This window comes from Coregonus clupeaformis, chromosome 15 (assembly GCF_020615455.1).
Source record: "Coregonus clupeaformis isolate EN_2021a chromosome 15, ASM2061545v1, whole genome shotgun sequence".
Classification (NCBI taxonomy): Eukaryota; Metazoa; Chordata; class Actinopteri; order Salmoniformes; family Salmonidae; genus Coregonus; species Coregonus clupeaformis.
Genome location: NC_059206.1, coordinates 6,280,472 through 6,424,650, shown reverse-complemented (window position 1 = coordinate 6,424,650; position 144,179 = coordinate 6,280,472). Strand labels below are relative to the sequence as shown.

Sequence of the window (144,179 nt, the reverse complement as noted above, 5' to 3'; positions counted from 1 at the left end):
TCTGCCGAACGCATTACCGGGGGCAAACTACCCGCCCTCCAAGACACATACAGCACCCGATGTCACAGGAAGGCCAAAAAGATCATCAAGGACATCAACCACCCGAGCCACTGACTGTTCACCCCACTATCATCCAGAACGCGAGGTCAGTACAGGTGCATCAAAGCTGGGACCGAGAGAATGAAAAACAGCTTCTATCTCAAGGCCATCAGACTGTTAAATAGCTAGCACATTAGAGGCTGCTGCTGCCGGAGCTAGAAGCACAAGCATTTCGCTACACCCGCTATAACATCAATTTGATTTGATTTGATTTGATTTGATTTGAGTGGCCCAGCCAGAGCCCGGACTTGAACCCGATCCAATATCTCTGGAGAGACCTGAAAATAGCCGTGCAGCGACACTCCCCATCCAACCTGACAGAGCTCGAGACGATCTGCAGAGAAGAATGGGAGAAACTCCCCAAATACAGGTGTGCCAAGCTTGTAGCGTCATACCCAAGAAGACTCGAGGCTGTAATCGCTGCCAAAGGTGCTTCAACAAAGTACTGAGTGAAGGGTCTGAATACTTATGTAAATGTAATATTTCAGTTTTACATTATTTATAAATTTGCAAATGTCTAAAAACGTGTTTTTGCTTTGTCATTATGTGGTATTGTGTGTAGATTGATGAGGGGAAAAAACAATTTAATCCATTTTAGAATAAGGCTGTAACTAAACAAAATGTGGAAAAAGTGAAGAGGTCTGAATACTTTCCGAATGCACTGTAGTTACAACAATGGTTAAAATAAATTACAACGGTTCGGTTAACCATTTACATATGGTTGCCAATGCCATAGAGTCTGGCTGCTTGTTGGCTACATCTGCTGGCCAAAGAGGGGATCAACAGCCTGACTTTCCCCACACACCTGCAGCCCGTTGTCCTTGCCCCAACACACCTGAAGTATATTATCGTCAGGCAGGCTTATCAAGCTGGCCCTACTACACTACAGCTTCTGATGGGACGATTGATACCGGAGCTCCGATGCCATTTTCAAAGCACTACTGATCCAACACAATGTACCGATGCTCGTTTCAAAGTAACATTACCAAGTGATCAATGACGTCCGAAGCTTTGTTTGATCACGTGGTTTTAACCACTCAGCTTCCAGGATTAGACCCACCCTGTCACGACTTCCTCCGAAGCTGCCTCCTCTCCTGGTTCGGGCAGGCTTCGGCGTTTGTCGTCACCGGCCTTCTAGCCACTGCCGTTCTTCATCTCATCATTCCATTTGTTTTGTCTTGTTTATTACACTCACCTGGTTCCTATCCCCTCATTAGTATGTGTATAAGTGTTCCCTCTGCCCCCTTGTCCTTGTGGGTGATTGTTTATTATGAGGAGAGTGTAGCTCGGTTGAGCTCCGTGTATTTTGCATTGCCGGAGTATATTTTCCCCGTGTGTCTGTTTGGTACCAGTGCGCCTGTTTTGTGCACTGGACTGTTTGACGCATTTCTGCGGAGCTCTGTATTCCGGAATAAATTCTGTATTCTGTGATTTACCCTGCTGCGTCTGACTCCTTCAAATCACCCACCCTCCATGGAGTCAACAGGAGAGGAGCGCATGCCTGTAGTCGTGGCACGGGTCCAGGAGCATTTGACAATGCTAGCCAGCTTGGGAGAAGCGATGGATCGGGTTCTCCAGGTCGTCCAACGCCTGGAGAGGAGAGGACTCGATCTGTCGGGACCAGCTGGGCGACCGGATCCAGCCACCCACACCCCAGCACCCAGATGGATCCATATATCCCAACCACAGGATTTCGACGGGACAGCTGCTCTCTGCCAGGGATTCCTCCTCCAACTGGAGCTCTACTATTCCAGCATCAGCCCAGCCCCATCGGAGCGGGAGCATGTGTCCACCCTCATCTCCTGCCTTTCGGGGAAAGCCCTCGAGTGGGCCAACGCGGTCTGGAATGAAGGAGGAGCCGCGTTGGACAACTACGAGGAGTTTGCTCGCCTCTTTCGGGCTGTCTTCGATCACCCGCCCGAGGGTCGAGAGGCGGGCGAGCGGCTGGTCCACATGAGGCAGGGGACGAGGACCGCGCAGGGCTTTGCCCTGGAGTTCCGGACTCTAGCAGCTGAGTCTGGGTGGAACGAGCGTGCCCTCATTGACCACTTCCGGTGCCATCTACGGGAGGACGTCCGAAGGGAGCTAGCCTGCCAGGACACCATGTTGTCCTTCACTCAACTGGTGGACATGGCCATCCGGTTGGACAACCTGTTGGCAGCCAGAGGACGTCCTGGAGGGGGTCTGCCCGTTCCAACCCCGCCCGACTCGGATCACGAGCTGAAGGAGCTGGGTGGAGCGGCGATCCGGCTGAGCAGAGGACGACAGCGCCAGTGTCACATTGGTGGCATGAGAGGACATTTCACTGCACGATGTCGTCAGCATTCTTTCGGGTCTGGAGGCGGCAGGCAGGGCACTCTCGCGTCACCCAGGTATCGAACACCCGCACTCGTTCAGAGCCCTCTGCTGCGCACTGTACCCTACCCATCCACTTTCCTGATTACATTGTAGTTTCCCAGTGTAAGGTGCTGGTCGATTCGGACGCAGCTGGGAACTTTATGGACAGGTCATTTTCACACAGTCTAGGCATTACATTGGTTCCCCTATCCATTCCACTCCCCATCAGAGCACTTGACAGTCGACCATTAGGGTCCGGGTTCATTAGGGAGGTTACAGCACCATTCACTATGGTTACACACGAGACTCATCGTGAGCAAGTCACTTTTTTTATTATTGAGTCTCCTGCTTTCCCTGTTGGGTTAGGTATTCCCTGGTTAGCACTCGACAACCCCACCTTTTCATGGCCGCAGAGGGTTCTCACGGGGTGGTCGCGAGAGTGTCAGGGTAGGTGTCTCTGTGTTTCAGTTGGTGCAACCATGGTGGAAAGTCCAGACAGTACCTCCACCATGCGCATTCCCCCCGAATACCTCAATTTGGAGCATGCGTTTTCCAAAACGCAGGCGACCAAATTACCACCTCATCGTGCGGGGGATTGCGCGATAAACATCCGGGTAGACGCTGTGCCTCCCAGGAGTAATGTGTATCCCCTGTCACAGGCTGAAACGGAGGCTATGGAGACATGCGTCACCGAGTCCCTGCGCCAGGGGTTTATACGTCCCTCCACTTCGCCCGCCTCCTCGAGTTTCTTTTTTGTGAAGAAGAAAGACGGCGGTCTGCGCCCTTGCATTGATTACCGATCACTGAACAAGGGGACGATACGATTTAGTTGTCCTTTACCCCTCATTCCATCTGTGATCGAGTCAATGCATGGGGCGCGCTTCTTCACAAAATTAGATCTCCGAAGTGCGTACAACCTGGTGCTTGTCCGAGAGGGGGACGAGTGGAAGACAGCATTCAGCACAACCACGGGGCATTACGAATACCTGGTGATGCCTTACGGTTTGATGAATGCTCCATCCGTCTTCCAGTCCTTTGTGAACGAGGTGTTTCGGGACATGCTTGGTCGCAGTGTAGTGGTCTACATCGATGACATTCTGGTGTATTCCGCTACGTGCGCAGAGTATGTGTCCCTGGTTCGCAAAGTGCTGGCCCGACTGTTGGAACATTACCTTTATGCCAAGGCAGAAAAGTGTCTGTTTTTCCAACAGTCCGTCTCCTTCCTCGGATACCGCATTACCACCTCAGGTGTGGAGATGGAGGGAGATTGCATTTCAGCCGTGCATAATTGGCCGACTCCAACCACGGTAAAGGAGGTGCAGCGCTTTATTGGCTTTGCCAACTACTATCAGAGGTTTATCCGGGGCTTTGGCAAGGTCGCAGCTCCCATCACATCTCTGTTGAAGGGTGGGCCGTCCCGGCTCCGCTGGTCTGCTGAGGCTGACAGGGCCTTCAGTACCCTGAGGGGTCTGTTCACCTCAGCCCAGGTACTGGCCCACCCCGATCCATCACTACCATTCGTAGTGGAGGTGAATGCGTCCAAGGTAAGGATAGGCGCTATCTCAACGCTCGGGCCCTGTTTACACACATCTTCCGGCACTACGGTGTACCAGAGGACATAGTGTCTGACCGGGGTCCCCAGTTCACATCCAAGGTCTGGAAGGTGTTCATGGAACGTCTGGGGGTCTCGGTCAGCCTGACCTCTGGTTTCCACCCCGAGTCTAATGGGCAGGTGGAACGGGTGAATCAGGATGTGGGTAGGTTCCTGCGGTCCTACTGCCAGGACCGGCCCGGGGGAGTGGTCGGTGTTCTTGCCATGTGCCGAATATGCCCAGAACTCTCTCCGTCACTCCTCCACTAACCTAACACCATTCCAATGTGTTTTAGGTTACCAACCGGTTCTGGCACCATGGCAACAAAGCCAGACCGAGGCTCCTGCGATGGATGACTGGTTTTGGCGCGTGGAGGAGACGTGGAACGCTACTCACGTTCACCTCCAACGCGCTGTGCGTCGTCAGAAGGCCAATGCTGACTGCCACCGCAGTGAGGCCCCGGTCTTTGTACCGGGTGATCGGGTCTGGCTCTCGACCCGGAATCTGCCCCTCCGCCTGCCCTGCCGGAAGCTGAGCCCGCGGTTTGTGGGGCCGTTCAAAGTCCTGAGGAGGTTACCTATAGGTTAACTTCCACCAGATTATCGTATTAACCCCTTGTTCCACAAAAAGGAGGGGAAATATCACAAAAAGGGGCAGAGACAGAATGCAGAAGGAAAATACAAATCAGAGAAGGTGTGCTATTGTTGTGGACATGCAGATCATTTTGCAAAGGGCCTTGTTTTTCCAGCACGTGGGCAGACCTGCAAAAAATGTAACGGAAAGGACCAAAGGTTACTCGAAACAGACTGTGAAATATGTTGATTCAGAGGAACCAAAGCGAGACTGCATTTGTGGTAAATGAGAACAGAAACTCAGAGAGGATCACGTTCTCAGTGGGAGGGGTCAATTTATTAATTTTAATTGATTCTGGGGCCACGAGCAACATAGTCGATGAGAGGACATGGGAAATGTTGAAAGCCAAGGAAATCAGGTGCTGTTCATCACTGACTGATAAAAAGCTATATGCACACTCATCCATTACCAGTAAAAGGGGTTTTCACATGCCAAATAAAGATAGGCAAGCGCAGCACACAGGCTGAGTTCACTGTGATATGTGGACGTGGAGAGCTGTTGCTAGCTAAAGAGACTGCCATCAAATTGGGTGTGCTAAAAGTGGGTGTTGACATAGCAGCAGTGACAGATGTAAAAACACAGATAAAACAGCAATACCCCAAGTTGTTTGAAGGTGTGTGTAAGCTAAACACAAAGCAGATCAACCTGCATGTTGATAAAAATGTGACACCAGTAGCACAGGTCCTTGGGCGTGTACCATTCCACTTGAGAGAAGCTGTGGAGAAAAAGATAGAGGAACTACAAAACATGGACTTAATCAAGAGAGTGGATGGTGCCACACCATGGGTGAATCTGGTGGTGGTAGTGCCAAAACCGGACAGCAAAATAAGACTGTGTCTGGACATGGGACAAGCTAACACAGCAATCATACGTAGCACTTACCCAATCCCCACAGTAGACAAACTTTTGCAAGGAATGAATGGGTCTGTCATGTTCAGTAAACTGGATCTATAATGGGGCTATCATCAATTGGAGCTAACACCAGAGTCAAGAGACATAATGACGTTTGCAGTGAATCATGGGATATACAGATATAAAAGACTCATATTTGGAGTTTCATCGGCGAGCAAGCAGCATCAACATTAAATCGCAACAGCACTGACAGGCATCATGGGGGTGGAGAACATATCAGAAGACGTCATCTTCCACGCCCCGGACAATGAGACCCATGACCAGCGGCTACATACTGGAGAACTGTGGGCTGACTCTCAACTCAGAGCAATGTCAGTTCAACATGGACAAATTGGTATTTATGGGCATGCTACTCTCACAGAAGGGCATTGGGCCCACAGTTGAAAGAGTGAGAGCAGTGGTCGAGACCAAGGAGCCTGAGACTGCATCAGAGGTTCGTAGCTTTCTAGGGTTAGTGGGCTACAGCAGTAGGTTCATTCCCCAGTTCTCTACACTCTCAGAGCATCTACGGTACTTGCCGAAGAAGAACACAACATTCAAATTTGGAACAGAACAGAAGAAGGCATTTCAGACATTAAAAGAGAAACTGGCTGAAGCCGTGACACTCGCGTACTTTGACAAAGACGCTCCCACAAAAGTAATAGCAGACGCAGGACCAGTGGGTCTAGGAGCTATGCTCGTGCAAGAACAACACAGAGAAATGGTTCCTGTCTGTTATTTGAGCAGGAGTCTGTTAGAGAGTGAACATAGTTATTCGCCAACTGAGCGTGAGGCCCTTGCATTGGTTTGGGCTTGTGAAAGGCTACACCCGTATATGTATACGGCAGGAAATTTGATCTAAGCCATGCGCTCGCATCGAACGGTGGGTGCTGAGACTCCAACCCTATGACTTTCGAAAAACAACATCGCTGATCCTCTGTCTCGTCTAATTGGAGAGACTACAGTGAAAGACTCATACACACATGGAGCAGAGGAGTATGTGAGATGTGTGGCTGTGAACACAACTCCAAGTGCAATGACCACAAGGGAAGTGGAGGAAGCATCAGCTACAGATGAAGCGCTAAGAGAAGAGAGAAATGCTCTTCAGAGTGGGTGTTATGAGACATGCCAGGCATATGCACCTATAGCAAATGAACTGTGTGTAATTGGACAGTTAGTCCTAAGGGGAACACGCATTGATTTGCCACATGGACTTCATGCCAGGGCTGTAGCCTTAGCTCACCAGGGACATGTGGGTATTGTAGGCACAAAACAACACCTCAGGAGTAAAGTATGGTGGCCAGGCATGTTGTTTTTATCGCACTGCTTTGCTTTATCTTGGCCAGGTCGCAGTTGTAAATGAGAACTTGTTCTCAACTGGCTTACCTGGTTAAATAAAGGTGAAATGAAATAAAAAATAAAATAAAAAATGGATAGGGCTGTCACGAAATTTCGTCAGTGGGTGATTGTCAAGCAAATAACTGTCGGTCTCACGGTAATTGACCGTTAATTAACATAAACACATGTAGCATCTCCTGGCTTCCACACATAGTCTACAAGCCATTTTAAAAAGTATAATAAATCCATGTAATATAGCCTACACCTTCACAATAAATCCATTATTTATTTTAGACAGGTCTAAATAAGCATGATATGAAGAAAATGTAGTCTATTTCAGAAGAAAAGAATAGCATACTCTGAGTTGTCCTGATTTTAGGTCCTGATGTGGCTATGCCAAATGGCTGTGGGCTACACTAGTTCATTTAGCAGACAAGATTTGCTTATAATTCCGTTGCATTATTTTATATTATTTTATAGTATGAAGAATACAATTGAACAAAGCTGAATAAAATATTAATATTTTCTCCAAATGATTAGAGGGAGTGCGCACATGCGGCTATTCTGTGTTGAGCGGTTAACAAAGAAATAGGTACTCCTATATGATTAATATAAGAGTTATTAATGTAACTTGAGTTGTTCTACAAACGTTGGGCTATATGTTTTGATTTGTAATACATTGTAAGGCTGCATGATGAGACTCTAATGGTAATTTGAAAAAAGTCGCTTGAAAGGCATGAGCTCTGCTTAGTTTTTTGTGCAGGTTGTACACACTCCAATAGTCTCTCATTCATAATTTGACAAGCACTTGAAAATGCCATCAATTTCACCGCGGCATACTCTTTGTGGCCGTAATGCACCCTAAAAAAATCCATGCCTATTGCGGCCGGGTGTGCTGGGTTGTGCCCTCCTCCCTGAGTGTGCTGCGCAATCCGAAACGTCTCTCACTCGCATCACTCTCCGTCACGTAATCGGGTCTTTCTCACAGTCTACACGTTAAAATAGACACACCTGGGACGCAACTGCCCGCGTCCTTATCCAATTCCGAGGTGCATATTGAAGATGTTGGAAGAACTGTCAGCAAGATGAGTAGGCCTAACGAACAGCGCACTAGCCTATGTCAATCTACTAACCCCCATAGTACAAAAATTTATTTATTCTATTCTGTGCGACAAATTAATATTCCAAACATAGTCTGGGACAGTTGTGGGATGTGATAGATCCCAAATTAATACAACCACTAGCATCAAAAAACCTTTTTATGCAATGTGGCTGACGCAACAGATCAGCACGTTTAGCTTAAAATGTTGATAAACTATTAGGCTATTTCTTTACATTATAAGTGCAGCAATGCTAGGCTATAAGCGCGAATGTTCCATCAGCAGAAAACACCATTATCAAAGGTGACCGCAAATGCAATTATTTGTATGGTGAAAATTATCTTCCCCAAACTTGAAACTCACGCACTGCTTATATATGCCAGTTAGGCTCTACACCCATTGTAAAGCGGATTAATGTGCTTAATTTTAAGAAGTTATTTGGCCACTTTAGTTGTGATACAAACCATATTAAAACATATAGGCCTATAGGCTAGGCTACATGAGGTGTGCGACTATGAGTCGAACAAGTCGCAAAAAAAAAGGCATTGTTTCTTATGCTGGGCATCATTCACAAGTGATAGGCTAATATTGTCACCCATCATACTATTCTTGATTTAATCTTGTCTTCACGTATAATATACACTACCTTTCAAATGTTTTAGAACACCTACTCATTCTAGTGTTTTTCTTAATTTTTTACCGTGACTAAACGGTCATGTGGAATTTAACTGCCTTCATGACTCGTCACCGCCGGTGTGGCGGTAATACGGTCACCGTAACAGCCCTAGGCATGGACAAGGCTGCAGAGAGACACATCAAGTCATGCCATGGTTGCCAGATTGTAGCACAACCAGATATGCCAGAACCGCTGAGACCCACAGAGCAACCTGATGGGCAGTGGCAGGACGTCGCCACTGACATATTGGGTCCACTGCCAACAGGACTCTCAATACTAGTAGTTGTAGACTATTACAGCAAATATTATGAATTAGATATCATTCAATCTACTACCGCAAAAAATATGATTGATAGTCTGGAGACTACAGTGCCTTGCAAAAGTATTCATCCCCCTTGGCGTTTTTCCTATTTTGTTGCATTACAACCTGTAATTTAAATTGATTTTTTTTGGATTTCATGTAATGGACATACACAAAATAGTCCAAATTGGTGAAGTGAAATTTAAAAAAGATACTTGTTTCAAAAAAATTCGAACAAATAAATAACAGAAAAGTGGTGCGTGCATATGTATTCACCCCCTCTGCTATGAAGCCCCTAAATAAGATCTGGTGCAACCAATTACCTTCAGAAGTCACATAATTAGTTAAATAAAGTCCACCTGTGTGCAATCTAAGTGTCACATGATCTGTCACATGATCACTGCATATATACACCTGTTCTGAAAGGCCCTAGTGTCTGCAACACCACTAAGCAAGGCACCACCAAGCAAGCAGCACCATGAAGACCAAGGAGCTCTCCAAACAGGTCAGGGACGAAGTTGTGGAGAAGTATAGATCAGGGTTGGGTTATAAAAAAATATGAGAAACTTTGAACATCCCATGGAGCACCATTACATCCATTATAAAAAAATGGAAAGAATATGGCACCACAACAAACCTGCCAAGAGAGGGCCGCCCACCAAAACTCACGGACCAGGCAAGGAGGGCATTAATCAGAGAGGCAACAAAGAGACCAAAGATAACCCTGAAGGAGCTGCAAAGCTCCACAGCGGAGATTGGAGTATCTGTCCATAGGACCACTTTAAGCCGTACACTCCACAGAGCTGGGCTTTATGGAAGAGTGGCCAGAAAAAAGCCATTGCTTAAAGAAAAAAATAAGCAAACATGTTTGGTGTTCGTTAAAAGGCATGTGGGAGACTCCCCAAATATATGGAAGAAGGTACTCTGGTCAGATGAGACTAAAATTGAGCTTTTTGGCCATCAAGGAAAACGTTATGTCTGGCGCAAACCCAACACCTCTCATCACCCCGAGAACACCATCCCTACAGTGAAGCATGGTGGTGGCAGCATCATGCTGTGGGGATGTTTTTAATAGGCAGGGACTGGGAAACTGGTCAGAATTGAAGGAATGATGGATGGCGCTAAATACAGGGAAATTCTTGAGGGAAACCTGTTTCAGTCTTCCAGAGATTTGAGACTGGGACGGAGGTTCACCTTCCAGCAGGACATATTGCTAAAGCAACACTTGAGTGGTTTAAGGGGAAACATTTAAATGTCTTGGAATGGCCTAGTCAAAGCCCAGACCTCAATCCAATTGGGAATCTGTAGTATGACTTAAAGATTGCTGTACACCAGTGGAACCCATCCAACTTGAAGGAGCTGGAGCAGTTTTGCCTTGAAGAATGGGCAAAAATCCAAGTGGCTAGATGTGCCAAGCTTATAGAGACATACCCCAAGAGACATGCAGCTGTAATTGCTGCAAAAGGAGGCTCTACAAAGTATTGACTTTGGGGGGGTGAATAGTTATGCACGCTCAAGTTATTTCTTGTTTGTTTCACCCCCAAAAATATTTTGCATCTTCAAAGTGGTAGGCATGTTGTGTAAATCAAATGATACAAATCCCCCCAAAATCCATTTTAATTCCAGGTTGTAAGGCAACAAAATAGGAAAAATGCCAAGGGGTGGTGAATACTTTCGGAGCCAGGTATTCCAGGAATACAACATTTGTGAAGAGGTATACAATTGAGGAGCCAGATCCACAACCAAAGGACACTACACAACTGAAAGAGACTGTGGAACAGAGTTCTACTCTGAGACATTACACAGTGTCCAAACCAGAGACTATCTGTGAGGGAGCACTACAAAGACTCAGACTTCACAGACAAATTAAACTGCCACAGAAGTTAACAGACTTTGTCATTGAATAATTATCCTGTACTGTAAGTGGTAAAGCAAACCGGTATAAACTGAAAAATGACAAGTACAAAGGACTAATGCGAAGACTCTGAATGTTTGATTTATGTTGTGAAAAAGGTGCATAATGTTTTGTTACAGTAAGAAAATGAAACAATTGTTTTGTTTTGCTTAGAAGTAAGCTTAAAATGGAAAGTCCATTAGGGGAACAGAAATAATAAGACATTGAACAGAAAGGTTGCTATACAGGTAAAGAATGAGTGTTGTTGTGTATGTCAGGTTGACATTGAAGTTAATATCCATGTAAAGGGGGGATGTCGTGTATTGATGTGACGTACTGATATATTTTTCTCTCGACCTGTGTGCACCTACGTTGTAAACTTTCATTCATAGGCTAGGTTGTAGCAACCTCATGATGGGTATAGGGAAAATTAGAGTATCATGTTGTAGCCGAAACCTATTGCTGTTACATTGAACTGGGTGATTGGAATATAAAAGACAGTCATCCAATATGCTGTAAAAACAAACAAACAAAAAAAAGGTCCTCCCTCATCTTAACCCTCCCGTTGTCCTAGGGTCAAAATGACCCGCCACTGTGTTGAACCAACTTTATTTAATTTTTATATTTTTTGGATCATTTGTGAGAAGGAGGCAGTGATACTTTCTTTAAAGTCTCACTGCCTCCTTCTCATAAATGATCCCCAAAATATAAAAATTAAATAAAGTTGGTTCAACACAGTGGCGGGTCATTTTGACCCTAGGACAACGGGAGGGTTAAACAGCACTGACCGCCACTGGTCTTCTTGCATAACAGTGTCAAAGATAACACCTTACATGCACATTCGCATTTTCTCAAAAGATGCTGAAATAAATAAATAATATTTCTCCACTCCTGTTCCCACGACAAAATAAAAATGTATTGTATAATTTTACTGCAAGAAATACATAATTCTGCAGGAGTTAATATTATATTAGGCTACAATATTATATTAGGTTATAGGCCTACAGTCAGTTTCCAGATTTCAGTTACTATTCCATTTAACCTATATTAACTTCAATTAGGAATATTCTGTTTATCCATGGATACAGGGATATTCGTGAACGGGATATCAAAGGTGCATGTACACAGCTTCTCCTGAATAAGACCTTAAGGATATGAGCTACTATCCGGAACACTGTGCACATGTAAACGTGGTCAGTGTGAGTTGCTATGGCTGCGTTTACACAGGCAGCCCATTTCTGATGGAAATAATATATGAATTGGACTGCCTATGTAAACACAGCCATAGTAATGACCATCAAGAAGAGGTATATCATTGGTAAGCATATACAGTGGGGAAAAAAAGTATTTAGTCAGCCAAATATAAACTTGTATTTAGACAGCAAGTTCTCCCACTTAAAAATATGAGAGAGGCCTGTAATTTTCATCATAGGTACACGTCAACTATGACAGACAAAATGAGATTTTTTTTCCCAGAAAATCACATTGTAGGATTTTTAATGAATTTATTTGCAAATTATGGTGGAAAATAAGTATTTGGTCAATAACAAAAGTTTCTCAATACTTTGTTATATACCCTTTGTTGGCAATGACACAGGTCAAACGTTTTCTGTAAGTCTTCACAAGGTTTTCACACACTGTTGCTGGTATTTTGGCACATTCCTCCATGCAGATCTCCTCTAGAGCAGTGATGTTTTGGGGCTGTCGCTAGGCAACACAGACTTTCAACTCCCTCCAAAGATTTTCTATGGGGTTGAGATCTGGAGACTGGCTAGGCCACTCCAGGACCTTGAAATGCTTCTTACGAAGCCACTCCTTCGTTGCCCGGGCGGTGTGTTTGGGATCATTGTCATGCTGAAAGACCCAGCCACGTTTCATCTTCAATGCCCTTGCTGATGGAAGGAGGTTTTCACTCAAAATCTCACGATACATGGCCCCATTCATTCTTTCCTTTACACGAATCAGTCGTCCTGGTCCCTTTGCAGAAAAACAGCCCCAAAGCACGATGTTTCCACCCCCATGCTTCACAGTAGGTATGGTGTTCTTTGGATGAAACTCAGCAATCTTAGTCCTCCAAACATGACGAGTTGAGTTTTTACTAAAAAGTTATATTTTGGTTTCATCTGACCATATGACATTCTCCCAATCCTCTTCTGGATCATCCAAATGCACTCTAGCAAACTTCAGACGGGCCTGGACATGTACTGGCTTAAGCAGGGGGACACGTCTGGCACTGCAGGATTTTAGTCCCTGGCGGCGTAGTGTGTTACTGATGGTAGGCTTTGTTACTTTGGTCCCAGCTCTCTGCAGGTCATTCACTAGGTCCCCCCGTGTGGTTCTGGGATTTTTGCTCACCGTTCTTGTGATAATTTTGACCCCACGGGGTGAGATCTTGCGTGGAGCCCCAGATTGAGGGAGATTATCATTGGTCTTGTATGTCTTCCATTTCCTAATAATTGCTCCCACAGTTGATTTCTTCAAACCAAGCTGCTTACCTATTGCAGATTCAGTCTTCCCAGCCTGGTGCAGGTCTACAATTTTGTTTCTGGTGTCCTTTGACAGCTCTTTGGTCTTGGCCATAGTGGAGTTTGGAGTGTGACTGTTTGAGGTTGTGGACAGGTGTCTTTTATACTGATAACAAGTTCAAACAGGTGCCATTAATACAGGTAACGAGTGGAGGACAGAGGAGCCTCTTAAAGAAGAAGTTACAGGTCTGTGAGAGCCAGAAATCTTGCTTGTTTGTAGGTGACCAAATACTTATTTTCCACCATAATTTGCTAATAAATTCATTAAAAATCCTACAATGTGATTTTCTGGATTTTTTCCCCTCAATTTGTCTGTCATGGTTGACGTGTACCTATGATGAAAATTACAGGCCTCTCTCATCTTTTTAAGTGGGAGAACTTGCACAATTGGTGGCTGACTAAATACTTTTTTTCCCCACTGTATTTGTAGCTGTTGTGTTTTTTTCTCCAGAGGAAACTAACATATAAGGCTGCGTTTGCACAGGCAGCCCAATTCTGATCTTTTTTTACTAATTGGTCTTTTGACCAATCAGATCAACTCTGAAAAAGATCTGATGTGAAATGATTTGATTGGTCAAATGACCAATTAGTGGAAATAAGATCAGAATTGGGCTGCCTGTGTAAATGCAGTCTAACATCCCCTCCCACCATGTCAGTGATAAAGCAAGGGGAAGTGGACTCGTGTGGGCTATTTTGTTGTCCTCAAAATAAACTTTTTGTGGTCTACTTCATATGCAAAAACCAAGCAAGAAAATGTTAAAAACAAAAAGTATAAGGGTTTGATGAAGGTAATGAACACAAAAGACATAGGGTTTACAAATTTTGTAATTTATTTGGTATTTCTTTTTAACATTCTGCTTATTCTCCAATCTTCATGTTATTAAGTACAATTTACATGCTTTATTAGCACCCTTTTAAGAATATTTCTATGACATGAGATGGTCCCAATACTTAGGCCATGTTGGTTGTTTCAGATAAATACCTTGTTATAAAGGGCCTTGATCTACCCAATTCTTCACAATCATAATCTCAGTAGAGTTAACCAGATAATTATGCTACTGTTTGTGTACATCTGAGATGCAACATTTTGTGTCTAACCTGAATAAAAACCAGTATTGGAAGAAGATATGATCAGGATCCAATAGACAACATGGAGGTAGAAGATGTTAGCCATTTCAGCATAGGTTACTTCCTGTTTTTATATCCGCACCATGTAGCCGCTGGGGCGGCAGGTAGCTTATTGGGTAAGAGCGTTGTGCCAGTAACCGAAAGGTTGCTGGTTCTAATCCCCGAGCTGACTAGGTGAAAAATCTGTCGATGTGCCCTTAAGCAAGGCACTTAACCCTAATTGCTCATGTAAGTCGCTCTGGATAAGAGCGTCTGCTAAATGACTAAAATGTAAATGTAAAAATGTTAAGCTACAGTAGCGTGCTTTAAATAGCTTTTTTCTTAATTTGTCCAGTTTTATCCATAAGAGAAAAGGTCCACCAACTATCACCCCCCACCGCTGGCCATAATAAAAAATAGCAGGAATAATAGCACTTGGTTAAAGAGCACAGGAGGTTGGTGGCACCATAATTGGGGAGGACTGGCTTGTGGTAATGACTGGAGCGGAATGAGTAGAATGGTATCAAATACATCAAACACATGGTTTCCAGGTGTTTGACGCCATTCCATTTGCTCCATTTCAGCCATTATTATGAGACGTCCTCCCCTCAGCAGCCTTCTGTGCAACAGATCTAGGATCAGATTGCTCTATCCACAATTCTAGAGGGAGAAAAAATCTGCCCCTTTAACAGTGGTTAGGCGCAACTTCTACCAAGCCTTGTCCCACACTGTATGTGCTGTAATCAACTCTTCTATCGTTGTAAAGCCACACTTTAATCAGAGATTTGAATTATACCTGAGTAACTAGGTGTATGAAATCTCTGGCCAATGAATTGCCAGGGTAAAACAACACCAGCAGGTGCCAGGGGAAAATAAAACGAGTGAAATTGCAGGTATGCAAACGGATAAAATAATTAAATAAATGCTTAGTGGTTTACTTAACAGGTTCACAAAGAGTGAATAACAGTCTATTTCTGCAATACATTAACTGTTAAATAGTCATATATACACACATTTATTTTAATACATACATAAAATGACTGTACTGAGCTACCTTTTCTCTGGGAAACTAAGAATGCATCCAAAAACATATTTGAAAGAGGCTTTGATTGTACAGAGAACATGAAACGCATGGTAGACTGTCCGTTCGTTCAGATATAAAACTATGTCACCTGTAACATGTTACGAGAGTGTGCTGACTGGTAGAGAACCGTTGCATCCAGATTTCCTGTGTGCAGTGGTAGCCTGAATCAGCAGCCTAGAACTCAGTTATGCCATGCTAGTTCTGTGGTGGTTTTCTACATAGGTTCCGACCACCATGCTCCCTCACTTGTTTCTCTGTGGCCAGATACCACTTCTTCACCTTTGTGTTCTCCATCACGTCGTAAAAGGCCTCCAGGTCTTCCATGGATCGGAGGACTCCATACACAGCCTTCAGGAAGAAAGAGATTATCAGCAGTGGAAATAATGACTGTCAAATAATGAAGTCAAGAGTTGGGTGTCTTGAAAAGCGCATAATATTAAATGTATTATTATTATTGAATTCAGGTCTCTTGTCAACATGTGTATTCAATTTAACATGTCAATGTAAACTGTACCCAATTTAAATGGAATTGCCTTTTAAACTGTCACAACAACCCAGATAATCTTACCAGATCAGCGAGATTGGGTTTGTCACCACCCATGAATTTCCTCTTCCTCCCAATAGCTGTTATCCACTCATTCACAGCCATGTACAAATCTTCCCTCACATCATCCTGTAACTTGTACCTATGTGGGGGCAGGAACAGAGGGGAACGATCAGGCACAAACTCATATTGACCAGCAAGAGAATGAACTTGAAAACATTCCATTTAAAATATACAGTGGGGAGAACAAGTATTTGATACACTGCCATTTTTGTAGGTTTTCCTACTTACAAAGCATGTAGAGGTCTGTAATTTTTTTCATAGGTACACTTCAACTGTGAGAGACGGAATCTAAAACAAAAATCTAGAAAATCACATTGTATGATTTTTAAGTAATTAATTTGCATTTTATTGCATGACATAAGTATTTGATACATCAGAAAAGCAGAACTTAATATTTGGTACAGAAACCTTTGTTTGCAATTACAGAGATCATACGTTTCCTGTAGGTCTTGACCAGGTTTGCACACACTGCAGCAGGGATTTTGGCCTACTCCTCCATACAGACCTTCTCCAGATCCTTCAGGTTTCGGGGGCTGTCGCTGGGCAATACGGACTTTCAGCTCCCTCCAAAGATTTTCTATTGGGTTCAGGTCTGGAGACTGGCTAGGCCACTCCAGGACCTTGAGATGCTTCTTACAGAGCCACTCCTTAGTTGCCCTGGCTGTGTGTTTCGGGTCGTTGTCATGCTGGAAGACCCAGCCACGACCCATCTTCAATGCTCTTACTGAGGGAAGGAGGTTGTTGGCCAAGATCTCACGATACATGGCCCCATCCATCCTCCCCTCAATAAGGTGCAGTCGTCCTGTCCCCTTTGCAGAAAAGCATCCCCAAGGAATGATGTTTCCACCTCCATGCTTCACGGTTGGGATGGTGTTCTTGGGGTTGTACTCATCCTTCTTCTTCCTCCAAACACGGCGAGTGGAGTTTAGACCAAAAAGCTCTATTTTTGTCTCATCAGACCACATGACCTTCTCCTATTCCTCCTCTGGATCATCCAGATGGTCATTGGCAAACTTCAGACAGGCCTGGACATGCGCTGGCTTGAGCAGGGGGACCTTGGGTGCGCTGCAGAATTTTAATCCATGACGGCGTAGTGTGTTCCTAATGGTTTTCTTTGAGACTGTGGTCCCAGCTCTCTTCAGGTCATTGACCAGGTCCTGCCGTGTAGTTCTGGGCTGATCCCTCACCTTCCTCATGATCATTGATGCCCCACAAGGTGAGATCTTGCATGGAGCCACAGACCGAGGGTGATTGACCGTCATCTTGAACTTCTTCCATTTTCTAATAATTGCGCCAACAGTTGTTGCCTTCTCACCAAGCTGCTTGCCTATTGTCCTGTAGCCCATCCCAGCCTTGTGCAGGTCTACAATTTTATCCCTGATGTCCTTACACAGCTCTCTGGTCTTGGCCATTGTGGAGAGGTTGGAGTCTGTTTGATTGAGTGTGTGGACAGGTGTCTTTTATATAGGTAACGAGTTCAAACAGGTGCAGTTAATACTGGTAATGAGTGGAGAACAGGAGGGCTTCTTAAAGAAAAACTAACAGGTCTGTGAGAGCCGGAATTCTTACTGGTTGGTAGGTGATCAAATACTTATGTCATGCAATAAAATGCAAATCAATTACTTAAAAATCCTACAATGTGATTTTCTGGATTTTTGTTTTAGATTCCGTCTCTCACAGTTGAAGTGTACCTATGATAAAAATTACAGACCTCTACATGCTTTGTAAGTAGGAAAACCTGCAAAATCGGCAGTGTATCAAATACTTGTTCTCCCCACTGTAGTAATTTGCAATGATTGACAAAACTCACCAGATTTTCAGGACCTTGGAGGCCCAGAACATATAGAAGGCCCCTCCATACTTGGCAAAAGGAACAGAACCAAAGTTGCCCTCACGCACTATGTGGTCATAGGTAGCCAAGGCCTCAGCGGGAGTCCTGTACACATTGGGATTTATCCGATTCGCTAGCCAGTCATCGGCCCATTGACGCCACCGTACCTCCTCCCTGGAAAATTAGAGAGATTTGCCCAGTCCAAAAACAACCTCTAGCCCCTACCCCATAGGAATTGACGTAGATCTGAAAGAACTGGAATCAATATGGTGGGTAGCTCCACCTTACCCTGTGAAAGGTGACATTTTTCAACCATATTACTTATACCTATCACTTTTCAGATGTACTCTAGTGCATGTAGAAAACATTGAACAAATCACAACACAATCAAATTCTTAGATCAATACAACATAGAGCTAACTTACTTTCTGGCATTTTTGGATGTGTACACCTCTGTGATCTTAATCTCATTCAACATCACCCAGTATTTGTTAGTGTACTCCAGAACTTCATTCCCCCAGGCATTGGTAGACGGGAGTCTCGGAAAGTATTGAACAACCTCTGATATCGTTCTTTCTCTGCAAAGTCAAAGAGAACAGAGGTATAGAAATAAGTGATACTGAAGGGTTGAAATGCGATACGCCATTCTGCTTTCTTTGAAATTACATTATTTACTTACTTGTCAATCATGCATGTCTTCATTGCACTGATTATGACAGATGAGTTGTTCAGTTGCTGTTAGACAAGCAATTAAAGAGGGAGATGGTGGTATTAAACTAAATTCAAAAAATATAGTATTTGCTTAAAATACTTAGAAAATATTATTTTTCTTAAAGTTTGAAATCTACTCTGCTTACCACAATTTCTTTCCCCTCCACCATAAGAATTGGCACCTTTTGGTACTCCGACGACCATTTGATCTCCGTGTGCATGATAGGGTTGACTTCCACAACCTTATATGGCAGACCATAGTAGTCGAGGAATGCCCGCACTTTGCTGCAGTATGGACAGGTCTTGTACTGGTATAAGGTAAACTTCAAGTCGGTGGCAAACGTCAGGTCAGAGCCCAGGTTTGTGGGGATGCCCTATTGGAGATTGGGGAGCTTTGGGTAAATATCTGATTGCACACAGTGGTTGTCCCCATATCCTTATTTCTAATCCGTTGCAGCAAAACATGAGACATACTTTCAAAAGTATAGTGCTACTACATCACCAAGTTGTTTTGTGGACATCAATGGAAAAACTGAAGACAGTTACAGAGAGAGAGCGACAGATACATAGCCATAAACAATGAATGACGTGACATTGAAGAGATATAAGTATGAAGCAGAAAGGCATAAATGGTGGAAATCCTTACATATGACAATTCATCCTCTGCTAAATGCTGTTGAAATGATAATTTGATGGTTTGATACAAGCCGACTCCCCCTCCGAACAAAAAAGCGTACCCCAAGAAGCGCCTGTTGGTTGCGCGCAAGGGGAGTGTGGAGATGAGTTTGGATCCTAACGTGGTGCCACCTCTGCTATATGCCCTGCAACTGTACCTCGACGGGAGTTTAGATAGTGCAACTGCTAGGCTGGTTTTGGCTCTCGGAACCCGCAAAACATGCCAGGCGGTCTGTCCAAAACTATTGCAACGCGAGGCTGACATTTTTGGTTTACACAACCGGCTCCCACAATGCATCTGGTCTGGCAAAAAGCGGCAGCTACAGCTTCCGGTTTCGTACACACGTGGTTATGTTGTTATATCACCGGCCACGTTCCAGACCGCCTGCAATAAAGTCGTGCTGCGCAGGTTATTATGTGTTTCCTGCCAAGTTAAACTCTACTTGCGTTTGAAGAAATCTGATACATCTGATTGGTCCCAGAACTCCACAAATGTGGGTTTAGTGTTTGACGGGGATGGCTCAATAAGATTTTACATTCTGCGTAAAGGGACTAGCCTACAATATAGGCAGCTTGGAACGCAGCCACCATTATTGCGCAACAAATGTTTCAAATAATCTTGCAAAAAATTTAATTAGGCATCTACAAATACATGATTTGTACATGCCCAATGTAAGTAATTAAATTGTTCTGGTCTGGAGTATGACAGCTATTTTTGGCATCAGATGAATGACCTTATCAAGAGACATTTCGAAAAGGATCATCAATCCACACACAGGGTCAGCACAAATCAAAAACTGTGCATGCCCTGTACCAAAGGGTATTTCAAGGATATCATTGACATCTCAGACAGCCAGGTTTACATCCTCAATTGAACTGCATCCTAGGGCCGGGATTCAATCCGATCAGCAGTAGATCCACGATATAGCATGCTTGTCATGTAAAGGTAATTTCAGATTGAGCCAATATATGCAACGTTTTACCTTGAATGCGGTCTCCCTGAATGCGGGAACATTAGCTTTAAAAGGTTCATAGAAAACAAAGCGCGATCGGATTTAATCCAGGCCCTAGATTAAATAATGTAAATCAGTAGACGGATTATCAGTCTACCATAGACAAAGACAAAGGAGAAACAGGATATAACCACTCCAACTTTATTGTTTATTCATCTGAGACGAAAGGAATAACATCTAGAACTAATGGTGCTATTGAAAGGAATTCAAACTGTGGATGCCATGTGAGCCATATGCACATTTTGGCCGTAGGTTTCCCTTGACACCTCTGAAATATGATACATTGTTATGGGCATGATATAACAGATATAATATGAAGTCATAAAATCTGACTGTAGTTTATGAAAAATGAGTTGACACAGTCATGATTAGCTGGGAATTTACTAGCTTACCTGTAGAGGAGTTTGTGTCAGATGACAAGACTGTTTATTAAATATTTATGCTTATATTTGATAGGCCTAATATCACCATTATTATGAAGAGGCATCTCTCTTCTGGAGACTTAGAACAGAGATGTCAAGTAAGTTTTACCTACATTTTCTTCAGATGCACTACAATTTACAACTGAATAGTGCTAAAGAGCCGATGCTGCAGGCTAAAAGACAAATCAACCCATCCTCCCTTTAAAAACTGCATTGTTGGTTAAGGGCTTGTAAGTAAGCATTTCACTGTAAGGTCTACACCTGTTGTATTTGGCGCATGTAACAAATACAATTTGATTTGATTTGTAACTCTGCCCATTGATTGAATATTAGAGATTCCAACATCCGTAAACTTACTATGAAGTGAGGTTTCCAACAACAATATAATATATTTTCAGTTTCTATAGGCCTTGCCCATTCCGGCCTCCCATTTGAAAATAAGCTCCCATCATAATTGTGAAAGAACAATATAAATATAGTTGAACCAGGCATACAAATACAAAATTACATGATAAAGGCTTTTAAGACAATGTACATGGAAAAGTTAAGATGAATTAATTTGATATCTAATGGATCAGAGGGGTTTTCTGTTCAAGAAGCGAAGGAAAAGTCCATGTCTGAATGTGTTGGGCCTTCATGTGAAATGTCAAAATAATAATACAGCTAGTCAGGGGTGCAACTTTGGTTTTAGAAGTGGGGGAGACATAACTTAAAAAAGAAAAAAAAGAAAAGAAAAATCCAGTGGGGTAAACACTCCAAACAGCCTCCCCGACCGCTCGGAGGCGTCCGCATGGTCCTAAAGCACACCGTGACCTGGTTTTGTATCACATTCCAATAATAAAACTGGGGGGACAGTGAAAGTTGCGCCCCTGCCGCTAGTGATCAGTCAATGAACAGTCAGTCTGGTGTGGAACGTTGTATTTTTTCTAATGATATTTAGCTCAACTGACATCAAGTTTTGGACGGGGAAATTAGTGTATAGTTCTGAACAAAGACCAATGGATATCATCTGTTTTAAGATATATTCAAAGGGAGGATTGTCAAAAGTTGGACGCTGTGAGGACAGATACTTGGGGCATGCTGTATGTTTCCATATCATGGCATTGGTTTCTTGAATTAATGTTGCGTGAACATGCTAGTGTTTGGAGACCAAGTGTACCACTACATCACTTGACTACCTTTGTATCCAAGTCATGTGCAAATGTTAGGCCAAATATGTTTTACGTGGCAACTAAATGTTCAGAAATGAATTACAGGTTTTCCTAAATGTGTCAAATCAAAATATATGAAATTAGACTTTATGGTTGAGGACATTGTATCCATATACTCCACACTGTTCAGAAAACAAATTCCAATGCAAATATTACAATGTATACATGATAGACACAAAATAAAATGTTTTTTCAAATCCACCTTCAGATTTTCCTTAAAATTTAAGAACATGGGCATTTTTTAGAGATTCCAAAAATCCTAATAGTCGTCCTCCCTGGTTTGTTTCTCATCATTCTGCTTCTTTATGGTTATATACATGTAACTGTCAAAATAAAGGAAACACCAACATAAATTGTCTTAAAGGCCCAGTGCAGTCAAAAACGTGATTTTCCTGTATTGTATATACAGTAGCAGTCAAAAGTTTGGACACACCTACTCATTCAAGGGCGTTTCTTTATTTTCACTATTTTTTACATTGTAGAGTAATAGTGAAGACATCAAAACTATGAAATAAAACATATGGAATCATGTAGTAACCAAAAAAGTGTTAAACAAATCAAAATATATTTTATATGAGATTCTTCAAATAGCCACCCTTTGCCTTGATGACAGCTTTGCACACTCTTAGCATTTTCTCAACCAGCTTCATGAGGTAGTCACCTGGAATACATTTCAATTAACAGGTGTGCCTTGTTAAAAGTTAATTTGTGGAATTTCTTTCCTTCTTAATGCGTTTGAGCCAATCAGTTGTGTTGTGACAAGGTAGGGGGGTATACAGAAGATAGCCCTATTTGGTAAAAGACCAAGTCTAAATTATGGCAAGAACAGATCAACTAAGCAAAGAGAAACGACAGTCCATCATTACTTTAAGACATGAAGGGCAGTCAATCCGGAAAATGTCAAGAACTTTGAAAGTTTCTTCAAGTGCAGTCGCAAAAACCATCAAGCGCTATGATGAAACTGGCTCTCATGAGGACCGCCACAGGAAAGGAATACCCAGAGTTACCTCTGCTGCAGAGGATAAGTTCATTAGTTTCCAGCCTCAGATTGCAGCCCAAATAAATGCTTCACAGAGTTCAAGTAACAGACACATCTCAACATCAACTGTTCAGAGGAGACTGCGTGAATCAGGCCTTCATGGTTGAATTGCTGCAAACAAACCACTACTAAAAGACACCAATAAGAAGAAGAGACTTACTTGGGCCAAGAAACACGAGCAATGGACATTAGACCGGTGGAAATCTGTCCTTTGGTCTGATGAGTCCAAATTGGAGATTTTTGGTTCCAAACGCTGTGTCTTTGTGAGACGCAGAGTAGGTGAATGGATGATCTCCGCATGTGTGGTTCCCACAGTGAAACATGGAGTAGTAGGTGTGATGGTGCTTTGCTGGTGACACTGTCTGTGATTTATTTATAATTCAAGGCACACTTAACCAGCATGGTGCTTTGCTGGTGACACTGTCTGTGATTTATTTATAATTCAAGGCACACTTAACCAGCATGGCTACCACAGCATTCTGCAGTGATACGCCATCCCATCTGGTTTGCGCTTAGTGGGACTATCATTTGATTTTCAACAGGACAATGACCATACACACCTCCAGGCTGTGAAAGGGATATTTGACCAAGAAGGAGAGTGATGGAGTGCTGCATCAGATGACCTGGCCACAATCACCCGACCTCAACCCAATTGAGATGGTTTGGGATGAGCTGGACCGCAGAGTGAAGGAAAAGCAGCCAACAAGTGCTCAGCATATGTGGGAACTCCTTCAAGACTGTTGGAAAAGCATTCCAGGTGAAGCTGGTTGAGAGAATGCCAAGAGTGTGCAAAGCTGTCATCAAGGCAAAGGGTGGATACTTTGAAGAATCTAAAATCTAAAATATATTTTGATTTGTTTAACACTTTTTTGGTTACTACCATTTCATAGTTTTGATGTCTTCACTATTATTCTACAATGTAGAAAATAGTAAAAAATTAAGAAAAACCCTTGAATGAGTAGGTGTCCAAACTTTTGACTGGTACTGTATATAAATTATACATATATTTCCACACTATGAGGTTGGAATAATACTGTGAAATGATGAAAATAATGCCCTTTTAGTGTAAGAGCTGTTTGAAAAGAACGGCAGAAATGTCTGTTTGTTTTGGTGGGATGGAATTTTGGCCTTCCATGGTGACAGCACCATGCAGTAAATTAGTTAATAGACCAATAAGAAATAGTTCCAAACCTCTCTGCCAATAACAACTAGTTTTCAGTTTCCCCCTCCCCGGTTAGAACACTCCCTGTAATAGGGAGTTGGGCCACACCAGCAGCCAGAACAGCTTCAATGCGCTTTGGCATAGATCCTACAAGTCTCTAGAACTCTATTGGACGGATGCAACACCATTCTTCCACGAGAAATTCCATCATTTGGTGTTTTGTTGATTGTGGTAGAAAACACTGTCTCAGGCACCGCTGTAGAATCTCCCATAAGTGTTCAATTGGGTTTAGATCTGGTGACCGAGGCGGACATGGCATATGGTTTACATCGTTTTCATGCTCATCAAACCATTCAGTGACCACTGAAGAGTCCACTCCCATCAGGATAGAAATCCTTCACTATAGGTTGAAGGTGATCACTCAGAATGGCTGTGTATATGTTATTGGCGTTTACCTTGCCCTCCAAGGGGTTGAGTGGACCTAAACCATGTCAGGAAAATGCACCCCACACCATAAGAGCCATCAGAACCCTAATTTACTCAAGTGCTTTCTTTATTTTGGCAGTTACCTGTATGTAAAGAATTGGGAACCAAGCCTAGATGTACAGATTAAATCATAGGAGTGTTTATAATCATATATCATAAAAACAGACAGACAGAAACAAAGATGGGACAGACAACTCCAAATATCTACAACGAAAAACAAAACGAAGTCCTTCCCCATGCCACAGGATCTAGGAAGACTTCTGCTGGGGTCATCGTCATGGTTACACTCCAAGGTTAAGCTCTCAATCAGTATGGGATGTAGAGGCCTCCACAGAGATAGCAACTTCACTGCGCAATATCAACTGTCCACAGATCAGTGCTGCATGGGACAAAACTAACCCACCTTCCAACACCTCATGGCGTCATCCATTTAGAATTTCTCTGTCAGAAATCGCTGAGAGGACCGAGGATTCTAAGAAGGAGCATGATGGGCATTATGTTCTCTGATGATGCTGTGTTGGAAACTCAGCTTATGTAATGGAGGGCCTCTCACTAGACCCGATAGAAGAGACTAACGGGAGAGACAGACAAACATCTCCCCAGTGTTTTGATCCTTATTATAAACACATACGTCCTTCCATACAGACACACACTCATTACACCCACTCTAGCACGCTCACACACACGCACTCTGGCGTGCTCACACTGAAACGAGGACAAGCACGCACGCCAAAAAAAAAAGCAAAACAAACCAATAAGAGAACACAAATCCATTATACAAATGATGCTTATCATGTGCAACACAAATAAAAACACACACACCAACTCCGTGCACCATATCTCAACTTCCTAATAGTGTCGCATAACAAGGTTCTGTCCAGAAAGCCTGGCCGAGAGGCAAAAAACTGTTGCTCTGCTCTACAGTAAATCGATGCACACAATTGACCCTCGTGGTGAGAAGATAGTGAAGGGTTCCTATGAAGTTTTGCCTTTTTGTTTGTTTAGCGGTGTTGCTCCCCTGACGTCGACCTCTGCTGATCGTCGTCTACCTCGCCGTTTCCATGGGGTCTTCTTTGAAGTTCTCACACTGCTCCATCACTTTCCTGAAACAGAGGGAGGGAGGAGTCAGCATTTTCATTTAGTTCACACAGTTTGGGCTCCATTCCATTCGAATTCAAGTCAATATATAAATTAAGGGGAGGGGGATTAGGGCAGTCCTCAATTTATTAACTACATTTCAATTCATTGCTTTAAATGAAAGTAAATGCAATGTAAGAGACCCCAAAATGATCAACATCTCCATAAATATCGCATTGGTTCTAAAATGATGATCAGGTCAAAGGTCGGGTGGGTTAATAGGTGAGGTCATACCGCGCCATGTCCTTGGTCTCTTCGTGTGATGTCTGGAGCTGCAGCACCTTCTCCAGGAGAACGATCCCTCCTTCCTTTACCAGCAGAGGGCAGTACTTACTCGCTGAGGGAGAAAAGGAACAAAATAAGGGAGAATACTTTTTTACTATAAAGCAGAGATCTTTCCCTGATGAGTGGCAAAGTGTGGGCAGTGGGCTGTATTCTCTTGAAAAACGAATACTCCAAAAGTGAATCCACAATTATTATATTAATAATGCAACAATAAATAAATTTTCAGTATGAAAATGTATGCACTCATTAACTGTAAGTCGCTCTGGATAAGAGCGTCTGCTAAATGACTAAAATGTAAAATGTAATAAACATTAATGAAATAACTGACCTCGGCAGTCTCTCAAATTGATACAGTGTGGCAAAGACTGGTGCCACCGCTGACACCAATAAGCGGTTTTACCTGGCAACTCGCTTACTGGTGTCAGAAGTGGGATTGGTCTTTGTATCGATACTCACGGTAGACTGACACCAGGTTGAAGAGTGCCCATGTGGCCCAGTGCTGACTGACTGGGGCAATGCTCTGGGGCAGCAGGCGCAGGATAGGCTCAAAGGATCTGAACAGAAAAGGGGAGGGAGTGTTAATTCCGAAAATGTGAGTGTTCATTCAATAATTAATTCAGAAAATGTGAGCGTTAATTCAAGTGTTAATTCAGAAGATGTGAGCGTTAATTCAAGTGTTAATTCTGAAAATGTATACATGAAAAGTGAAATGCACTCGCACATCTAAAAGGTTGCATTACAGGTCTGTTGGAGAAGTTCAGCAATAGTTAAATATTTTCCTGACAATCTACTTTGATCATTTTCTGAGGATATATCCAATTGTAGTTGGGATCAAGGTGACATTTGTAACTGTCTCCAGAGACTCATCTCCATTGAGTTCTCTGTTTACCTGTAGTTGATATTCCGGCGGGAGGTGACATCCCAGCTCTGGATAGCAGCCATCATCTTGTCCATGACCGTGTCCCTCAGTGGCTCCTCCATGCCCCATGCCTCTGGCCCATCAAACACGATGTGGGACAGCACCCCACACGCGTTATAGGACACCTCGATCCCATCCGCCTTGCTGTCCAGCAGGTCACTGTCACCAGAGAACAGTCAGAATCCAGTTTTATTTATCCAAGTTAGTCTCAATGAGATAAAATCTATATTGCAAGACAGATCTGGGACCGTATGTATCAAGTGTCTCAGAGTAGGAGTACTGATCTAGGATCAGGTCCCCCCCCCCCCCGTCCATGTAATCTTATTCACTGTGATCCAAAAGGCAAAACTAATCCTAAATCAGCCCTTCTACTCTGAGACGCTTGATACACACGGCCCCTGGTCCAAGATAGCAGCAGGATCAGTTTAACCATTCAATATAGACAAAGGACATTCTCTTACCTGAAGACAGAGATGAACTGTGGGGTGAGGAGTTGTGGCCGCAGAGCCCTCACTTCTGCCACATTACCCAGCAGCCCCAGCATGTTACGGTGGAGCTCCTGCTTGTCTGGAAACTCCTGAGAGGCAGTGAAGGACAAAAAAGGTTGAGACACAAGCAAGCACTGCATGATGGGAGAAGGAATTTTATTTATTTCATTTCAGATGGAGTACATTGATTGTATATTTTAACAAATCACTTGGTGGTTATGAAAAGGTGAGATGCCCTAGCTAACCTTCAGGCAGTCCAGGAAGAGGCTCATGCCCCTACAGTTGAGGAACATCTGACAGTTGTCTGGCGTCTCGTCAGTGATGTTCCACAGCGCGCTCCAGGAGAACTCCATCACCTGGTCACACTGTAGAAAGAGAAACAAAATTAAGGTGGCATTCATTTTTATCCAAAGTGACCTCTAGGTAGACTCATCAGTTAGCCAGGCAATGCCGTTCTAGACAGTACACTTGAATTGGCTTAACACATGCAATGTTTTCTTAAGGGTTGCATGTCAAAATACTATTAGGTCTGGAATGAGCTAAGACTCATGACAATCTGATTGTGATGTGGCTCAATCCAGTTTGCAGGTTCTTTGAGGTCATTTCAGACGAGATGTAGGAAGGAGTCTGCACTTGTGGAATGGTAGGGATGTTAAAAAAATCTGCACGATTTTTTATTCACAAGAAAGAATCAAAACGAGACTCACCGTCCTGTCCTGTAGCTTTTTCTGTATCAGATTCAACATTGTCTGAAGAAAAAAAGAAATAACACGAGATGACTTCACACAACATATCAATGACCTGTGTGTGTGTGTGTGTGTGTGTACTGTGTGTGTGTGAGAGAGTGAGAGAATGTACGAATGCGTCAGGGTTTCCGTTAGCCGGTAATAGCCAGCTTTTGGCAGATAAAAAATTGAAAAGCCGATAAATAAAGTTGCCGCTGGCTAATTGTCCGGGAGAAGAAGAATACATCCCATTGTGAAGGCTGCTTTTTAGCCTCTTCACTGATGGAAACACCAGTCCATGTAGTGGAATTAAATTGGTGCATGTGTGCAGTATATTCATTATGTATCTTATTTATCACACGCATACAGATACAGAGCCTTTGAGTGGAAAATCTGTCAGACAGCTGAGAGCTGCTGCATCTCCAACACTAAACATAGTCAACGGAAGACAGGCTTCATCAGCGCCTCACACACCACTTTACAATGAGCTGGAGGCAGTATGCATTTTGAAAACATATACTTCATTGTTTGAAACCTGAACATTTTAATACATATTATGAGGCATGTCTTACCTTGCTTCAAAGTCAGACCATATCTTTTCTTTCATTGTCCAGTAGCCAAAGGCCCAATCCTAGTTATATCAGCAACCCATGCTAGTTGTTGCATATTAGATCTCCTCTCTTTCTACATTTTTGTCTCTGTCACATGAAACCGCTTGCATGTGCCATGCGCTTTTGACAACAGAGTTTTCCCACTAATTGCATTATGGAATGAACATTTGTGTGCAGCCTACTCTCTTATGTGCATTCCTGCACTTCAACATTTGAAGTTAAACGTTCTGATCTGTTGCATCAGACTCATTGCTTTTTAACGTTTTTTATGGAGCCTAGGCCTACTGGTTGTATGAATTTGGGATCGTCCCACAACTGTCCCAGAGTCTGTTTGGAATAGGCTATTTCTTTCTCGATAAGCTGACCAATAGAATAGGTCAACTTTTCTACTATGGGGGATAGTAGATTGACATAGGCTAGTGATTTTGCGGTTCGTTACTCATCTTGTTGGCTGAGGAAAAGTAAATGTGGACAGTTATTCTAACATCTTCAAAGTGCACATCAGAATTCAGTAAGAAGGACCGCACATCGTTGCACCCTCGACTTGCATGTTCTGTTAATATGAATTACCATAATCTAAATGTGATTTCTATCATTCTGAGCACTATGGGTGGACGGCCTGATCAGGTTACGCATTCCAATGCATATGGGTCCGGTAAATCTCTCAAATGTCCAGTAAATTAAAATGCTGCCGGTCAAATGTCAGCACCACATTTTCCTAAGGGAAACCCTGGAATGTGTGTAAGAGAAAAGTGTACCAATTTGTGTATAAGGTTACGGCTATCAATGTGAGTCTCTCCTACCTTGACAAAGCCCATCTTGTGTGCAATGTACAAGTGTGTAAGTGTTTGATTGTTGATCTATATCAAACAAAATAGCAGTCTCTCCTACCTTGACGAAGCCCATCTTGCCCACAGCCTCCTTGTGGTGGTTGTCCACTTGGCAGACCAGGGCGTTGCAGAGGTGCACGGCAATGCGCTGGATGGACTCGTCCTGCCGGGCCGGCTCCAGGATCTTCAGCAGCAGCAGGTTGACCCGGCTGTACTGGAACTCCAGCTCCTCGGGGATGCTGAAGTTACACAGCGTCAGGCAGCAGTTCCTCTGGACCTGGGGGGAGGAAGGGGGAGGGAGACGAGGGGGATGGAAGGGTGGAAAGGGGGAATGGGAGTGAGGAATACGGTTTAAACTAGGGGTGTGCCGATCTGGCCATACTCGTAATCGTATTCGTAAATTGACAGTTGATAGATCAGATGACACTTGTGATCTGAAAAAAGTGTTTTAAATGCCAAAATAGAGGTTACAAATATAGCTTATAGTCCCCCTGCACTTTTATAGATCAAGAAAGCTGCTGATCAGGAGCTGCCGACGTGTGTGTGTGTCTGTGTGTTCTCAAAACTTGCAGCGGGAAGACAAGTTTTCTGTCATCAAGAACGCACACCATTTTATTTTCCTACAGTCACTCTAGTTGTAAGTCTTTATACACATTGATAGATTGCTAGCAAAGGTCCTCACCATTTGATTTAGTAGCAGACTAGCAGCATTTATCTAAATGTTCGGACCAATACATGCAAGGAGAAGTGACCGGTGAAAGTAGTGGTCCTCTGTAGCTCAATTGGTAGAGCATGGCGCTTGTAACGCCAGGGTAGTGGGTTCGATCCCCGGGACCACCCATATGTAAAAATGTATGCGCACATGACTGTAAGTCGCTTTGGATAAAAGCGTCTGCTAAATGGCATTAAAAAAATAAAAAATAAAAGTATGAAGCGAGTGAACGGCGATACAGCTTCACTCTATCCAATGGTAGCAGCAGAATCAAGCTACAGCCAGCCATTTCTTTACGGACAGCAGAACTAGCCAGTTGAATTATTTAGAGCACATTTCATGAGAAAGATGCGTGCTGCTCCGATCATAATCGTACCCATATACTTTTTACAATACTCCTTTTGCCCGAGTACTCGGCACACCCCTAAGATTAAACTCCTTCAGCCCTAATTCATACCAATCCAGTCCTTTTAAATTTGTGAAGGGAATTAACTTTGCAGTTTCACTGATGGGAGAGACTTGACCTTACCGTGACCTCTTGGTACTGCTCCATGCCGTTGAGCACCACCTGGATGACCTGCCGGCGTAGCCTCATGCTCTGGTCACTGCGGTACTCAGTGTTGGTCAGGTAGAAGAGGGCCGCGCTGCCTGTCACCTGGACGCTCTTTTCGTACTTATGGCACTTCAGCGCAGCAATCACCAGCTGGGGGGGATCACGACAAGACAGACGGGATAAATTGATAATGAACCTTGAGAGGTAACTATAACTCGGTCAAATAAATGAAAGTACAGCTAGCAGTTTTTCAACTTTATTGGTGTCAGAAATGGGATCCTACAGTATCAAAATGAAAGAGACTTTCCACTTTGTGGTCAAGCACCCTTTCTAAACCATTGAAGGAGGTTTCATTTTCAGACACTTTCATTTAAACCAAAAAGGTCCCTAACCTGAAGTGCCCGCAGTAGCTGGCTGCAGTGCTGTATCCTGGCGATGTCAAACAGCTGGTTGATTGCTCGGTGGGCCAACTCCGGGCGGAACTCTGTGTAGGCCTCGATGGCATTCAGGACCTGGTCTTCATTCTTGGAGCCTGTGACCTGAACAGGGACACAATAGAAGTGATGCATATACGCACAGACACGGGGTGGCACAAGAGACATGAAAGCTACTGGGTTTGCAGGTTTTTGGTCGAACCTTGCTCTAACGTTTGTTCCAGCCCTATAATAACACAATAACACAAGCCCAAGACCTTGATTAGTTGACTATTCTGATTAATTTTATGTTAGTGATGGGCTGGAGCAAAAGCCAACACCGCCAGTAGCTCTCCAGGATGGGAGTTGGAAACCCCTGCTCTAACTTTACCTTGTACGCAGGGATGTGCGTCACATTACAAAGGGTGGTGTTGTAGAGCCCCAGAAACTGCAGAGGCCTCTTCAGCTCCTGGAAAGGGTAGATGCTGCTCTTGCAGGGCTCAATGCTAAAAATAAAATTAAAAAGAGAGATGTCATATTTACATAACATGGGAAATATACACATATTTTTAGAAAGAGAGATTACATCAACCAGTCCTACTATTTACAGTGGGGAGAACAAGTATTTGATACACTGCTGATTTTGCAGGTTTTCCTACTTACAAAGCATGTAGAGGTCTGTAATTTTTATCATAGGTACACTTCAACTGTGAGAGACAGAATCAAAAAAATCAAAAATCCAGAAAATCACATTGTATGATTTTAAAGTAATTAATTTGCATTTTATTGCATGACATAAGTATTTGATCACCTACCAACCAGTAAGAATTCCATCTCTCACAGACCTGTTAGTTTTTCTTTAAGAAGCCCTCCTGTTCTCCACTCATTACCTGTATTAACTGCACCTGTTTGAACTCGTTACCTGTATAAAAGACACCTGTCCACACACTCAATCAAACAGACTCCAACCTCTCCACAATGGCCAAGACCAGAGAGCTGTGTAAAGACATCAGGGATAAAATTGTAGACCTGCACAAGGCTGGGATGGGCTACAGGACAATAGGCAAGCAGCTTGGTGAGAAGGCAACAACTGTTGGCGCAATTATTAGAAAATGGAAAAAGTTCAAGATGACGGTCAATCACCCTTGGTCTGGGGCTCCATGCAAGATCTCACCTTGTGGGGCATCAATGATCATGAGGAAGGTGAGGGATCAGCCCAGAACTACACGGCAGGACCTGGTCAATGACCTGAAGAGAGCTGGGACCACATTCTCAAAGAAAACCATTAGTAACACACTACGCCGTCATGGATTAAAATCCTGCAGCGCATGCAAGGTCCCCCTGCTCAAGCCAGCGCATGTCCAGGCCCGTCTGAAGTTTGCCAATGACCATCTGGATGATCCAGAGGAGGAATGGGAGAAGGTCATGTGGTCTGATGAGACAAAAATATAGCTTTTTGGTCTAAACTCCACTCGCCGTGTTTGGAGGAAGAAGAAGGATGAGTACAACCTCAAGAACACCATCCCAACCGTGAAGCATGGAGGTGGAAACATCATTCTTTGGGGATGCTTTTCTGCAAAGGGGACAGGACGACTGCACCGTATTGAGGGGAGGATGGATGGGGCCATGTATCACGAGATCTTGGCCAACAACCTCCTTCCCTCAGTAAGAGCATTGAAGATGGGTCATGGCTGGTTCTTCCAGCATGACAACGACCCAAAACACACAGCCAGGGCAACTAAGGAGTGGCTCCGTAAGAAGCATCTCAAGGTCCTGGAGTGGCCTAGCCAGTCTCCAGACCTGAACCCAATAGAAAATCTTTGGAGGGAGCTGAAAGTCCGTATTGCCCAGCGACAGCCCCGAAACCTGAAGGATCTGGAGAAGGTCTGTATGGAGGAGTGGGCCAAAATCCCTGCTGCAGTGTGTGCAAACCTGGTCAAGACCTACAGGAAACGTATGATCTCTGTAATTGCAAACAAAGGTTTCTGTACCAAATATTAAGATCTGCTTTGCTGATGTATCAAATACTTATGTCATGCAATAAAATGCAAATTAATTACTTAAAAATCATACAATGTGATTTTCTGGATTTTGGATTTTTTAGATTCCGTCTCTCACAGTTGAAGTGTACCTATGATAAAAATTACAGACCTCTACATGCTTCGTAAGTAGGAAAACCTGCAAAATCGGCAGTGTATCAAATACTTGTTCTCCCCACTGTACGTGACATAGTTTTAGCAACAAAAGTCAGAACATATAGCATACATCAAGTCTTCATAAGGACTAAATAGACACAAGTGGCTCACCTTGGACGTCCCATGGCCTCCTCCAGGTGTGGGACTGTGCAGTTGTCCAGCATGATGTGGCCTGAGATGTCCAATGACACCAGGTTGACCAGGCCCTGCACGATGGCCGTCAGGATCTTACGGGTCATTTTGAACTTGGAGGTGCGCTCTCGGGAGATATCCAGGTGCCTGGCGAACACAAAGAGAGAAGGGTACAGAACATGTTACAAACCTACTGCACAAAGAGTGATGTTTATTTAATTTAGAGAATTCAAGTTGAGAAGTTGAGAGTTATTAACTGAGTTATTAACAGATTAACAGTTCTTGATGATCAATTATTGCTCAAAACCGTACATCTGTAATTATCACCTAGCCATGGTCTACTAGACTGAAAACAATTACACACAGTATCGAGCAGCATATCTTGAACTCTCAACTTCTCAACTTTCTAAATCAAGCAAATTCTGATGGTTATTCCAGAACCAAGGGGCCCGAAAGAAAAACCAGTTTATTTTACCCAGTTACTGTACCAATACTAAACCCTGCCCCTCCCAGCTCACCTGAGGTGTCCCAGCTCCACCACTGTGTTGACCAGCTCCTCTGACAGGTCCACGTTGTAAAGCACCAGCGAGGCCAGCCTCTCCTTCCACTGGGCCAGGAAGGCAGCCCTGGGCAGCTGCACCCCGGACAGGTCCAGAGAGTTGAGGGCCGGCAGGGGCTTGAGCAGGGCCTCGGGGTCCACCTCTTCAGGCAGACCCCCCAGGTTGAGCAGCCGCAGCCGGTTGAAGCCCTGGAAGCTGAAGTCTGTGTCCAGCGCCTGTCTGGAGGCCGGCCGCTCCGCCTCTTCCTCGTCGTCCTCGTTGCACGCCAGCGGAGCGCCACCCTTGCGGTAGAAGATGTGGCTGCAGCCGAACAGGCTGAGGGAGACCAGGGTCTGGCGGAAGCTGGCCAGAGTCTTTAGGCTGCGCGCTGATAGGCTGTTGCAGTAGGTGAGGTGGAGCTCTATCAAGTCCTGGGGGCATCGTCAGTTCAAATCAAACATGTTGAATGTCACAGTTTCATTGTTTAGCCTTTGTGGTACTGACCTTGTATATAGCGGATATTCATGTGTGTTTCTAAAAATGTTACCTGACCTAGTATTGATTCCATGCTCTTTTTAAGTGATCCTATTCTGGATTTTCTATTTATTTACCTTTGATACTGAATACTGCACATCGCTGAGGAAGAGCTTGCTAGTCAGCATTTCACTGCACTGTTTACACCTGCTGTATCCTGTGCATGTGACAAATAAACTCTTGATTTGTTTCCCCCGAATTGGTCATGTAGAAAGGCAACATTGATCCGTTTGGTAACACTTTGCCTAAAGCCTGCAGGTATATAATAACAGTATATGCCACTTATTGTAAGCATTTACATGCCTTTATAATGCCATTAAATAAGGCTTATAACATATCTATGTAGCAACATATCAACTGACTCAAAATGGCTGTATAACTACATTATACCGTCGGACTTGTGTGTATTCAGAAAAATACATTTGTATGGTTCGTGCCTTCAATTGTTGAAAAGTCTCCAGTCATTTCACAGAAAAGTGTTCTAGACACATGCGGAAAGTGAAAGCCAGTTTATGGGAGAGCAATGTTCACCGCCATTAAAGAAGGAATGTAAAAGAGCTCTCCATCTCCTCCCCCCAGGGCCTGTGTGCATGACTAGATGGAACCCATCCACACAGAGAGAGACAGACACACTGAACAGCTTCAATACTGGTGAAGGGCCAATTGACCTTTTATAAGTACCTGTGAGTATATGTGCGTGCGAGTGAGACACACACAGCATTTAGTCTAGGCAGTGTGTGTGTGTGCCTTCTAAAAAGGTTGTAAGTGAATAGCATATATATGGCTTGAACACATGGCCCTAACCCAAGTTGGGGCAAAGTATGGCCCGCCGGGCACTTCAATCCGGCCCGCGAGACATTTTTGAAATGTATTAAATACTATTATATTTGAGTTACAATCTTTGGCCTAAAATTACTCATTCCATGATACACAAACAACCTCCAATAGATGGCGCTGTAGCCTGGCAGCGCGCTCTGTATTTGGGCCTACAGTCAGATTCAGAATGCACTCAGTCATCATAGCCACTTCATTGCTTGATGACTTTTGACGTGAAAAATGAGTGCTGCTAAAATGAGAAAAGTGGACTCTGAATGATGGGAACAACCAGGGACTCTGACTTCTATGACAGGGTGTCTGCCTGCTTGGAAAAAAGGAATCTACCGTGGAGCAAACTGACACTGGATCACCAAATCTAACCGGTAAAAACATTGGCCTACTAAAAAGATTACAAGAAAGTAAAAGAAGAAAGCCCTAACTCAGAGGAATTGATATTTCTTCACTGTATTATTAATCAGGAAGCCCTGTGTAAAAGTGTGTTAAAGCTGGAAAAAGTTGTCAAAGTGGTTGTAAAACTTGTCAACTTTATACGGGCAAGGGGGCTTGACCATCGTCTGTTCATTCAGCTGCTCAATGACACAGAGGCAGAGCACCAGGACTTGTTGTACCATTCAAATGTGCGCTGGCTAAGCCTGGGAAAAGTATTTCGCAGTGTGGGAACTGACAGGGGAGATAGGAATGTTCCTTGATACGGTCGGTAAAGCTGACGACTTCTCAGAGTTGAAAGACACAGACTGGCTGGGCGACTTTGGTTTCAGTGTGGACATTTTGGGACATCTGAACCATCTAAATGTGAAACTGTGCATGAATTGTATTCCAACGTGAAAGCATTCAAGGCCAAACTTGTGTTGTTCTCCAGACAAATGAGCAGCCGGTCTCTCGCTCATTTTCTGACACTGGCTGCACTGAACACACCCACATCGCAGTGCCGCACTGAGACATACAGTAGCACTTTTCATCAACCTGCATGCAGAGTTTTCCCGCCACATCTCAGACTTCACCAAAATTGAGACTGAGCTGGAGCTTGACAGTGAGAAAGCACCACCAGACACACAATTGGAGTTCATCGACATCCAATGTGACAGTGCTTTGAAGGAGAAGTACAAAACAGCAACAATAGACCAGTTCTATGGCTCACTGAATGAAACAAAGTTTCCAAACTTTAAAAAGCACGCCCAAAGGATGCTTGTTTTATTCGGGTCCACATATGTGTGTGAACAAACGTTCTGTCATGAATTAAAACAAATTCCGTCACAGGTCAAATTTAACAAATGACCACTTGTCAGCTGTTCTGAGAATCTCTACATCAAAGATGACACCAGACTTCGATGCCCTTGCCAAGAGAGGTGACCAGCCCCATTGTTCACATTAAGACTTGAATAACCGTGACTGGGGTAGGCAAGGATTATGCTTTTACATTTTGCATGTCTCCAGTCATATAATATATATCTATTTTAAAGTTAGCATATTGTGACTAAGTTTGATTGTACTTTACAAGGGTAGAGATGCAGGATCTGTGTGTGTTTGATTGTCTGTGATGTTATAAATTACATCAATTGTGAAAAATGCACAAAGAACAAGGGTAGAGATGGTACAAGGGTAGAATTGTTCTGCAAGCATATGTACACCTACAGTACACTAGTAGTTGCGTGTCAATGTGAAAATGAATAAAGGCTTCACATGTTTTGTCACGCATATAGTATGTGGCCCTTCACTTGGTTTCAAAAACTTAATGTGGCCCTTGAGCCAAAAGGTTTGCCCACCCCTGCCCTAACCTCTACCACTAGGCGCTATAACCCCCTCCAAGATCTGAAAGGCCCGGATTGGTTTCATCATCATAATAATAATAATAATTATTATTATTATTTTGATGATGATTGGCAGAAATGCTAATATGCCTATACAGAAGAATGGGGGCAGTTTGAAGGAAAGGCTAATATGCCTATACAGAAGAATGGGGGCAGTTTGAAGGAAAGGCTAATATGCCTATACAGAAGAATGGGGGCAGTTTGAAGGAAATGCTAATATGCGTATACAGAATAATGGGGGCAGTTTGAAAATAAACTATTTATTTTTTATAGTTTATGTTACAGCCTTATTCTAAATTGAATGAAATCTATTTTTTTCTCAGCAATCTACACACAATACCACATAATGACACATTGAAAACAGGTTTAGACATTTTTTGCAAATGTATAAAAAATATATAAGTATTCAGACCCTTTGCTATGACTCAAAATTGAGCTCAGGTGCATCCTGTTCCCATTGATCATCCTTGAGATGTTTCTACAACTTGATTGGAGTCCACCTGTGGTAAGTTCAATTGATTGGACATGATTTGGAAAGGCACACACCTGTCTATATAAGGTCCCACAGTTGACAGTGCACGTCAGAGCAAAAACCAAGCCATGAGTTCAAAGGAATTGTCCGTAGAGCTCCGAGACAGGATTGTGTCGAGGCACAGATTTGGGGAAGGGTACCAAAAAATGCCTGCAGCATTGAAGGTCCCCAAGAACACAGTGGCCTCCATCATTCTTAAATGGAAGAAGTTTGGAACCACCAAGACTCTTCCTAGAGCTGGCCGCCCAGGCAAACTGAGCAATCGAGGGAGAAGGGACCTCAGACTGGGGCGAAGGTTCACCTTCCAACAGGACAATGACCCTAAGCAAACAGCCAAGACAACGCAGGAATGACTTCGGGACAAGTCTCAATGTCCTTGAGTGGCCCAGCCAGCGCTCCGGACTTGAACCCGATCTAACATCTCTTGAGAGACCTGAAAATAGCTGTGCAGCAACGCTCCCCATCCAACCTGACAGAGCTTGACAGGATCTGCAGAGAAGAATGGGAGAAACTCCCCAAATACAGGTGTGCCAAGCTTGTAGCGTCATACCCAAGAAGACTCAAGGCTGTAATCGCTGCCAAAGGTGCTTCAACAAAGTACTGAGTAAAGGGTCTTAATACTTATGTAAATGTGATATTTCCGTTTTTTTTGTTGATAAATTAGCAAAAATTTATAAAAAAACTGTTTTTGCTTTGTCATTATGGGGTATTTTGTGTAGATTGATGAGGGGGAAAAACTATTGACTCAATTTTAGAATAAGGCTGTAACGTAGCAAAATGTGGAAAAGTCAACGGGTCTGAATACTTCCTGAAGGCAATGTATGACTCATTTGAGCTCCGTTATGTGATGCAGACACCTGTGGTATCAATTATTAATTCTGGCCATACAGTAGCAGGTGAAGTGACACGAACGAACATGAGGCGGTTTGTGCCCAAGATCTACCCCCTGCCCATCTTCTCATAGTTGTGTTACTATCAACTTCTGCAGTGGAAACACACTACTCCATTAGTACAGTGGGGAGAACAAGTATTTGATACACTGCCGATTTTGCAGGTTTTCCTACTTAAAAAGCATGTAGAGGTCTGTAATTTTTATCATAGGTACACTTCAAAAAAAATCCAGAAAATCACATTGTATGTTTTTTAAGTAATTAATTTGCATTTTATTGCATGACATAAGTATTTGATCACCTACCAACCAGTAAGAATTCCGGCTCTCACAGACCTGTTAGTTTTTCTTTAAGAAGCCCTCCTGTTCTCCACTCATTACCTGTATTAACTGCACCTGTTTGAACTCGTTACCTGTATAAAAGACACCTGTCCACACACTCAATCAAACAGACTCCAACCTCTCCACAATGGCCAAGATCAGTGAGTTGTGTAAGGACATCAGGGATAAAATTGTAGACCTGCACAAGGCTGGGATGGGCTACAGGACAATAGGCAAGCAGCTTGGTGAGAAGGCAACAACTGTTGGCGCAATTATTAGAAAATGGAAGAAGTTCAAGATGACGGTCAATCACCCTCGGTCTGGGGCTCCATGCAAGATCTCACCTCGTGGGGCATCAATGATCATGAGGAAGTTGAGGGATCAGCCCAGAACTACACGGCAGGACCTGGTCAATGACATGAAGACAGCTGGGACCACAGTCTCAAAGAAAACCATTAGAAACACACTACGCCGTCATGGATTAAAATCCTGCAGCGCACGCAAGGTCCCCCTGCTCAAGCCAGCGCATGTCCAGGCCCGTCTGAAGTTTGCCAATGACCATCTGGATGATCCAGAGGAGGAATGGGAGAAGGTCATGTGGTCTGATGAGACAAAAATAGAGCTTTTTGGTCTAAACTCCACTCGCCGTGTTTGGAGGAAGAAGAAGGATGAGTACCACCCCAAGAACACCATCCCAACCGTGAAGCATGGAGGTGGAAACATCACTCTTTGGGGATGCTTTTCTACAAAGGGGACAGGACGACTGCACCGTATTGAGGGGAGGATAGATGGGGCCATGTATTGCGAGATCTTGGCCAACAACCTCCTTCCCTCAGTAAGAGCATTGAAGATGGGTCGTGGCTGGGTCTTCCAGCATGACATGACCCGAAACACACAGCCAAGGCAACTAAGGAGTGGCTCCGTAAGAAGCATCTCAAGGTCCTGGAGTGGCCTAGCCAGTCTCCAGACCTGAACCCAATAGAATATCTTTGGAGGGAGCTGAAAGTCCGTATTGCCCAGCGACAGCCCCGAAACCTGAAGGATCTGGAGAAGGTCTGTATAGAGGAGTGGGCCAAAATCTCTGCTGCAGTGTGTGCAAACCTGGTCAAGACCTACAGGAAAAGTATGATCTCTGTAATTGCAAACAAAGGTTTCTGTACCAAATATTAAGTTCTGCTTTTCTGATGTATCAAATACTTATGTCATGCAATAAAATGCAAATTAATTACTTAAAAATCATACAATGTAATTTTCTGGATTTTTGTTTTAGATTCCGTCTCTCACAGTTGAAGTGTACCTATGATAAAAATTACAGACCTCTACATGCTTTGTAAGTAGGAAAACCTGCAAAATCGGCAGTGTATCAAATACTTGTTCTCCCCACTGTATATGTTAACATTTTTACATTTTAGTCAGAGCGACTAACAGGAGCAATTAGGGTTAAGTGCCTTGCTCAAGGGCACAGACAGATTTTTCACCTAGTCGGCTCGGAGATTAGAACCAGCGACCTTTCGGTTACTGGCACTACGCTCTTAACCACTAAGCTACCTGTCATGGCTGTCCTGTTGTGGTGCAAATGGTCAGATCAGGTTTGCAATGAATAAACTCCCACCAGACCCCTTTTTCACCTGCAGAGGGGAGGAGGGAACTGGTGTGGGGGTTTTGACAATTCACACCCTGTTGTAAATCAAGGATTAGAACATTCAGCGATCTCCCTCTCCGGTATTGGCGAAAGGAATGTTCCTTTGTCTACAGAGACTTTTCCCGCCTAAACTCTAACGTCCAAAAAGTGAATACTGGAAAATTATTTCTAACATAAGAACGTGGGGAATTGTCAGAGACTATCTATAGAAATGAATGTCATTTGGGTTGTTATTTTGTGAAGTCATAAAAACCTTATGGAGGAAATACTGTAACTTGGAAAGTATGCCCACTACATGTATGAGGTTTTCATCTGATTCGTTGAGCATATAATATGAAAAATGTCAGTATTTTTGTTAAGATAGTAATGTGATTTTAGTTTTCTAATGAGATAATTGTTTTTCATAATACTTTGCACAGTAAATTGCCACGCCCCGAGTGAGGTCAGAGTGTGTGTCAGCATGACGGAACAGCCCTTTAGACCAGAGTGCATAAAGGCTTGGCAGAGAAATTAACTTTTAGACCAGAAAGACGTGAAGCAGCCGCTACACGTTAAAAATGGTTGGAACATATGGAACCAGAAAGACTCGAGCTGCAGCTCACGTCTAAAGTGGTTCGAACCCTGAATTTCAACACGAGGTAGAGACGATAAGTCACCTCCCGGACAACCACTGGTACGGCTGATTAGCTGTTCTAAGTACAGTATCTAGAAAAGTGAATTTAAGTAGGACCATTCTACTACTCTCTTCAAATCATTGTATACTACGCTACTCTCATCACCACATTCGGGACCATCGAGCCCATCTTCAAATACGCAACTTCAAGAGCGACGGGAAGAAGAATCGATTCTGTAGTTCTGTTCAAGTCATTGCAGCCACGGACAACTAAGATGGACATTGTGACCTCTTGTGGACAATCAGCGCCTTACAAGCAGGCCGCGGAAAGGCCCACCCAACCCCCTTTCCAAGAAGGCTTGGTTCCGACAGAAATAAACGAAGAACCAAGGCATTCCCACGTAAACACATTCATGATTTCTTACTCCAAGTGGGCAGCAGTTCGTGTGCAAAGTATATGGTTACTGTGAGAGTAGTTTCTAAATGTACCAAAGTATTATGTCTCTGTCCCTCTCTGCCCTCTCTCCATCTCTTCTGTAACAAGCCGTCATATTGTGTCAGTCCGCTAGGGACCTGTTTCAATCTTATTAAGTTTCTAGTCAATAACCTGTACAGTGTATGTATGTTTATCCTGTGTTATTATTTAGTTAGCTAGTAAATAAATAATTAAACCAATTTGTGTAGGCTGAATCATAATTAAGGCTGGGGTTTTTGCAGATGCAAGGAGGATACAACGTTCAGAATGATGATATGATATGAGGTTATGATTAATAAGTTGACTGTTATATACAGTTGAAGTCGGAAGTTTACATACACTCATATCATATCATAATTAGTATTTGGTAGCATTGCCTTTAAATTGTTTAACTTGGGTCAAACGTGTCGGGTAGACTTCCACAAGCTTCCCACAATAAGTTGGGTGAATTTTGGCCCATTCCTCCTGACAGAGCTGGTGTAACTGAGTCAGGATTGTAGGCCTCCTTGCTCGCACACGCTTTTTCAGTTCTGCCCACACATTTTCTATAGGATTGAGGTCAGGGCTTTGTGATGGCCACTCCAATACCTTGACTTTGTTGTCCTTAAGCCATTTTGCCGCAACTTTGGAAGTATGCTTGGGGTCATTGTCCATTTGGAAGACCCATTTGCGACCAAGCTTTAACATCCTGACTGATGTCTTGAGATGTTGCTTCAATATATCTACATCATTTTCCTTCCTCATGATGCCATCTATTTTGTGAAGCGCACCAGTCCCACCTGCAGCAAAGCACCCCCACAGCATGATGCTGCCACCCCCGTACTTCATGTTTGGGATGGTGTTCTTCGGCTTGCAAGCGACCCCCTTTTTCTTCCAAACATAACAATGGTCATTATGGCCAAACAGTTCGATCTTTGTCCCCATGTGCAGTTGCAAACCGTAGTCTGGCTTTTTTATGGCAGTTTTGGAGCAGTGGCTTCTTCCTTGCTGAGCGGCCTTTCAGGTTATGTCGATATAAGACTTGTTTTACTGTGGATATAGATACTTTTGTACCCGTTTCCTCCAGCATCTTCATAAGGTCCTTTGCTGTTGTTCTGGGATTGATTTGCACTTTTCGCACCAAAGTACGTTCATCTCTAGGAGACAGAACGCGTCTCCTTCCTGAGCGGTATGACGGCTGCGTGGTTCCATGGTGTTTATACTTGCGTACTATTGTTTGTACAGATGAATGTGGTACCTTCAGGCGTTTGGAAATTGCTCCCAAGGATGAACCAGACTTGTGGAGGTCTACAATTTCTTTTCTGAGGTCTTGGCTGATTTCTTTAGATTTTCCCATGATGTCAAGCAAAGAGGCACTGAGATTGAAGGTAGGCCTTGAAATACATCCACAGGTACACCTCCAATTGACTGAAATTATGTCAATTAGCCTATCAGAAGCTTCTAAAACCATGACATCATTTCTGGAATTTTCCAAGCTGTTTAAAGGCACAGTCAACTTAGTGTATGTAAACTTCTGACCCACTGGAATTGTGATAGAGTGAATTATAAGTGAAATAATCTGTCTGTAAACAATTGTTGGAAAAATTACTTGCGTCGTGCACAAAGTAGATGTCCTAACCGACTTGCCAAAACTATAGTTCGTTAACAAGACATTTGTGGAGTGGTTGAAAAGCAAGTTTTAATGACTCCAACCTAAGTGTATGTAAACTTCTGACTTCAACTGTATATATAATAGGTATATACCTTCTAGAGTTTAATTCGGGAGATGGTAACTCTTTAAACAACCGCTCCCGTGGTGCCCCAAATCCGAAAGAGTTAATTGTTACATGATTATTTAAAAATCGGGTAACAATTAAACATAGTTAGTTAATTAGATAAATAACAGTCATCAGATTAATAAAGGTCACGTCACGACACACCTGTAGCTGAACTTCCCAATAAAGTCCATGGTGGTGCCTGCATGTCAAGGAATTAGCCTACAGAGTGATTAGTGAAAACAGGACACCACTTGGTCCCTGCCCCCCAGTTGGGAGGGTGTGATGACACAATGGCAGCAGATATCCTAAACACAGTGACAGGTGTTGGTGTCCTTTACCAAGGTCTCCCTGGCCATTACAGAGGATGGATAGGCCTTCACATCAAGCTTTATTACTATGTATATTGAACGCAACATGTAAAGTGTTGGTCCCATGTTTCATGAGCTGAAGTACAAGATTCCAGAAATTTTCCATACGCACAAAAACCTTATTTCTCTCAAATGTTGTGCACAAATTTGTTTACATCCCTGTTAGTGAGCATTTCTCCTTTGCCAAGATAATCCATCCACCTGACAGGTGTGCAATATCAAGAAGCTGATTAAACAGCATGATCATTACACAGGTGCACCTTGTGCTGGGGACAATAAAAGGCCACTCTAAAATGTGCAGTTGTGTCACACACAACACAACAGATGTCTCAAGTTTTTAGGGAGAGTGCAAGTGGCATGCTGACTGCAGGAATGTCCACCAGAGCTGTTGCCAGATAATTGAATGTTCATTTCTCTACCATAAGCTGCCTCCAATGTCGTTTTAGAGAATTTGGCAGTTCGCCCAACCGGCCTCACAACCGCAGACCACGTGTAACCACGCCAACCCATGACCTCCACATCCGGCTTCTTCACCTACGGAATCGTCTGAGACCAGCCACCCGGACAGCTGATGAAACTGAGGAGTACTTCTGTCTGTAATAAATACCTTTTGTGGGGGAAAACATATTCTGATTGCTGCGCCCCTGCCCAGTCATGTGAAATCCATAAATTAGGGCCTAATGAATGTATTTCAATTGACTGATTTCCTTATATGAACTTGAACTGAATTGTTGCATTTATATTTTTGTTCAGTATAAATGTGTCAACACTGGACAGTTGTGCTTTCGATCTGTGTCTGACAATTATTATACAGTGAGTTGTTCTGCACCACATTTTGTTATGAAATAGTACATTTGAGCAAATTAATTCTCATTATTCAACGAGAGTTGAATTACTAGCATTAGTATTTTGCTCACTGTATGTACTTTTTAGTATGAGGAACAAAAATACAGAAATCATCCCCGTATGATGCATTTTTGCATCATCTGATGCTGCGTTTTTGCATCATATAATAATAATATAATAATATGCCATTTAGCAGACGCTTTTATCCAAAGCGACTTACAGTCATGCGTGCATACATTATTATTTTTTTTTTGTGTATGGTGCAAAATGGATCATACAGGGATGAGTTCTGTATTTTGAAAGTTACATACCTTGAAAACTTGATTGTTGACAAGTAAAACATTTTGGGACTTTGTCAACAATGGACTAATGAAACAAATACCAAAAGATAGTTTTTGGGTGGAGTTTTCCTTTAATTACTTTTTTGTGTCAGTGCATCTGGGTGTTGTTTTGGTCCTGATTTGAAAGGCGGTATTGACCTGAATAGAGAGGAGGTATCATCATGGCTTATTCCTATAGAGGTTAGCTTAGGCCTAAGATGCTTGGAGAAACCATTCCAACGCCCTCCAAGTTGTTTGGCCTTTACGCCCTCCAGAAGGAAACACTTTTTCTTGCAGGAAAAAGGCAAGCAAGAAGGCAGCAGGGGAACTCGTGAGACTTGTGGTGGTGAAAACATTAATAAATTCACCATCACTCGAAATCCCATGAGTGCCCCAACTGCCTTTTCTGCCTGTGTTTTTCCTGTATGGCATTTTAGGCCACTCAGTCTACCTATAGCTTGGTCTCTGATCTGTTTGTACTGTCTAGCCAACTCATATGGTCCATAGGGGCTTTTCCATAGAGATTGTATTAAATTCCTAGTGGGGCTATGTCATAAACCCTCAAAGTTCCAGAAGGTTCATGTCCATTGTAGTATTCCAATTCCTAATTCTAGGGGCTATACAGCACAAAGAGATCTGGGATCAGACTAGTCCATCTCCACTACGTCCCACCTGTTTCCCAATGGCCTCCAGGTCCATGTCCCGCACAAGGTCCTCCCTCAGCTGCACCCTGGTGAGCCTGGTGCTGCGCGGGTCCGAGAACAGCTGGAAGAAGCCGTCCTGCGGCTCAAAGTTACTGTCCGAATGTACCAGCTCCATGTATCTGTGAAGATGGATACATAAAACAGCAGAGTAATCATTATTCAAGACATAAGGTCAAATTGATCATTTGTCAGATCATAAACTATAGTTGGCATTTTCATTTCAATGTGATTTTTTGCCAGATCCAAATCAATGCTCACAAGCCGCTGCTAATAAAGTGATTGATCACGAAAATCATCGTTTACACCTCATAAAACCATAGCAACATAATGTAAAACATGAGGCAAACCAACAAGCAAACCATTCTGCGAAAAATAGTGTTTAACCTACCCTGCTTACTTATTTACAAGCCACATGCTTAATTGACCGTTAGGATTAGGACCTGTCTCAAATCCCAATTATACGTACGTGTTGACCAGCTTGTCACAGATCTCGCTGGGCAGGAAGACATCTGAGCGCAGGCAGAGCTTGTTCCCTTCTCCCAGGTAGCACATGGTCCTCCTCAGGTTCCTTAGGCAGAAGGCCGTGGACAGAGCCATGAGGCTGTCTGGGTTGTCCCCTGCTTTAGCTGCCATGTCGGATGCTGCTTCTCCCTTCCCTTCTATGTTTGACAACAGGGCAAATCAGGTGGCCTCGGGAGGTGGGTGCTGGGAAGCTCTCAAAGGGTAGGCATCGGGATACACGAGGTGGTCGCAGAAGAGGCAGAGTGCTCGACCTCCCTAATTTAGGGGTTAGGCCTACAAGAAGCTGCTGGAGACAAATAAAGTTATCATTAGTCATTAGGATATTTGACATCGCTTTGATACACATATCTACAATTATACTTAATGTTTAGGGAAATGTCAATAGTATAATATATAATTCATAGCAGTTTGTCAGCTACGTGGCCAAACTAACTGGATTTAGCACTATAAATCAAAATGGCAACATGTAATGACAGGCTTCACCTCCATGACATGAATTTGATGTCAATCAATAAGCAAAGAATGTTTGCGGAACCAAGCTTAAATATTTAGGTAGCTAGCTTAGCGGCTTCTGAAGCATTAGTTAGTTATTTGATTTAATTGCATTAGTTAGCTAACTAGCTACTAACGTTAAACACCTCGACAAATTGATAAAGTACAAATGATTGTCAACTAGCTAGTGGCTAGCCGCTAACTAACTGTTGTTGTTCAGATAGCAAATTAGCTAGCAAGATATGTTAGGTAGCTAGCGGAGTTATTACGAATTACAGATGCGCGTACAGTGCGCTATGGGTGGTTAACTAACGATAGCTAGATCAAAAGTGTAAAGTAGTAATGTATATTTACAGGGGAAACTGTATTTATTATAAATGTATAGTGTAACCTGCAACCATGACAAATAGCTATTTTGCTAACTAACTACTGTAGCTACATCAAATCCATTGCTTGCTAGCTAGCTCAGCTAACGTTAGATAGTTAGCTAGCACGTAGTTACTGTAGCTAGCCTGCTGGCGAATAAATGTTTGGTGATCTAGATAGCTATATAAAATATTTGTCAACACTGCTCATTTGCACGGTTTATCGGACACTATCATACCTCAGCTTTGCACACGGGTAGTTTATTGGTTGATTGAATAAATTTATATTTTTTGTATCATTTATGTTCTCTTCTGTTTTTCGTGTTGGCCCCTGCCAACAAAACAACCTCCCTTTCCGGTTCACATGTGTTGCAATTAATTGGGAAGGTAATGAGAAAAAACAATCGCATTGCATTTTAAGAAATGTTGTTTAATGGTCATTGTTAGTTAAATCCTCTCAACATTTGGAATAGGGAGGGTATCTATCTAACTGATGAGTTAGAATTAACTTTTAACCAGGTCTGGCATTGAACACAAAATAAGTGCATACACTTAGCTAGTGCAATAAGCTATTCTAATTATTATTTACATAAAATAATGCAAAGTAGCAGAATAACATGAAAATGATTATGCATACATTTGGTGACGGGGCATAACAAAAAAAACAGCAGAGATCATCCCACACTGGAAAGGTGATATACTCGTGAAGTTTACAGTGTGAGTACAATCAGAAATAGTATTTCAGTCCAACTATGATAAGTTTGACTTCAAGAAAATAAACTTCGAGTAATTTTTTACATATGTAATTGGTGCATAGGAATAAGCCATGTTACAGCACATCCTCATTTGAGTAGTCTTTACCAAATCGTGTATGTTTCCCCATCGGACTATTTTTCTTGTGGTACACAGGTCTAGCTTTTGGAGTCTTCCAACATGTCGAGCTCGTACCGAAGCAGGTGAGGTGTAGATTTGATTTATGAATGGACAGTGGGCCATAATAACAAATTCGACGAAATGTCATGTACGTTTGTCTTTTTTGGCAATCTCTTGTGGTGCGTTCTGTGTAGCTAATTGTTCGTGTATTATATGGTAGACTCCGAAGGCTCACTTTAGCTAACTAGATAGCTAACTAGATAGCCCGTTGTCTCGATGAAATGGGAAGACATCTGGTAGCAACATCGATGAAAATGCTCGCTTCTCTGTACTGTACTACACTGCAGACAATGTCCCCCCCTATTCTCTGCTTGAATTAAATAATTGTTTCCTATCTAGCTAGCTATCTATGTGGATAGGAAACATTTTGCTCAAGCATAGGCACTCAAGCTGTCCACCGACACAACTATCATGTTTGTCTATTTCAGTGACTGTAACTATTAATAGTTAGCATTAAAACTCAATACGTGTAAACTGAAGGAACCCTAAATGGCCATTTTAATTCGAGGCTTTCAATTAACTAGGTAGTGGCTAACGTTAAACTGTTGAGGAAGGACTGGGCTAAGAGAATGCAGAACTTGTGCTACCTAATTCCTCAAATGTAATTATGCAACTTAGGTTGCTAACATACCCACATTCTCCACTGATGAAATTATCACAACTAACTGAGACCACTTTAGACTAGAGACAGTCAAACCTGTGTGTTGTATTTGACTTAATGTCAGCTATTGATAATCCACAAGACAAGGAGAAATACAGACTAGCCTACTCAAGATGCAATGGTGGTATATTGCATTACAATTGACCTATACAATGCACATACTGACAGGACATCCCTTTCAATCCTTGTAAGACAGGGGCAGTTCAAAGCAGGACACACTCATTTACCTGATTTTAATCTATTTAGGGTCCTGCTATTTGTGGCTAAATAAAACTGTTCATATGCTTACTATGGTAACCTATTTTCTGTGATGGCCGAAATGTTGTTGTCATGCTTAGGCTACTCATTATAAAGCTTCCCTTGCTTTTAGGCTACTATTCACTCTTGCTTCTGGACTTAACTGTTCGAGGAAAATAATGGATCCAACGTTATGAAGGGAAATCAAATGTAGGGTTTAATTGTGACAGCAAAGCACTTTTGCCTGGTGTTGAAGTTAATGATCTGAGGTCAGGACTGGTATCTTGCGAGGGCTGTTGCTTGATAATAAACAAATGAACAGTTTTCCCTTTTGAATAGCTCTGAGCCAAGTAACTGCTGATCGTCTGCAGTTTTAGAGGGAGCCATGACAAACAGGATGTAGCCGTCGAGGAAAGAGATACATTTCTATTACAGGAGAAAGGCATACTAGATTGAAATCATAGCTTTTGCTTTAGTTCTGTTCAGTAGGTTAGAACAAAATCAGAGTATCACAGATATAGCTAGGCTATGTAGAATGGACACAACTCTCTGATGTTGAATAGCTGAATAGCCAATCCTGTCAGTTCTACACGCACCTCTTTCTATAGCGTTAGCCTTAGATCGGCAGTATAAAATAAAATGTTATTTGTCACATACACGTGTTTAGCAGATGTTATAGCGGGTGTAGCGAAATGCTTGTGCTTGTAGTTCCGACAGTGCAGTAATATCTAACAAGTAATATCTAACAATTTCACAACATATACCCAATACACACAAATCTAGTAAGGAATGGAATTTAAGAATATATACATATATTGGCTAGTAATGACAGAGCGGCATGGACTAAGATACAGTAGAATATTGTAGAATATTATAGAATAGAGTATATACATATGAGATGAGTAGTGCAAGATATGTAAACATTATTAGTGTTCCATTTCTTAAAGTGGCCAGTGATTTCAATAGGCAGCAGCAGCTAGTGATGGCTATTTAACAGTCTGATGGCCTTGAGATAGAAGCTGTTTTTCATTCTCTCGGTCCCAGCTTTGATGCACCTGTACTGACCTCGCCTTCTGGATGATAGCGGGGTGAATAGGCAGTGGCTCGAGTGGTTGATGTCCTTGATTATCTTTTTGGCTTTCCTGTGACATCGGGTGCTGTAGGTGTCTTGGAGGGTGGGTAGTTTGCCCCTGGTAATATAGTCTAAGATCCACTGTATAGCCTTTGATGCTTTTGGGCTAAATCACAACAATCAATCCACCCCAATCTATTTTGAATTCCTCTGGGACAGGGTTTCCCAAACTCCCCCATGCAGTCTAGCTGTCATGAGGATGTTTGCGCATATTGGCTAGTGGCAGTACTGCAGATAGAATGAGTCATTCAAGTGTTACAAACCATTAAAGGGGCATTCTGCCGAAGTCCCTCAATCAAATGTTATTTTGTACCATAACAACAGTTGGAGCAGGTTGTGTTGGTAAATCTGCATGTCAAAGACCGTTTCCTTAGCAGCTGTCTGAGGTGGAAGTTGGACTAATCAATGTAATGTTGTAATGGGGGGGGGTCTATGGCTATTGGTACCAAGTTAGGGGTAGGGACAATTGGTCAGAACCCCCTCCTTTTCTAGCCACATGAATGACTCCCCAGTGAATGCATAAGGTATACACATGAAACTGTGCAGCCCTGTGTAGATTGCATCTTTGCATAGATGATTAAGGATTTGCACACAAAATCATGTTGTTTTCTGTCTTTTGGATCCTTTCCTTCTTCTCATAGATAAATAATAATATGAGTCTACCCACCTACAACACCCTGTCCTGTTTGTCTGTCTGCTGCATGTGCATAATCTGAATGAGGCATTATGGGAATGTACCCCTCCTTATTCTTGATGGGAGGCATTAAGCCATGTGTGCTTAATTTTAAGATCTACATGAATGCAACAAACAGTATGCTTCTTACACCACAACCTATTTTGATGTGTTATTTTTTAATTTCTTGTACAAATGAAGGATCCAGGAATTCAAGGTGGCCTTGAGTGAAGAGAAGCTAGACTTGAAGGCACTCCGGGAACTTTGCTTCAGTGGTAAGAAAAAACCTTGCTTTCATCTCCAGAATGTAATTTTTTCATGTGTTATATTACTTAGTTTGTTACTCTGTCTCCTTATTTAACTTTATCTTGTCCTGTATTCATCTTTATTTTTTTCTCTCTGTCATTCCTCCTTCTCTCCTCCATCCCCACCCACCTATCTCTCTCTCAGGTATCCCATTTGAAGGAGGCATCCGTGCACTTTGCTGGAAAGTGAGTTGCTCCACCCATTTTAATAGACAGACATCTACAGTATGTAGCATTAGCCTTTGTTTTAGTATTAGTTTCAGCCTGTTTTTCTAATCTTATGTGTGAGGGATTGGGATTCTTATTTCGGATGACTTGCTTCCGTGTTTCCAGGTCCTGCTCAACTACCTGCCTCTGGACCAGACGATATGGGACTCCTTTCTCAAAAAGCAGAGGTAAAAATGTCTCCACCAGTTCTGGTGGACATCAATTATTTATCAATAGGAGGAGATTAATTGAAATGTTCAGAATAAGAAATGTGTGCACTTGCAGGACCGGTATGAATTAGGGCTGGCCGATGTGGCCTAAAACTCATATAATATATTTCCTTCTAACTTATGGAATATTCACCATATATAGTGCATTCGGAAAGATTATTTACATTTTACATTTTAGTCATTTAGCAGACGCTCTTATCCAGAGCGACTTACAGTTAGTGAGTGCATACATAATTTTTTTAAATACTGGCCCCCCGTGGGAAACAAATCCACAACCCTGGCGTTGCAAACGCCATGCTCTACCAACTGAGCTACATCCCTGCCGGCCATTCCCTCCCCTACCCTGGACGAATTGTGCGCCGCCCCATGGGTCTCCCGGTCGCGGCCGGCTACGACAGAGCCTGGATTCGAACCAGGATCTCTAGTGGCACAGCTAGCACTGCGATGCAGTGCCTTAGACCACTGCGCCACTCAGGAGACGCATTCAGACCCCTTCCCTTTTTCCACATTTTGTTACGTTACAGCCTTATTCTAAAATGGATTAAATAAATTAAAATCCTCATTAATCTACACACAATACCTCATAATGACAAAGCGAAAAGTTTTTGCCAATAAAAAAATAAAACCAGCAACTTTGTTGTTGTGAGTGGTAGGGGGAGGGGCTTGGGAGAAAGAGACAAAGCGAGAGGTTTCACTCTCCCAAATATCTGTCAAAAATAAGCCCAATGCCCTTATTTTGAACCTTGTCGGTTGCCTTCCCGCCTTTGGAACAATGACTCTCATTGTTAGGGCGGAGACATGAGCATCTCCTGAGTGGCGCAGTGGTCTAAGGCACTGCATCGCAGTGCTAACTGTGCCACTAGAGATCCTGGTTCGAATCCAGGCTCTGTCGCGACCGGGAGACTCATGGGCGGCGCACAATTGGCCCAGCGTCGTCCAGGGTAGGGGAGGGAATGGCCGGCAGGGATGTAGCTCAGTTGATAGAGCATGGCGTTTGCAACGCCAGGGTTGTGAGTTCGATTCCCACGGGGGGCCAGTATAAAAAAATTAAATAAAAAAAAAATATATATATATATATATATATATATATATATACATATTCACTAACTGTAAGTCGCTCTGGATAAGAGCGTCTGCTAAATGACTAAAAATGTAAATGTAAAAAATGATATACTGTTCTCTGGTGTGAATGGAAGGTGCACAGCACAGAAGGAGCGAACGAGATGAGACCAAAAAGACAACATGAGAACAAGCGGACATAAACGCTCATAAAAACGAAAAATACCAAAAAAAATTATATATATATCGCCCAGCCCTAGTTTGAATGGTTAAAGTGAAAATGAAACCATCTATAGATGTATTGACTTTTGATCAGCCCTTTACATTTACATTTACGTCATTTAGCAGACGCTCTTATCCAGAGCCTTTGAGGCCTTTTATATAGAGCATGAAAACATGAACTGATCAAGACTTAGCCACTGTGTATATCCTTCCATGTCAGCCTTTTAATCAGTGACAGAATGATACCTTGGTAACTAACCAATTCTTGGTCAAGTATATCCCCCCTGTCCCGCTGGAGTTTACTTTGGGAATCTTTTCTTAGATTTTACCAAGTGTTCCTAGACAAACAGCTGACTCATAATGGAACCTGGCCTATTCAAATATCACACTAGAACACAACACACCCGGCTCAGGACAGCTATATCGGGTCGGCTCTGGACAGGGGAGACAGTGGTGGCGATTCTGCTGCTTCTATTGGCTCTCCTCACATTATTGAAATCCTTCAAATACTTTGACTGTTTGATTGAGCGTGCCTGGAATGCTTTGAATGGCCCCTAGTCAATTCAGAATTGTCCATGATGATGTCATATTGCTGAGTCTAGTCAATTTCACCAAGTCCAATTGTCGGTCAAATGTAACTCCTGAAATGATACCATTAGGAGTAGCTGACCTCCGATGGTCCCTGACTCTTGCTTTAATCCACAGGCGTAGAGATACAATATAATACTGTTCAATACTGTTCTAAAAATGTTGTTTTTAATTATGTGCCCACAGGGAGGGTTATTCCCAGTTCCTGAAGGAGATGATCATCCAGCCCGGCATCGCTAAGGCCAACCTGGGCCTCTCCAGAGAGGACGTGACCATGGAAGACCATGTGAGTTCCTCCTCTCCTCTCCCTCCTTCGTTACCCCCCAAAATAGACACATTTCCTACTCTGATACACACCGCTGGGTTGTCTCGGCTAATACACAGGAACTTTCACCGAATTTTCCCATACATTCATTTTCATTCCCTCTTTCTAACTTTCTTTCACTCTCTCAGCCTCTCAACCCCAACCCAGAGAGCAAGTGGAACAATTACTTCAGAGACAATGAGGTGCTGCTGCAGATTGATAAAGATGTCAGGTAGGTAGCTAGGCACTTCTTTAGCTGACTTTGAAGTGAATATCTCCTTGTATTATAAGTAACTCGTCCTCCAGAACAGGGGCGAGCATTAATGAATAGTCTATTAATGGATTCCAGTAGCCTATCATGGAACACCATCTCTAAAACGGCAGAAGATCAGCAGCAGTGGCGCTCTCTCGTGGATTTTCCACAAAGGAACAGAGGATGAACTACTAAGTGCTAATTAACTAATGTATTTCTGTAATGCCAGGCGTCTGTACCCAGACATGGCCTTCTTCCAGTGGCCCACAGACTACCCCTGCCAGCTGATCCTGGACCCCCAGAATGACTACGAGACCCTCAGGCGCCGCGTGGAACAGACCACCCTCAAGGCCCAGACTGTGGACCGCAACCGCAGCGGGGTCACCAATGTGAGTCTGACCGTCAGAGAGAGAAAGTATGTGTGTGTCTGTGTCATTTGGCAGGTAGCCTAGCAGTTGAGCGTTGGGCCAGTAACCGAAAGGTCACTAGTTCGGATCCCCGAGCCGACTAGGTGAAAAATCTGTTGACGTGCCCTTGAGCAAGGCACTTTACCCTAATTGTTCCGGGAAGTTGCTCTGGATAAGAGCGTCAGCTAAATGACTAAAATGTCAAATGTAATGTGTGCGTTTGTTGTATATTTGTGAGAACAGACATATTGGTCTACAGAAATGGTCCCCCTTGCTTCGAGATGTCCACCATCCTTCCTGTACCCAAGAAAGCGAAGGTATCTGAACTAAATGACGCTCGCCCCGTAGCACTCACTTCTGTCATCATGAAGTGCTTTGACAGGCTAGTTAACAACCATATCTCCTCCATCTTACGTCACCCCCTAGACCCACTACAATTTGCATACCACCCCAGCAGATCCACGGACAACGCAATTGCCATTGCACTGCACACTGCCCTTTCCCACCTGAACAAGGGGAATACCTATATGAGAATGCTGTTCATCAACTACAGCTCAGCCTTCAACACCATAGTGCCCTCCAAGCTCATCACTAAACACCAGGGCCCTGGGTCTGAACCCCTCCCTGTGCAACTGGGTCCTGGACTTCCTGACGGGCCGACCCCAGGTGGTGAAGGTAGGCAACAACACCTCCACTACGCTGATCCTCAAGACGTGGGCCCCACAGGGGTGCATGCTCAGCGCCCTCCTGTACTCCCTGTTCACCCATGACTGCGTGTCCACGCACGTCTCCAACTCAATCATCAAGTTTGCTGACGACACAACAGGGGTAGACCTGATTACCAGCAACGACGAGACATCCTACAGGGAAGAGGTGGAAAATAACCTCCCTCAACGTCAACAAAACTAAGGAGCTGATCCTGGACTACAATAGACAGCAGAGAGAGCACGCCCCAGTTGAGAGGGTCAAAAGCTTCAAATTCCTCGGCGTGCACATCACTGAGGACCTGAAATGGTCCCATCACACTGACAGTGAAGAAATTCGGCTTGGCCCCTACGACCCTCAGGAACTTCTACAATTGCACAATTGCCTGCCTAGGGGGGTAGTGGTTGTTTTTTGACTGGGCCTACCCCCCCCTCACTCTCTCCTACCCCTTCTCCCCTCTCCACTCTTTCCCCTCTTTACCTTCCCGCTCTTCAGGTGAGCTCCCCGGGCAAGGCTCTCAACCTGTACCCTTCCAACGAGTACGAGGTGCTGCCCAATGGCTGCGAGGCCCACTGGGAGGTGGTGGAGCGCATCCTGTTCATCTACGCTAAGCTCAACCCGGGCATTGCCTACGTGCAGGGCATGAACGAGGTGGTGGGACCCCTCTACTACACCTTCGCTACCGACCCCAACGACAAGTGGAAAGGTGGGTGCGGGGGGGTCGGTAGATAGACTAGTAAAGTACTATTCTGTTGTATTAATGCAAATATCAGCTCTACCAGCTGCTACTTCCCTCTGATAGTCCCATTTCACTAGTCTCTGCATAAGAGTGCTAATGTTCTGTGATGGAATGGGTGTTCTGTGAAGGAATGGATGTTCTGTGATGAAATGGATCAAGCTAACTGATTCAGCACTGCCACCTAGAGGACAAATGAGGAATGGCAAACCACCCTTCTTCCCTATCTCATCTAATTTTCACAGATTGTTATTGCTTGACCTCCATTTAGAAGTATTTTATTGTCTGTCATATATAGACAGACAGACAAACACAATTGACACTTGGTATGGCACGATTGACTGATTGATTGACTGATATTTTGACTGACTGATTTACTAATTGACCGTCCAACCAACCAGAGCACGCCGAGGCAGACACCTTCTTCTGTTTCACCAACCTGATGTCGGAGAACCGGGACATGTTCATCAAGAGTCTGGATGACTCACAGTGCGGCATCACCTACAAGATGGAGAGTGTCTACTCCATGCTCAAGGAGAAGGACATGGAGCTCTACATTAAACTGGTGAGCAAAGGACTCCTGGGCCCTGTCCCAAAGCCATCCCTAGGCCCTTTCCCTGGGCCCTTGTTGACTCGTCTTCACGGCTCTGAAGGGATACAAGTTCATAGGGATATGGGGTGGAGTGGTATAGGGGAGGGGATATGTTTCGTAAGGGGGGGAGTTACACATTTGATCTGTTTACCCATTAATTTTCCCCATGCACCTCCAAACAAAGTGTTGGTTTTGGTTAGATTAATTCATTTAGTGGGATAATGTTATGTTGTTTGTAGTTATGATGGAGGCTAGTTCAATCTTTCAACCTCTCCCTCCCTCCATTCTCTTTAACAGCAGGAGCAGAACATCAAGCCTCAGTACTTCACCTTCCGCTGGCTGACCCTGCTGCTGTCCCAGGAGTTCCTCCTACCTGACGTCATCCGCATCTGGGACACGCTCTTCTCCGACCAGGACCGCTTCGACTTCCTCATCCTGGTCTGCTGCGCCATGCTCGTGTGAGTTCCCTTCTGTCCTGCCTAGCCACGAACCGCAGCCCCCTGGACTGGAACGCCCCTAACCCCAGATTGACCCCAGCTCCAATTCCCCAAGTCTGTTGAAATGGACATGGAGTTTGGATTTTCTAAGAATGCAATGAAATTCCTGAATTGACTTGAATTTGGATGGAATTGGATAGGATTTGGATGGAATTGGATACTAGTAAGACACTTGTCTGCATTTTACCATATGTTATGCGTTATGTTTGTTATTTCTGTTCTGATTTGCATGCCTGTCCTGTGTGGTTTCAGACTGATTCGAGATCAGTTGCTGGCGGGAGACTTCACGGTCAACATGAGACTGCTGCAGGTAAGACCATTTGAAAGGATCTATTCAAATACAGTGGGGCCAATGTAGGTCATGTTTTGGGCAACTAAGGAGGTTTTACTTGACATTTAACTGATTGTCTCTGTTCTTCTTCAGGACTACCCCATCTCAGATGTCCACACCATCCTGGCCAAGGCCAAGGAGCTTCAGGACGGCTCGTAGCCACCCCTACCTCCCTTCTCTCCCTCTCCTGGTTGGGGAGGGGAGGATACACCATTAAAACTGGTAACCATGGGCACAGCGAAGGAGGGAGAGGAAGACTCCTGGCGCCGGGTTGGTGCACGGTTGGTCGGAGAAACCAAACTCTGTACTTAGGCTTGTCGTCTCACTCTCACGGCCTGACAGTTTTTCCACTGGGAGGGTGTGTGGCCTCAAGCAATTTCTTTTTGCACTGAACACTTGAAAAATATTTACAAATCTGCATATATGAAGCAGAGAAACCACAGTAACCCATACAACAGAAGCATCATTATAAAGTCTGCCAACACTCCAAGGTTTTTTTTCAGGGTGTTTCTTTTTAGTGGGATGGGAATTACTTTTTTTTACTATCTAAGTGAACATGTTTATTTTTTATCATAAAGACGAAATATAGTACTACCTTGTAAAGACTAACTGTGGTTAGGGTTAAGTGCCTTGCTCAAGGGCACATCGACAGATTTTTCACCTAGTTGGCGTGGGGATTCGAACCAGCGACCTTCCGGTTACTGTCCCAGCGCTCTTAACCGCTAGGCTACCTGCCGTCCAACTCACTAACCTAACTCATAGTGTATGCTTATAGATTAGCCCAAATTCTGGTCAAGCAACAGGCAGGAACAAAACACAAAATTAACCCTTGATTGTCTTAAATCTAGCCTTACGGGTAGATTGATACATTGATGATGATGATAAGGTCGCTTTTGATGTGAGGGCATTACTAAGCAAACAAATCAATCCGATTAAATTGGGCATTCGTTTTTAATAATATATTTTGACTTATCTCTGGTCGCATTAAAAGTGGCTAACGCCCTAGAAACCAGAATACATTGAACATGAATGACATCTTGTAAATGAAGCATAACACAATTTGCTCTGCATACTGTAAGATTATTACAGAGAACAAATGATTGATAATAGTAGCTGAATATTTATCATGGATAAATTAATGACATTGAAACGCTATGACGATAACGTTTCTATAATCACATAATGGAATTGACAGATAAGAGTTGACAAATAACAGAGTTGATTATGTAAAATAACTATGATTGAATGTGTTATAGATTCTTTATTTTTTTTAAATGCTAACACTTTACCACAAAGCTAAGACACCCTTGAAATGTACTTACCTTTTCAAACAGTAGGACCTGCATAATAATGTGATACTTTATGTACACAGAGAATGGCTGGCTTTGTTTTCATCAATATTGCTAGAATGAATCAGTGCACAACAGTTACCTTTGTACTGTTTGCATTTCAGTTTTATTAGCATTCCCTAGAAATTCCAAGTATCGCCATCCCTTTCAGTGGCAAGATGGTATCAGTCTACATTCTAACACTATTTCAGTAGCAAGATGGTATCTTCCTGCTGACAAATCGCCTAGACAGGAATTGGTACAAATTGACAGTCTGTAACTAGCTCTGGTTCAACGTAGCTTTATTGTTCTAAGGTGAGGTAGTAAGAGATACTATACTGAGTATTTTAACACACTCTGAATGAAATGGGAACACTCATCGTTCAAACAACTTGGCTTGGTCGATAATTGTGACTATAATCATGTCTTGATCTTAAAGGCCCAGTGCAGTCAAAAACGTGATTTTCCTGTGTTTTATATATGTTTCCACACTGAGGTTTGATTAATACTGTGACATTGTGAAAATTATGATAATGCCCCTTTAGTGTAAGAGCTGTTTGAAAAGACCTCCTGAAATGTCAGCTTGTTTTGGTGGGAGGGAGTTTTGGCCTTCCATGGTGACATCACCATGGGGTAAATTAGTTAATAGACCAATAAGAAAGATTTCCAAACCTCTGCCGATAACATAAGCTATTTTTGTTTATTTTTGACCATTTTAATTTAAAACAATCACAGTAAGGTATTTAATTGTTACCTAGAAATGATTTGATATTGAGGTAAAAAATTTAAAAAATGCTGCATTGGACCTTTTTAATGAATGTATATAAACAGTGACAAATCCCCCTTGGAGGTTCACTAATGACAATGAAGGAAAGTCTTGTCTTCCTGTGATTCACAAACGTTTACTGTCAACGATGAATGATTTCTCCTTCTCTAACATTCTCTCGTTCTTATCTTGCTCTATCACAATTTTTTCCCCTTTCCTTTTTTTCATTTTCTCATAATTCATTGCGCTCGCCTTTCTCCCACCTTTTCCCCCTCCTTGCCCTGGGATATTGAGGGCTTGTCCAGGATAGGGCTAGCAGTGAAGCAGTAGACCCTGTGCCACAGTCAGCCTGCCAACCGCAATGCACTGCCATTCTCCCTCTTATCATATGTCTCTGTTTCTCATCATATGTCTCTGTTTCTCATCATATCTCTCTGTTTCTCATCATATGTCTCTGTTTCTCATCATATCTCTCTGTTTCTCATCATATCTCTCTGTTTCTCATCATATCTCTCTGTTTCTCATCATATCTCTCTGTTTCTCATCATATCTCTCTGTTTCTCATCATATCTCTCTGTTTCTCATCATATCTCTCTGTTTCTCATCATATGTCTCTGTTTCTCATCATATCTCTCTGTTTCTCATCATATCTCTCTGTTTCTCATCATATCTCTCTGTTTCTCATCATATCTCTCTGTTTCTCATCATATCTCTCTGTTTCTCATCCAGCAGACGTTCCATTTTTGGACCGCAAACTATCTGTTTTACAGCTATATTGAGACTGTTTCAGAAAGCAGCTCACTGCCTCTGGTCTCTCATCTCTGCCAACCGTTTGATGGCAGACAGCATAGCCTATGTGGCAAAAAGCTATTATAATTGTGGACTTGAGAATAACAGGGCTAGATAGGGAGAATGCATAGTCATCATGAAATATAAGAATATATTTTGTAACCCTGCATGTCGATGGCTTTTTCTGTAACACTTTTCCTCCTTTGAATTTAACATGGCTGAACAGTCTTTTGTTGTTGTCTGTTCGTTTGTTACTCGCACCACAATGTCCTTGGTGTCAGATGAATGTTTGTCATGCCAATGCTACACAGGGCAACAATATAAATTGTCCAGCGTGTTGTGCTCCGATTTGACCTATCCTCCATTGTCTTAAAAATCCATAACATCTTTGACTATGTGGAAGGACAATATTGCATTGTTGCCATTGGCGATTATATAAATCTGTATAGTGATTACATCAGGAGTTTGACAATGCTACGTGTAGCCATATTCTCTCTAAGGGTTCGTCTTTGTGTATTTTCAGGCAATCTTTTATAGATGCCAAGTGCGCAACAAGTAGAGTTTTTACTTTACACCCTTTCCCCATGTTGCTTTCCCTCGTTTCTCCCATTCTTCGTCTTTTGCTCTCTTTCACCTTCTGTGCAACTCTCTCTCTCTTCTTCCATCTGGTCTCTCCACCCTCTCAGGACTGTGGTGTAATGTAGCCCATGGAGCCCCAGCAGTGTGGGGTTATTAGTAACACATGAGGGTGTTTCCTCCATCCATATTGGTTTAGTGAGGTGAGGTCACCAATGGCTCTGCATCTGATGAAAAGGGAGCGGAGCGAAGCGCGCTGGCAGTAGAAACATGTGGGGGCGTGAAGCAGTGTAAGAGGGGAGAGAATGGGACACAGGCTCTTTGCTACAGAGCTGTCTGTAGGCTCTGCCAGGAAGAAAAACAATATTTCTAAGTATTAAGAGATTCATAAGGTTTATATCGGCTACACCCACCACAAAGATGGTGTCGTGGGTTAGGTAAAGCAGAACAATAGTAGTCCCACCATCTTCAAAGTTGGTTTTGCTTTGCTTTTTCAAAAAAATAAAAGGCATGTGAACTTGGTCCATCTGGTTCTTGGTAATGGACATCATGACCTCATCCTGGCATCATAGCCCATTTGTAGACAACTGACAGCAACTGACAGGTCAGAGAAAGTTCAGCTGCTCTCGTGGTAACTATAAAATCCTTTACATGAGAGACGTGCTACCAGTCAAAAGGGTTTCCGGTGGAAAACTAGCTTGTGAAATAGGAGAGATGGAGGGAAAAGAGAGGCGTCATGTTTAGATCGATCATTGTGCTTTAAGGGCTCTTAGCCAAGGCAGACTTAATCCCAACTGCCTCTTCCCTGGTGAACTGGAGGGATTGGCTGAGTTCCAACACTTCTAAATCACTTCCTTTCCATGTGATGTCTCCTCTCCTTAAAGAAAAACTCCTCCCAAAAACTATATTTTGGTATTTGTTTCATTAGTCCATTGTGGATATAGTCCCAAATGTTTTGCATGTCAGCAATCCAGTTTTCAAGATATATCACTTTCAAAATACAGAAATACAGCCGGTGTGATGCATTTGTATATTGAAAGTAATATATCTTGAAAACTTGGTTGCTGACATGCAAAACATTTTGGAACTATATCAACAATGGACTAATGAAACAAATACCAAAAGATAGTTTTGGGGTGGAATTTTCCTTTAAGCTGATTGGTGAACTGACCTATAGGTTTCTACACTATCGCTTCCTCCTAAGAAGTCCTCTCAGATCAGTATGCATGAAGGTAAGGAAGTAATAAAGAAAGGAAGTGTGTTAAGGCCCTAAATTCTTGTAGGGAAACACTGCGTGATTTATTGAAGGAAAAAGCAAGTCAACACTCATTACTTTTGGTTCATCATGGTTCCTTTTCTGTCCGTGCGCCTTGCCCTAGCTCCTACCTCGTCTGTGTTCACAGAGCTGAAAGGATCAAACCCTGAATTCCAATTTAATTCACTCAATTCAGGTCACAAGTTGAACTCACAACCCTAGTAGGGAGTGCTCTGCAAATCCATAAACCTGTAGCAGTACTTTTTTTAGCTTCATTTTTTTTTTTTTTTTTTATTTACTCATCTCACATGTGCCTGAACAACAAATGCAAGAGAGAATGATTTCTGTCTTTTTTTTGTTTATATTTTGCTTTTTTTGGGGGGGTTTATTTGGATCCCCATTAGCTTTTGCAGAGGCAGCAGCTATTCCAGCTGGGTCCACAAAAAACATGACAAGTAACAAAACACTGATAGACAAGGACAGTCACACAAGGGTGGGATGGTGAGAATGCAGGGTTAGAATGAATGTCTAGCAAATAAATGACTTTTCTCCTTGAGTGTCTAACTTATTTTATATTTGTGTGGCAGAAAACACCAGTCTCTGGTTACTTAACATCGATATTTACTCTCTCTTTCTAATGATTATCTTATTGCTACTATGTAACATTTGTATTGCTACCATGTTAAAAATATTAACCTTGGGCAGCATTGGAAGAAGGGATGTTGTAAACTGAATTAGCTTTTTCGAGCTGGGATAGGAAGCATCCACATCTGATGACAAGTTGTTATTTTTCATGTGTACTCTGCTCTATGTATTTTTGTCCTGAAACAGTTTAACTCTTTATGAACCGTGTGTGTGTTTGTTCATATGCATGTGTGTATGCTGCGTGTGTATGCGTGTCTGTCTGTATGACACTCTTCTCATGTTTTTTTGCATGACTACATTTTTGTATGGGTATATACAGGATCTTAGTATTGGAGTTCTATACATGTTTTTACAGTGTTTGCAACTGCACAATAAATATTTCAACGATGGTTTAAATCAAATAATTGTGAGATTCTGTCAATTGTACCGGACGTTTTCACTATTTATGTCCTGCTTTTGACGTTTCTTTAAAAATTATAACTCGAATTTAACACTAACTGTAAGTCGCTCTGGATAAGAGCGTCTGCTAAATGACTAAAAAATGTAAATGTAAATGTAATTCAAACACGGCAAAATTTGTAATTATGATTCAAATTCTTAGGCTATTTTGTGTCCATAACTGAACCTTGATGATGGGAATATGGTTGAATGATTGGTAAAAATATACAGTGAGTTCCAGAATTTAGAAATCCTGCCCAATAGTGGTACAGCCTCACTGGTTATTATGCTAGGCTTGGTACGGAGCTTTCAGCAGCTTGTTTCCATGGAAACACCCCCCCTTGCACCATAGGACCACTTGGTGCCCATGATTCATGTTCCTCTGTAGGCGATGATAGGTTGTCGTTGTCAACGTTATAGGGATAGGCCCATGTTGAATTTAAGATTTTGTAAGATTGACAATCTTATGTTTGACTTGGGAAAGCAGAAATCGTAGCGGCTTACGATAAGTCTTGTCGCATCTGCCAGACCAGGCATCACGGGAATATTCTGTATATTCAGGGAGCAATAGAAAAATTGCTAATTTCACTAAAATAATTTTTTTATTTTTACTAACATAGGTCCAATGTGTGGCTCAGTATTGTACTTTACTAAAAAGCCTACATTTTATCTAGAATATCATATGATATCACGAAGGCCTCATACTAGGCTATGTGATCACATTTGTTTTTAATGCCGGCTTTGAGCTTTTGGTGACAGCTACAGTAGACTACAGCAGGCACCCACAGCAGGCACCCAATATAGATTATATTCATGTCTGTAATGTAGCTATTTCAGATTGAGGTCAAATCTGCCCTGGCTGGCTGCGCACGCAGAATTCAGCGCGAGCGGGTCGTGAGGTTTGTCTATATTCGCTCTGTTCTTCATCTCATCCGCAACCGGCTGGCAGAGAGCGACTGATTATTCTGCCGGAGCCGGACTACACCAAGGAACAACACTCGGACAATTTTGAGAATGAATGGATTTATGCCTGCTTCGGTGCTCAGAAATGACAATCCACTCGGGCGCAGGGTATGCTGCGAAATTGACGAAAAGCCCAAGACACAGGTATCCCAGCTTCGTCAATAACAGCTCGTTGGTACCGAAACATTCCAATTTCATGTTATAACATCGTGCGTTGTGGATATCAGTGATTTTTGTCGTTTATTTGTACATGTCCACCGGTCTCGTTCTGTGTTTAAATGCGTCGGCTTGGCTAGGACATGGCTCGCTTCTCACCATGCTATTTATGGGGTTGGTATTTTTTTCTCCACGGAACAGCCAACACCTCAGAGGCATATGAAAGAGGGATGTGACACGGATTCCACATATCCCGAAGGAGGCTGCTTAGAGAAGAATATGAAAAAGCAAGACATTGGAGAGACCATCCATTTTGTGTAAGGAGAATATATTTTGATGAAGGAGACACTGGGATAATTATAGAAACTGGAGCCTCTGGATATACATTCATCGACATGGGAGCACCCAGCTGTGAAAATACATGTTGGGCTTATTAATTGTATGATTATAATGACTATAGGCTAATGGTTGGATCATATCCATTAAAAAATCATAAAATGTGATGGCATCTTTTCGGGAAAAATGCAATAGGAAAAGATGACCCAGAAATCGGGATCGCCCTGTCATCCATCTGTGCCTTCAGCATCATGTTATGAGGTGGAGTGGCTGCGAGAGAATATCAACTGAATTGTACATGGATATCGCTGATTTGTAGGCCTATGCGATTTTTTACATTCATATTTCATAATGTAACTGACTTTCACATATTTCTTTCAAGGCAAACATTGAATTATTGTGTCTATCGGGATCGTATCCATTCCACTTGGTCTCCAAGTGTCAAATGAAATGAATATCTAAACGAGAATTTAAAGGGAGCAACCTCGATATAATCAAGACTCGTTTTTCGAACCAAGCAAACATCGCGTGGCACACAGATAGGGCGGCAGGTAGCCTAGTGCTTAAGAGCGAGTAACTGAAAAGTCGATGGTTCGAATCCCCGAGGCGACTAGGTGAAATATCTGTCGATGTTCCCTTGAGTAAGGCACTTAACCTTAATTGCTCCTGTATATGGCTCTGGATAATAGCGTCTGCTAAATGACTAAAATGTAAATGTGGATAAAGCATATAGCTGTCATATGAATATATGGCGTGAAGTGATGGCCTGTTGTTTTTTATTCTAATATTGTCCCACTGTGATCTATTTTTCTATTTTCTCAATGTTATTTGTCCAAGCTCCGCCACAAATTTCTGGATAAAAAATCGGACCGCGGGTTTATCACCCTAAATGGAAACCATATGTGGCCCACTTGATTTTAAACAAGTGTTTTTTCCATTACTGAGGATATTTTTCTTACGCAGCCATTCGCCTAACTTTCAAGTGCGAGAAGCTTTTTTAACGCTTATAGTCTGATTTTTAGTGAGTGACATCAACAGAGGTGGAATTGATGACACAACTGGACACTGCTGTTGTACTCCGAGGATATTGCACTGTACAAGCCACGAGCACCAGGCTACTACGGTCACGGGGAATTCGACACGTTTCAAGTGCGCTGTCAGTGGGGTTTTGTCTGTTTCGCTCGAAATGTGGAGAGTTTTATTGTAGGAGTGCCTCACGACTCGTCGAGATTTGCCAGGAAAAAGAAAAGGAAGGGGATATGAATCCAAGAAGATGATGATGATGCTGGATACACAGGTAACAAAATACTTATAGTTTGCTTTAAGTTATTGTTGACAAAGGTGAAGTTCTTCTGTTTTTTTCATCTGTTGCTCCAGCTGAAGTTCTAGGCTACCCGGCCAGACATTTAAAGAGACAAAGCCGGATCGCACTATAAGCACTATTTATTTACTTTCTCACGGTAAATGCAAAAACAGCATTCAGAATACAAACGAAGATAAACAACCTGCTTGGACGCAGTTGCTAGAATGGTTTGGAATGAATTACCATAACAATGCACTATTCAAATAACTTCCCCATGCAGGGGATCATCATTGTATGGTCTTTACAAAAGAGATTAGGGCCTGGCACAAGGCCATGTCTTTTGTACATCTGTCATGGCATGCAGAACGAGGGCAGTGCGCAGGGGGGACATGGGATGGTGTAGTACACAGCACTGCCCACCCGCCTTCCTCAACATGATGGGTTAGAAAAGCTTGTTATAAAATAGCCTAGAGTAATGTGTGTGTGTGTGAGAGAGAGAGAGAGAGAGAGAGAGAGAGAGAGAGAGAGAGAGAATGTGTGAGTGTGTGTGAGAGAGAGACAGAGAGAGAGAAAGAGAGAGACAGAGTGTGTGTGCAACCTTTCAGTGACTGGCCCAATGCTCTAACCGCTAGGCTACCTTCCACCAAAGAGCCACTAGAAAGGACCACCAAGCCAAGACCCTCTGCTATTGAAATGACACCCTGGTATGATGGCATGCCACAAAACATTTACAAGAATGAATCAATCCAACGGCAACTCATGTAAGAGACGAGGAGAGGAAGTCACGTAAGCGCATTGGGACCAACGTCATCATCCACTCTCACTCCATCCGTGTCATATGACCTCTTGGTCACAAAGTCGTCCTGTTCCATTTCTCCTAAGGCATCCAAAATCCATTGAGATTCCGCCCCTGGAGGCTTCGTTTGTTGCATGTGTTTGGGGAAGGGCCGAAGGGGTGAGCACTGGGGGGCCGTGGGGGACCGTCGTTGGTTTGTTTGGGGGTCGCAGTAGGAGTGGGTGGTTGTGCTGTTCCCCTGGGCCTCTACTGCAGAGTTCTCTAACTCCAGGCCTGGAGAGGTACTACCATACCAGTTTGGTGATATGCAACTATGTACAACATGTACCTACAATGTAGTTGCACTACCAACCTATGTAATTACTGTATTATCAAGTAAATACAAGATTTTGGTCCATAATATAAAGTAGAATCCATATCTCCTTCTTTTCATAAAATATTTTTTTCCTGTGATTTTGTCAGCATATCAATTTTTTTTTGTTACCACCGGTAGTAGACTGAACTCGTTGAACTCTCCCGGGTCTCTCTCTGCCGGTCTCTCTCTCTCTCTCTCTCTCTCTCTCTCTCTCTCTCTCTCTCTCGCTCTGTTTCACCTAGTTACTGTGTATCACTCTATGACTTATTTATTCATCTTAATGCATTATACATTGGTCCGATTACCTTGGAGCTCCTCAAATGCATTTTACTCAGAGCTTCCTTTCACTTTTATCTGGAGGACTTGTATTTTATGGCCACAAGACATTAGTGGGTGCAGCACTGCAACATTGGATTATCAGCCTGGTCTCATAGACTAGACGTAACATAGTAAATGTACATCCAGGACAATCAAATTAGTATGATATGTTACGTTTGGTATGGTTACATAAGACAGATGGTTACTTAACTAGGGTGGTTGGTCAGGGTGGATGGGTGGGCGTATAGCAATCAAAAGGTTGCAAGTTTGAATCTCATCACGGACAACTTTAGCATTTTAGCAACTTTTCAACTCCTTACTGCTTTTTAGCTACTTTGCAACTACTTAGCATGTTAGCTAACCCTTCCCCTAACCTTAACCCTTTTAGCTAACCCTTCCCCTAACCCTAACCCTTTTAGCTAACCCTTCCCCTAACCCTAACCCTTTTAGCTAACCCTTCCCCTAACCCTTTAACCTAACTCCTAAACTTAACCCTAACCTTAACCCTAATTCCTAACTCCTAGCCTAGATAACGTTAGAATTTGGAACATATCATACGTTTTGCAAATTTGTAACATATTGTACGTTTTGTATATTCGTAACATATCATTCGAAATGGGTGATAGACATCTATAAATTAATACATACCATACGAAACGTAACATATAATACTAAATGATGTGTCTCGGATTTACATACAGAATAATACGAAATGCTTTGAGACCAGGCTGGATATACCCACATCTTGAGGGCTCAGTATGGTGAAGTACACGTCTCCATAGCTAGACCCTTACCTTTAGCTTGTGATGCTAAATTGTAATTATTTTGCGCTATGGCCTATTTATTTTCTTACCTCCATAACTTACTACATTTGCACACACTGTATATAGATTTTCAATTGTGTTATTGACTGTACGTTTTGTTTATTCCATATGTAACTCTGTGTTGTTGTTGTTTTTTCCGCACTGCTTTGCTTTATCTTGGTCAGGTCGCAGTTGTAAATGAGAACTTGTTCTCAACTGGCTTACCTGGTTAAATAAAGGTGAAAGAAAAAAAGAAAAAAAAAGAAATGCTAATGTTAGGCTAACTTAGCGTGGGAATTGGGAAGCAGTTTCAGTTTAGGTCTCATTCTCTGGCAGTCTGAATGGGAACGAATGGGCTGGAGAGAGTTGGAGGTGTGAGATTGTGAAGTCTCGCTGGGCTTGAGCCAGAGCCAGGTCAATAAATAACAGATAAGAGGGTAGAGAGAAAAATGCCGTGTAGGAATGTATCCGGGAGAGATCGATAGACAGACACTTTGTACATTTTCAGAAACGTAATGTCCTCGATTAGCTACACTTCCAATCTCTGTTTCTCACTGTTCCTTTAGTCTTTAAAGCCACACTCTGCAAGTCTCCTACGACAACAAAAACATTAATGCAGTAATAGGTCTTCGTTTTTTAAATATGACTCAATAAGACAGCTGTACTAATCTGATTATGAAGTTATTTAATAATAATAATAATATGCCATTTAGCAGACGCTTTTATCCAAAGCGACTTACAGTCATGCGTGCATATATATATACTTTTTTTTTGTGTATGGGTGGTCCCAGCGATCGAACCCACTACCTTGGCGTTACAAGCGCCGTGCTCTACCAGCTGAGCTACAGAGGACCACATTTAGAAGTAATATTTTTCCAAATCAAGGGGTGTAAGCTATTTCATTAGTTAAAATTAGTGGAAATCTTACAGACCAAGCCTCTTCCAGCTTTCCTTCTCTTTAATACGATTTGTCTGATTGGAGATCAGTCTTATTGTGCGGCCAAGCACACCCATTCACCCCAGCCAGATCAGTCTCTCTCTGTGCAACCAAAGTATTGCTGTGTGTGTGTGCGCGTGTGTGGGTGTGTGCACGTGTGTGGGTGCGTGCGCGTTTGGGTGTTACTGGAAGCACTGTAGGACCACCACTTATAATGTATTTGTAATTTGACACAGGAAATGGAGATGACACTGCTGTCTGTGACCCTTAGTAAACTTTTGGTTATGAGAATGAGTGTTCTCAAAAAGAGATATGTGTGTTTGTATTTGTGAGTGTGTGCACGCATGTAGCCTACTACTAGTGTATCTGACTTTAGGAATGGCAGCCTATGTACCGTATAGTGTGACCATAAACTTTAGAGTAGCCACTATAAAACAGATCACTCTCTCTGTGTCCTCTGCGGCCCCCTTGCGAGAGCGTTGCTATGCTAACATGTTAGACAGCCAAGCCTGTGGACCTAAGCCCCCATTGGCAGACAGCCCAGCTCGGACCACTGGGGGAAAATGGGGAGTCCTCCAATTCACTTAGCCAGAACTCTACTCTCTGCCGTTGCACTGCCTTCAAATATTAGTGCATTATAGGAGAAGACCTGAAGAGGAGACAGCTAAAAATCCCCAATGGCTGTATAGAATTCTTATGCATTCGTAGGGTTTCACTAATGTAGTTTTTTAGTTTGTAGGCTATGTGACCATCACAACTTAAATAGCTCCTAAGCATAATTTACATAAGTTAACCATCTACATATTTTCTAATGCTTGGGTTAACATGAGGAAGAAGGTGCTTCAGGTTTTGGTGTGAGTTGGACAATACATTGGAACCAGCTGAGATAGAGAGTTGTGTTACCCAACATGTCCAGTAGGTGTCTCTGTCACTCCTGCGAATTGTTGGCCGACCCAACTGTTTACAGCTGTGGTTCTCAAACCTCTCCTCTGTGACCCCCAGACGTTTCACAACTTTGTTGTAGCCTTGAACTAGCTCACCTGATTCACCTCGACTAGGGCTTGATGATTAGTTGGCAAGGTGAATTAGGTGTGCTAACTCTGGAATAGATCATAGTGGAATAGTGGTCCTCTGTAGCTCAGCTGGTAGAGCACGGCGCTTGTAACGCCAAGGTAGTGGGTTCGATCCCCGGGACCACCCATACACAAAAATGTATGCACGCATGACTGTAAGTCGCTTTGGATAAAAGCGTCTGCTAAATGGCATATTATATTATATTATAGATCAAATACATGGAACGACTGGGGGTCCCCGAGGAGAGGTTTGAGAACCACTGGTTTACAGTGTGAGCTGGTCTTTTCCAGATGTTTTTGCTCTCTGCGCTGGTACTTGTATGCAGGGAGTTCTGTTGAAAGCTCAGGAGAAGAACGTTACATAAAGGCTGAAAATAAGTTGCATGTGTTCACAGGACATGAAACCTCTGCTTTGTGAAATGAAAGCAGAAAAACATGAGTAATGGGAAAATAATCATAATGAATAAGGTTAATGAACCTCACAGCTTTTCACAGTATCATGCTGATTTGGTGAATGTGATATTACCAATTGTCAGTGAGTTCATTCTATTTGTACATTGTGTACATTTATGCATTCCTTGCAATGGCCACAGAGAACACATATCCAAACAAATATCAGAATAAGGATGTGATAACCATCAATTAACCAAACAGTCCAAATAGTACACCCAATATGGCCACCACCCCACACATCACGGAACATGGATTTGAATTTTAATGTATTTTCTACCCATTGTAATTCTATGGCGTCAGCTCCTCTAGGAATATGGCCTGACAGTCAGCCGTGCTTTATGGGAAGTCACATGACACACTGCCCTCATCAATCATCATCAACAACTCCCCCGACCAACCACTACAGGGGATGACATCACAAAGGGCCAGCCAGCCACCTTCCCATAATCCCCCTCCACTCTCTCTCATTATAATGAACTCAACGTCAACAATGTGAATATGATCTAATTACCAGCAGTGTAGCTGATGAGCAACCACAAACCATGAGCGACACTTGCGGTTCATTGGCCAATGGCCGCACACAAATGTTGTAATTCTGTCCGTTACAATCAACCGTTAACGTGGTTTTTCATAGCTGCACGTGGTCAACTTGTCGAGACCTTTGTTCATGTTTTTGTTTTTTTGCCTCCATTACGCTCATCGGCAGACAAAGAAGTGCAATCATGTAGAACGTGAGGGCGGGTAAACGCCACTTCCTTTGGCAAGGGGACAATACGAGGAGTTGAATGGCGTCTCTCTCTCTGTTTGGCTCTGGCCTCTGGTCACCAGCCTAAGGTCACACTGTCACAATGTGAGGGGACACTAGTTGTTGTTTCTGCCTGGGTGTTAGTGCGAATGACCGGGAGGGGCAGAAGGTGTTGTGTCATCACCATGTAGGCTAGTAGAGAGAGCACCCTGTAGCTGAAATGTGTTGTTGTTTTGTAGCCGTCTGTGGAGTTATCGTAGAGCTGCCTGAAACTGCGGAAAGGAAATAATATGTTAAAAGGCTAGTTTTAGCCTAGTCAACGTCAATGTGTTTGATTGGTTTGGTGTGTTTTGATTGGGTGCGTTTGATTGGTTTGGTTTGGCTTGAACGTGATATACAGAGTAATTCTGTCACTGGTGACATCTATACACTCACAAACACATATTATTCTGCACACCCCCCTCACTCTCACTGATTAACCTTCAATATCAATCACAGAACAAGCACACACACACACTCTTTCTCTCTCTCTCTCTCTCTCTCTCTCTCTCTCTTTCTCTGTCTCTATATTTATTTCTCTCTCTCTCTCTCTCTCTCTCTCTCTCTCTCTCTCTCTCTCTCTCTCTCTCTCTCTCTCTCTCTCTCTCTCTCTCTCTCTCTCTCTCTCTCTCTCTCTCTCTCTCTCTCTCTCACTCTCTCTCACTCACTGACTAATAGCTCAGACACACCAGTAGAATTGTAAAACATTTGCCTGCAGACAGTACTTAGCATAATCTATTTTGTGTTCACACAGCAAAGAACTTGGAAGTCGTCAGCCACTCAGCCTTGTTAAAATACTCCAAACCAGAAGGTGGCAGTAGAGTTGTTTGGCAATGCATGTCCGTGTGTGTTGCTTAGTTTATGGTCTACGTTCTAATGTTAGCTTGCTAGCTGCGCTAATGTTGCTATTTTGTAGAAAGCCCTTGTTGATACTAGCCAGTTGGCCACAGATAGATAACTACCTAGCAAGATGACGAAGAAACAATTTAATTCACTCTCAACTGCCAGTGCCAGTCCATAGCCAAATGTTTAGATGGTTCGTTGCTACCAGGTTCGTTGCTACCAGGTCGGCATGCAGCAGGTACCGCTTTTGTTCTAGCAAGAAAAGGAACGGCCTCCCACTGTGATAGTACCTTCAGTCTATCGGCAGTGAGATTCTCGGTGTGTTTCATGCTTACGCATTCACCTCAATCCTCTCCCCTCCTCTCCAAGCTCCTGTTGTACTGTAATCCTAGGCTTGATTGTCTTTTGCCCACATCCTCATTGACAGAGAGTTAATTTCCCTGTTGAGACCCGCCACTTCAGATCTCTTACTCTTACTTCCTCCCATTAACTCAAACCTTTATCCCACTAAGTGTTTCCTTTTACTTCCTGCCCACAAGCGCCTAACCTTGGTTCACTGTGCCTTGTCACACTTTAGCTTACCTGACCTAACATAAACCTATTTAGTTAGCACACTCTTAGGAAAAAAAGGTGATATCTAGAACCTTAAAGTGTTCTTCGGCTGTCCCCATAGGAGAACCCTTTGAAGAACCCTTTTTGGTTGCAGGTAGATCCTTTTTGGTTCCAGGTGGAACACTTTTGGGTTCCATGTAGAACCATTTCTACAGAGGGTTATACATAGAACCCAAAATTGTTCTACCTGGAACCCAAAAGGGTTCTACATGGAACCAAAAAGGGTTCTCCTATGGGGACAGCTGAAGAACCCTTTTGGAACCCTTTTTTCTAAGGCTGTAATCAGTACTTCATTTGTTGTGACTATACCTGCAGTGCTAGATCCCACTGCTGACACCAACTGTTACGTTATTAGCTGTATGGATGAGGCAAAGAGATGTGAGTCAAGAAAACATGTTTACTGAGAAGATAATGTAGCAACTACTATTTGCAATTATTATCCATGATATTCACTATCACTGTGCTGAGTCTATTTTATAGTATTGGGATGCATCTCTCTGTGCCTCATCCCATTTTCTCACTTTGTTCCTTCCTTCTGAAAAGGCCTTATGGAGTGCTGGGTGAGGCTTCTCCCCCAGAGTATTGAGCTCATTTGTGCCTCTGTCCCTTGGTTGCTAATTTAATGATAGGCTGCACCTGGTTTACACCCCCCTCACAAACGGTAGGCAATGCCCAACAGAACACAGGTAATATGCCACTAACAATAGTGTCATGACCGAGGCTCTGTTTGTGTGCGTGTGCGTGTGCGTATGTGCGTGTCTGCCGTGCTGTTGCCTTGATTGGCTATGCATGGTGGTTCTGGACGCACCAGATGTACCCTGTCTTGATTGAAAAAAAACACATTTAATTCTCTGCTACATCAACAACATCAGCTGCTGAAGCTTTATTCTGGTCTGGTAGAAAGTAGAGACTATTAATGCCTTGGAGTATTTATATCTGTTCATTCCAATTTTTGCCTCTCTTCGGTAACATATAGCGGTGACATTATTTATTTATTTTCCCTTGTTGCTATGGAAGCGGTGGGGCATGCTTTTCTTCAGTGTGATAATGGTGGTAGATCAGAATCTGGGCCCCTCTGGTCATGGAGTTGATTGGTTATGCCTGGCTGCACCAATCAAACTGTACAATGCTATAATTGTATATAAAGTGTGTGTGTTTGTGTGTGTGTGTTCGACATTGATACACATTTTATGTGCAAATTATAGCATTGTACAAGTATGCATGGATATAAGGTTGGAGTAGTGAGTGAGTGTAACTGGACCCATGAAGACAGGTGGAAAGTTTACGTGCAATGTTCCCCTCAAGTGTATCTGGCAGGGTTAAACACTGGTTTATAGCTTACTCCTGTTTTCTGTGCTAACCCCATAAATGACATCAACCACTATCGCCATGTTTCCCCTCTACCATGCTTCCCTTGCTGAGGGCTCAAGGAAGCACATCCTTTATGACTGCGTACAGCATGGACAGTGTGTACTGTACAGTACAGGACAAGGATAGGGCGTGGAAGCATCCGTCCTGAATTAAGGGTGATGAGAGCCGAATGGAGGAACATTCATGGAGGGGTTGACCAGGTGGGATGACTTGCAGACTATGAAAGGTAGAGGGAGGGTGATCATGATATCATACGTCATTAAGGACACAAAGCACCAACCTCCAACCTCCCACTCAACCTCTTTTGGGAGCTACAATTTCAGCTTCTGGCGCCAGACCCTGTGACTTCTCCTCAATGCGCATGTTGTGAAACCCGACAATGGATCTGTCTGTCATGAGCCCTCTCACTCCACCGGGTTACCACCTTAATTTGTTTCCACTATCTTCCACTCTGCTCACCTCTCTCTCTACTCAGCCCTAACTAGCTCCACCTGTCCCTGTCTCTGCTCGGCTCTAATTACTCTGCCAGCTGCGCTGCATTACCCACTAACCTCTCCCAGTATTTAAGGCCCTGTCTTTCAGCTCTCCGGTGTCAGATCGTCTGCAAAGCTCACACCCGAACCTGTTTGCTCGCGCTTCTGGCTCACCCTGGTTTTGTGACCCCGGACCTGCCTGTTTTTTGGATACTCTTCTGCCTCAGGAGACCAGACCGCTTCTGCCATTACGACTCCTGACTACTCTTCAATCCCGGTAACTCTGACCAGCCTTCTGCCTTGCTACTACGTATTTTGGATTTCCCTTGAACTGTACTGCTGCTCTGGTTTCATTCCGCCCTGTTGTGTCTGTGTCTCCCCCCAGGACTTCTGGACCACCCACCACCGGCTTCATAGGGACTGATCGCTGCCACTGGGGGGCACAGACCCAGCGCATTGGACGGGATCCCTGTTACCCCTGGAGCCTTCATTCACTCCCTACTTCCCTTTTCCCTTAAGTTTAATAAACTTTCTGGTGTGACGCAATTGTGGTCCTCTGGTCGTCTGTCTGAATCGTGACAGTACGATCTGACCATTATGGACTCAGCGCACACTTTCCCGACATGGAAACCGATGAGCATGAGCAGCAGTTCCAGCAGCAGCAACAACAACTCGCCATGATCATTCAACTCCTCACCAACCTTACCCCAGCCAGTCTGCCCACCAGCCCAGCCCCCGAGTTACCTGCCCCGGTCATTGCAGCCGCTGCTCGGGAACCCAAGATTGGAAACCCCGAGCGGTTCAACGGCGATTCAACCCAGGTCCGGCCATTCCTGACTAGCTGCCGACTTCAGTTCTCCTTGCAGCCAAGGACCTTCGCCACGGAGGGGGCTAAAGTTGGGTATGCCATCACTCACCTGACGCGGACGAGCTCGACTCTGGGGAACAGCAGAGTTCGAACGTCAAACCCCCGCATGTGCAACCTTCGACCTGTTTGCTGAGGAGATGCTGAAGGTGTTTGACCTGGATTCACCCACCGCAGAGGCGTCTCGTGAACTGTTCAGTATTCGACAAGGCAGACGTACAGTCGCAGACCATTCCATCGACTTCCGAACCCTGGCTAGACGAAGTTCTTGGAACACACCATCGTTGGTGGACGCGTTCTTCCATAGTTTGGCTGACTATATCAAGGACGAGTTGGTCTCCCATGAACTGCCTTCCACTCTTGATTAAGCCATCGCACTGACTGTCAGGATCGACAGAAGGATACAGACCCGTGCCGTGAGAGGGGGGCGCCAAGGTCCACCTACTACCGGCATTCGGAGAGATCCGACTGGGCTCCTGTCATCTACTGCCACTCACCCAGGTCAGCTTGATCAGTCTGAGCCATGGAGATTGGGCGAGCCTCCCTCACTCCTGCAGAGCGCCAGCGCCGCTTCACCTCAAAACCTCTGCCTCTATTGTGGAGGTGATGGACATCGTGGTGGTAACCTGCCCTTTAAAGGGCCGAAGCTCACCGGGCGTAGGGGGAGTCCGGTTGAGTTCAATGACCATCCAGTCCTCCGACCGCAAACCCCTGCTGCAAGTTCACCTCCGCCTCTCTGACTCAACTCACACCCTGGCTGCTCTGGTGGATTCTGGCGCCGAAGCCAACATAATGGGACATCAAGCTGGCACGCCAACTGGGACTGGAGAACCTCCGTTTGACACCTCTATTCCTGCCCGGGCACTGGACGGACACTTACTCGGATCGGTCACTCATGTCACGGCCGCTCGATGGGTCTGTCCGGAAACCATCAAGAAACTATCCAGTTTCACCTGCTCCCCTCTCCAGGCCAACCCCTCATCCTGGGTTACCCATGGCTCCGCCGGCACAACCCTCAGCTCGACTGGGTGACCGGGGTGATCAGGGAGTGGGGAGAGGACTGCCACCGAACCTGCCTGCTTGCTGCCGCACTACCCCCTCGGCCAGTACCCTACTAACTCCGCTCCTGACCTCTCCAATGTCCCAGAATGCTACCATGGTCTCAGAGAGGTGTTTAACAAAGCAAGAGCCACATCTCTGCCCCCTCACCGACCGCACGACTGTGCCATCGACCTCCTCCCTGGAACAGCTCCTCCAAGGGGTCGTCTTTATTCGTTGTCTGCTCCTGGAAAGAAAGTCCATGGAGGACTACATCAATGGCTCTCTGTCCGCAGGGATTAATCCGCTCATCTTCATCTCCTGCTGGTGCTGGCTTCTTCTTTGTGGGGAAGAAGGACGGATCTCTTCGCCCCCTGCATCGACTACAGGGGACTCAACGACATCACAGTGAAGAACCGTTACCCTCTGCCTCTGCTCACCTCTGCTTTTGAGTTGCTCCAGGGAGCCACTGTTTTTACCAAGTTGGATCTCAGAAACGCTTACCACCTAGTGCGGATCCGGGGAGGGAGATGAATGGAAAACCGCATTCAATACACCAACAGGCCACTACGAGTATCTGGTTATGCCTTTTGGCCTCACCAATGCTCCTGCTGTGTTCCAGGCTCTAGTGAATGATGTACTGCGGGACATGTTAAACAAGTTTGTCTTCGTTTACCTGGATGACATCTTAATTTACTCCAGAAACCTGTCTGAACACACCGCCATGTCCAGCAAGTCCTTCATCGTCTTCTGGAGAATTCCCTCGCCAAGGCAGAGAAATGTGAGTTTCACGTCAAGACAGTGGCCTTCCTGGGGTACATAGTGGCAGAAGGAAGTATCCAAATGGATCCTGCCAAAGTATCAGCAGTCACTTCATGGCCAGTTCCGGAGAACAGAAAGAAGCTGCAACAGTTTCTGGGGTTTGCTAACTTCTATAGGAAGTTTATCCGGAACTACAGTACCGTTGCTGCCCCTCTCACTGCTCTAACCAGCACCAAGCAACCCTTCACCTGGACCCCAGCAGCCGACAAAGCCTTCAGTACCCTCAAGGTGAGGTTCACTCCGCTCCCATCCTCCAGATGCCTGATGTGGACCGGCAATTCATTGTGGAGGTGGACGCCTCGGATGTGGGGGAGTTGGTGCTGTGATTTCTCAGTGGGCTGCGGAGGATAGGAAGCTCCATCCCTGTGCCTTTTTCTCACGTCGGTTGTCCCCTCTGAGTGCAATTACGACATAGGGAACCGTGAGCTGCTGGCTGTGAAGCTTGCCTTGGAGGAGTGGCGTCACTGGCTGGAGGGGTCCACCATTCCATTTCTCGTTGGACCGATCATAAGAACTTGGAGTACATCCGCACGGCCAAACGGTTGAACTCCAGGCAGTCCCGCTGGGCCCTGTTCTTCACCAGGTTTAATTTCACTCTGTCATACCGGCCTGGATCACGCAACACCAAGCCAGACGCCCTCTCCCGTCAATTCCAGAAGGATGACACCCTCCAAGGACCCTGTGCGATTCTGCCAAGTCCCTGCATCGTTGCAGCTCTGACCTGGGCTGTTGAGGAACAGGTGCTGGAGGCTCTCCGTAACCAGCCAGGTCCCAGCACTTGCCCAGCTGACCGCCTTTTGTCCCCGAAGACCTGAGGTCCCAGGTCATTCAGTGGGGACATGACTCCCGCCTAGCTTGTCACCCTGGCTCCACCCGCACTTACCAACCTGCTCGCCCAGAGGTTCTGGTGGCCCTCTCTGAGGAAGGATGTACGGGAATTCGTCCAAGCCTGCCCCATCTGCAACCAACACAAGTCGTCCTGCCAGCCCCCAGCCGGATTGCTGCAGCCCCTGCCTGTGCCCAGACGTCCCTGGTCTCACATCGCCCCTTGACTTTGTCACGGGGCTGCCCCCTTCAAGTGGCATGACCGTCATTCTCACCATCGTGTGACCGTTTCAGCAAGATGGCACACTTCATTCCCCCTCCCCAAGCTCCCAACCGCCAAGGAGACCGCCCAGGTGGTCCTGGAACACGCCTTCCGGATCCACGGACTGCCAAGGGATGTTGTTTCTGACCGTGGTCCACAATTCTCCTCCGCTTTTTTGGAAGGAGTTCTGTCACCTGCTGGGAGCCACAGTCAGTCTGACTTCGGATTCCATCCCCAATCCAATGGGCAGTCAGAGCGGGCTAATCAGGAGCTCGAGAAGGCACTGCGATGCAGACTTCACGCAACCCCCACTCCTGGTCGCAGCAATTGACATGGGTGGAGTACGCACACAATTCTCTGACCTGCTCTGCCATCGGTATGTCCCCTTTCCAATGTGTTTATGGATACCAGCCTCCTCTATTTGCCAGCCAGGAGGAGGAGGTTACTTGCCCATCTGCACTTGCTTTTGCCCGTCGATGTCGCCGCACCTGGTCACAAGCCCGAGCCACACTCCTCGGGTCCGTTGCCAGCTACACTACCGGGCCAACCGTCGGAGAATTCCTGCTCCCACCTACCATGTTGGTCAAAGGGTGTGGTTGTCATCGAAGAACCTGCCACTCAGGGTAGAGTCGCAGAAGCTGGCACCTCGGTTCATTGGCCCATTCCCTATCATAAGAGTGATTAGCCCAACTGCTGTCCGGCTCCAACTGCCTAATTCCCTGAGGGTGCACCCCACTTTCCATGTGTCTAAGATTAAGCCCATCCATGAGAGTCCGCTGGTCCCTGCTGCGCCTGGTCCTCCTCCTCCACGGCTGGTCGATGGTGGTCTGGTTTACACCGTCCGCCGCCTGCTTCGTCCAGACGGAGGGGGTAGGGGTCTCCAGTACCTCATTGACTGGGAGGGCTATGGACCTGAGGAAAGGACCTGGGTGCCAGCTAGTCGGATTGTGGATAGGACTCTCATCACCGCTTTCCACCAACGGCATCCGGATCAACCTGCAATCCGTGAGGGCCGCCCCAGAGGGGTCCCTAACCGTCCGGCCCGCTCGGCTTCCTGTCCTGTGCCTGATCCTGTCTCGGGACCTGTCCCATCTCCCGACCACGGCCCTCCGGCCTCCGAGGATGAGGACGTTCACTGGACCGTTCGGAGGAGTTCCTAGCCCTCCTCCGGCTCCCCTCCTCCCGCCCGGCGTGGTGTTGCTCTTGGGACTTCTGGGGCCGTCCCTTGGGGGGGGTTCTGTCATGAGCCCTCTCACTCCACCGGGTTACCACCTTAATTTGTTTCCACTATCTTCCACTCTGCTCACCTCCCTCTCTCTCTACTCAGCCTAACTAGCTCCACCTGTCCCTGCTCTGCTCGGCTCTAATTACTCTGCCAGCTGCGCTGCATTACCCACTAACCTCTCCCAGTATTTAAGGCCCTGTCTTTCAGCTCTCCGGTGTCAGATCGTCTGCAAAGCTCACACCCGGAACCTGTTTGCTCGCGCTTCTGGCTCACCCTGGTTTTGTGACCCCGGACCTGCCTGTTTTTGGATACCTCTTCTGCCTCAGGAGATCCAGACCTGCTTCTGCCATTACGACTCCTGACTACTCTTCAATCCCGGTAACTCTGACCAGCCTTCTGCCTTGCTACTACGTATTTTGGATTTCCCTTGAACTGTACTGCTGCCTGGTTTCATTCCGCCCTGTTGTGTCTGTGTCTCCCCCCAGGACTTCTGGACCACCCACCACCGGCTTCATAGGACGATCGCTGCCACTGGGGGGCACAGACCCAGCGCATTGGACGGGATCCCTGTTACCCCTGGAGCCTTCATTCACTCCCCTACTTCCCCTTTTCCCTTAAGTTTAATAAACTTTCTGGTGTGACGCAATTGTGGTCCTCTGGTCGTCTGTCTGAATCGTGACACTGTCAGTGGTTGGCTGAGAAAGGGTAAACAGAGGGGAGTAAAGGCTGAGGGAGGAAGAGGGAGGATATATGCTGTTATTGTCCAAAGCCCACCCTGTTTCACTATGGTACACAAAGTCTCAGAGACAAAGAACATGTACATTGAGTTATGACACAATAATAGCCACAATTAATCAAAACACATGTCGCTATAAAGAGAGAGATTGGTCCTGATAGATGTATTATATTGCACTGCAAATCGGTGAGACTGTGCCACACCTGTCCATAAGTGACTTTAGGCAAATTCGAGTCAAGTCTCAAGTCTTTGAGCACGAACCAGAGTCAAGTCTCCAGTCTTTGAGCACGAACCAGAGTCAAGTCTCAAGTCTTTGAGCACGAACCAGAGTCAAGTCTCAAGTCTTTGAGCACGAACCAGAGTCAAGTCTCCAGTCTTTGAGCACGAACCAGAGTCAAGTCTCAAGTCTTTGAGCACGAACCAGAGTCAAGTCTCAAGTCTTTGAGCACGAACCAGAGTCAAGTCTCAAGTCTTTGAGCACGAACCAGAGTCAAGTCTCAAGTCTTTGAGCACGAACCAGAGTCAAGTCTCCAGTCTTTGAGCACGAACCAGAGTCAAGTCTCAAGTCTTTGAGCGCGAACCAGAGTCAAGTCTCAAGTCTTTGAGCACGAACCAGAGTCAAGTCTCAAGTTTTTGAGCACGAACCAGAGTCAAGTCTCGAGTCTTTGAGCACGAACCAGAGTCAAGTCTCCAGTCTTTGAGCACGATTCAGAATCAAGTCTCAAGCATTTGAGGATGAGTCAGACTCAAGTCTCTCAAGTCATCCTGTGTCTCTCAAGTCATCAACCATGACTCTGGGTCAAGTCTCAAGTCATTGAGCACAACTCTGAGTTGAGTTTCAAATCATTGAGCCACAAGTCGTCTCAAGTCTTTGAACAAGTCAGTCAAGTCTTGAATCTTAAAGGATGATCATAGTCTCATAATCTGTTGTTGCTGCAAGACACGTCCGTGGGTTGTCGCAGTTTTGTGTGTGTCCATTCAGCCTCTATAACGACCCCTGACCTTTGATCCCTGACCTGACTCCTGACCTTTGGCCTACCCTGTGCTGGGGCGGCTTGTTAGACTGTTCTGGAGACAGTGGGGATCAGGGGATCAGGACGTCAGATGGCTGCGAAGCTTTTTGGTTGTGAGCCCATCTCCATCCCTCTGACAGACAGTTGTTTTCCCACTCTGCCAGTCAGATGCGCCGCTCGTTAATTGTTTAAAGCCTCTCAACAGGGATAAGCTTTTGTGCTCAGGCAGCTGGGAGGACCCCTGAGTGGTCTTCCCTGAGACAAAACACATGGATGCATGTCATATAGGCCTAGTCAGACGTCTTAGTATTTATTACATGACGAAGAGTTGACATGAGACAGGAAAATGCCTGTAGCTAAAAAGTCATCGTCCCCGTTCTAACAAAATAATGTAAATAGCAAAGCTGTAATTACGGGGCTGCCGATGAGGCCTCGAGAAATATCTCTCTGCCTATTGTGTCTTAAGGAGGGGAGACAGGGAATGGTCACTTTGTTGCCATGGCAGCTGGTCAGTCAGGGATGGTATGTAAACAAAGGAGGTGGTGTTTGTAGCCTAGCACTTGTTTTACGCCATCGTTGAATCCCGGTTTAGCTGCTCTTTGACACAGCAACCATTCTCTCCTTCCAGTTGAGTAGACGCGGGTCAAACACACACACCTCTCTGTCTCCTGTTGTCTGTCAGAGAGAGGAAGGACGCTGCTCCATCCCTCCATCATCTGGGCTTCCCTGGAGGAAGCTGCTGTCTCACTGTGATAATGTACTTTTGGTTTAAGTTGTGAAGCATATAGCATGTCCTCATGCAATTAAATGTGATCCTCCTTTTAGTGTTGACGTTATACATTTCTGTATGGATGGGGGAAGATGTGGCCAGCACACTCAGCAAGTGAAATGCAGATAGAAACATGTGATGATGGAGATGTGACTGACCACCATCATCACACCTCCATAGGTGTAGGTGGAGCCATGGTCTTATTTTCTACCAAAGGGGATCAGGCAAAGAGCTGGAGATAAATATGGGTCCGAGTATATGACCCACAGGAATTTGGAGTTGACTTATCATCCAGTGAACAGACCCCAGATCTGCCACACTCCCTGTCACATGACATGGGAGCCCAAACACTTTGGTCTTCCTAGCCCATGGTACTTATTTTTACTGTAGACTTATGTAATATGCCAGAATCTTACTTGTGCTGTAGGTTATAGAGGTTTAAAGAACATTCCATAAACATTTGTTCTGGGTTCTCCTTGATGCTCCGGGAGCATTTGCTTTTGGTCCAGTGAGCACTCCCTCCTTGTCAGGCTCAACATGTTCAAGACAAGAGAGGTGGCTACCTGCCTGAAAGGTTTGGAGATTTACCAACATTTAAAGCAGGATGAGACATTTACCGTTTTGGACGTGTCTGTCTTGGAGGAGTGCCTTGGTGTCTTGGCCGGCTGTCAGAACTCACACGGGCAGGGTTGGTAGTGCGCAGGAGTGCTTGGCGGTCTCCATAGCGACGGAAGCTCCGCGGCGTCGGCTGAGTTTGGCTTCTGCATCTTAATATGGGTTCTGCTGCTGCTTCCTCACATACCCGGTGCACAGATTCAGTCTTACCCCCAAGCTCTTTGTCTCTACCCTTGGTTTGTCATTGGTTTGTCTGCGTTCTCATCCATCCTTTGTTTGTGTGCACTTTATTTACTGTCAGTTTATGCATTTCACCGCCATCGTCGGATTGCTTCCACATACATATTTTCTTCTGTCCACCAATTACTATCTCTGTCCATAAACTCTCTATATATCCACTTCATTCTTTGACCTATTCACCCCAGCTATCCGTTTAGTTCGCTCTCCCCGTCATTATTGCCGTCTATCCCTTGATCCCCATGCTCCTTGGCACTGACTCTCTGACGTCAAACCTTGTTTGGCTTCGTACTGCTACCTCACGCTCTGATGAACGGTGAATAAACACAATCCTGACAACCGGCTTTGATAGCTATCATCCAGCGAGGGAATTTGACATTTGTTATGTGACAAGAAAGCGCGTCTGGTCTCTGTGTGATACCGCATTCTTCTTAATGTCGCCATTTCCCCCGAGGCGGGATATCAGACTGATAATCATTAGAAGCATCTGGCAGAGGCACATTTTCAAAAAAGCAAAGCATTTAGATGGAGTAAGCCTCCTTTATTACAGTCATTTATCAAGTTCCGGTCAGTGGTAAATCTGTGAGTCATAGCTTGAATAGCACTGTGGAGCTAGTTCCCACCCTGTACATATTCCGCACTGGACGTCCTGGATGCACATCCCAGATCAACCCCCATATTTCGTTCTACTCCGGATGAACCCCTATATTTCATTCTACCCCAGACTGTTGTTGTGGCCCAGTTATGCTTTTGTGTAGAATTAACGTTCATCACAAGCTTACAAAACATTTTTAAGAACAGGTGAAATGTGTCTCCATGTACTTATTTGTGAATTTGCGAGGTACCTTGTCCTGTGTTATTATACTTTAACAGTGACTTCCGAATTCAATGGCTGATGTAGTGTTTTATGGTTCAGGCATGCCATCAGGTAACCTTACATGTGAGAGAGACACATAGAACAGGAAAAACTGTGCTCTTTTTGTGCTATGTGCAGTGGAAAGAGCCTGCTGACATATATTCCATGGTCTTGCATACATTGAGCAATGCTTTTAAACTGATCAGCCATGGCCCTCAGCACTGTAGGTACACACCTACACACATACATGATTTGTCCGTTGTGTCGTAGATGTTTATGTTAGATGATCACACACACACAAAGCATCACCTCTGACCTTGGCAACAGAGGTCCCTTGGAAAAGAAAGCACATGGAAGCCTGTTCAGCCGACAGCCATCTCTTCCCTCTCTGGTACTCAATCATTAATAGTCCTCTCTCTCTCGCCCCTGGCTCATACAAACATTCACACACACACACACAAGCTCTCCAGTAACACTCCATAGCCTTCTATCAGCAGCTGTTCAGAGAGGAGAGCAAGGGAGTGGTGAGTACCTGCTCGCTGATTCGCCTCCTACACCCCAGCCCTCCTTTATGGTTTAGAATGTGTGTGTGTGTGTCTCAAAGTAGTGGAGAGACGGGCTCTAACGTGTAGCAGCATGTCATAAGGATCTTACAGCAACTTTAAGACCAAGAAAAAGAGAAGGAGAGAGAGACGGAGAAGGAGAAAGAGAAGGAGAGAGAGGGACGGAGAAAGAGAAAGAGAGAGAGAGACGGAGAAGGAGAAAGAGAAGGAGAGAAAGAGACGGAGAAGGAGAAAGAGAAGGAGAGAGAGACAGAGAAGGAGAAAGAGAAGGAGAGAGAGGGACAGAGAAGGAGAAAGAGAAGGAGAGAGAGACAGAGAAGGAGAAAGAGAAGGAGAGAGAGAGACGGAGAAGGAGAAAGAGAGAGAGAGACTGAGAAGGAGAAAGAGAAGGAGAGAGAGAGACGGAGAAGGAGAAAGAGAAGGAGAGAGAGACAGAGAAGGAGAAAGTGAAGGAGAGAGAGACAGAGAAGGAGAAAGAGAAGGAGAGAGAGAGACTGAGAAGAGAGAGTCTGAGTAGGAGAAGAGGTGACTTCTTATGACACTTTTTTCCTTCGTTCATTTTGGAAAACAACACCTGAGGAAAACAGATAAAGGAAAGTGCAGCAGAAGACTCATAAGGAGAGATCCCTTTGGTTCAGCTTCAGCCCTCTCGTCTCCACCAATAGCTAGCAGTGAGGGAGGCAGTGTTTCACCTTGACCTCCATGCCTAGTAGGGTCTGATAGCTGGAGGACCACAGCCCCAGCCAGGTGCGCCCTACCACTACCCAAGCCCAAGCCAAGACTCTGTCCCTGGGGCAGCATGGGGTCCAAGTCCCCCTTCAACCTCCACCGAGCCCTGGTCCAGCCCATGATGATGTGTATGCTGGATGTTCCTCTCACACTGGACCACCTGGTAGGTGTCTGGTGTGGAGACTGAGAGGGGATCACTGACTGCAGGTGTCTGGTGTGGAGACTGAGAGGGGATCACTGACAGCACAGCTAGGACAGTGGTAATGTGGGAATCTGTTGTGACTGTATACAATATGCTTGTGTAATATGCTCCAGTTCACCTTTGAATGTTGATGGATTGAACACATATTCAAACTGATATTTGTTCTTACAATAGGCACTCTATAGTGTGCACGTTATCTGGACATGTCAGGGCGTCAGTGAAATGCGGTAGGCGAAGTCAAGCGCAGGACACAGAGCTGATCAGAAGACAACCACCATAAATAACCATCATAAATAACAACCACCAAACCCGCACACTAACGACTGCCGAAACAATAACAATCACACACAACACACAGTGTAAGACAGAGGGTTAAATAGGGAAGACATCACATCGAACATAGATACATGGATCGGTAGCAGCTGGTACTCCGGTGACGACGAACGCCGAAGCCTGCCCGAGCAAGGAGGAGGGGCAGCCTCGGCTGAATCCGTGACAGGACAGTGGCGTGAGGATTTTTTACTTATGTACTATTTCTCTGATCCTAGGTCAGTTTCCTGTGATGAGTGGTAGAATCTGTAAGTTAACACCGGTTGGTGAGTAGGAGGTGGGGATGAGACAGCCTATCATGTCAGGCCGCCCTTTTAGGCTTTGGTCAGCATGGTTTCGCCATGGCAACAGGTCAGGGTGCCCACTCAGGCAGGTCCTAAGTGAAGCGCTTTGTTCTTATTGGCCAGGAGAAAGAATGTAGCTGTAATTATGTGTGCACTGATGCTATTATTAACATGGAACAGGACAACAGCCTTTCATGGATACTCGTAGCATCAGGATTGAGTAGCATTGTAGCAAGCAACACAATACAAAACATGATTTAGTGTCACTTTGATATAATGAACTACAACCGAAAGTGTCAATTTTACTGTGTAAAACTTGTCAAAATGAAAGTTATTGTCGGAACGTTTGAAGTAGGTTCAGAGGTGTCTGCCGTGTTTGGTAACTTCTGTGCGTGTGAATCCATTGCGGTCAACTTCAGACATGTTCTGTGTGTGCTGGCTTGTGTGATGTGTGTTTGTTTTTATAGCACAGGTCAGGGGTCATACAGTGCCTTGCAAAAGTATTCATCCCCCTTGGCGTTTTTCCTATTTTGTTGCATTACAACCTGTAATTTTATTTGGATTTCATCTAATGGACATACACAAACTAGTCCAAATTGGTGAAGTGAAATGAAAAAAATTACCATATGATGATGCAAAATGCATCATACGGGGATGATTTCTGTATTTTGAAAGTTACATATCTTGAAAACTTGAGTGCTGACAAGCTAAACATTTTGGGACTGGTATTTCTCCCCCCCCAAAAAAAACTCAAGTTTGGGAAATCACCAGATCATTTCCCATCATCTTATTTGGCTAATTTCCCAGTGGTTACTTTTATTTCCTCAGACAACCAGGCTTTTGCCAAAACATTTCCCAATCCACAAGCCCACCCGGCCCAGCTATAGTACCAGCCAGTTTCTGTTCCTGGATGTGGTGTCCCAGAGATAAGAGGTGGAAATGGGGGTCTGTATTGTTGTCTTCCCCCGTGGAGTTCTTATCAGCTCCAGTGTCGTTACTCTGTAGTCTCTGTAATCGCCAGTATCTTCTCTGCTGATCACCACCTTTCTAATGACAACTTATTTACACTTCTCAACCAGGAGGGGGAGAGAGGGAGGGGGAGAAGGAGAGAGGGAGGGGGAGAAGGAGAGAGGGAGAAGGGAGGGGGAGAAGGAGAGAGGGAGGGGGGAGAGGGAGGAGGGAGGGAGAGAGGGAGGGAGGAGGGAGGGAGGGGGAGAAGGAGAGAGGGAGGAGGGAGGGGGAGAAGGAGAAGGAGAAGGAGAGAGGGAGTAGGAAGGGGGAGAAGGAGAGAGGGAGGAGGGAGGGGGAGAGGGAGGAGGGAGGGGGAGAGGGAGGGGGGTGAAGGAGAGAGGGAGGAGGTAGGGGGAGAAGGAGAGCGGGAGGGGAGGGAGGGGGAGAAGGAGAGAGGGAGAAGGGAAGGGGAGAAGGAGAGAGGGAGGAGGGAGGGGGAGAAGAAGAGAGGGAGAAGGGAGGGGGAGAGGGAGGAGGGAGGGGGAGAGGGAGGGGGTGAAGGAGAGAGGGAGGAGGTAGGGGGAGAAGGAGAGCGGGAGGGGAGGGAGGGGGGAGAAGGAGAGAGGGAGAAGGGAGGGGGAGAAGGAGAGAGGGAGGAGGGAGGGGGAGAAGAAGAGAGGGAGAAGGGAGGGGGAGAGTGAGGGGAGGTCCAATACATCTGTAATGATGACCTCTGCTCTGCTGTAGGTTGGAGAGAGAGAGAGACATTGCTTTGGCAATGTTAACATACGTTTCCCATGCCAATAAAGCCCTTAAATTGAAATTGAATTGAGAGAGAGAAAAAGAGAGTTCCATGTTTTATCCGCCTGCATTACTTTGTGAGTGTCTTTAAAAGTGTTGAACTTATCATACTATTTTTATATGAATATCCACAGTATCTCATTTTTAAGATATGAAAGAAATTGTGAGTTTACACTTTTTCTATATGTGAATGAGGACGTTGTAATGAATGTGTGTGTCTGGAACTGTGAGACACCCAGGTCCAGAGGTCAGAGACACAGTTCTGTCATGACCGGCGTTAGGCTAATTTCAAACCTATTACTGTAGCATCGCCACTTTTATGTTACACAACAGTGATAGATATGTTACTGTACCTCTGAGGCAATGCATCTGATTCTATTTACAAAGGGACTGGGGAATATGTAGAGAGGGGAGGTCCACCACATCTATAATGATGACCTCTGCTCTGTAGTAGAAAAAAAAAAAAAGAGAGAGAGAGAGAGAGAGAGAGAGAGAGAGAGAGAGAGAGAGAGAGAGAGAGAGAGAGAGAGAGAGAGAGAGAGAGAGAGAGAGAGAGAGAGAGAGAGAGAGAGAGAGAGAGAGAGAGAGAGAGAGAGAGAGAGAGAGAGAGAGAGAGAGAGAGAGAGAGAGAGAGAGAGAGAGAGAGAGATAGTATATATATATATATATATATATAATGGGTAAGGGAACGGTTTATTCCAGGGCATTCCTGGATGCTTTGCAATTCAGAGCTGGTGAACTATGCCTGGATTCCATTCTATTTAACAGTGTAGTAATTACAAAGAAGAGGTGGGGTGACACTGGGAGAAATGCTCTTCCATTTCCATCTCCTCCATTACACTCTTAGAAAAAAACCTATAGGGTTCTTTGGCTGTCCTCATAGGAGAACCCTTTCAATAATCATTTTTGGTTGCAGGTAGAACTCTTTTGTCTTCCAAGTAGAACCCTTTCCACAGACGGCTCTACATGGAACCCCAAAGGGTCATACCTTGAACCAAAAAGGGTTGTACCTAGAACCAAAAAGGGTTCTCCTGTGGGGACAGCCGAAGAATCCTTTTGGAACCCTTTTTTCTAAGAGTGTATACAAGTATGCCTGTCCTCTTTGGGACGGTTTCCCGGATGAAAATTAAGAATATTTTTTTGTCCAGGAATTGGCTTATTCCGCATCCAGGAATCCATATTTTTGTGTAAGCATACTATTTTCAAATCAATTTCTCTCATTTATACAGCAAAACATGTTTGATGAGCAGAAAATAAGAGGAAATCTCTGCAGTGCTTCACCCATTGGTGATGACTGAGGTTGATAGCCCCCACACTATTATATAAAGAGCTTGAGAATCATAAAAACTACAGAACAAATGCACTGCAGTAGCACACAAGCTATTTCCGCTTCAATAATGATGTACTATTCTGGGATCACAAAAGAGCCTAGCAATCTAATAAAATGGCTTCCTATCATTATTTTCTGAACCTCACCTGCAGGTTACCGTGGATACTGACAGAGTCTAATTATAGCCCATAGTGAGCCTCCACAAAGCAACAGGGAAGAGCCTCTATGCCCAGTTATTAGAGTTAAATAACGACAGGAGCCAGGACTTAGTACTACACCAGTGTTACACCATAATCATGACTACAATATCACCCCCCATTGTTGTGCTACAGGGACTGTTTGCTAACAGTTTGTGAACGACCTTGGTGTCCCATCTCTTTCCCACCCAGCAAATGACAGCCATGTCTTCTTTGGTTAGTAGTAGACTCTGTGGCCTCCATCTGGGTTTATTTTCCCTTTGCACGTTTTCCCTTCCCAAAGCTTGTTTTTCGCCCAGGAATTCCTGTTGTGTTTGAGTGGAACTCTGCACATGTGGGAAAAGGGCAAGCCAATCGGAGTGCATGTTGTTTTAATTTGACCAGCCTTGTCTGACACTAGGCCCTCTAAGGGATGGATTGGAAGAGTCTAGTTAGTGATCAAATCACATTTTATTTGTCACATGCTTCGTAAACAACATGTGTAGACTAACAGTGAAATGCAGAGAAAAAGAAAATAGAGAAATAATAGAAAACTAATAACAAGTAATAATAAAAGTAATAATAAATTAACAATGAGTAACAATAACTTGGCTATATACACAGAGTACCAGTACCTAGTCGATGTGCAGGGGTATGAGGTAATTGAGGTAGATATGTACATATAACTAGGAATAAAGTGACTAGGCAACAGGATAGATAAGAAACAGGAGCAGCAGCGTATGTGATGAGTCAAAAAAAAAGTTTGTTCAAAAAGGGTCAATGCAGATAGTCCAGGTAGCTATTTGGTTAACTATTTAACTAACTATATATTTAGCAGCCTTATGGCTTGGGGGTAGAAGCTGTTCTGGGTCCTGTTGGTTCCAGACTTAGTGCATCGGTACTGCTTACCGTGCGGTAGCAGAGAGAATAGTTTATGACTTGGGTGGCTGGAGTGTTTGACAATTTTTAGGGCCTTCCTCTGACACGCCTGGTATAGAGGTCCTGGATGGCAGGGAGCTCGGCCCCAGTAAAGTATTGGGCTGTACGCACTACCCTCTGTAACGTCTTGCGGTCGGATGCCAAGCAGTTGCCATACCAAGGTGTGATGCAGCCAGTCAAGATGCTCTCAATGGTGCAGCTGTAGAACTTTTTGAGGATCTGAGGGCCCATGACAAATCTTTTCAGCCTCCTGAGGGGGAAGAGGTGTTGTCGTGCCCTCTTCACGACTGTGTTGGTGGACCATGATAGATCCTTAGTGATTTGGACACCAAGGAACTTGAAGCTCTCGATCCGCTCCACTACAGCCCTGTCGATGTGAATTGGGGCGTGCTCACCCCTCCGTTTCCTGTAGTCCACGATCCACTCCTTTGTCTTGCTGACGTTGAGGGAGAGGTTGTTGTCCTGGCACCACACTGCCAGGTCTCTGACCTCCTCCGTCGTTGGTGATCAGGCATACCACCGTCGTGTCATCAACAAACTTAATGATGGTGTTGGAATAGTGCGAGGCCGCACAGTCGTGGGTGAACAGGGAGTACAGGAGGGGACTAGGCACACACCCTTGAGGGGCCCCCGTGTTGAGGGTGAGCACGGCGGATGTGTTGTTGCCTACCTTCACCACCTGGGGGCAGCCTGTCAGGAAGTCCAGGATCCTGTTACAGAGGGAAGTGTTCAGTCCCAGGGACCTGAGCTTAGTGATGAGCTTGGACGGCACTATGGTGTTAAACGCTGAGCTGTAGTCGATGAACAGCATTCTTACATAGGTGTTCCTCTTGTCCTGGTGGGAGAGGGCAGTGAATAGAGATTGCATAATCTGTAGATATATTGGGGCTTTTGCAAATTCGAGTGGGTTCAGGGTGTCTGGGATGATAGTGTTGATGTGAGCAATGACCAGCCTTTCAAAGCATTTCATTGCTACAGATGTGAGTGCTATGGGGCGATAGTCATTTAGACAGTTTACCTTTGCGTTCTTGGGCACAGGGACTATGGTGGTCTGCTTGAAACATGTAGGTATTACAGACTGGGTCAGGGAGAGGTTAAACATGTCAGTGAAGACACTTGCCAGCTGGTTAGCGCATGCTCTGAGTACACGTCCTGGTAATACGTCTGGCCCTGCGAATGTTTACCTGTTTCAAGGTCTTACCCACATCGGCTACAGCTGGTGCTCTCATGCATGGTTCAGTGTTGCTTGCCTCGAAGCGAGAGTAGAAGGTATTTAGCGCATCTGGTAGGCTCACGTCATTTACATTTACATCATTTAGCAGACACTCTTATCCTGAGCGACTTGCAGTAGTGAGTGCATTCATGTTTCGTACTGGGCCCCGGTGGGAATTGAACCCACAACCCTGGCATTGCAAGCGCCATGCTCTACCAACTGAGCCACATGGGACAACATCACTGGGCAGCTCGCGGGTGGGTTTCCCTTTGTAATCCGTGATAGTTTGCAAGCATTGCCACATCCGACCAGCTGGCAAACGCGTTGGCTGTTTGATGGCTCGTCGGAGGTCGTAGCGGGATTTCTTAGTGTCCCGCTACTTGAAAGCGTCAGCTCTAGCCTTTAGCTCAGTGCGGATGTTGCCAGTAATCCATGGCTTCTGGTTGGGATTTGTACGTACGGTCACTGTGGGAACGACGTCATCGATGCACTTATTAATAAAGCCGGTGACTGATGTGGTAAACTCTTCAATGGCATCGGATGAATCCCGTAACATATTCCAGTCTGTGCTAGCGAAACAGTCCTGTAGCTTAGCATCCGCTTCATCGGACCACTTCTATATTGGGCACGTCACTGGTACTTCCTGTTTGAGTTTTTGCTCGTAAGCAGGAATCAAGAGGATAGAGTTATGGTCAGATTTGCAAAATGGAGGGTGATGGAGAGCTTTGTATGCATTTCTGTGTGTGGAGGTGATCTAGAGTTTTTTTAGCCTCTAGTTACACAGGTGACATGCTGGTAGAAATGAGATAAGATGGATTTAAGTTTCCCTGCATTAAAATCACTGGCCACTAGGTGTGCCGCCTCTGGATGAGCATTTTGTTGTTTGCTTATGGCCCTATACAGCTGGTTGAGTGCGGTCTTAGTGCCAGCATCGGTTTGTGGGGATAAATAGACAGTTATGGAAAATCTAGATGAAAACTATCTTGGTAAATAGTATGGTCTACAGCTTATCATGAGTTATTCTAACTCAGGTGAGCAGAACCTCGAGACTTCCTTAATATTAGGAGATCACGCACCAGCTATTGTTAACAAAGCTTACCCGAAGCTGCCGTTCTGTCCTGCCGATGTATAGAAAAACCAGTTAGATGTACTGTATATTATCCATGTCCTTGTTCAACCACGACTCAGAGGAACATAAGCTATTACAGTTCTTCAGGTACATAAGATATTACTGTTCTTCAGTCTCGAATGGAGCTCATCCAGTTTTTTCTCCAGTGATTGAATGTTCGCCAATAGAACGGAGGGTAGGGGCGTTTAATTTATTCGCCAACGTAGTTTCGTCAGGATGCCCACACGTCGGCCTCTCTTGCTCCAGTGTCAGGGATTAGGGCCTGGTCCAAGGTGAGCAGTATGTCCTGCGCCGCTGACTCATTGAAGTAGAAATCTTCATCCAAATCGAGGTTAGTGATCGCTGTTCTGATGTTCAGAAGCTCTTTTCGGTCATAGGAAACGATGGTGGAAATATTATGTTCAAAGAAAGTTCAGATCAGCACTAAAAAACACAAAATAGCAGAATTGGTCAGGAGCCCGTAAAACGGCAGCTACCCATCCTAGCGCCATTCTGCCTAACATCAGATGACTTTTATGATCCACAAGAGGAAATTGGATAGTGGCAGATCCCATCATAATTAAAGTTGAAGCCGTGTTTACCATTGAAGAGTGAGCACTTTATTTCTGTGTTATATTGGTAGTGCTCAAATATATTTGAATAGATACTTCTTTTGGGAGTTTTGGTAAGGTAACACAATTGTACTGATTGATATCAAGTCATATTTTTCAAAATCGTGTTGATTGTCCCATTAAAGCAAGAGAGAACGAGACACCATTTTCCACCACCATGCTAGAGTTGCTAATGCTACTTCCTGATGTTGCGCCCGGCGTTCAGCCAGGGGTAAACAGACTGCTGCAACCTGATTGGCTGAACGCGATACGCAACATCCGGGACTAGCATTCCTAGGTATTAGCCACTCTATCATAGTGGTGGAAAATTCTGTTTCATAAAGAAAGTACACATATTTCCCCCGTTTTTTTTGCCTTCTCGCTATTAAATTGAGTTAAGGAGGAAATCGACGCCTTTGCAGCCTGAATGGAGAATGTTTTATGTATGAACCGGTCCACGGGGGATACCTCGTGAATGTGACAAACTGACACGTTTTCATTTTCGTCTAAAACAACTTTATATCGAAAGAGTGTCTTTGATTTGACACCTGCACATGCACTGTTCAGCACGAGACAACCGTTAGAGCCGATGACGTGTTTCTGCACATGAGGTTAGCTAGCCAATGACGCCATGACATCGCCTACAAGTGTGATAGGTGATTTCTATTGGAGAAGTAGTTTCTACAGATCTTCATACTAAACCATCTTTGTCATATGTATGGAAATGTTACGCAATGACTGTGTTTATAAGAACACTTATTTAATTACACGCATCAACCAGCTGTTTGAGGAACTGGCTCTTGCTGCGCGACAGGTGATACCCGGTTCCTAGAGAGCTACCCTCCTGAATGTTTTTGCTCCAACCTCAGATGTTACTAACATGATTCAGCTTATCAACCAGCTCATTTTTAGCCTCACATCAAATATGCGTCTCAGATAGCTGCCGTTGTGTTTGACTTTGAGTTTGAAACAAGATCCACGGAGACCATGGAATGTTTTTAAAATGTATTTATGCATATCGGGTCCGGGTGGGAAAGCCCCGGTCCATTTCGGAACAGGACCTCTAACTTCCATCATCAATAATTTATTATCATTGTTCAGATTATTCCAATTCAATCAAAAAGTGTTTGATTTAAAATACATTTGATTGATTGAGTACCGCGCCATTTGTGACTTGAGGGCTGTTAGCAAGTTTGGCTATTAACGCTTATCAGCGCTATTAATTTACAGAGCGCAGTTTTGTAGTGGTTACTGTGACTCAACAGTCACGTGGAATTTGACCCATGACCGTTGGTGTGGCGTTAATAGGGTCACCATTACATCCCTACACACACAGACACACACGCTCACAAACACAAAATAAATGCATACGTATTATGTTTTATTACAATAAGACATTCACATTTCTGCAAAGATACACTTATATTGATATTTTAGTCATTTAGCAGACTCTCTTATCCCGATAGCTAGGTGAGACAACCACATCTCAGTTAAATCTTATACTCACTTCGAAACCCACCAATGACCTTAGTTTTTCACTGAAAACAGCAGCACCCCAGCATCCCTAGTCCCCCCCCCCTCTGCTCTCCATTCTCCCTCTTTGCATTCCTCAGCCTCCCTGACTTTGTTTTCAGCCTGCGTTTACTGGCAGCTCAGCCCACACATAACGCAAAACAGATGTAGAAAGTGGAGCAACAAAAACGTTGCTGAGGATATGTGTGGGGGCAGCTCAGACTGCCCTGTTCTGTACTCAACAAAACAAATGAGTTAGTTTCTGTCTCCGGCAAGTATTTCACTTTCACAGCGTAATCTTTCAACTGTGAAAGACATATGGTTTTTCAAACATTGCCTTTAATAATAATAACAATAACTTTATTTGAATAGAGCTTTCCAATACAGGTAACAACGTGCTTATCATAATAAAATAATAAAATACAAGTACTAACAAAGAAACAAAGACAGGAGGAAGGAGAATGAAAAAAGATAGATAAATATGCATCAATGCTTTAATGTAATAGAATATATGTCAGTTTTTCTATCACGGAAGACAGTAGGTTATAATGTAGGTAGGCTTAATGGATTTATTAGAAATGATCATGAACAGAAGGTTAGGGAACACAGCCACCCGTACAAATCCAATTTATGCTCTGGCATGCATACAGGATAGCTATAGCTAGGCCTATATTAAAAATAAAAAAGGGGTAAAACAGCTCTCATGGTATGGATACAGATCATAGAATTCTAGTGCTATTTGCGAGTTAAAATGTCATGAGACATTTTGCACCGTTTACATTTGTTTTGGTGGCCCTCTCAAGCCTATATTTTTGAAGTGCAAGAATACAGCATAGGATAGATAACATAAGGGTGTGAATCGTTTTAAGAGCTGTACAGTTTACGACCAATGTCCAACAGAACGACTTTCTGTCCTCATCACGTTGCTGCGAAAATGACATCACCTTCTCGAGAGGGGGCAGGCGTTCCTGCGTCGGGGGAGGAGCTATGGAACCGGCTGAATGGGGTTGTTCGTTTTGCATGGCCCGGTGACCCGTGAGCGGAGTTTGTATATTTTAGATCATTCCATTGGTACTTAAGTGAAATCTCCACTTACCCCGGGCACCGGGCCATGCAAAACGAACTGGCCTATTCTTTCCAAGCCAACCCAGCCAACCTCGGTCCAGGCTTCCCGGAGCAGAGCAGACATATATACATACAAACACAGAGAGCAGTCAATAGCAGCCTACATACTCCTGGGTGTTCGGTTTGTCAAGGGCTTTTGTGAGAGAAAGAATAGTGTTGCCGTTTTTACCCGTAAGACATGGGGGAAGACTACCACGGTGTCGGCTTCATATGACATTGTTGCTGTTGTAGCGATACGGACGGACGACACCAATGGTTTATCTAACTGGATCTCAGTGCGACGGGCGCAGTATCAAGCTGGGTTCCCCTGATGTGATGTTCGATGCCAGCACTTGGAGGATACGCAACATCTGGGACGGGGTGAAACTAGAGGTCGCCGGGGATGCGAGCCCCGTTGTCCTGCATAGCTTCACCCAACTGGACCCTGACCTTCCGCAGTTGGAGGTAACGAAATAACTTGTTTACTGCGCACTGGGGCGCACTGTAGCCTTGTGTGCAGTTTTCAATGCGTTTGTTGACTGGTCTGTTATCCAAGCTGCCACACATGATTGATAAACGAGAATAGCCTAGTGGTTTGAGAGGATAAGATCTGTGTTCTGCTGTGTTTTGTTGTTTACTTCTGCCTTAGTGTCAATGACACAGTTATTGAATTCCAATACATTTAAGTGCGCATGTCCATTAGTAGGCTATAGTTGTAATCGACATCCTTTTGAAATGCATCTACATAGTTTGAGTAGCCCGTTTATTTCCAAAAAGGTTAAACAAACGTTGTGAAATCTATATGTTTTATTGATGAAGAAACAAACAAACTGTTTATTATTTCATAATATAGGCCGTTTTTATTTTATTTTGTATTTATATTTATACAGGGAGTCAACATTGAGACTCCTCTGTTTTGCAAGTGAGCCCTTCAAACAACATAAATACCCTAATTAGTTTTTAGTACAAGTAATTTGTTAAAACTATATGATGGTCCACAATGCATAGACACTGAACAAGAAAACCGTTATAATCACTGTTATATATATATTTTTTAAGCTCAACAAGTCTATGCTATGCTTATTAAATGAAATGAATAACAGTCATAAATAATCATCCATGAAACCCCTTTAGAGGACATGGTGAGATTAGTTTATCATCAATTTGTTTTGAATAATGTTTTAAAAACACTATTGTTGTATGGAAACAGACACAACACCAGTCACTAGTTGTTTTCCCCCCAAATGGTACGAGACAGCTTTTAAAACGGAGCCAGTGAACCAGCCACAGTAATCGATTCAATTGGATTTCAATGGGTCACAGTGTTGACTGCTGTCCAAGCAGTGTGGTTCTACTTTCCAAATAACACACTGCCTCACTGGCGATGTCATAGGTCATAAGCTATGTCCCTCAAACTCAACTCTGGGCCTCAAAGCCAGTTCCACTGCATTTTTTAATTATTCCCCTCCAATCAGGGACTGATTTAAATCTGGGACACAAGGTGAGTGCAATTAATTATCAGGTAGAACAGAAAACCAACAGGCTTCGGACCTCGTAGGGGAAGAGTTGTGGGTGTGAATGCACTCTGCCGACAGCTGTGTGTGTGAGTCATTACAGCTTTCTAATTCTCTCTTCTGGCTCCAAGGCGGCAATACGATCAGGGGTTTTCTAAAGCTCAGACACGTCAGACTGCCTCCAACCCACAGCCTCTCTGGTGTCCAACCCCACGTCAGACTGCCTCCAACCCACAGCCTCTCTGGTGTCCAACCCCACGTCAGACTGCCTCCAACCCACAGCCTCTCTGGTGTCCAACCCCACGTCAGACTGCCTCCAACCCACAGCCTCTCTGGTGTCCAACCCCACGTCAGACTGCCTCCAACCCACAGCCTCTCTGGTGTCCAACCCCACGTCAGACTGCCTCCAACCCACAGCCTCTCTGGTGTCCAACCCCACGTCAGACTGCCTCCAACCCACAGCCTCTCTGGTGTCCAACCCCACGTCAGACTGCCTCCAACCCACAGCCTCTCTGGTGTCCAACCCCACGTCAGACTGCCTCCAACCCACAGCCTCTCTGGTGTCCAACCCCACGTCAGACTGCCTCCAACCCACAGCCTCTCTGGTGTCCAACCCCACGTCAGACTGCCTCCAACCCACAGCCTCTCTGGTGTCCAACCCCACATCAGACTGCCTCCAACCCACAGCCTCTCTGGTGTCCAACCCCACGTCAGACTGCCTCCAACCCACAGCCTCTCTGGTGTCCAACCCCACGTCAGACTGCCTCCAACCTACAGCCTCTCTGGTGTCCAACCCCACGTCAGACTGCCTCCAACCCACAGCCTCTCTGGTGTCCAACCCCCACGTCAGACTGCCTCCAACCCACAGCCTCTCTGGTGTCCAACCCCACGTCAGACTGCCTCCAACCCACAGCCTCTCTGGTGTCCAACCCCACGTCAGACTGCCTCCAACCCACAGCCTCTCTGGTGTCCAACCCCACGTCAGACTGCCTCCAACCCACAGCCTCTCTGGTGTCCAACCCCACGTCAGACTGCCTCCAACCCACAGCCTCTCTGGTGTCCAACCCCACATCAGACTGCGTCCAACCCACAGCCTCTCTGGTGTCCAACCCCACGTCAGACTGCGTCCAACCCACAGCCTCTCTGGTGTCCAACCCCACGTCAGACTGCCTCCAACCCACAGCCTCTCTGGTGTCCAACCCCACGTCAGACTGCCTCCAACCCACAGCCTCTCTGGTGTCCAACCCCACGTCAGACTGCGTCCAACCCACAGCCTCTCTGGTGTCCAACCCCAGTACAGGAGAGTGACCAAGAGGAGGTTGAGTCACTGGAGACATCTGACCCTTTCTACTCTGAGCAGCTGACCATAGACTCTGTTAAGTGTGGTGTCCAACCCCACACTCTTCCCCTATTATAACCAATTAAGTAAAATAACCAGAGAAAAAACTGGATGGGTTGGGGAGAAGCTAATTTAATTGATGTAGTCTCATACTGCAAAATGTTTTAACTGTAAGCGTCTGTGGGGGAAATAATGCCTGTTAAATGACTGGGGGGGGGGGGGTTGGCTAACTGGCAAACTCAACACTGCTGCTTGTCCTTTGGGAAAATAATGGCCTCAGCTGAATTTCACATCTGCTGTTTCATTGAGCAACAACTCTGCTTCCTCCACCAACACTGTACTGTACAAAATCAGAGGAAGCTTGAGTCAGAGCAACTGGTGTCCATTTCGTGCCAGACACATACAGTGAGGGAAAAAAGTATTTGATCCCCTGCTGATTTTGTACGTTTGCCCACTGACATGACTTAGTACTTGGTGGCAAAACCCTTGTTGGCAATCACAGAGCTCAGACGTTTCTTGTAGTTGGCCACCAGGTTTGCACACATCTCAGGAGGGATTTTGTTCCACTCCTCTTTGCAGATCTTCTCCAAGTCATTAAGGTTTCGAGGCCGACGTTTGGCAACTCAAACCTTCAGCTCCCTCCACAGATTTTCTATGGGATTAAGGTCTGGAGACTGGCTAGGCCACTCCAGGACCTTAATGTGCTTCTTCTTGAGCCACTCCTTTGTTGCCTTGGCCGTGTGTTTTAGGTCATTGTCATGCTGGAATACCCATCCACGACCCATTTTCAATGCCCTGGCTGAGGGAAGGAGGTTCTCACCCAAGATTTGACGGTACATGGCCCCGTCCATCGTCCCTTTGATGCGGTGAAGTTGTCCTGTCCCCTTAGCAGAAAAACACCCCCAAAGCATAATGTTTCCACCTCCATGTTTGACGGTGGGGATGGTGTTCTTGGGGTCATAGGCAGCATTCCTCCTCCTCCAAACACGGCGAGTTGAGTTGATGCCAAAGAGCTCGATTTTGGTCTCATCTGACCACAACACTTTCAGCCAGTTCTCCTCTGAATCATTCAGATGTTCATTGGTCAACTTCAGATGGCCCTGTATATGTGCTTTCTTGTCTCCTGAGTGGCGCAGTGGTCTAAGGCACTGCATCGCAGTGCTAACTGTGCCACTAGAGATCCTGGTTCGTATCCAGGCTCTGTCGCAGCCGGCCGCGACCGGGAGACTCATGGGCGGCGCACAATTGGCCCAGCGTCGTCCAGGGTAGGGGAGGGAATGGACGGCAGGGATGTAGCTCAGTTGATAGAGCATGGCGTTTGTAACGCCAGGGTTGTGGGGTCGTTTCCCACGGGCGGCCAGTATAAAAAAAATATGTATTCACTAACTGTAAGTCGCTCTGGATAAGAGCGTCTGCTAAATGACTAAAATGTAATGTAAATGTTGAGCAGGGGGACCTTGCGGGCGCTGCAGGATTTCAGTCCTTCACGGCGTAGTGTGTTACCAATTGTTTTCTTGGTGACTATGGTCCCAGCTGCCTTGAGATCATTGACAAGATCCTCCCGTGTAGTTCTGGGCTGATTCCTCACCGTTCTCATGATCATTGCAACTCCACGAGGTGAGATCTTGCATGGAGCCCCAGGCCGAGGGAGATTGACAGTTATTTTGTGTTTCTTCCATTTGCGAATAATCGCACCAACTGTTGTCACCTTCTCACCAAGCTGCTTGGCGATGGTCTTGTAGCCCATTCCAGCCTTGTGTAGGTCTACAATCTTGTCCCTGATATCCTTGGAGAGCTCTTTGGTCTTGGCCATGGTGGAGAGTTTGGAATCTGATTGATTGATTGCTTCTGTGGACAGGTGTCTTTTATACAGGTAACAAACTGAGATTAGGAGCACTCCCTTTAAGAGTGTGCTCCTCATCTCAGCTCGTTACCTGTATAAAAGACACCTGGGAGCCAGAAATCTTTCTGATTGAGAGGGGGTCAAATACTTATTTCCCTCATTAAAATGCAAATCAATTTATAACATTTTTTACATGTGTTTTCTTGATTTTGTTGTTGTTATTCTGTCTCTTACTGTTCAAATAAACCTACCATTACATTTATAGACTGATCATTTCTTTGTCAGTGGGCAAACGTACAAAATCAGCAGGGGATCAAATACTTTTTTCCCTCACTGTAGTTATAGTGTGCTGGCAGAAGGAAATGGGGCGTATCGTGTTCACTGACATACTCTGTAGCCATATCTTATGGCCCTAAATCACCAGCAAAACTTGGTCAAAGAGGAGAATAGAAAGTGACCGCTCTGCTTGAAGTCGTCTGCGCATTAGGAAGGGAAGTGTAGTAGTTTGGACTGAATATTACCTGAATGATAGGGACAAGCTTAGTTGGGGCTGAATTCAATTGAACCTTGATTACAGTATTTAGTCAGTAGTACAGATGTAGGATCTTAACTGGACCTCTTGTTGCAGCAAAATAATCCTGCAGCAACAGGATTTGAACGTTTAGTCCATAATGTTGCTTGATCGGTGGTTAGGCTATTAGCTGGTCAAAATGAGGCTACATGAAAAGTGGAATGCATAACCGTGTGTTAGTGCAGGTTTTCAGTAAATCACAAAGCTCATCTGCATTTCCTGCGGCCCAGGAAAATTCTCAGCAACAAAAGAGTGATCAAATTAGGGTCCTACATCTGTAGATATGCAGTAGTGTGCAGTAGATATGAACATAAGGTTGTTTTCCAATAAACTCACAGAATGGTTTTGAGTAGGCTACTCTAGATTCCACATGGACTCCCTTTGCAAGCATTTCAGAACTGTTCAAGAATAAGACAGGTGTGTGTGCACTGCAGACAGTTGTAAACAAAGATACTGAATACACATTGCTTAAGCAGATTGGATTTGATTGTAGTTTCCATTATAGAATAATGATAGTATAATAATATTATTACAGACCATAGAGATCTTCACGGTAAAAATGAATTTTCCTCCAGCATTTTCCACCATGGACACAGCGGGACGTATGCCGCGGTCTCAGCCGGCTGACACATTCTTTCCACGGCCAACTTTCCCTCCAATAAACATAAATAGACCCAATCGAGAAGGAAAAAGAAGTGACCAGCCAGTCACTCTATTTGAGCAATTTATCTGTTCAACCTACTTTTCAGTACTTCTCAGTCTGCAAGAGATATAGTCCTAGACTATAGAGTGTAGAAATTGTTTGCCTTGGCCTATCAAGTACATTTTAGTAGTGCATGGAAAAGGAAGTATTAACGCGCATCCAGCGCTATACATACAACAACATCCATGTCTCTCAGGTGATTACTGTATACCATTATTTCGTAAACGGAAAAAACGTGTTAACTGTATCACACATAGCAGAGGTCTGTTAAGGCGTCCGCATGCTTCCCATCCGAAACAGTTCGGAACAGTTAATGCATATATTATGACGACATTTTGTGATGTTTTTGTTTGTTTGGGTCTTCGGCAAGGGTTTTTTCTACTGTACGTGCACACAAAAAATTTTCTCGAGGCAAGCCGAAGTTCAGAGCCGAAGTCTACGCCCCTTAATCGGTCATTGATCAACAGTAGGGTTTCTTCAATGAAATGTGTTTGTTGTCATTCAACGATAGATTACTCGTTTTCATTCACATTATTTCATTGAGAAATACTGCACCAAACATCTTAGTTAGATGTAAAATTGCGCGACTAAGATCTCCTCGGCAAAACACAAAAAATGATTGACAGATTTCTTGAGTTATCTAATTCTGACTATTTTTAGGAAGTGTCCCGTGTAGCTCAGTTGGTAGAGCATGGCGTTTTCAACGCCAGGGTTGTAGGTTCGTTTCCCACGGGGGACCAGTATGGAGAAGAAAAAAAATGTATGCACTCACTAACTGTAAGTCGCTCTGAATAGGAGCGTCTGCTAAATGACTAAAATGTAAATGTAAAAATGTATACTGGCTACAGTGTCTCAAGATGGACAAACAGCACTATCGCCACTTTTTCTTGTTTTTCAAGCGAAGGTGTTTTAAGGGAGTATGCGAGCACACTGAAGCATGCGGTAGTCTTTAGCCCTTGATGTCTCTATAACCATCAGTAGTCAATAGGCCTATGAAATGATTTTAGCCATGGCTGAGTCCCTGTTTCTGAAATACTAAACTGACAGTATATAAATCTACTGTATATCTTCCTCTAAATGCAGAGGATGACACGAGGCTATCGAACAAGCGTGCCGTTTGTCTCATGGGTCCTGTTGATCAAAGCACGGAGTGACACATTGTCAGCTTGGCATTTTGGGAATCTGCATGCGTGTATCGCCAATGCTGGTCACGAGCCTGGAGAGAGCGCTGTCTTCATCTCTCCAACTCTTAATCCTGTTAGTTGATTAAGGCTAATCGGTCTTCTCACTCCACTGCATTTCATGTTAGTATTATATTTTGTTTTCGTCTGCAAATTGACAGTGAGTTTGAGGCAAGAATTGCAGGCTGTTCATCTAATTTCTGTAAAATAGAGCAGACATTTTCAAAGAACGGTTTGTTTGACGCATGCCTGTTTTATGTTTTCTTTGGTCCTCTAAAAAGCAGAGAATGTTACATTATGGCATTTCTGTCATATTGAATGTCTCTCAACACTCACTTTATAGACCCTATTCTGCCTTTTCACTAGACATATAAATCCTCTCTGTAACCTGCATTGAAAGTGAAGGGCCTCCCTTCCTACCACAGTCCTAATACCCTCATTGTGATTAGCTAATGACTGACTTCTGTCAGGTTCCCTCTTCTCTTCCATTTTAAAAGACAGGCCTCTCATACCCAATTCGTCCTCAGTCTTACACCACTTTGTCATTGGGTTTAGCTCAAGATACATTTTAGTCATTTAGCAGATGCGACTAACGAGCAATTAAGTTAAGTGCCTTGCTCAAGGGCACATTGACAGATTTTTCACCTAGTCGGCTCGGACATTTGAACCAACGACATTTCGGTTACTGGCCCACCAAGCTACCTGCACACTCACTCTCCATGCCTGTCCTGAGACCATAAAAGCAGATGGTGTTAAAATTCAGGCTTTGATACCTCTGGAGATGTAGTGATCCTCAACTGTCAGTATTCAGTGATTCCTGGAAACCCAATACCTGCCTTCTCCCATCTGATAGTGTGTAGGTGGTTGTGTAATCATAGGATATTGAGCCGGTCTGGGTTTGAGAGAGGCTTCCCCAACATCCTGTAAACACACTGTCTCCACGTGTCAGTTTCGTTCTACCAACATTCGTGATCAATGCCTTTCTTACTCTCTCCTTCCTCTCTTTTCATCCATTTTCTTCCTTCATTCTCCATCTCCCTCCCTCTCTCTGCCCTTCCTTTAACCTTCTACTATGAAATTCAATTAAAGATGCTTCCAGCGAAGGCTATCAGATCAATTCCACTCATCTGCAGTTGATGATGTCATGCATCCAGCACTACTTCTTAATGATTTGTTATCTTCTGGCCATAAACAATAACGTGATGTTCTTCTAGGTCAAAGCACTAAAGTGAAACGTATTTACGCTATTAGACGCCAAAGAGTCCAGATCGTTAAACAGGCTCAGGGAATGCGTGAGCCGAATTTAACTGTTCAAAACAAGACACAGGATGAGATTACTCTGCTGTCGGGTTAGAATAGTTGAAAAAGGTTTTGAATACCTCAAAGTAATTCAGGATTTAGTTTCAGAAAGATTAAAATAGTTTTTGAATGGCTTTCAAGGTTCTGCTTTTGTTATAGAATGACATAGCATTTTCTTATGGTCAGGTCAGCTTGTTGTCATTTCTGTCTTGTTTTGATCTTTTCAGTTTGAAGCTCCTGCATTAGCTCTTGAAGATTAGAAAAATACCACTGTTGTTAAGCTTGTTCTAGTATGTTCTATAGGACATGTCTATAGATAAGGACCCAAACAGCTGAATGTAGTTGTTACCTTATCCTTAGGTCATAGGATCAGTGTGTTAATGGATTGCAGATCACAACACACGTTGACAGCATTACATATTTTTCTACGTCACATAAAGGAAAGAGAACAGAGAGGGTTGTCTTTCATTTTTGCCAAACATTTCTCCAATGCTTCTGTTTTTCTTCCTCCCTATCTTCCTCTGTTGCAAAATGGCCGGCTCATCTCTGGTTTTGGCTGGTAGTTTTGGTTTTGTGTGTATTCATTGTTGAATTCTCTCCGATCAGAAGCCAAGAGTTCAGCCATGACAAACCAAAGCAGGGTCTGCCCGGCACGGAGTTTGATAGAAACAGAGCTCCTTTTGTTGTCGTCACGTCATTGTTGTATTATCGATTGAGAGAACACTGAACAGCAGAGGATGACTAAAAGGGTGGAACAATAGAAGGGACAGTGATTTAGAGTTGAAAGAGAGAAAGCGAGAGAGAGGGGGGATTGATTTAGGGCAGTGAAAAGGAGTGAACGGGAGAGCTGCTATAGAGGAAAGCAGATGAGAGAGCAGGGTTGATAGAGGGCAGAATAGCAGAGGGATGTGAATGGAGGCCATATTGTGGTGACAGTGCTCTCTAAAGGCAGACCGGGGCTGGAGCAGTACAGTACTACAGCTGCACATCTGGACCCCATCAGGCCTCGCTCTTTATCTCCCTGTTGTCCTTTTAGACGTCCACCCCCGCAGAGCTCTGGCAGCCAGTGCTAGGTGTTGATATACAGCCGCTGAGAAAATAGAATCATTTCGAAAACAAGTTTACGTTACGCTCGATCTGATTATCAGACGGAAAAAGATGACTTAAGTCTGGGGGAATTTACGGAACAGGGACGAAAGATTTGCTAGCAATATGAAAATGTTAATAAAGATTGGTCTCAAAATTCAACTTTGTGGTACCCCTTTTCCCCCTCAGTTGCTTCCAGTCCTCATTCCTTTCCTTCATGTTGTCAAAGTAAAGCGTGACAGTGTTATTCTTACAGATTCCTGCACACAGGAATGTGTGTGTGACCCAAAACGGAAGATGCAGGCTAGCAGCACACAGTGTTGTCACCAGTATTATCCTATTATCTTACACCTTCCCAGTCATAGCCACAGCAATGAAAGAACTTGACCTTCTTCACCGACACCAAACAAAGGATGGTGAAACACAAAGACCCAGCCTTGGGCTTGCTCCGGTTAGATATCCAGTGGCCACTCTGTTCTGTTTTAAAGGGAGTTCACTTCTGGTGATAGCATTACTCCTCCATGCTAATGCTGGGCTAATAAATTGTTTTTGCGTGGGTGTCTTGCAGACAGACTCGCTCCTTTGGTCAGCTACAGATTGACAGTATCAATCCTTTCAATCCTAACTCCCACCGCTAAGAAGACTGATGGTGCCTTCCTTTTGGGTGAAATAAATACAGTGAGGACATTTTCAGAGAGCCCAACTTTTCAGGGCTCTGTAAGCATATGGACACAAACACTCTCTTTCATTTATTGTACATTGCTGAAGTATTGATTTGGAGTATTGCGTTCCAAATCATTTTAAGTAGCCAACACTTGCCCACAACAAGACATACAGTGGGGAGAACAAGTATTTGATACACTGCCGATTTTGCAGGTTTTCCTACTTACAAAGCATGTAGAGGTCTGTAATTTTTATCATAGGTACACTTCATCTGTGAGAGACGGAATCTAAAACAAAAATCCAGAAAATCACATTGTATGATTTTTAAGTAATTAATTTGCATTTTATTGCATGACATAAGTATTTGATACATCAGAAAAGCAGAACTTAATATTTGGTACAGGAACCTTTGTTTGCAATTACAGAGATCATACGTTTCCTGTCGGTCTTGACCAGGTTTGCACACACTGCAGCAGGGATTTTGGCACACTCCTCCATACCTTCTCCAGATCCTTCAGGTTTCGGGGCTGTCGCTGGGCAATACGGACTTTCAGATCCCTCCTAAGATTTTCTATTGGGTTCAGGTCTGGAGACTGGCTAGGCCACTCCAGGACCTTGAGATGCTTCTTACGGAGCCACTCCTTAGTTGCCCTGGCTGTGTGTTTCGAGTCGTTGTCATGCTGGAAGACCGAGCCACGACCCATCTTCAATGCTCTTACTGAGGGAAGGAGGTTGTTGGCCAAGATCTCGCGATACATGGCCCCATCCATCCTCCCCTCAATACGGTGCAGTCGTCCTGTCCCCTTTGCAGAAAAGCATCCCCAAAGAATGATGTTTCCACCTCCATGCTTCATGGTTGGGATGGTGTTCTTGGGGTTGTACTCATCCTTCTTCTTCCTCCAAACATGGCGAGTGGATTTTAGACCAAAAAGCTCTATTTTTGTCTCATCAGACCACATGACCTTCTCCCATTCCTCCTCTGGATCATCCAGATGGTCATTGGCAAACTTCAGACGGGCCTGGACATGCGCTGGCTTGAGCAGGGGGACCTTGCATGCGCTGCAGGATTTTAATCCATGACGGCGTAGTGTGTTACTAATGGTTTTCTTTGAGACTGTGGTCCCAGCTCTCTTCAGGTCATTGACCAGGTCCTGCCGTGTAGTTCTGGGCTGATCCCTCACCTTCCTCATGATCATTGATGCCCCACGAGGTGAGATCTTGCATGGAGCCCCAGACCGAGAGTGATTGACCGTCATCTTGAACTTCTTCCATTTTCTAATAATTGCGCCAACAGTTGTTGCCTTCTCACCAAGCTGCTTGCCTATTGTCCTGTAGCCCATCCCAGCCTTGTGCAGGTCTACAATTTTATCCCTGATGTCCTTAAACAGCTCTCTGGTCTTGGCCATTGTGGAGAGGTTAGAGTCTGTTTGATTGAGTGTGTGGACAGGTGTCTTTTATACAGGTAACGAGTTCAAACAGGTGCAGTTAATACAGGTAATGAGTGGAGAACAGGAGGGTTTCTTAAAGAAAAACTAACAGGTCTGTGAGAGCCGGAATTCTTATTGGTTGGTAGGTGATCAAATACTTATGTCATGCAATAAAATGCAAATTAATTACTTAAAAATCATAGAATGTGATTTTCTGGATTTTTGTTTTAGATTCCGTCTCTCACAGTTGAAGTGTACCTATGATAAATATTACAGACCTCTACATGCTTTGTAAGTAGGAAAACCTGCAAAATCGTCAGTGTATCAAATACTTGTTCTCCCCACTGTAAGTGAGGACAAAACAAGAGTTGTCATAACAGACTGAATTAGATCAGTTTTTGCTTTGCTCAGTCCTCTTTCACCGCCCCACCCCCCGTGTCCGCCTGATGTTTCATTTGCTGACTCTCACTGCTCTGTTAAAACCAGCAGCAACGTGCCAGAACAGACCAGGCCAAATATCCTACTCCAACTCCGGACCAAAGCACACATTTATTTAATCTGAAAGTAATCATTTCCATAGGAGATGAAGGGCTAGTGTGTGAGATGGAAAATGAAAAGAAAGTTCAACCCTGTGACCGTTTGTTACCGTAGTACAGGACACAGGGGCTCAGTATGTTCCCTCACAAAATAACAGTTTATAATATATATAATTGGGTTAGGAGAAGTCATTCAGTACAGGACAGAAAGCTTAATATTATTGAAGGACAAAAGGAAATGGGATTCAATGTTCTTTAGTTTCAAAAGGATACACAAGGATGTGCATGTGTGTGGCTAATTTGGATATATGTGTGTCTTTGTGTGTGTTGGTGTGTGTGTGTGTGTGTGTGCATTAGAAAGCTAAATCAACCCATAACACTGCATGGTGAAACTGATCCAGCTGCTCAGCTGGTGCACCAGGCGGGCCTCCTCTCTCTCCCCTCGGCCCCATATTGTTGTCCCTGTCCCTGGGGCCAGCCCAGAGAGGGTAGTGGGACGTCTGTGGTTGTGACGGAGTGGGACCAGAGAGTATGCACATGGAGCCTGCCGGGGATCGGTGACTGACTGACTGGCTCCTGAGGGAGGACAGGAGGGGGACGTTAAAGCTATGAGACTAGTGTCCTCACGGGAGTTCAGACCACTTTAGAGATTGTCACAGCAGACGCCACCGGCATTAGCCAAATAACTTCCCCTCTCTATCTCTCTCCTTACTCTCTCTCTGGCCTTCTCCTCCACCTATCCTCTGTAGCCTACTCTAAAACCAATAATTGATTACATGAATGATACTTTGCCCACCCATACTGTACATGCTACATGTACATGGATAGATAGGAGAAGGAGTGTCCTTATTATAGCCACATATTATACATTATAAACTGGGTGGTTCGAGCCCTGAATGCTGATTGGCTGACAGCCATGGTATATCAGACCGTATACCATGGGTATGACAAAACATGTATTTTTACTGCTCTAATTACGTTGGTAACCAGTTTGATGGTTGCTATAATTAAGCAATATGGCACCTCGGGTGTTTGTGGTATATTGCGTTGCGACGTGCATTAGAATAGCCCTTAGCCGTGGTATATTGGCCATATACCACACCCCCTTGGGCCTTACTGCTTAATTATAGCAACCATGAAAGTCAACATGAGAGACGTGGCTGAAGTAGAAGGAGAGAAGGAGAGAGAGAAGGAGGGAGGAGGGATTGAATGTGGCAGCTGTGGAGGGACTGAAAGCAAGATATAAACAATCGGCCCGGGCCGACTGGAGATCTAAGTGGCACATGATATCATCGCTTCACTTCAAGGGCCATCGGGGATCGCGAGAAGGGGGGGAGGAGGGGGGTAGAGAGTGACTGTTGGCCACCGAGATATCACTCTCTCTGGCAGGGAGGGCTGTTCTGTCCCCGACACACACCCCTTTGTTTGGGTTTTGGTTCAATCTGTTCGTAGGTTGGTGGTATGTGTAGTAATGTTAGAGCAATATTAGCAAGAGGCATCCCAAAATGCATCCCTAAACTCAGCAGCTTTAAATTAGGATTAAGTTAGCCAGCTAACTTTGATAAATGTTCAGATATAGCTCTTGATAGTTTTCTGGTTCATTAATCAAATAAAAATGTTCATATTGGTTTTTGTTGGGAGTGTTGAGTCAATTATACCATCCCAAGATATTAAGTTAATTCAGAATAGGAAAGTTGGGGCTAATTCATTGATTCTGTGTTGTGGCATACCCCTAGAGGACAGAGTATGTGGCTCTAAAATAAATACATATATAAACAAAAGGTTTCTCAATAAACAAACACTTATAACAATGTTATGATAGCATTCATATGGCCTTTTCGGCCACCAGTGCAGTCAAATTTGTTGCTAAATGTTTTCTGTATAGTTTGGAAAGTTTTTGTCTGGTTTTCTTTCCAGTGTTGTTTGGTCTGCACGTGCAGGAATATGTGTGCCAGGTTGCCTGTGTGTAGGAAACGGCTACTTGAGCTGATGCACACTCTTGAGAAACACACAAACATTTGCACACACGCACACACAAACAATTTTAGACTAGTGAGGATTACACTCATTGTGTGTGTGTGTTGTGTGTGTATATTTGTGTGTTCTATGAGTGTTCATGTTACGTGCACAAGCCCCATTGTGGTTATGCTTCCAGATTACATTGAGGGAAAGGAACCAGGTCAAGCTTGGAGTGAATAGAAACTTCGGAGAGAGGGAGGTAGAGAAAGAAAGAGAGAGGTGGACAGAGAGAGAGACTATTTCCAGATGTGTCTTACAGAGGGAGAGAACAGATAAGTAGGGAGGGGAAGAGAAGGAGAGGAGAAAAGAGGGAGGGAGTGCGCTTGTTGGTCAAAACACAGCTGTCTGGCTTTCTAGACTTACAGGAACTTTGCAACAACAAGGAAAATCCTTATAGTATCCTTATAGAAACACTTCCTTACAGGAACTTAATACAGTTATACTCCAACAGCATTTAGTTATTTACATTTGGTGGATTGCATCATGGGCTAAAACTCGACAAAACATACATTAGTGGTTTGTATTGGCACCTCAACAAAATTGTGTGTGTGTGTCCTATTACAGGACACACACACACACACACACGCACACACACACCAGTTAGCAGTGCTGCACCATGTGTATGTCAGATGAGGTAGACAAATGCAGACAGACATAAGTTATTCTCATTACTAGAGCCATGAGTGTGTGTGCAGTGTGTGTGCAGTGTGTGTGCAGTGTGTGTGCAGTGTGTGTGCAGTGTGTATTCAGTGTGTATGCAGTGTGTGTGTGCAGTGTGTGTGTGTGAGGTCCTGTCTTCTCGTCTTCCCATCTCATCCCCCTCTTTTTAGTCCCCGCAGAGCAGAGAGAAGTGCCTAAACTTCAAGCCTCCACTTGTAACCCCCCCTGGGAAGTCTATGACTAAGTGTGTGTGTGAAACCTTCCTGGAATAGGCCACAATAACCCCCATAATGTTCTCACAGCGGCACAACTTTGTCTTAGTACCACACACACACACACACACACACACACACACACACACACACACACAAAAGTCCTCATTCCCTTTAGTTAACGTCCCTGTCCCCCTTACCTCTCCCTCTCCCTTTCTTTCTCTCCCTTTCTCTCTCCCTTTCTCTCTCCCTTTCGGTCCGCCCTCTTTCCTTTTCATCCTCTGTCAAACCCCCTATCTCTACCCCTCTCGATGGCGGCAGGCTGAGACGGCCTGTGGAGCGCCAGTGGAATTTCTGTCTGTAAATAATTATAATAATGAGAGGAACCACACAAAAGAGATGGATAATGTCGAAGTAATCCAAACGCTTTCAGGGTTGTCACTTTGTTGTAGTTACTATAGTTACTAAAGAAAGTCAGTTGGTCATTGTGAATAATGTTCTGTATGCAAATGTGTGTGTCTGTGGTGCCAATTCCAAGCTAACTGTAGGGTCCACTGGATCCTGTTGATTGACAACCCGTTCTTCATGTGCCTTTTCATCGCCTGCAGTGTGTGTCCGTGTGTGAGTGTGTCCCCGTGTGTGTGTGTGTCTGTGTATGTGCAGGATCTCCCTTCTGTTGTCATAGCAACATCCTAAACAGACCATACATGTATCTGTATGTAACTGTAACCAGCTGTAGCTATATCCTCACTGCATACATCCTATATTGAAAGCAGTTGAAGCTCTTGACATACACACACTCACATATACTGTACTCACACACAGTCAGGGGAAGATCTGACTGACTGTAGGCACGTAAGGTACTTCAGACACACACACACACACACACACACACACACACACACACACACACACACACACCTGTCTACTGAGCTAGGAAAGTCCCCTGATGGTTATATCCTGCAGTCATACTGTAGTTTGAGTGGGATACTGCTGTGTGTGTGTGTGTGTACTGTGTGGTGTGTGTGTGTGTGTGTGTGTGTGTGTGTGTGTGTGTGTGTACTGTGTGGTGTGTGTGTGTGTGTACTGTGTGGTGTGTGTGTGTGTGGTGTGTGTGTGTGTGTGTGTGTGTGTGTGTGTGTGTGTGTGTGTGTGTGTGTGTGTGTGTGTGTGTGTGTGTGTGTGTGTGTGTGTGTGTGTGTGTGTGTGTGTGTGTTAGACAGGAGGTTGGGGTTGAGGGGATAATAATACCGCCCAATACAGAGCACTGGGTAATAACCTCTAACAGCTAACCCACGTGGTTATGGAGACAAGGGATGTTTTATGACCCTACTGTCGCCCCAAGGGCAGACACTGGAATTTGGAACTTAGGAACCCCCGTAAACATGCCAACATGGAACGATTCATCTACTGTGGAGTGTGGACAGCCAGCAACAGAAAATAGGAAATACGTTTAATAGCAGGCAGATAGCTGCTTTTCAGAACACACAAACATTCTCTGTCACACACACACACACACACACACACACACACACACACGTTTTTTTCTTCTATCCTCATGGGGACCTAAAATGTATTTCCATTCAAAATCCTATTTTCCCTAACCTTAACCGTAACCCTAAACCTAAACCTAACCTCAAACCTGATTCTAACACTAACATTAATTCCACCCTAAACCTAACCCTACCCCCTAAGCTTAAAATAGCCCTTGTCCTCATGGGGACATGGGAAATGTCCCCACGAGGTGGAATTTTCCTTGTTTTACTATCCTTGTGGGGCCTTTGAGGGATTTTAAGTCCCCACAAGGCTAGAAGAACAAGACCACAGACACACACACACACACACACACACACACACACACACACACACACACACTGGAGTTGACAACCCTAACTCTCTGTGGAGTCAAGGTTATCTGGTGTGTGTTGGGTGACATGCCAGTACAGCCAGACAGGCCAGGGCCGGGACCAGACTACAGGGCAGATAGATAGACAGACATGGAGGCCAGGGCCGGGGCCAGACAACAGGGCTGATAGTAAGACAGACAGACAGACAGACAGACAGACAGACAGACAGACAGGCAGACAGGCAGGCAGGTCAGGGCTGGGACCAGACAACAGGGCTAATAGATAGACAGACAGGCCAGGGAGGCAAGCAGGCAAAACAACACCAATGAAGTATCTGTCTCCGCTGTCCTTGAGCGATTACATTCCCTCACCCTGCCAAACACTTCTGTGTTTTCTTCTTATCCCCCTCATGTGGAAGAGGCGCTCTCTATTTCTCTCCCTCTCTTGCTGTCTCTCTCTTTTTTCTTGAAGTCATTTTACAATGGTGCTGTATATCATTATTTGAGTATACTTTGTATAGTCTGTTTATCAACATGTCTGTAAACATTTGTTGTATCGACATCATGAAGATTCTATTGTCGTCCGACATCAAACTTGTCGTTGTCGTTATGAAGAAGTATCAACACAAAACGACAGCCTCTGCATGAAATCAGCAACCCAGTGCTCCAAATAGCATACTTTCTATATTTTAACACCAATAAACCCATTTGTTAAAAAATGTATTCGGTAAATGTCAACCTAGCAGCAAGCCAGGCAACTAAAAGCAATTTTCTAAACAAAGTTTTGGTTCATTGCTAGCTAGTTAGCTAGCCTGTTCAAATCATGACCAGATTTTATTCATTATCACAGGAAAATAAACCCACATCAACATTATTGTTTGCAAGGTAATGGCGAGCTTACAGAAAATAACATATTGCCACAGTGTGATGAAATAAAAGTAGTTAGTTCTATCAGAGAATTGTAGGAGGATTTGGTCTGGTTGCTGTGGCAGTCCGGTAACCGCGACAATGGATGTTGTGACAATCGCAGAGACTTAAACTTTTCATGTCTATGCGACAAGAAAACTGACAGTCGCAGCGATGGTCTACAGACATTCCACCGGAGTATAAATTAAATGACGTTGTCACATTCTAATTGTCTACAGACATGTCGTTAGACCAAGTATAAACTGGCCTTAACATATCAAATTCTCCCAATCAAAGTCTTGAATGAAGACTATGGTTAGTTTATTAGTAGAATTATTACTGCTTGGCTAGAACAAAAGCCTGCTCCATACAGGGTAAGATTGCCCATCTTTGCTTTAGCATGTGAGTTAAGTATGTATATTCTGACCCATATAATAGCTCAACGAGCGTATCAGTCATGAGACTGACTGTTTATATAGTCGTAGACACCACAGCAGGATAACATCTGTTCTAAGATCAGCCCATTGGCTGACACTGATACTGCATGTGCAACACAGCACAAGCTCACGTTTGGGTAAATATTTATACAACATGTTTTATGAAATCTAATATTTTCCAGACAAGTTTTAGTCCGGCTCAAAACTTCCTCAACACGACCCAGAAAGGGAACGCCGGCTGTCTGCCTTCAACTTCAGACTGTTGACCCATCCGATTGCGTGGGTGTCCCATATCCGTGGTTTAATGAAATTGGATAGTTGAATAGAGAGTCTTGGCAGTGGCTTTCAACATTGTGATCAAAACTGTCCATTGTGAAAAGAGACAAAGGCACAGTCAATCAATGCAACCTCCGATAAATGCAATCATCAATTTATTTTTAATTCCAAACATTTTTTAAACAAGTTCAGTGAAACAAGTTCAGTGCTGAAAAGCCTAAAGCAATAGCAGTTACTTTAACAACTGAACTCTTTTTATATATCGTCACAATATCACCCAGTGTGTCAGCAGGCAGTCAGAATGTCCATTCTCTACAGCACAGCTGTTCAGTCCTCACTCTGTTTACGTCCGTCCGCTTCTGCTATCAGGCCTTATCCACATCCTGTATGCCATCCGATAAGAAGGCCATGCTCTGTGCTGTGCCCTGTGCAGTGCCCTGTGCTGTGCCCTGTGCTGTGCCCTGTGCTGGTGAGGCGAGCAGCTGGCTGAGGAACCAAAAACTACAGGGAACAGCTCGTGGCATAACATCGAGTCGAGTGCCAGAATAGTTTTTGGCCCGAGACTAAGTGGCTAGTTCAATTGTGAGAGGTATTGAGTTGGACTCTGATAGAAAAATAACCCATATTGAACAAGTGGGTCACAGGATGGTGGAGTGAGTATTGTTTGGCCAGAGTGATATGGGTGTTAGCGCAACAAGTCAACAGACGGAGAGAGACCAAAGGCGTTGTGATGTGGTCTGTCACTGGAAGTTGTTATAGCCTAGACCAGAGGCAAATAAAATCACTTCCTTCTAAAACTGTCATGCAATAATACCAATAACATGTGGCGAGGAATACTGTATTACACAGCAATAGTCTAATCAATGGTTATATGTGCTGTATTACACAGCAATAGTCTATTAATCAATGGTTATATGTGCTTTATCGTTCAATGTGTAACTAACAAAAAAGCCAGCTCCAATCTTTTAGTGAAATAGTTAAATTAGTATGGACCAGGCTTCATTTGGTTTTCACATGTGTGTCATAGCCCCTGGAAGTAAAACAAAAAAGACTGAGTATCTAACCCTCTCAATCTCTCTCTCTTTCCCTCTGTCTTCCAGAATGCGACCCAGGAGATAGGTGAGGAGGTGGAGGACGGGGCGGTGTACACCATCACCCTGCGGAAGGTTCAGATGCTCCACCACCACCACCACCACCACCACCACCTCCACCCTGGCCACCACAGTGGCGGCAGCGGGGCCAGTAAGGGCCAGCGCTGGCTGGGTGTAGAGACGGATGCGGCCCTCAGCCTGTACGAGACGTGCAAGGTGCGCACCATCAAGGCAGGCACGCTGGAGAAGCTGGTGGAGTACATGGTCCGGGGCAACGACTCCACCTACGTCACCATCTTCCTCTGCACCTACCGCTCCTTCACCTCCACCAAGCAGGTCCTGGACCTACTGCTCAACAGGTGAATAGAGGGAGGGTGGAGAGACAGAGGGTGGGATACAGTGGTGCATAAATAGATTGATAGATGGATGAATTTACAGATGAATGGATGGATCCATCGGTTGATTGGTGGAAGAATTATAGATGGATGGAAAAGCTGGGTGGATGGAGATACACATAAATGACAGGATGAATGGAGGGTGTGGACGAGATGGATGGATGGATGGATGGATGGATGGATGACTAACAAACTGATGAATCTGTGTTCAGGTATGCCAAGCTCCAGCTTGGATCAGAGGGCCACAGACTGACTCATGACGATCGTACGGAACTGAGGAAGTAAGTCTCTGTCTGACTCTGACACACATTGTGGACAATACATCTTACTCAAATAGCCTATGTTCAACACATACTGTACAGCGACAGAATATAGTGCACTGTTTGCTTCATTTTCACATTTTGTTGCCTGGAATTTGTATTGCTTGCCTTATACCTATGACATTCTTCTGAGACAAGAAAGGAGGACACTTCATAAGTCGTGAGATCCGCCCTACAAACGTGTACCCCTTTTTTTCTTCTCCATACAACCAGTGCTATCCTGCTGGCGTAAGCAGTTCTACCATTGGGGACATTGGATATGTTTCTAATGTGTTCATATGGGTGTTGTATCGCGTTACAAAGTTCGTCATCATTGTCCTATATTTTGTGACCCATATCCTCAGGGCAAAAATATGTTAATATATCTCTCTTTCCTGTTATGTATCTCTTTCCTATCCTTCTCTGGCTTCACGGTAGATAGTCCCTTTGTTTTTCCTCTCTTCTTTATTTCCCCTTTGACCTTCCTAATCCTGTACTTGATACACCCCTTTCTCTAACTACTGTATCTTTCCTACCTCTCCACTCTCTTTTTTCTAATTTCCCCCTCTTTTTATCATTAATAAAGGTAATATGCCATCCAAACACCTTTATTTCTCTCTCTCTCTCTCTCTCTCTCTCTCTCTCTCTCTCTCTCTCTCTCTCTCTCTCTCTCTCTCTCTCTCTCTCTCTCTCTCTCTCTCTCTCTCTCTCTCTCTCTCTCTCTCTCTCTCTCTCTCTCTCTCTCTCTCTCTCTCTCTCTCTCTCTCTCTCTCTCTCTCTCTCTCTCTCTCTCTCTCTCTCTCTCTCTCTCTCTCTCTCTTCTCCTCAGCACAATATCCTCCATCTTGGGGGCTTGGCTGGACCAGTATTCTGAGGACTTCTGGAAGCCTCCGGAGTACAGCTGCCTGCGACGGCTAATCTCCTACCTGCACCTCAACTTCCCGGGATCGGACCTGGAACGCCGCGCCTGCAACCTCCTTGCCCACTTCCACCGCCGACAGCTCCAGGAGCCCGAGCATGAGTGTAAGATGACCGGCCAACTCCCAGCTGAACTTTTGACCTTTGACCCTGACCCCGGCTCATCAACATGATCATGGAGAGTCCATAGAATTAGTATTAGTGGAAGGCCTCAGATGTTTCCAGTGGTACACCAAATCAGAGAACACTTTTGTTAGTCAATCCCTTAGGGAAAGTGTTACAGACAACTGAGACCTTGTTGGTGTGTGTGTGTGTGTGTGTGTGTGTGTGTGTGTGTGTGTGTGTGTGTGTGTGTGTGTGTGTGTGTGTGTGTGTGTGTGTGTGTGTGTGTGTGTGTGTGTGTGTGTGTGTGTGTGTGTGTGTGTGTGTGTGTGTGTGTGTGTGTGTGTGTGTGTGTGTGTGTGTGTGTGTGTGTGTGTGTGAGAGATGTGGGTGTGAGATGTGGTCGTGGGTGTCAGGAAGCAAAGTAGGACCAACACAGTCAGATGCTCTAGTCTAGTCCAACACATACCTGTATTGGCTTACAATACTTCGATCCAAATCTTCCACGAAAGGAGTGTGTGGGCCCTCACTTCCCTACATTAAGGAGTTTACTAAACCCAGCCGCTCATCAAAAGTGATGAAAGTGTGTTTCATGTCATTTTGCTAATGAGTGGTGATGTTATCCCTCAGTGTTGGACCATGGCGGCTATCCTTTCACCCTACTGGAGGAGAATGGCTACGAGGATGAGCAGCTGGACTTCCTGAACTTTGACCCGGCAGTGGTGGCTGAGCAGTTCACCCTCATGGACGCGGTAGGATGCCAAAATATCACAAAACTTAGAAAACGTTAGTCCCAACTGCACATATCTGTGGACTAACAACATATAGCAACATATCCTTATACAAAATGAACTCTGTCTTTGTTTGAGTTTTCTATGAAATTGGTGTCTATTATTTTCCATCATTATTTTCCATCGTGGCTCTTTATTGTTTTCGCAAAGTTCATGTGTATTTTTTCATACCAGCGAGGCTCCTTGGATTTGATCGAAAATGACAAATTAAACGCTATAACTCTGTCCTGTTGCGAGCGTTGGAGCCAAGGGGCTTCCTTGGCTGGTCTTCAGGGGCTGTTAGGCCCACTCCACTGTTGAGTTACCGCTCATAAACAAATGTCACTCCAAAAGCTTTCCTACCGATGTTTATTAGGAGACTGGAGTGCAGCAGGCAATTTTATCAGCCATCCTGAAAGCCTTCTGAAGGATCTGCCTGTCTCTGATTTCTCTCTCTCTCTTCTGCATAGGAGTGAAAACATGTTAAACTCATCCAAAATACATCACTGGTTGCAGCAAGAAACCAAGCCTCCATTTTGTTTATTGTCTTCCTCTAAACCCCCTCTTCCTTACTCCCCTTTTTCCTCATAGGAGCTCTTTAAGAAGGTGGTCCCCTACCACTGTCTGGGGAGTATCTGGTCGCAGCGGGACAAGAAGGGCAAGGAACACCTGGCACCCACCATCCGTGCCACCGTCACCCAGTTCAACTGCGTCACCAACTGTGTCATCGCCACATGCCTGAGCGAGCGCTCGCTCAAACCTACGCAGCGCGCCAAGCTGGTGGAGCGCTGGATCGAAGTGGCCAGGGTGAGACACTGTTGTTAGCAGGAGTTGTTGTTGGCGTGGGACACATTTACATTTACATTTTAGTCATTTAGCAGACGCTCTTATCCAGAGCGACTTACAGTAGTGAGTGCATACATTTTCATACTTCTTTTCATACTGGTCCCCCGTGGGAATCGAACCCACAACCCTGGCATTGCAAGCGCCTTGCTCAACCAACTGAGCTACACGGGTAGAGCATGGTGTCCTTCTGCTTCAGTCCTGCAGAGGCACAGTTTGTGTTGTGTAGCATGATGACTACACTACCTGTAATGCTCTGTTCCAAGGAGTTGGTCTTATTTGAGTAAAAACGTTCTGAAGCTAATCTAGTGGTGTTCAGTCTCCTTACCAATACATTGGATTGATTTGCCCCTGGTGCTGAATTAAGTCCATTGATATTCATCTGAATATTTACTGTATTTTTTCTCTTCAGGAGTGTCGAATCCTGAAGAACTTTTCTTCACTGCGGGCTATCCTCTCTGCTCTGCAGTGCAACCCGGTCCACCGGCTGAAGAGGACATGGGACGAGGTGTCTAGGGAGAACTTCCGCATCTTCCACGAGTTGTCAGAAATCTTCTCTGACGAGAATAACCATTCGCTCAGCAGGGAGCTGCTCATTAAGGTAGGTTGTGTGTGTGTGTGTGTGTGTGTGTGTGTGTGTGTGTGTGTGTGTGTGTGTGTGTGAGAGTGCAGGAGTACTCCTAGAGTGGTGTGACCACACACAAGGGAACCCCTATCACTCCACTGCCTGAAATCAGAGGACTACTATAATCAGAGCAGTGTGTGTATATATTTTTTTGCTAATGCTTTATTGATTCTGCCCCCCTAAACACATATACGCACACACACACACACACACGCACACACACACACACACACACACACACACACACACACTGCTCTGATTACAGTAGTGCTCTGATTTCAGGCAGGTAGTTTGAGTGATAGGGTTTCCCGTGTATTGTTTCACACCACTCTAGGAGTACTCCTGCTCTCACATTGACGGTGTCATCACCCAGGATCAGATGACAGGGTGTGGTGACACACTACCCTGCAGTAGCATCATGGTGTAACAGGGCGTGTGCATGCAAGTGTGACGCACTTGTAGCCGGAATAAAAGGACATCCCGAAAGTCATTTCCAACACATAAAAACACAAAGTGAAAAACAAAGTATGGAATTTTGTCGTCAGGAGTTTCCTATCTTAGTGCAATATCTTGGTGAGATATTTGGTCATCCTCCCTATGAAAATAGTTCTTACCTAACAATGTAATGCACTTTGGACACTTGGGAACATGATTCCTATAGCCAATCCATTATCAAGTGTTATAGAACAGAACAGTACAGAACAGAACAGTATAGAACAGAACAGTATAGAACAGAACCGTATAGAACAGAACAGAAAAGTACAAAACAGTATAGAACAGAACCGTATAGAACAGAACAGAACAGAAAAGTACAGAACAGAACAGTGCAAAACAGTATAGAACAGAACAGTACAGAACAGTATAAAACAGAACAGTATAAAACAGAACAGTATAATGGTAATCTGGTTGTTCTGGTGGTTGGTCTTGACTTGGGCATGGGGGTGTGAGACTGTGCAGGTGTTAGGTAGGGGGGGATAGCAACTAAACCCACTTACGTACACACAGACCTCAAACCCTGACATTCCCCAAATTCCAGAACACACACACACATACGTCAGGGCATCTAGAGGTTGGCCGTTATGTATGTTTGGGGGGAGGAATCCCCCCTGTGACATCATAGCATGGTGGTAGGCTGTGCAAGTTGGGAATATCCCTCCCCTGCCTGATACTCTCCAGTAGAATGTGGGAGAGTGTATGTTCACCATTTCATAGCTTGATAAATGATAAGGAAATTGTTTATTATTTCATTTCATTTAACAGAAGCCAGTGTTATTTGATTGCTGAAATAGGGGCTTAGGCTTCAGATCTCAATGTTTATGTTGTCCATTATTCTTTCTGTCTAGGAGGGCACGTCCAAATTTGCAACCCTGGAAATAAACCCCAAACGAGCCCAGAAGAGACAGCAGCAACCCCGAGACCTGGTAAGGGATGCAAGAAAGGAGGGAGGGAGAGAGGGAGGGTAAGATGGAGTGGGCTTAGAGAGAGATAAAAGACTAGAAAGATTGAAGAGGAAGAAAATGGAGGATGACATGAAAAGCAGAGAGAGAGATGAAATGTCCTGGTAGACAGAGGATGAGAGAGTAAAAGGGGAGGTCGAAAAATGAAGGCAGAGTGAGAGCCAGAGAGCCTTACCAGAGCGACTTACAGTTAGTACATTCATCTTAAGTTAATTAGTTAGTTAGGTGAGGGAGCGATAGAGATAGAGGGAAAGAGAGTGAGGGATAGAGGGAGAGACAGAGAGGGAAAAATATATAAATTAAATAAAGAGGGAACGAGAGGTGACAGATGTAGTCAAAGCACTCCCATCTTGGCCATATAGATTAGACAGGCGTGAGTAATTGGGTTTTTAAGCCGTGTCAGGAAGTGTTCCAGCGGGCTAGACGCCATAGAATAGAAAACAAGCGGCCCCTCTGTCCTCACTGAACTCTGCTGACACGCTCACTCAAACACACACGCACTCACACACACGCTCCTATTGCCATGTTTGCTGGTTCGAATCCCCGAGCCAATTAGGTGAAAAATCTGCCGATGTGCCCTTCAAGAAGGTACTTAACCGTAATTGCTCCTGTAAGTCGCTCTGGATAGGAGCGTCTGCTAAATGACTAAAATGTCAAATGTACATTTTACGGATCAATGCTCAATGCCTTTGAAATGGACCCACTTTGTAGCAAATGGCTGTCATGGATGGCTCTCATGAAAATAGCTTACAGGAACAGTATTTTGATGTTCAAATTAAGGGGATTCATTTCATTGTTCTCTCTGTGGTGGATAGAATTAGAACGAACAAGAAGGGACACACCGCCCTCTAGTGGTTGTTTGGGGAATCAATCTGATTTGCAAAATACTCACAGCTCACTCTAGTGGTGATATGCAACTTTACAGTTACATTTTACTGTAATTACAATGTAATCATATGATAATTGCGCATTTATTAAACTGGGAACAACAGCCAGATGTATATAGCTCATTTACATAAGCAGTGTACACAGAGGGAGATGAAGAGATTATGTAATTATTGATTTCCATCTACATTTGTCATCAAGGGGAAAAAAGTATGTTATGCGTTATTTAATCACTAGCAAAGTCATGCATGCACATGTACACACACACACACACACACAACACACACATAACATCGACGAGCTAACCACCTCCGTCACCGGCTTCATTAGAAAATGCATCAGCGACGTTGTACCCACAGTGAGGGTTCGCTGCTTCCCCAATCAAAAGCCCTGGATTAACACAGAGGTTGGCGCTAAACTCAAGGACAGAGCTACCACACACAGGGCTATCGTAGACAACCCTAATGCTACGGCCGAGGACAGGAACAAGTACAAGAAGGCCCGCTATGACCTCTGTAGAGTCATCAAACCAGCAAAATGACAACATAGGAATATGGTGGAATCATATTCCACAGGCTCCAACGCCCACCGCATGTGGCAGGGGCTACAGTCCATTACCGATTACAAAGGAAGAGCCAGTGATCTGTCCAACGATGCCTCTCTACCAGACCAACTCAATGCATTTTATGCACGCTTCGACAACAACATGGAGCCGGGTGTGAGTGCCGTCACCTATCCAGATGACTGGGTGATCTCGCTCTCCGAGGCCGACGTGAGAAGGGTCTTTTAATCAGGTCAACACACTCAAAGCCGCGGGCCCTGACGGTATTCCGTGGCGTATTATCAGAGCATGCACAGAACAGCTGGCAGACATATTCATGGTCATTTTCAACCTCTCCTTGTCCCAGTCTGTAATCCACACATGTTTTAAGATGACCACAATCATTCCTGTTCCTAAGAACTCGGAAGGCTTCATCCCACAATGACTACCGCCCTGTAGCACTCTCTTCTGTAATCATGAAGTGCTTTGAGAGGCTGGTTATGGCACACATTCACTCCACCATCCCAGACACCCTAGACCCACTTCAATTTGCATACCGCCCCAACAGATCCATAGATGACGCAACCTCAATTGCACCCCACACTGCCCTCACCCACCTAGATGAGAGGAATAACTATGAGAATGCTTTTCATTGACAACAGCTCAGCATTTAACACCATTATCCCCTCCAAGCTCGTCACCAAGCTTAGGACTCTGGGTCTGAACACCTCCCTCTGCAACTGGATCCCGGACTTCCTGACGGGCCGCCCCCAGGTGGTGAGGGTAGGAAACATCACCTCCGCCACGCTGAGCCTTAACACAGGGGTCCCACAGGGGTGTGTGCTTAGTTCCCTCCTGTACTCCCTGTTCACCCTCGACTGCGTGGCCACGCACGACTCCAACACCATTATCAAGTTCGCAGACGACACGACAGTGGTAGGCCTGATCACCAGCGACGATGAGTCAGCCTACAGGGAGGAGGTCAGTGACCTGGCAGTATCGTGCCGGAGCAACAACCTCTCCCTCAACATCAGCAAGACCACAGAGCTAGTCGTGGTCTACAGGAAACGGGGAGGTGAGAACGCCCCCATCCACATCGACGGGGCGGCAGTGGAGCAGGTAGACAGCTTCAAGTTCCCTGGTGTCCAAATCACTAAAGACTTAAAATGGTTCAAACATACACGCACAGTCTTGAAGAAGGCGCGACAGTGCCTCATCCCCCTCAGGAGGTTGAAAAAGTTTGGCATGGGGCCTCAAATCCTGAAAAGGTTCTACAGCTGTATCATTGAGAGCATATTGACTGGCTGCATCACTGCTTGGTATGACAATAGCACCACCCTCAATCGCACATTTATACTGACTCTACACACCCGCACACCCACTCACATGCAAGCTGCTGCTACTCTGTTTATCTTATATCTTGTTGCCCAGTCACCTTACTCCTATACATATCTACCTCCATCACTCCAGTATCCCTGCACATGTAAATATGGTATTGGAACTGACTTTTAAAATATTTCCTGTATATAGTATGCTTACTTACTTACTTTGTGTATTTCAGATTTCCTATTCTTATTTCCCGTGTGCTTTGTTTCTAGTAATACATTGTTAAGTGATTATTGCATTGTTGGGTTTTGAGTTTGCAAGAAAGGCATTTCACTGTACTTGTGCATGTGACATTGAAACTTGAAACTTGAAACACACACTAACCCCAGTCTCTGCCTGCCTGTGTGTTTATTTCAGAGTGTGATGCAGGGGACCATTCCTTACCTGGGCACTTTCCTTACAGACCTAGTCATGATGGATACTGCCATGAAGGACTACCTGGATGTGAGTGTCACACACCCACACACACACACACACATTCCCACTCAACCACCCACACACACACACACACACACACACATTCCCACTCACACATCCACATTCCCACTCACACAAACACACACACACTCACATTCCCACTCACACAAACACACATGAACACATCCCCTCTTTCCTAAAAATTACACACAACCCAATTTCTGTTCTAAAGAACATTATATTTTCTTGTTTACAGGGAGGGCTGATCAATTTTGAGAAGAGGAGGAAGGTGAGAAATGCGATATGTATTTAAAGTGTGATGATGATTATGGTGATTACAATGATGATGTGACTGCATAGTGATCATTTTCTTTCCTCTGGTTTATAGGAGTTTGAGGTGATTGCCCAGATCAAGCTTCTGCAGCTAGCTTGCAACAACTATAACTTCACCCGCAACAAGCGTTTCCGAGAGTGGTTCTCCGGTGTGGACAAACTCACAGAGGCCGAGAGGTAAGAGAGGGAACAGAGAGTATTCTGTTACAAATACATGAAAGAGTATTTTCACACTGCACCAGAAATAGATTGTTGTGGGTGTGAGGAACAGTAGGTATTAGAATAGAAGGGAGGGAGGGAGAGGAGAGGATGAAGGGAGGGAGGGAGAGGAGAGGATGAAGAGATGGAGAGAGGAGAGGATAGAAGAGAGGGAGGGGGGAGAGTAGAGTAGAGAGGAGAGGATAGAGGAGAGAGGATAGAGGATAGAGAGGAGAGGAGTAAGGGTAGAGGAGAGGATAGAGGAGAGAGGATAGAGGATAGAGAGGAGAGGAGTAAGGATAGAGGAGAGGATGGAGAGAGGATAGAGAGGAGAGGAGAGAGGATAGAGGAGAGGAGAGAGGATAGAGAGGAGAGGATAGAGGATAGAAGATAGAGGAGAGAGGATAGAGAGGAGAGGATAGAGGAGAGAGGATAGAGTATAGAGAGGAGAGGATAGAGTAGAGGATAGAGTAGAGAGGAGAGGAGAGAGGATAGAGGAGAGGATAGAGGAGAGAGGCGAGGAGAGAGGATAGGGGAGAGGATGGAGGAGAGAGGATAGAGGATAGAGGAGAGAGGAGGGAGGAGAGGAGAGAGGAGAGGGGATAGAGGAGAGAGGAGAGGAGAGGGGATAGAGAAGAGAGGAGAGGAGAGAGGAGAGGGAGGAGAGGATAGAGGAGAGAGGATAGAGGAGAGAGGATAGAGGAGAGGATAGAGAAGAGAGGAGAGAGGCGAGGAGAGGATAGAGGAGAGGAGAGAGGAGAGGATAGAGGAGAGGATAGAGGATAGAGGAGAGGAGAGAGGAGAGAGGAGAGAGAGAGGAGAGAGGATAGAGAGGAGAGGAGAGGAGAGAGGATAGAGAGGAGAGGAGAGCGGATAGAGGAGAGGATAGAGGAGAGAGGAGAGAGGATAGAGGAGAGAGGAGAGGATAGAGGAGAGGATAGAGGAGAGAGGAGAGGAGATGAGAGGAGAGAGGAGGGAGGATAGGGGAGAGGATAGAGGAGAGAGGAGAGGAGAGGGGATAGAGGAGAGAGGAGAGGGGATAGAGGAGAGAGGAGAGGAGAGGGGATAGAGAAGAGAGGAGAGGATAGAGGAGAGGAGAGAGGATAGGGGAGAGGATAGAGGAGAGGAGAGAGGATAGGGGAGAGGATAGAGGAGAGAGGAGAGGATAGAGGAGAGGATAGAGGAGAGAAGAGAGGAGAGAGGATAGAGGAGAGGAGAGGAGAGGAGAGGAGAGAGGAGAGAGGAGAGAGGATAGAGGAGAGAGGATAGAGGAGAGAGGAGAGAGGATAGAGGAGAGAGGAGAGGATAGAGGATAGAGGAGAGGATAGAGGAGAGGATAGAGGAGAGAAGAGAGGAGAGGAGAGAGGAGAGGAGAGGAGAGGAGAGGAGAGAGGAGAGGGGAGAGGAGAGGAGAGGGGATAGAGGAGAGAGGAGAGGGGATAGAGGAGAGAGGAGAGGATAGAGAGGATAGAGGAGAGAGGAGAGGAGAGAGGAGAGGAGAGAGGATAGGGGAGAGGATAGAGGAGAGGAGAGAGGATAGGGGAGAGGAGAGAGGAGAGGAGAGAGGATAGAGGAGAGGAGAGGAGAGAGGATAGAGGAGAGGAGAGAGGATAGAGGAGAGGATAGAGGAGAGGATAGAGGAGAGGATAGAGAGGAGAGGATAGAGGAGAGAGGATAGAGGAGAGGATAGAGGAGAGAGGAGAGAGGAGAGAGAGGAGAGAGGATAGAGGAGAGGGTAGGGGAGAGGATAGGGGAGAGGAGAGAGGATAGAGGAGAGAGGAGGGAGGATAGGGGAGAGGAGAGAGGAGAGGAGAGGGGATAGAGGAGAGGAGAGGATAGAGGAGAGGGGATAGAGGAGAGAGGAGAGGATAGAGGAGAGGATAGAGGAGAGGGGATAGAGGGAGAGGAGAGGAGAGAGGAGAGGATAGAGGAGAGAGGAGAGGATAGAGGAGAGAGGAGATAGGAGAGGGGATAGGATAGAGGAGAGGGGATAGAGGAGAGGGGATAGAGGAGAGGAGAGGGGATAGAGGAGAGAGGAGAGGATGATGAGGGACAGCGAAAGAGAGAGAAGGCGAGGATGAGAGACTTGGGGAAAAAAGGAGGAGTAATGACAAGGCAGGAACACTCACACACACACTCTTCTTTTTGTGTGTTTTCCACAGCTACAGCCAGTCGTGTGAAATCGAGCCACTGTCAGAGTCAGCTTCCAACACTCTGAAGAAGAAGAACACAGGAATCATCAAACGCTGGAGCGAGTAAGTCAAGAAATAAATCCTTCAATAATTATTGCAGAAAGTTATTTCCGTTCAATAGGTGCTATATATGATTTACAGTCTATTTGTGTCAATGTTTTTTAACGCATTCTTCTGTCTTTCTCCCACTCTTGCTCGCAACCTGCATTTTCTCCTCCATCTCTTCCCTCTCTCCGTCTCTCCCTCTCTCTGTCTCTCCCTCTCTCTGTCTCTCCCTCTCTCCGTCTCTCCCTCTCTCCCTCCCCCCCTCTCTCCGTCTCTCCCTCTCTCTGTCTCTCCCTCTCTCCGTCTCTCCCTCTCTCTGTCTCTCCGTCTCTCCCTCTCTCCGTCTCTCCCTCTCTCTGTCTCTCCCTCTCTCCGTCTCTCTCTGTCTCTCCCTCTCTCCCTCCCTCCCTCTCTCCGTCCCTCTCTCCCTCCCATTCCTTCCCTCCCTGTCCCAGTCGCCAGCCGGCCAGCTCGGAGCCAGGCTGCAGCAGTGCGGGTAGTTCCCACTCCAAGTCCTTTGACCAGCTGCGCTATGCCCCCTGCCTGGGGGGCTCGGGTGGAGGTGGAGGTGGAGGGGGTGACGGAGCGGACTCCCTGAGCGTCACCTCCGCTGGCTCCAGCAGCTCCGACGTGGAGGAGATCAATATCAGCTTAATCTCCGACTCGCCCGATGCCCACGAGCGAAAGGTGAGAGAGAGAGGAGATTTTCTATATATCTATTTATTTAACCTTCATTTATTTTTATTTTTATTTTACCTTTATTTATACAGGGAAGTCAATTAAGAATATATTCTTATTTACAATGACGACCTGTCAGAGGACAGGGATGTATTACTACGAGTGTGTTGACGTCTGTAAGCAGGAAGTTGTATGATGAGGATGTCATATCTCGGCGTCTTGCTTTAAAGACCATGATACCAGTATGATCACTAAAACCGTTCTACTGTCTTAGCACAGTTTAACTCTTCCATCCCACAAGAAACAGCTCATGTGAGGCCCACTGGTGACTGTAGCTCTTAATTCCTTTTCTGTAGACCTCCACGCCTTCCGTAAAACATTCCAATTCCACGTTAGGGAAGTGCGGCCCCTTGCCTGACCTGGCACCCACGGTACTCTTTACTACTTCTTGTACCATTTCTCTGTTTCACCTGCGCTAGCTTGTGGCGCAGCCATTTCACACTGCCATCAGAGGAGTGTGCTGTTTGCACTGTGTCTATCTGTGTGATGTCACCATTACATCACCCCTGTAGCCATTTTGTGTATGGGCGAGAACGTTGTGTGTGTGTGTGTTGATTTTATTTATGCATCTGCTCCGTTTGATCACCGCTGCTGCACCTTGAACTTTTAGTTTTGACTGGTTTCATTTGTTGTGTCTTTGGTGAAGAGTTCACCTTGTATCCATACCACTCAGTAGAAGTAGCATTTCACCTGGTTTCACATTCTTCTCTCCACATATTTCATTGTGTTTTCTACATTTGATATGCATGTCATGTTAGTGGCAAGCACTCTTGGGGGTCCCATTTTAGTGTAAAACAAACGCAAGCCTCAATTTCAGTGTTCCCAAGTATTTGTCTAAATTCACTGGAATTCATTCAACAGTTTCCAGTCATGTTAAATGAACCTGTTTAAGATGCATTGCTTTCCTTGATTGCATCTCAATATTCTTAACTGGCACTGTGATCTAACCTGTGCTGTCCCCCTTCTCTCTCTGTTTCTCTCCAGTTCTGGGAGTCCACCTCTCTGTCCTCCCTGGACGCCTCTGGTCTGGGCTCTGGCTCGGGCTCCAGTAGCGCCTCCTCCTCCTCCATGTCCTCCACGCCCGTGGCGGGGGGCGGCTCCCGCTCGCACAAGCGCTCCGTTTCGGGCGTGTCCAGCTACTCGTCGCTGTCACTGCCCCTCTACAACCAGCAGGTTGATGACTGCTGCATCATCCGGGTCAGCCTGGATGTGGACAACGGCAACATGTACAAGAGCATCCTGGTGAGCTGCTGCGTTGGTGGTGATTACGATAGATTAGAAAGAGAATTTCCCTGCCAATGTGTTTCGTGGTTGTGAGGTCTGGTTGAGCCAAATGTCTTGATGTGGTCATCATATGATCTACAGGTGACCAGTCAGGACAAGACGCCGGCGGTGATCAGGAAGGCCATGGTGAAACACAACCTGGACCGGGAGAGATCGGAGGACTACGAACTGCTGCAGAAGATCTCTGAGGAGAAAGGTCAGTCAGCTGTCTGTCATGCTCACCTCAGGACTTACAGTAGAACCTGAAAGATACAAACCTCAGAGTTGATGCATTTTGAACTACATTTCACACTTACAAACATTTACGCTTTTCCTAACGCCCTCCATTCTGGACTTGTTCGTATCTCTGGTCACACTGTACTTTTTAGAAATACCTACACACGCCTTGTCTAACGATCTCTCATTCCATCTTCTCAACCAGATTTTGACATTCCCTCTTGCCTGTTGTTTCAATGTGCCTTTTAACCATACCAATGTTTATTTTGCAACCCCTTCCCTCCACAGAGCTGAAGATTCCGGACAATGCCAACGTTTTCTATGCCATGAACTCCTCGGCCAACTACGACTTTGTCCTGAAGAAACGCGGCTTCCCCAAGGTGGGCCGGACCAAGCACGTGGCCAGCTCCACCCTGCCGCGAATGAAGCAGAAAGGCCTGAAAATCGCCAAGGGCATCTTCTGAGGGGCAACGCCGTGTCATGCCCACCAGAAATCCTCGCCCACCTCCCCGCTTCCGGCTGGGCTCTCTGGGTGCCATCTTTGAGTGCCACCCCTGCTGTGCCATGGTAGAGGGGCCTGTTGCCAGCTCGGCCGTGTCCAGCGTCTGAGCGTCAAAGTCTCAGAGGACTAATAAAGCTGAATGGAATGGAAATCCCTATAGGCAAATGAACTTGCACTCGACTCCATTTTGCGAGGCAGGCAACTGCGCTTGTGGAAGAAATGACTCTGTGTGGATGCTGTGTATGCTTACCCACATCTGACCCCTCTCCCAGGTGTTTCCTAATCAGGCTACAACCCATGTTCCAAGTTCTGGTCACTTCCTGTGAGCCCACATTACTTCCTGGTAGCTTCACAGCTCTCTGTGGACGTCCTAATCGAGAGGGGAAAACCTGAGTAAAAATATATTTTTTTACACTCCTTTCCTTTCTAGACTACCAACAACTGCATCTGTTTCTTCGACGTTCCGCGAACACGCGGACTGAGACAGATGGACAGATGCTTAGTACTGCCAGATAGCGGATGGAGACACGTTCCAACGAACCACTAAAAGGATTTTGGGAGAGAAAGGCCCCTACTGGATGGCTACATCTGGTTGTTGACCAATCATCAGAAACTTTACTCCTTTTAACTCCTCACTGCTAATGGGAACATGTCCAGTTTGTTAAACTAACACTATTCACACAAATAGGGCATTATTATTACTACAGACATTCAATAATAGCTCATTTTGTCACTACTTTGATACGGCGGTGCTCTGCATTTGTGCATTGCGTCTTATTTCTCCAAGTGGTGCTAACAGACAATGAAATGCTTACAGCCAGCCCGCTCCCTCCCTCCCTCCCCTTTGATTTCATGCCTGATGTCTTCAGTTTCACACTAGAGTTTGAGAGAGAGGCTCTCTCCTGACAGCGAGGTCAACGTAAAACGAGTAGGAAGCCATGTGGGCTTAATGATGATGGTTCATGGAAATAGTGAGGCATCCAGCATCCAGCATCCATTTTGGTTCAGTATTTGTTTTAATGGGTGCATTTCTGGGAAGCCAAAAAAAGCCACGTGGCCAGTTATAGTACATTATGGTGACCTGAAATGCACAATGCCGGGCGGCCATTGCGGCTCAAACATGATGGCACTAAATGGCTTCTCCTCGATTGGCAATGCCTTAGAGAGCAGAACTGCCTACTTATGGGCCGGATGGCACAAAATGGCTGTTGTTGGCATGGTGACCACTCCCTCAGATCATCAGAAAATTAGCAGTTAGCTCCAAGCCATTTGATGGACCACATGTGTGCTAGACCCTCTTGTAAATTATTTGCAGACGGAGAGAAATGTATGTAAAAGGACACTGTGCTCCCTTTTAACTGTAAGTGTGTGTGTGGAAAGTACTCGAGCACTCAGAGAGAGAGCAAGAGAGACAGAAAAATGTATGTTGTATTGTGAAATGAACCGTGGTTTTTAAATGTCTAGTCTTTTTCTTCCCTGTAGTGTAAAGAAGAAGAAGAAACAATGAAAGGACTATCCCTCTTGTTTGCTCCTTCATTGAGGCCTTTCTTCCTTGTGTACCAGGGTTGAGGTCAACTTCATTTCAATTCAGTTAATTCAGGAGATAAATGAAAGAGAGGAAGAGAAAAGTAGAACCGAACTAAAACATAGTCAACTCCACGTGTGCCAAAGACCAGTGGACTATGATGAAGTATCAGGTAGTTTCGGGAGCATAGAGATTTGAAGTGAGGGAGTGAGTTTGCCTGCTGTTGAGAGACTCCTTGCTCAGACATTGTGTGATTCTTTGTCTGTGACTATGATTGATGATAATGTGATGACGAGTCCTTGGTTTGTAGTACCCCATGTCTATCCAGTTCCTACAGTATTGCAGAACTTTGGATCAAACCTAATATCCCTATTTAACAGCAGCCATGACAGTGGTATTGTGGATTACAGTGTAAAACTCAAGCCTGTGCTCAAAGGGTTTTCTGAAACTAGTGACTTTTTGACTGTGACCATGTCACACTGAGTACAGTTACATGCACACAATAATACAATTATTGTGAATAGTCTGATTAATATAATAGTTTGATTAAAACGTTTACATGCTTTGCAAGAATAAATGATTTCCCTCATAATCCTGTTTACATGGACACATCTGAAATCAGGCTACCTGATGGGACTTTGATAAATGCAGAATATTGGCAATCAAAATTAACGTTCTACCATAGTGACCATGTATTTTTTGTAAAGCATATTTGATTCTGAATTCAGACATATAAAGTTTGTATGTGAAAACTATTTCTAAGATGCGTACTTTCAGCTTTTCCTAACTCATTTCACTCGCGCGAAAGAAGGAAGCTCGCGCTGCTCATGCTAGCACAGGCACAGATCAAATACAACGCTATATCTGATTTAAGGCATTTACATGTCCTAATAATTTGAAAGATTGCTCAGAAAACCAGGTGTTTTAATCGGCGTATGCTTACTTCGAATATGACCTTATGCCGATTAAGATGAGCAGAGTGAGGTGTTTACATGACTAATGCCATACTCAGCCTTCTGCCATAATCAGTTTAATATCGAATTATTAATGTGCATGTAAACGTACTCACTGTGTCCTGTGCATGACAATAAACATTCTAATAGGGACATGGGATTGGATCTCTATCAGAGGGCACATCTAAGATGGCTATTATTCACTTTTATAGCCTTTTTACACTATTGTGCTAACCTGAACCGTAGTGTGCTGGCTGGCTCTGATATTCTATTTTGACATGGTACGTAACCAGGCCAACGCAGTACAGCTTGGCTCAGCTGAGTACAGTAGTGTGAAAAGGGTATGTCAACTGCCATATAAATCCTATAACATGCCACAGCAATCGTCAGTCTACATTTCACAACAAACGCTTGATGTGCCTAACAGTAAAGCCATGGAAATGTTTTCATGTGCTATGATGATCGTGTTTCACATGTCAGTTATCATAAACATGTGTAGTCATAGTTATAGCATGTTAGTACTGCATTATTAATGCATTAAGGCAGTATAATATAAGTGAAGTGATTTCCATGCATTCAAGTGTGCTGGTTGGTGATAGTGTTGATAAGGACTCTGTATGTTTGTGAATGTTGGGGTCCGGTAGTCTCCTGCGCTTAAATGTGATTTGCTGGACTTCATATCAGTGGTGTTGATGGAAGTTGCCCCTAAGCCCTGATTCAAGGTCAGCTTCTATTTCTACATCCTTTTAACAAGGTTAGGATTTGTGTTGGGGAAGCTGAACCTGGATCTGTGGTTAAAGACTTCTGTGGTTGATCAATGAGTGAGGGATGGATCCTTCAACTGGAGATCCTTAAACTTTTGTGTAAATCAGACATTTGTGTCAATGGGAGATTTGCACTTAAGTTTCCAGTTAATGTCAGTAAGCGTTCATCCCGGAATGTGTGCTTATTTTTGCTCTAGATTTTTTGCTAATGTCTTTGTGCCCTTCCCAGCTACCCAGCATATCTACACTGAGTGTACACAACATTAGGAACACCTTCTTAATATTGAGATGCACCCCCCCTTTTGCCCTCAGAACAGCCTCAATTCGTCGGGGCATGGACTCTACAACGTGTTGAAAGCGTTCCTCGGGATGCTGGCCCATGTTGACTCCAATGCTTCCTACAGTTGTTTCAAGTTGTCTGGATGTCCTTTTGGTGGTGGACCATTCTTTATACACACGGGAAACTGTTGAGCGTGAAAAACCCAGCAGCGTTGCAGTTTTTGACACACTCAAACCTGAGCACCTGGCACCTACTACCATACCCCGTTCAAAGGCACTTAAATATTTTGTCTTGCCCATTCACCCTCTGACTGGCACACATACCCAATCCATGTCTCAATTTTCTCAAGGCTTAAAAATCCTTCTTTAACCTGTCTCCTCCCCTTCATCTACACTAATTTGAAGTGGATTTAACAGGTGACATCAATAAGGGATCATAGCTTTCACCTGGATTCACAAGGTCAGTCTATGTCATGGAAAGAGCAGGTGTTCTTAATGTTTTGTACACTCAGTGTATATATCAGCGGTTGGAGAGGGGGATCTGACAAAAACATGTCAACATTTCAGGTTTCACAAATATGTGTGTACGTGAGAGAGAGAGACACACACACACACACACACACTCTCTTCTGTGTCTATGTATTGTAAATGAAGGGCCAAAGACTGCACCTCTCCACCGATCCCTCTAAATTAGTCCCTCAGAAACACCGCCTGATCAGGAATATGTCACCTTGCCTCACCCTCTCACAATGATCATCCTTAAAACCTTCGTGCCATCGCTCTCCGTCACTGTCAAAGGCTCTGAACTTTCTAACGATTACCTGTTCAATGTTTTTTCTATGTTCTTTTTGTATTTTTTGTATATTAAAAGACTCAATGTCCTTTGTACTTTAGATTATTTTTCTTCATTTTCCTCTGTTTTGTGTTTGCTGGCTTTATTTATTAACTTGTAAATACTTTTTTGTAGCATTGTACATTGTTTCTTTTCCCATGCAATTACAAATTAATATATATGTAAATATAAATATATATGCGAAGTTGATACCACTGTATTTGTGGATCAACTTGTCTCCATATCCCGTTGACTTTGGTTGCTTTACGCCAATCCTCTGTCGTTTTTGTATAATGGTCAGTTTTGATATTGCTTTCCCCCTTATTGCGTTGTTTGTAATGTTGGAGAAAAACCCACCTAATAAAAACTTACTGTGTGTCAAAACATTTGCATATGTCTTCACTGTACTACATGGTATAGTACTGACACCGCATTATTAGGATACCACACTGAAAAACCCTTTACTTGAATGGGTATAGATAGGCATTCACAACAGCTTTAGGAGGTTTCCTCAGGTCATGACACCATTGAGAGTAGCAGGATGGTTAATAAAAATCGTTATTTATTCAACACGGGGGGCCAGTATGAAAAATAAAAAAAGAAGGTATGCTCTCACTAACTGTAAGTCGCTCTGGATAAGAGCATCTGCTAAATGACTAAAATGTAAAATGTAAACATCTATGAAGTGACATTTTCAAAATAAAAGTCCCTTTCAACACAATGGAACAAAAGATACAGGTAACTGGCAAAATAAAGGAAACTATAGTAAATGAGGGATACAAAGTATATTGAAAGCAGGTGCTTCCACACAAAGTGTGGTTCCTGAGTTAATTAAGCAATCAGGGGCGCAACTTTCACTGGGGACGGGGGGGACATGTCCCCCCACATTCTGAAATTGCATTTTTGTCCCCCCCAGTTTTATCATTGGAATGTGATACAAAACAAGGCAACGGTGTGCTTTAGAACCATGTGGAGGCCTCAGAGTGGTCGGGTAGGCTGTTTGGAGTGTTCATCCGACTTTATGTCCCCCCACTTCTAAAACCAAAGTTGCACCCCTGTAAGCAATTAACATCCCATAATGCTTAGGGTCATGTATAAAAGTGCCCAGTTGCCCATTATTTTGGCTACCATGGCTAGAAGAGATCTGTCACAGATTATCCATTATATTGACCAGATACTATTGTGGCCGCTCTAACAATGAAAATAAATGTATTCAAAAATGGAAGGCATTCGGGGGAGGCAAGATCAGGTGGGACCATTCTAGCCAATGAGAGGGGAGATACGCGTGTGAACAAGAGGCACAACGGTTTCCACTAGTTAGCACAGTCACAAAGTCAAAATTGGCTATAGCCTAAAAATTCATGAAAACCTAAATGTGCTTTTTGATCTTAATTTAAGGTTAGGGTTAGGCATAAGGTTAGCAACAGGTTTAAAATCACATTTTAAGAAGATCAATTGTGAAATAGGCGGGATTTATGACTTTGTGGCTGTGTTAACTAGTGACGACCAGACAAAACGCCGATATAAAATGCCGGGACGTCACGTGTCCTACTTGTATCAGTACATTCCTAACAACCTAATCATTACAAACTTCTATTTGAGCAAATAAGCCATTCAATCTTTTGTTAACCAAATTCGAAACACTCATTGACCTCCATACAAAACCTCCTCGCTTGGTGAGCGAAAGAAACACCACCTGCTGGAGACAGATTTTGGGACCAGTAATCCCTCTCGCCTTGCCTCTTACTCTCTGTCTCATTGACTTTGAAAGAGGCGTCTAAAAGGAGCATAGGGGGTTTAAAGGGTGTGTGTGTGTCTCAGTCACCAGATCTCGAATTTCTCGTGGAAAATGGTGTCGCATCCCTCCAGTAGAGTTAGATACTTTTTTATGTGTACCTAATGCACTTGATGAAATAAAGCACTTTTTACAAACAGGACATATAGGATTTCTCCCCTGTGTGAGTCCTCATGTGAACTGTCAGAGAAGCGTGAGCCTAAACTTTTCTTTAAAAAACTGCAATTAAGAGCTTTCTCCCCTGTGTGCCTCCTCATGTGCACTTTCATATCTGAGCCATGGCGGAAACATTTACCACAAACAGTACAGCTATGTGATTTCTCCCCTGTGTGAATCCTCACATGCTAAGTGATGTCTCCCCTGTTTGAATCCTCACATGCAACTCCATGTTTGCTTTCTGAATGAATCCTTTGCCACAGAAGCGACAGGGATAGGATTTCTCCCCTGTGTGGCTCTTGATGTGAACTTTTAGATTAGAACTACTGCTGAAACATTTGCCACAATGAGGAGATTGATGGGATTTCTCCCCTGTGTGGCTCCTGATATGTTTGCTCATATTAGAGCTGTTGCTGAAACATTTACCACAATTTGAGCATTTGAATGATTTTTCCCCTTTGTGAATCGCCATATGCATTATTAGTTCAGTCCTACAAACATGACAAGAAAACCTAGTATCAATATGAGTTTGGAGATTCTTGCATACTCTCTGTGGAATCAAAGCATTTTCCACACACACCACAAAGATGGTCTTCATCCGTCATATGCATTGTCATGTGACTAACTAAAGAAACAGAGCAGCAGGACTTTGACTTACACTACTAGGTGATTTCAGATGGGACAACTCCATGGATTTCCTACCCTCATTAGTACTGATGCAGGACCATTGTCCTTTTACGGTCTGTATTCCCATTGATCCAAGTGACTGAGGTCCTCTTTTCTCCCTCTGATCAGCATCACTATTTTCAATCTGAGCTGCAGAACAGTGTGGGTTAGCTGCAGAGAGGGGCCGGGAGTCACTGCTTGGGTCTGACACTCTAGTTCTCTTCATCAGTTTCTGTGTTAATCTGTTCATTTGAGGTGCAAGGAAGAGGGTCTCTCTGTCTGTTTTCTACACTTTGGGTTTGGTGAAGATCTGAGGACTGACTTGGGTACTGATCATTGTCACTTTTCACAAAGGCAGAAAATAATATGAAGTCTTCCTCCAGCCCTTGAAGCTGCTCTTCCCACTGACTGGTCCGGAGTTCCTGCTGTTCCTCTTTTACCTCCTGCCCCAGATTGGGGCTCCACTCCTTCTCACAGTGTTGCTGCTCAGGGGAAACCTCCTCTTCAGAGACAGGGAGGTGCTGGAGGTCTGGAGAAGGAACAAATATGGAATTGATTTTTTTTTTAAATGCTGACATGAGACTAGGTCTACAACTTGCTCCTGGTCACCAAACGGCTATTATAAAGCCTTTGTGTTCCCGTCTGCCCTATTATGAGCGCCGCGACCGGCCAATGTGTAAACAGATTCAACGCTCTCTCTTAATGTTAATAATCCTTGCTTGTGATACTGCTTTGGAATCCTTTGAAACCTTACTTTAATATTATCGAGAAAGAATGACAAATACAAAAGATACACATACTGTAAGCCATTTTAACACAGATTCCCACTGAGCTACGGCACTTATTGAGCTAATAGAAGCTGGGAAGGAAAAAAACCATCTTGGATCGAAGCTGTGTTACACAAAATACCATTGTGGGAATCTGTGTTAAAACAGCTTACAAGTGTACCTTTTGTAGGCTATTTGTACAATTCTCTCTTGATATTAAAATAGTTCCAAAAGGTGTCCAAAACCGTATTCACAAACAAGGATTATTAATGTTTTTAGACAGAGCGTCGGGTCTGTTTACATATTGGCCAGCCGCGGCGCACATAATTGTACTGTCTGGGTTGTTATCGGCTGCACAACCCGTTCAGGACACCTTTTCCCATGGACTAATGCTGCATTCATGACAAGTCGGAAACTCTGAACCTCCTAGTTAAAATGAAGGTAAGTTATTTGCGTACAACTTCCTATTGGTTAATTCTGATACTTTCCAAGTGGGAAACTTGGGTATCATCTTTCTACGAGTCGTGTATAGCCATGACAGATTTTCATGACCTTTTGTGACTGCTTTTGAGACACGGTTCGAATCCCACCCTGAGACAATAGATGTTGAGTAATTACAACACTCAATCACAATACAGTAACTATTGGTCACTTTATTATGTATTATAGAAATTTGTCAGTTATTAATGATACACTTATAGCTTTTTTGAACTGCACTGTAGATAGTTGCACTGGAACTCTGCACCAATACCACAAGTATTTTACTTATTGACACAAACCAAAATACATTAATTTAATGTGAATGCACTTTTATTGCACACTGAGGCAAACATATGTTTTTAACTCAGACAAAACCACAGAATTTTCCCAAGAACTGTACACATTATTACAATATTATCAATCACATTTGGATTTGATAGATATTTAGAGTAATTATTTAGATATTTATAATGGATATGTAGGCCTAGATATCTCCAATCTTCAAATAAAATGGAGCATACATAAAATAAACAAAGTATTACAATTTATTTACATTGTGGCTAGTGTGTGAGAGAGAAAGAGACAGTGCATGCTGTGTTTTATTTTTATTTTTAGCCACCCATCTCTGCTTTTCTGCTTCATAAAAATCTGAGGCCAGGAACTTCCTCCAGGTCATCTCTCTCTCCATTCCTTGGCCTTGGTACTTCGAAAATACTTTTGCAGGACAAGAAACATATTTGCCTGTCACTCCTGGGAACCGTGTGTGTATGTGAGGGCTGTTGGGGCCCTGTTTCAGCTCCAGATGACAAAACCTACACACATGTCCAGAGGGTTGCAGGTCTGCGGACTTCCTTTTGGTCTTCCACTGTGCAGCACGTTTTTTTGTGGCCTCAAATTCACGCTGAAAGAATTCAGTCGAAGCAAAGTCGTCAAAAGACATTTTGAGGTTTGTGAGGCCATCTTCACTATAAGTCTGGAAGACCTTGGTGGAACAGTAAAAATACCTCACATCTCTACGCTGATAAAAAAAAATGGACAGAGGAACCATCAGAGGTATCGGGACTTGAGCTGACCACAGGAAATACATGTTTTTGTCTGCTTCTGCTGCTGCCACTGTTGTTGTTGTTGTTGTTGTTGTTGTTGTTGTTGTTGTGGCCCCGCTAGCTGCTGTTGCTGCTTTTCCAAGACGCCCAGGACCATTCTCTCTATCGCATCTTTAGTCAGAGGGACGTCTTGGGATGGCAAGGACGGTGGATTGACAACAGCAGGTGGCAGGGCTGTGACTGGGACACTGATTGTGTCACTTCCCACAGTTAGCCACTGCCACAGTTGTGGCGTCTTAAGGAGCTTCTCAGGGCTGGTGTTCAGTGAGGAGCCAGTCTTGATAAGCCCAGTTTGTGCACCTCACTGGGTGAGGCTGTCAGGGACAGTGGTGGACTGCATGGCAGATCTAAAAGAGAGATGCACAAAGTTACAATAAATATACAGCGCAACAACGCGTTTGTGAGTGACTGAGTGAGTGAGAGTAGGTGAGAGACTGCATGTGTATGTAATATAATTTTGAATTGCCTGTATCCATTAGGGGCTCCTCAAAAGTTTCTCTCTTCACGACCAGTGTAGCAGGAACTGGTGCAGCTGGTAAATTAAATACCACAGCAGAGGACTGCTGTGACTGCATCTGAACTGCTGGGGGTGGCAGATCTAAAAGAGAGATGCACAATTTTCTTAAGTGACAATAATCACACAACTAAACTGTGTGAGTGAGGTGTAAGTGATTGAGCATGTAAAAGTGAAGGGGGAGAAAAAAAATAATGATAGTTACATATCGGGAAATTATGTTTGCACTAGTCAGCTGTACTGGTTTCAAAACTCATGTATTTTTCCTTCATAGGTTGTTCTCTATCTACTTTTTAAATAGTTAGCCAATTAGTTTTTAGCACTTTTATTTCCATGACTGATCAAACTCATTTTCTCATGGCTCTCTCGACGCTCTACATTAGACATATGGTGGGCAATATGTTTGGAACATCGAATCGCAATAAATATAGAATCGCAACACATATCGTATTTGCACCTAAGTATAGTCATAATATCATATCATGTGGTCCCTGGCAATTCCCAGCCCTACAATGTAATTCATGTTGAATTGCCTGTATCCATTAGGGGCTCCTCAAAAGTTTCTCTCTTCACGGCCAGTGTAGCAGGAACTGGTGCAGCTGGTAAATTAAATACCACAGCAGAGGACTGCTGTGACTGCAGCTGAACTGCTGGGGGTGGCAGATCTAAAAGTGAGAGGCACAATTTTCTTAAGTTTCAATAATTACACAACTAAACTGAATGAGTGGGGTGTAAGTGATTGAGAATGTGTGCGTGACTGTGAGCATACATGTATGTAAACGTGTGTGATAATAAATTACCTGTCACTGCCAGTGTAGCAGGTTATGGGGCTAAAAATACACTACATGGCCAGTCGAACAACTCATTCCAAAACCATGGGCATTAATATGGAGTTGGTCCCCCTTTGCTGCTAAAACAGCCTCCACTCTTCTGGAAAGGCTTTCCACTAGATGTTGGAACATTGCTGCGGGGACTAGCTTCCATTCAGCCACAAGAGCATTAGTGAGGTCAGTCCCTGATGTTGGGCGATTAGGCCTGGCTCACAGTCGGCGTTCCAATTCATCCCAAAGGTGTTTGATGGAGTTGAGGTCAGGGCTCTGTGCAGGCCAGTCAAGTTCTTCCACACCGATCTCGACAAACCATTTCTGTATGGACCTCGCTTTGTGCACAGGGGCATTGTCATGCTGAATAGGAAAGGGCATTCCCGCCACTGTTGCCACATAGTTGGAAGCACAGAATTGTCTAGAATGTCATTGTATGCTGTAGCGTTGAGATTTCTCTTCACTGGAACTAAGTGGCCTACCCCGAACCATGAATAACAGCCCCAGACCATTATTCCTCTTCCACGAAACTGTACAGTTGGCACTATGGTTTCGGGCAGGTAGCGTTCTCCTGGCATCCGTCAAACCTGTGATACATCACTCCAGAGAACGCGTTTCCACTGCTCCAGAGTCCAATGGCGGCGAGCTTTACACCACTCAAGCCGACGCTTGGCATTGCGCATGGTGATCTTAGGCTTGTGTGCAGCTGCTCGGCCATGGAAACCCATTTCATGAAGCTCCCGACGAACAGTTCTTGTGCTGACGTTGCTTCCAGAGGCACTTCAGCACTCTGCGGTCCGGTTCTGTGAGGTTGTGTGGCCTACCACTTCGCGGCTGAGCCGTTGTTGCTCCTAGACGTTTCCACTTCACGATAACAGCACTTACAGTTGACCGGGGAAGCTCTAGCAGGGCAGACATTTTATGAACTTGTTGGAAAGGTGGCATCCTAAGACGGTGCCACAAAAGAAAGTCACTGAGCAGTACGTGCCATTCTACTGCCAATGTTTGTCTATGGAGATTGCATGGCTGTGTGCTCGATTTTATACACCCGTCAGCAATGGATGTGGCTGAAATAGCGGAATCCACTAATTTGAAGGGGTTTCCAAATACTTCTGGCCATGTAGTGTAGTTCCAAAGGTGTCCAAAACCGTATTCGCAAGCGAGGATTATTAACGTTTTTAGACAGAGCGTCGGGTCTGTTCACATATTGGCCAGCCGCGGCACACATAATTGTACTGATGGGAACTCAAAGGCTGTGGGCCGTTATAGGCTACAACTCAAGGCGTCATAAAACAAATGCACCCTCCTCTCCAACGTTACGAATATTTTCTAATTACCCTCCCCTTGTACTGTAACAAAAACAATTGCACGCCCTACACTCAAATAATTCACTAATAATAACTGTAGCGACCCTGTGTTTAGAAACGTGGATATCGACTTTGACACTTCAGCATGCTTTGCTTTTGTGGCACAGTTGATGCCACGCAGGGCTACGGGCCTGAAGGTTGAAGGTTCCCCGACCACCACGCATGAGCTCACTCTCCCTGCCCGTTTCATTTACACTACAATCAGAGCCGGCTACAGACAATGATCAGCTAGGGGAAAATATGATTTTCAACATTTTGATGCCAAATATATCATTATATAAAATATATGCAACACATTTTTCACCATCAGGTTCTGTACCAATGCACCACACAACCAACAAAGCATACCGACTTCGGGCGCTTCAATATCATGGTTTGCGTTTTCAACACCACAATAAATAGACTATAAACAAACAGAAAATCCATCCCTCCCTACCTTGTAGGCCTACCCAGCATCGAAGGATTGGCTTTACAAAACAGATGTCTCTTTCCATTCAACAAATGGCCGCTACACAGTTTGGATTGACATATATATATACATACATACACACAGTACAGAGATGTTTTTAAGTGACTGGGCACAATAAAATCAGGGACTTATTTCCATTGTGGTCCCTATCTTTTTTACATACAGTTGAAGTCAGAAGTTTACTTACACCTTAGCCAAATACATTTAAACTCAGTTTTTCACAATTCCTGACATTTAATCCTAGTAAAAATTCCCCGTCTTAGGTCAGTTAGGATCACCACTTTATTTTAAGAATGTGAAATGTCAGAATAATAGTAGAGAGAATGATTTATTTCAGCTTTTATTTCTTTCATCACATTCCCAGTGGGTCAGAAGTTTACATACACTCAATTAGTATTTGGTAGCATTGCCTTTAAATTGTTTAACTTGGGTCAAACTTTTCGGGTAGCCTTCCACAAGCTTCCCACAATAAGTTGGGTGAATTTTGGCCCACTCCTCCTGACAGAGCTGGTGTAACTGAGTCAGGTTTGTAGGCCTCCTTGCTCGCACACGCTTTTTCAGTTCTGCCCACAAATCTTCTATAGGATTGAGGTCAGGGCTTTGTGACGGCCACTCCAATACCTTGACTGTTGTCCTTAAGCCATTTTGCCACAACTCTGGAAGTATGCTTGGGGTCATTGTCCATTTGGAAGACCCATTTGCGACCAAGCTTTAACTTCCTGACTGATGTCTTGAGATGTTGCTTCAATATATCCACATAATTTTCCTTCCTCATGATGCCATCTATTTTGTGAAGTGCACCAGTCCCTCCTGCAGCAAAGCACCCCCACAGCATGATGCTGCCACCCCCGTGCTTCACGGTTGGGATGGTGATCTTCGGCTTGCAAGCATCCCCCTTTTTCCTCCAAACATAACGATGGTCATTATGGCCAAACAGTTCTATTTTTGTTTAATCAGACCAGAGGACATTTCTCCAAAAAGTACGATCTGCAAACCGTAGTCTGGCTTTTTTATGCCGGTTTTGGAGTAGTGGCTTCTTCCTTGCTGAGCGGTCTTTCAGGTTATGTCGATATAGGACTCGTTTTACTGTGGATATAGATACTTTTGTACCTGTTTCCTCCAGCATCTTCACAATAAATTTGTGGAGTGGTTGAAAAACAAGTTTTAATGACTCCAACCTAAGTGTATGTAAACTTCCGACTTCAACGGTAAATACATATACAATTACATACACTGAACAAAAATATAAAAACGCAACATGCAACAATTTCAAAGATTTTACTGAGATACATACAGTTCATATAAGGAAATCAGTCAATTGAAATAAATTCATTAGGCCCTAATCTATGGATTTTACGTGACTGGAAATACAGATACGCAAAAAAATAATAATATGTATGCACTCACTAACTGTAAGTCGCTCTGGATAAGAGCGTCTGCTAAATGACTAAAAATGTAAAATGTAAAATCTGTTGGTCACAGATACCTTTAAAAAAAAGTAGGGGTGTGGATCAGAAAACCAGTCCGTATCTGTTGTGATCACCATTTGCCTCATGTAGCAGGACACATCTCCCTTGCAGAGTTGATCAGGCTGTTGATTGTGACCTGTGGAATGTTGTCCCACTCCTCTTCAATAGCTGTGCGAAGTTGCTGGATCTTGGTGGGAACTGGAACACGCTGTCGTACACGTCAATCCAGATAATCTTAAACATTACATTTACATTTTAGTCATTTAGCAGACGCTCTTATCCAGAGCGACTTACAGTTAGTGAGTGCATACATTTTTTATTTTTTATTTTTTTTATTACAAAATTGTGTTTGTCTGTAGCTTATGCCTGCCCATACATTGGCTTGCGAAAGTATTCACCCCATTGGCATTTTTTCTATTTTGTTGCCTTACAAGCTGGAATTAAAATGGATTTTTTGGGGGGTTGTATCATTTGATTTACACAACATGCTTCCCACTTTGAAGATGCAAAATATTTTTTGTTGTTGTGAAACAAACAAGAAATAAGACCAAACAGAAAACTTGAGCGTGCATAACTATTCACCCATCCATCATTCCTTCAATTCT

The 144,179-nt window shown here is 44.4% G+C and overlaps 4 protein-coding genes across 7 annotated transcripts; 2 read left to right on the top strand and 2 right to left on the bottom strand.

The window, feature by feature from the left end:
- Positions 1-15,071: 15,071 nt before the first annotated feature.
- On the bottom strand, positions 15,072-19,703 carry LOC121583194 (prostaglandin E synthase 2). The gene is made up of 7 exons (XM_041899388.1): positions 19,373-19,703; positions 18,873-19,100; positions 18,695-18,750; positions 18,441-18,593; positions 17,995-18,189; positions 16,146-16,263; positions 15,072-15,925 (listed from the first exon to the last, which is right to left on the bottom strand). The coding sequence occupies exons 1-7, from the start codon at positions 19,697-19,699 to the stop codon at positions 15,773-15,775; spliced, it is 1,230 nt and encodes a 409-aa protein (XP_041755322.1). The 5' UTR covers positions 19,700-19,703; the 3' UTR covers positions 15,072-15,772.
- A 5,148-nt stretch (positions 19,704-24,851) lies between these two features.
- LOC121582059 (protein zer-1 homolog) lies at positions 24,852-47,650 on the bottom strand. Of its 2 annotated transcripts, none has more exons than XM_041897577.2 (16): positions 47,538-47,650; positions 46,386-46,727; positions 45,888-46,038; positions 34,253-34,704; positions 33,714-33,881; positions 31,799-31,913; positions 31,387-31,533; positions 30,971-31,144; positions 29,791-30,006; positions 28,271-28,312; positions 27,809-27,928; positions 27,537-27,652; positions 27,046-27,234; positions 26,613-26,710; positions 26,106-26,208; positions 24,852-25,837 (listed from the first exon to the last, which is right to left on the bottom strand). In XM_041897577.2, the coding sequence occupies exons 2-16, from the start codon at positions 46,550-46,552 to the stop codon at positions 25,780-25,782; spliced, it is 2,316 nt and encodes a 771-aa protein (XP_041753511.1). In that variant the 5' UTR covers positions 46,553-46,727; positions 47,538-47,650; the 3' UTR covers positions 24,852-25,779. The 2 variants fall into 2 exon arrangements, with proteins under 2 accessions (XP_041753511.1, XP_041753512.1); XM_041897578.2 differs by having other exon boundaries at positions 46,386-46,724.
- Positions 47,651-48,189: 539 nt separating this feature from the next.
- On the top strand, positions 48,190-59,915 carry LOC121582060 (TBC1 domain family member 13-like). Its single transcript, XM_041897579.1, has 12 exons — positions 48,190-48,254; positions 51,136-51,209; positions 51,385-51,425; positions 51,573-51,634; positions 53,732-53,831; positions 53,999-54,081; positions 54,332-54,491; positions 55,710-55,920; positions 56,352-56,515; positions 56,840-57,000; positions 57,292-57,349; positions 57,464-59,915. Exons 1-12 carry the CDS (start codon positions 48,232-48,234, stop codon positions 57,527-57,529), a joined length of 1,203 nt encoding a protein of 400 aa, XP_041753513.1. The 5' UTR covers positions 48,190-48,231; the 3' UTR covers positions 57,530-59,915.
- Positions 59,916-63,963: 4,048 nt separating this feature from the next.
- LOC121582061 (ral guanine nucleotide dissociation stimulator) lies at positions 63,964-131,696 on the top strand. 3 transcript variants are annotated; one of them, XM_041897583.2, is made up of 17 exons: positions 63,964-65,919; positions 115,478-115,827; positions 116,076-116,144; positions 116,992-117,185; positions 117,813-117,934; positions 118,544-118,759; positions 119,208-119,396; positions 120,764-120,841; positions 124,047-124,133; positions 124,363-124,395; positions 124,495-124,616; positions 126,800-126,892; positions 127,330-127,561; positions 127,909-127,983; positions 128,597-128,854; positions 128,978-129,092; positions 129,401-131,696. In XM_041897583.2, the coding sequence occupies exons 1-17, from the start codon at positions 65,896-65,898 to the stop codon at positions 129,574-129,576; spliced, it is 2,433 nt and encodes an 810-aa protein (XP_041753517.2). In that variant the 5' UTR covers positions 63,964-65,895; the 3' UTR covers positions 129,577-131,696. The 3 variants fall into 3 exon arrangements, with proteins under 3 accessions (XP_041753517.2, XP_041753516.2, XP_041753514.2); XM_041897580.2 differs by lacking the exon at positions 63,964-65,919 and adding an exon at positions 95,831-96,324; XM_041897582.2 differs by lacking the exons at positions 63,964-65,919; positions 127,909-127,983 and adding an exon at positions 95,829-96,324.
- The last annotated feature ends 12,483 nt before the right edge of the window (positions 131,697-144,179 follow it).

Excerpts from the sequence above, each read along its gene's own strand:
- LOC121583194 (XM_041899388.1), bottom strand. The coding sequence starts at position 19,699 with ATGCATTGTGGGAGCCGGTTGTGTAAACCAAAAATGTCAGCCTCGCGT. Across the intron at positions 18,594-18,694 it reads AAGACATGCATGATTGACAA|AGAAAGAACGATATCAGAGG; the intron begins GTAAGTAAATAA and ends TTGACTTTGCAG. Across the intron at positions 16,264-17,994 it reads TCCAAGGTCCTGAAAATCTG|GTACAAGTTACAGGATGATG; the intron begins GTGAGTTTTGTC and ends GCCCCCACATAG.
- LOC121582059 (XM_041897577.2), bottom strand. The coding sequence starts at position 46,552 with ATGGCAGCTAAAGCAGGGGACAACCCAGACAGCCTCATGGCTCTGTCC. Across the intron at positions 26,209-26,612 it reads CAACCTGGTGTCAGTCTACC|CGAGTAAGTACTGCCCTCTG; the intron begins GTGAGTATCGAT and ends TTTCTCCCTCAG. Across the intron at positions 25,838-26,105 it reads GAGACCAAGGACATGGCGCG|GAAAGTGATGGAGCAGTGTG; the intron begins GTATGACCTCAC and ends CCTCTGTTTCAG.
- LOC121582060 (XM_041897579.1), top strand. The coding sequence starts at position 48,232 with ATGTCGAGCTCGTACCGAAGCAG. Across the intron at positions 48,255-51,135 it reads TCGAGCTCGTACCGAAGCAG|GATCCAGGAATTCAAGGTGG; the intron begins GTGAGGTGTAGA and ends GTACAAATGAAG. Across the intron at positions 51,426-51,572 it reads TCCGTGCACTTTGCTGGAAA|GTCCTGCTCAACTACCTGCC; the intron begins GTGAGTTGCTCC and ends CCGTGTTTCCAG.
- LOC121582061 (XM_041897580.2), top strand. The coding sequence starts at position 96,133 with ATGGTTTATCTAACTGGATCTCAGTGCGACGGGCGCAGTATCAAGCTG. Across the intron at positions 96,325-115,477 it reads CTGACCTTCCGCAGTTGGAG|AATGCGACCCAGGAGATAGG; the intron begins GTAACGAAATAA and ends TCTGTCTTCCAG. Across the intron at positions 126,893-127,329 it reads ATCATCAAACGCTGGAGCGA|TCGCCAGCCGGCCAGCTCGG; the intron begins GTAAGTCAAGAA and ends TCCCTGTCCCAG.